At 32.9% G+C, this 134,505-nt stretch overlaps 4 protein-coding genes and 1 long non-coding RNA gene across 7 annotated transcripts; 3 read left to right on the forward strand and 2 right to left on the reverse strand.

Annotated features, from left to right (window-relative positions):
• The first annotated feature begins 1,041 nt into the window (after window positions 1-1,041).
• On the forward strand, window positions 1,042-33,296 carry LOC139520903 (stabilizer of axonemal microtubules 2-like). 2 transcript variants are annotated; one of them, XM_071313935.1, is made up of 9 exons: window positions 1,042-1,208; window positions 2,764-2,833; window positions 4,417-4,545; window positions 17,707-17,841; window positions 18,444-18,653; window positions 27,880-27,958; window positions 28,230-28,525; window positions 29,352-29,592; window positions 31,120-33,296. In XM_071313935.1, the coding sequence occupies exons 1-9, from the start codon at window positions 1,159-1,161 to the stop codon at window positions 31,371-31,373; spliced, it is 1,464 nt and encodes a 487-aa protein (XP_071170036.1). In that variant the 5' UTR covers window positions 1,042-1,158; the 3' UTR covers window positions 31,374-33,296. The 2 variants fall into 2 exon arrangements, with proteins under 2 accessions (XP_071170036.1, XP_071170037.1); XM_071313936.1 differs by having other exon boundaries at window positions 1,047-1,208; window positions 4,417-4,539.
• On the forward strand, window positions 12,124-12,888 carry LOC139520904 (uncharacterized). Its single transcript, XR_011663977.1, has 2 exons — window positions 12,124-12,198; window positions 12,735-12,888. It is a non-coding gene; the product is annotated as an uncharacterized lncRNA (long non-coding RNA).
• A 3,332-nt stretch (window positions 33,297-36,628) lies between the features above and the next one.
• On the reverse strand, window positions 36,629-60,623 carry LOC139520907 (ras-related protein Rab-24-like). Its single transcript, XM_071313940.1, has 7 exons — window positions 60,322-60,623; window positions 58,966-59,034; window positions 57,037-57,183; window positions 55,241-55,340; window positions 53,507-53,557; window positions 37,387-37,455; window positions 36,629-36,984 (listed from the first exon to the last, which is right to left on the reverse strand). The coding sequence occupies exons 1-7, from the start codon at window positions 60,445-60,447 to the stop codon at window positions 36,917-36,919; spliced, it is 630 nt and encodes a 209-aa protein (XP_071170041.1). The 5' UTR covers window positions 60,448-60,623; the 3' UTR covers window positions 36,629-36,916.
• Window positions 60,622-105,590, forward strand: LOC139520906 (probable tRNA(His) guanylyltransferase). 2 transcript variants are annotated; one of them, XR_011663978.1, is made up of 8 exons: window positions 60,622-60,699; window positions 90,687-91,022; window positions 93,230-93,406; window positions 101,550-101,719; window positions 102,091-102,179; window positions 102,666-102,773; window positions 103,859-105,175; window positions 105,310-105,590. XR_011663978.1 is itself a non-coding variant. In XM_071313939.1 (7 exons), exons 2-7 carry the CDS (start codon window positions 90,919-90,921, stop codon window positions 104,048-104,050), a joined length of 840 nt encoding a protein of 279 aa, XP_071170040.1. In that variant the 5' UTR covers window positions 60,622-60,699; window positions 90,687-90,918; the 3' UTR covers window positions 104,051-105,590. The 2 variants fall into 2 exon arrangements, 1 of the variants encoding a protein (XP_071170040.1); XM_071313939.1 differs by having other exon boundaries at window positions 103,859-105,590.
• Window positions 105,591-109,896: 4,306 nt separating this feature from the next.
• On the reverse strand, window positions 109,897-123,638 carry LOC139520905 (solute carrier family 49 member A3-like). Its single transcript, XM_071313937.1, has 11 exons — window positions 123,467-123,638; window positions 119,782-119,940; window positions 118,634-118,850; window positions 118,144-118,226; window positions 117,233-117,367; window positions 116,138-116,254; window positions 115,565-115,717; window positions 113,251-113,408; window positions 112,206-112,300; window positions 111,657-111,704; window positions 109,897-110,915 (listed from the first exon to the last, which is right to left on the reverse strand). The coding sequence occupies exons 1-11, from the start codon at window positions 123,614-123,616 to the stop codon at window positions 110,770-110,772; spliced, it is 1,461 nt and encodes a 486-aa protein (XP_071170038.1). The 5' UTR covers window positions 123,617-123,638; the 3' UTR covers window positions 109,897-110,769.
• Between the last annotated feature and the right edge of the window lie 10,867 nt (window positions 123,639-134,505).

The following is a 134,505-nucleotide window of genomic DNA, read 5'->3' on the forward strand; positions in this document are numbered from 1 at the left end:
ATGGGGTTTTTTCAACAAACATTAATTCGTAAAATTCATTGTATAAACCTCATGATTTCTTTTAGAAATTCAGTTTAAAGTTCAGTGGCAAAATATCCATGCATATTAAAGACAAAAACAAATCAACACTGAAACGATACAAAGTATAGTTCGACATGGGAGAAAGTGCGGGGAAAGTTATACGGGTACTGTAATGGGCAAGATTTAAACTTTTGCCGAAACGAAATAGCACTACATCGATGTTTTTTACCGTGCACACCAGTAAAGTCAGTAAATACTAAGACAAATTTCTCCGCTACAAACAATACACTATATCCAAAACTCAAACATGTTTGTTTCAAATCAAATAAACCATACATTCATTAGTAGTGATCGACCGATATCTTTTATAGACTTCCTTGATATTATAACTGCTTAGGACAACCTTTATGCAAAATTATTGATAAACGAAACCAATTTGAAACTACAAATTCCAATTTAGAGTGCATGTTAAGAATGCATAAAACAACTGATTTTATCTATAAACTGCATTTTTCATTTGAATAAAAGGGATGTTGGGTACGCGTCTATGTGAAAGTAACAACGAAACGAAAAAATCTAACAAAAAGACAAGCTTCGGAAATCCATATATAAACGGTTCAGTAATTACTTTCTAGTGTTCTTTTGACAGTTCGCCCTTCGATGGTCAACAGAGTTTTCAGGTTCTAAAAGACTGCATGTGTCTTTCCCAGAAAGCACATGTAGTATATATAACATTATAGTGCTGGATGCAGTTATACGCGTGTATTGATAACTCATATATAAGTAAAACGTATATATTTTTTTTTAAAACAGTTGCCGTTTCAGTTATAATTTTTACAACAATCGTTCCCATTTTTTTTTGGGAGAAATATAAAATATTTTTAAACAAAACCAAAGAAAACTTGATAATCAGTACGTTTAATGCAACTAATACAGATTTAGAAATAAATAAAGAATAACCAAACTATTCTACGCTATGGGTGACGTCACCATTGATCTCCTTGACCGTTGCTATACACTTGGTCATCACAAAGACGTTAACGTCACATTGTTGAGCCGGTAACGAAGGGAGTTGAAGTGGATGCGGGTGAGGGAGGAGAAAAAAATCAACGTCCGTTTTTCGCGTACCGCTAAGGAATGTCCAGCTCTAAAATTATCGTCGTGGTTGATCCAGTGAAGAATCCAAGGTAAAAAAAATATAAAAAACTTAGTCGATTAATTTCCAGAGAGATTATGAGAGTGAGGGGGAAAGAGAGACAACAGTATGTGCTTCAGTGCAGATATCATTTGTAAATTGGTACATACAGTATTTGTTGAAATACTAATCTATTAAATGAATTTTAACTGGTCGTTAATTCAAATCTATCCAAGCATCCCAAGTTGAGGATATCGCCTATAGCCCCTTTTGTCTGGAATACAATCTGGAACGCTTTTGCTGCAGTGAAAAGCTACTTATGGCAAATTGTGAAATAAATTGTATCAATATCATTAAAAGCATAAATGAGTTTGCTTAGTATTTTGTAATTATGTCATTTACGTTGACAAATACAGTAATCAACAAAAAGGGGTCATATATCATTTTACATGTACTAATAAAAAAGAGGTAAATGTGACAAATATTGTGGCCTTCTTTTATTTTAGGGGTCCCAACTCTTATAGAGCTATACTTAACTATCCTAAACCCCAATCTTACCCTTACCCATACCTAACCATAACACTAGCCCTAACACTAAATACTAACCCTAACCTAAAACAGCCCCTAACCTAACCATTACCATGAATGAACCCTACCTCTAAAGTATAGGGACCCTTAAAGTAAAAGAAAGCCAATATTGTTAATGGAGCAGTAATGAGATGATAAAAGCTATCAATTATATTATTGACAAAAACTATGTAAGTTTCGGCAGTATGCTTATCTAAAGGGTAGAAGGTTTTCATATGGGCACTAATTGCGCCCTCTTAAATGGCGACTTGTTCCTGTATTGTAATGATCCACAGTTTATGGCCACACTTACACAGTGTAGAAAATATTCGTCTGAAACCAATTAATTGGAAATTAAATATAATTACCGTTACCTTGATGATGTTTTTGCTTAAAATAATGAAGAACTGTTTAGTCATACGGCAAAAGAAGTTTACCCTTTAGAACTGATTTTACTCTAATCTACTATATATATATAAAGCAATAACTGACATTCATATTCTAAATTTCAGTTTCACATAAGAAAGTCTAAACAGTCAAAGAATTAAGACAAAAAAATAAGATCCCCCTCAAGTTGTTTCCTTCAGCACTGCCGTGTTTATTTGGGCCTCCTTACGATGTTATCTGATTCTCTTGACAATCATACGTCTCTTCCCTTTTTACACCAATGGAGTATATACGGACACGAAGTTCCCGTTTCAACTGATTTCGTCAGTTCATTTTTTGTTGTACTGTAACACCAGGTAAGGGCAAGGATATTGTGCCAGCGAACCCTAAAAAATGGTGCACTGTTTAAACTTTATACTAGGATGCAACTGGAGATCAAACAATCAATCAATCAATAGTTCTAATGAGTGGTACGCTATGACTGGGATTTGCACCAATAAATATAACTTTACAAATTAAAACCTAGGTAAGAGACAGATTCAGATTCGGTGTTTTAAAAAAACAACATGCATTGTGCCATGATACGATAACAAAAGCATGCACGTTCATTATTTCATGAATTAAACTGACTTTAAATAAATGTCTTTTTTTAGGGGCATTCCTCATTTTGAAGCAAAGAACTATAAGTCGAAGAAAATTGACAGTGTATCCGAATACCAGGCGGTAGGTTTGATTTACTTTATGGTCATATACTAATATACACAGGTTTGTATAGCAATCAGGTGACAATGCACCTCAACGCAACACGGAGTACATTTCTGAAAGCAAATGAAGAAATATAACGAAAACAAAAGCCAACATTGATAAATAAACGTCTTTACATGTAATAAAAGTCAAGTTAATGATACAGACGATATCTTCCACTGTTTTTTTCCTTGAAATTTTAAAACAAAGTCAATATTGATAAAATTATATACTCGCAAAATATGCTAAGTAAATTGTATCTTCATGACTGAATTGAGAGAGATGTCAGTTTATCTTTCAATACATTTCCGAAAAAAATAACTTTTAAACAGAAACAGACGTATACCATTTGAATTTGTGTATTTCATATTTTTTATATAGACCTTTAACGGCTTACTAGTAATACAAAAAATGTTTGTACTATGGAGTTTTTTTGTGCTTTAAAGACGAATTTCAGCATTTCTGGTTATTATCTCAAAAAACGTATAATAGATAGACATTCACGGTTCTACAATCCGTTGATACCCGTATTTTGGCAATGCACAAGGTCATGTTTGTCTCTGCTGTTGATGACGTATTAAAACTAAATCCATTGATATTTTTTGTGTGTACTGATTGATGCTTTAGTTTAAGATAATGCTCTTTTTCTTTGTTGTTATTGGATCGGAACTATTTGTAAGTAACTGTATGTGCCTGTTTATGGTCAGTATCCTGTAAATCCGTGGTACTAGTATTTGTTTGTTGCTGCATATCGTATTTTATTTCGTTCATTTGGCCGTATCTCGTTTGGATAGGTTCAGAGTTGTCATTTCGGGACCTTTTAAAACTGTTTTGCGGCAAGGGTTTTGTTTATTGTTGAAGGCTGTACGGTGACATACAGTTGTTAATTTCTAAACCATTCGGTCTCTGCTGGATAGTTGTCTCGTACTCAGTAATAACAAATCTTCTTATTTTTATATAAACTGGTCAGAAATGATCAACCGAAGTTATTTGTAAAATTTCATAAACATCTTGTTCATCAAGGTTGACAATGCTTTTTCGAGGGATACCTTTATCATACTGGATGTCCAGTCATTATTGTCTTTTACAGATGAATTAATTTAAAAGTATGTTCTATGACGTCATGTACATAACAACGTTACAGGTATTAGAAAAATCAACAGAAGTGAAGCAAGATGTTTTATTTTTTTTATTTTCAGTCAAATTATAGAATCTGAGCCAAAACGTAGAACTTAAGCATTGTCTTTAATACCTTGATGAATCGAATTTACATCAAACAATGCCTTTAAATTGTCGATTTTGATTGGTCTAGACGAGAGGGTCACATAAAAAAAAATGCTCACCCGCTCAGCCATGCGATAGAGTAAATTAACAACCTAGTATTAACCAATCAAAATATTGCATTTTAACGTGAAGTATAATAAAATATAATACATTGTATTGTTATTAATTAAATCAATGCCAACTGAGGTCGTGGTTACAGAACATGACGGTCACTTACTTGTATATATACATACAACATAATAAAATGTTGAATCATTGAAGGCTTTCTCATTAAACAGGTCTACAGAAAATGGCCATTCCAGAAACCAAGAACATCTATACGTCCAAAAAGCAATAAATATGAGGTCGCAGCCACAATGAAGTCGGATACAACTTACAAAATGGACTATGCTCCGCCAAAGGTTACGGTAATAATACACAACAGAAGAAATTCTGTTTCCTTTACAGGAGTAGAAAGACCAGACTTAAATGAATGAAAAAAAGCACTTTGTTTCTGAAAAGTTATAAAATTTACTCTACATAATGTTTTCCAACATATGTAGCATTGGGAAAAAGGTGACACTAGCTCAACTGAATGAGCAAGGTGACAAACAACTTCAAAATCTAAAATGCTCGTTAAACTTATTTAGCAAAAAGAACACCATTAAAAAAGTTAGAAGTTGCCATGCAGGCACTTTCCACCAAACGACCAAGTGAAAAGGGTTGAGAATTGGGTGGCAAGACTTTTTGTTAACAAATTTTTTTTAACTGATAGGTCTTGTATAAATGATAATAACCAGCCCTTCGAGAGACATGCACATTTGATTAATTCTATTTCATTTTAATTTCACGGTGTAAAATAATATTACTTTCAAACAGAAAACATATATTTCTAAGTGTTGGTTTTTCAATGAAGTGGATTTCCAAAAACAAATGTTGGAAGCGATGGGTTTTTTTTATCATGGAAATTATTAACGGCATACGATAGTTTTAATCCCATATTGAAATTTTGATGAACATTTGCAAATTGGCTATTTTTTTACCTGATTAAATAAAAAATGTGCCACTTTTTGCTAAAATGAGGTCAAAATTCAAATTTGTGGACGTATTTTTCCTTCCGACAGAAATGCAGAACTTTTTTTGTTTTTAAAGGTAAAATCAAGCTGTTTGTTAAATCATTTGTAATTAGTTTTATATAATATACCACAAATTTATGATTTTTGTTTTGTTTAGAAATAACTGAAATCAATCAAATGTCCATGAACGCAGAAAACACGTCATCTTTTGCTGCATATTTATCAGATTAAAAAAAAATGCATCATTGACTTTTTCGTGAAAATTGGTACAAATAATCTTCATACGTAATCAAACCAAATGTCTTTTTTAAAAATAGGGGGTCCATGGACTCGTCCTGAAGTTAAATAAGTTTGAACGATAAGAATCAGTCGAAAAATGCATCGACGTTACGCGCGATGTTCGTACATGTAAGCGTAACACAACGTCGCGAATATTTCGTAACGTTCAAACAAAAACTTTGACTGAAACTTTGTTTTTAAGCAAGTGCGACATTCTTGTAAGACTGCAAAATCGACGATGCTTTTTAACTACTTATTTAAAATTGACGTATTTTAGATTTTTGAAAAATTAAGAAAAATAACATTTTTAAAAATCATCAAATTCTATCATTACAAGAGCACTGATAAGCAAACAATTGACGTAAATTTGAGTTGAGTTCGTTTTGACGTCGAAAAAAGGCGGTGCGACAACCTTGTAAGCCTTTGATAAATCGTCCATAAATTACCATATATCTTTTTCCAGGATATTTGTCTTTAAATTCATAAAATTAAGCAAATTAACATTGATGTAGTAAATACAAATACTAACCTTTTTCCATTATGGATAAATGTTTTTTGATTCTCAAATATGTAATCCCATTTTTTTCCCCGTGGGACAGATTGGCTATTGGTACTTTACGGAACGGAACGGAACGGAACGGAACGGAAAAGAATTTCATTTAAGGTATCCAAAGGGGGCATTTATCAAAATTTCGAAAAATCTTTAAAACAAAACAAACTTTAAAATTTCTGTGTTTTACGGTTTTCCATATACAAATAACACAAATGTATACTTAATCTCATCTTCACAGGTGAAATGTGTAATAATGTATAACATCGGAAAATATTCTGTAGATGAATATGTCGGATTGTCCTGATAAATTATCATGAAATTAACGCATTTGCAAGTCATGCATTATGATATCTAGACTGACCTCACGTCGTCCTTGATTAGAGACAGTGATCAAAATGAATCTGATTTAAACTTTTTAATTTATTTTTCCGTTCCGTTCCGTTCCGTAAAGTACCAATTGCTCTGAGGAATTGGTATTTAACGGAAAAAACGGAAACAGACATCTTTAATGTAATTAAAGCAGTATGATAAAAAAAAATTGTCTGGCACCTCTTTTTGCATGAATGGTATGTGTTTTAGATAGCATTTTCGACTTGATCAATAATAAAAAATTTAACACAAAGGCAGGTTACACAAAAAGTCTTTCTCCTTCCATCGGTAATTATATTTCAAAAAAGAGGCCTTCAACAGCCCGTTCCGACGATGATTAGAGACAGTGATCAAGTTAAATCTGATTTAAACTTTTTAATTTATTTTTCCGTTCCGTTCCGTTCCGTAAAGTACCAATTGCTCTGAGGAATTGGTATTTAACGGAAAAAACGGAAACAGACATCTTTAATGTAATTAAAGCAGTATGATAAAAAAAAAATTGTCTGGCACCTCTTTTTGCATGAATGGTATGTGTTTTAGATAGCATTTTCGACTTGATCAATAATAAAAAAATTAACACAAAGGCAGGTTACACAAAAAGTCTTTCTCCTTCCATCGGTAATTATATTTCAAAAAAGAGGCCTTCAACAGCCCGTTCCGACGATGATTAGAGACAGTGATCAAGTTGAATCTGATTTAAACTTTTTAATTTATTTTTCCGTTCCGTTCCATTCCGCAAAGTACCAATTGCTCTGAGGAATTGGTATTTAACGGAAAAAACGGAAACAGACATCTTTAATGTAATTAAAGCAGTATGATAACAAAAATTGTCTGACACCTCTTTTTGCATGAGTGGTATGTGTTTTAGATAGCATTTTCGACTTGATCAATAATACAAAATTTAACACAAAGGCAGGTTACACAAAAAGTCTTTCTCCTTCCATCGGTAATTATATTTTAAATAAGAGGCCTTCAACAGCCCGTTCCGACGATGATTAGAGACAGTGATCAAGTTGAATCTGATTTAAACTTTTTAATTTATTTTTCCGTTCCGTTCCGTTTCGCAAAGTACCAATTGCTCTGAGGAATTGGTATTTAACGGAAAAAACGGAAACAGACATCTTTAATGTAATTAAAGCAGTATGATAAAAAAAAATGTCTGACACCTCTTTTTGCATGAGTGGTATGTGTTTTAGATAGCATTTTCGACTTGATCAATAATAAAAAAATTAACACAAAGGCAGGTTACACAAAAAGTCTTTCTCCTTCCATCGGTAATTATATTTTAAAAAGGAGGCCTTCAACAGCCCGTTCCGACGATGATTAGAGACAGTGATCAAGTTGAATCTGATTTAAACTTTTAAATTTATTTTTCCGTTCCGTTCCGTTCCGCAAAGTACCAATTGCTCTGAGGAATTGGTATTTAACGGAATCAACGGAAACAGACATCTTTAATGTAATTAAAGCAGTATGATAACAAAAATTGTCTGACACCTCTTTTTGCATGAGTGGTATGTGTTTTAGATAGCATTTTCGACTTGATCAATAATACAAAATTTAACACAAAGGCAGGTTACACAAAAAGTCTTTCTCCTTCCATCGGTAATTATATTTTAAAAAAGAGGCCTTCAACAGCCCGTTCCGACGATGATTAGAGACAGTGATCAAGTTGAATCTGATTTAAACTTTTTAATTTATTTTTCCGTTCCGTTCCGTTCCGCAAAGTACCAATTGCTCTGAGGAATTGGTATTTAACGGAAAAAACGGAAACAGACATCTTTAATGTAATTAAAGCAGTATGATAAAAAAAAATGTCTGACACCTCTTTTTGCATGAGTGGTATGTGTTTTAGATAGCATTTTCGACTTGATCAATAATAAAAAAATTAACACAAAGGCAGGTTACACAAAAAGTCTTTCTCCTTCCATCGGTAATTATATTTTAAAAAAGAGGCCTTCAACAGCCCGTTCCGACGATGATTAGAGACAGTGATCAAGTTGAATCTGATTTAAACTTTTAAATTTATTTTTCCGTTCCGTTCCGTTCCGCAAAGTACCAATTGCTCTGAGGAATTGGTATTTAACGGAATCAACGGAAACAGACATCTTTAATGTAATTAAAGCAGTATGATAACAAACATTGTCTGACACCTCTTTTTGCATGAGTGGTATGTGTTTTAGATAGCATTTTCGACTTGATCAATAATACAAAATTTAACACAAAGGCAGGTTACACAAAAAGTCTTTCTCCTTCCATCGGTAATTATATTTTAAAAAAGAGGCCTTCAACAGCCCGTTCCGACGATGATTAGAGACAGTGATCAAGTTGAATCTGATTTAAACTTTTTAATTTATTTTTCCGTTCCGTTCCGTTCCGCAAAGTACCAATTGCTCTGAGGAATTGGTATTTAACGGAAAAAACGGAAACAGACATCTTTAATGTAATTAAAGCAGTATGATAAAAAAAAATGTCTGACACCTCTTTTTGCATGAGTGGTATGTGTTTTAGATAGCATTTTCGACTTGATCAATAATAAAAAAATTAACACAAAGGCAGGTTACACAAAAAGTCTTTCTCCTTCCATCGGTAATTATATTTTAAAAAAGAGGCCTTCAACAGCCCGTTCCGACGATGATTAGAGACAGTGATCAAGTTGAATCTGATTTAAACTTTTAAATTTATTTTTCCGTTCCGTTCCGTTCCGCAAAGTACCAATTGCTCTGAGGAATTGGTATTTAACGGAATCAACGGAAACAGACATCTTTAATGTAATTAAAGCAGTATGATAACAAAAATTGTCTGACACCTCTTTTTGCATGAGTGGTATGTGTTTTAGATAGCATTTTCGACTTGATCAATAATACAAAATTTAACACAAAGGCAGGTTACACAAAAAGTCTTTCTCCTTCCATCGGTAATTATATTTTAAAAAAGAGGCCTTCAACAGCCCGTTCCGACGATGATTAGAGACAGTGATCAAGTTGAATCTGATTTAAACTTTTTAATTTATTTTTCCGTTCCGTTCCGTTCCGCAAAGTACCAATTGCTCTGAGGAATTGGTATTTAACGGAAAAAACGGAAACAGATAAACGGAAACAGATGTCTTTAATGTAATTAAAGCAGTATGATAAAAAAAAAATGTCTGACACCTCTTTTTGCATGAGTGGTATGTGTTTTAGATAGCATTTTCGACTTGATCAATAATAAAAAATTTAACACAAAGGCAGGTTACACAAAAAGTCTTTCTCCTTCCATCGGTAATTATATTTTAAAAAAGAGGCCTTCAACAGCCCGTTCCGACGATGATTAAAGACAGTGATCAAGTTGAATCTGATTTAAACTTTTTAATTTATTTTTCCGTTCCGTTCCGTTCCGCAAAGTACCAATTGCTCTGAGGAATTGGTATTTAACGGAATCAACGGAAACAGACATCTATAATGTAATAAAAGCAGTATGATAAAAAAATGTCAGACCCTTCTTTTTTGAATGAGTGGTAAGTGTTTTAGATAGCATTTCGACTGGATCAATATTTAAATAAACAGCTGCGCCATGAGCGCATGATACGCCCGTCGTCTTGTGAAAAAACATTTTAATGTAAGTGCGGTTCTACCCACACATCAACCTATCTTAGAATGAAAATGACCTTTATTTTACACATGAGGAATGTCAGGGAATGAAACTGTACGTGTATTGCTTGGCCGCTCAAGTCCTCTTGATTTATAACGGATTAAGAAACAAATTGAAAACATGTAAGATTATTTGCAAAAGTAATTGCATACATTTAATTCACTGTCCGTGTCACTGCTAGTCATGATAGCCCTACGATACAAACATTTCACTAGATTTTTTCGGGACAAACTAACATGTAAATCAAAGAATTTCAAAGAAAACGTTGTCGGATAAGTCCGAAAATTAATAAGTGCGCTTAGACTAAGAATGTTTTAAGGGTTTTATCAAACGAAGTTATGGGAAAGAAAAGAACGAAAATAGAATGCTTTTTGATACACTCTTAAAAGGACCCTTAATGCATTCTTTGTGTAATCGTAAACTATGACTTACGAAGACTTTAAGAGAAGTTTCTTGTTACCGCGGGCCCCTGTATCATGAAAACCTATCTTAAGTTTCATTTAAGAGAAAACGCTTTACAAGAAGATTACGATGGTGATAAGAGAGTATCTGCAATCCCCTCGTGGGTTATCAAAACAATTTAACGGCTATCTTAGTATACACTTACGATAACTAGTTAAGATAGCCCTATTATCGACTTCGAAGTAACCGTCTTTGATTTCTAAGAGAATATTAGTATTTGCGGCAAAATCGGTATTAAAACTAAAGTCGTCTACTGTATGTGTTTAAAAGAATGCTAAAAATATACTATGATTCGTTTTTTGTTGCAGACTCTACATCCACTGTCAAGTAAAGCCCTGTTTAATGCTCCTTTCTGGCATAGATAATAAACGAATATTCAAGTTAATAAATTCTATTCTTCAAAAACACATCTACATGGAATGGTAACAATAAATCAAGAGAACAAATCAACTAACATATCATACAAATACGGAATGCAATCCGCAATACGAAAAACCCCATAACTGGTTAAGGCGAGATAACTCTCTTAAAAGGATGTTATCTTTACCAAACGTCTTGACCATACCAAACTGACATATAACACCTGTTCATTGATAATTTGTATTATTCTATGTATTTTTTGTGATTGTGCCCATGTACATTTTACTTCATAACTCTTTATTAACATACTGTTTGTAGATTTTTTTTACTGATATGTAATAATACGTATCAGTATTACCACCGTAGGTATAGTGTCCGGTTGAGATCGGGTTTTTTCGAGAGCGTCCAGTTTTTTTCGAGAGATTATGACTAAAAATGTAAACAAACAGACATGTTTTCCTGTAACACGTAAAATAAATGCTTAAACTAAATTTACAAGATCAAACAAGTTAAGTAAGTATTTGTGATGAAAGGATGTTGCCAACCATACATACTTTGCAGTTAAAAAAGTTTGATTTGGCCTAATAATGCTTTTATGCCAAAATATAGAAAAAAGCAATTTCTATACACATACCAATGCAAATTTCAAAGAGCATGCACACATGATGTCTTTATATCCTTACATTTACATATGCTATAACAAAAGTTTTAGTTATTGTAATTAAAATGCAATTTTAAGGGTATATTCATTTCCATCTGTTCAAGTTTTTTTCGAGAGCAGTTCGGGTTTTTTCGAGAACAGTTCAGGTTTTTTCGAGAGATAAACCAATTTCTTACGGTTTAAAATGTGCTATTTAAGTACATTTGAGTTTAAAAACGAATGAAAAGTCATCGGTTCTTTCAAAGTTTATAACTAATGCATTACAGCAGTTTGATAATGTTGCATAAGCACATACATTTCATAAAAAAAACATAATTTATTTCTATATATTGTTGTATTGCATTATGAATTGCATGGACACCGGTATGCTTTATACCTATATTATTTGGATTAATCAAATCTACCTATGTCTATAGAAAAAAATGTTCACATCATGCATGATCACTGTATTCAAAGGACACTGGTTAACGTATGGTTAGATCAATCAAACATATTGCCATCCATGTTATTGAAATGACGGAACTAAGCTAGTGTACTGACTCGTCCGTAATTATTTCATGATGTTTCCGAAAGTTGACTTACATTTACTATCTTCTTTGTTACTTTCCCCTCCTTTGTAATTTCCCCTTATTTACATGCTCACGTTGATGATTCAGCATCATTTATTGATATATCTGCCAGATTCCGGCACAGTGTACGTTTATAGCATATTGACAATTTGAAGAACTGTTTATTGTAAACATATATAACATGTATTGTGTTTTGATGACGTATAAAACGTTGGATAAATGACAATGATGACAAATATGCCACTTCACCAGATTATTTGTTTTATTGTTTCACAACCGTTTGTTATTACTTGTAAACACACAGATACAACATTTACACTATAAAAATGTTCTATAAACATTCAAATACCCTTTTTGGTAATTTTTGTATGATTCATAGCACCCCCATCATTTCGTTATTTTTAAAGTATGGAAAGCAATTCGTGTCATAATTTGCATACATAATGTTTGATACTTGTCGAGTTTTCAACACATTAAAAGCTGAACACACCAGTTTTGACTCACAGTTATGTTACAAACTTGATATATTGTTAATACTTGTATTTTTTATGTGAATGTATGGAACACAATTAGTGTCATAAGCCAACTTTGTATTTTTGTATGTTTTGGCAAATCTTTTTGATTGATAGGTTTTATATTGAGTTTTTATTTGTTCTTTCAGCTTTTTACCGTTTGATGTTCACGTTCAGTTTGGAGTTATACTTACCTGTCATCATTTGTAATCATTCATTGAACACCAGCATACCTTTGTTATTCATGCTACATTGTGTTAATAGAGTGGATTATATGACAATAAATAAAACGGTTATCTTTAATGAAGTCCATTATTTAATGCCCGCAAAGAATAGATGGGAGTCATTACAGCTAGCATGCTGATGTCCAGATAAACATATTGCATAGATCCAAATATACGTATATCGATATGGAATTTATGTGATTTAAAAAATCTACATTTTAGAGTGCCATGGATTTTAAGCTGAAACTATTCGTAATTTGAACAATCGTTTTGTGGGCACGGTCAAATTTGATTGTTATTTAAGTACGCATTGCTTTTGCGCCAATTCTTAAAAGTTGTAGTTTTTCATTTGCGCCAAAAAATAAATATTGCTTCTGCGCCATTGTGCAGGTAAACTAATTAAAAAGTGAAAATATAGAAAATTTAAACAATATCTACGGACACACCAGCTGTCATCAGGAGATAGGAGAAAAAAAAACAGATTCAGTGGCGGATCCAGGGGGGGGGGGGGGGGGGTTCCGGGGGTGTGCTTAAAACTTTACACACTTCTTTGTTATATTAATCTAAAGATCTGTATACTTTTTGGTGATGATTCATTTTTATATTTTCGAGTTATTGAGATTTTGTAAAAAAAGAGGTTTTTTTTTCACATGTTGCGCTGTATCTCTATTGCTTAAAACTTAACAGGCTAATGTTGCGTCGGGTTTCCAAATACATCTTGTACAATCTTCCTATTGAGCGGGAATAAGGAATGAGTCAGGATATACTAAGCATGACATCCTGTACAACCCTGTGTTATTCAAAAAAGATTTATGTTTTTTCACAAGACGACGGGCGTATCATGCGCTCATGGCGCAGCTGTTTATTTAAATATTGATCCAGTCGAAATGCTATCTAAAACACTTACCACTCATTCAAAAAAGAAGGGTCTGACTTGTTTTTATCATACTGCTTTTATTACATTATAGATGTCTGTTTCCGTTGATTCCGTTAAATACCAATTCCTCAGAGCAATTGGTACTTTGCGGAACGGAACGGAACGGAACGGAACGGAAAAATAAATTTAAAAGTTTAAATCAGATTCAACTTGATCACTGTCTCTAATCATCGTCGGAACGGGCTGTTGAATGCCTCTTTTTTAAAATATAATTACCGATGGAAGGAGAAAGACTTTTTGTGTAACCTGCCTTTGTGTTAAATTTTGTATTATTGATCAAGTCGAAAATGCTATCTAAAACACATACCACTCATGCAAAAAGAGGTGTCAGACAATTTTTGTTATCATACTGCTTTAATTACATTAAAGATGTCTGTTTCCGTTTTTTCCGTTAAATACCAATTCCTCAGAGCAATTGGTACTTTGCGGAACGGAACGGAACGGAAAAATAAATTTAAAAGTTTAAATCAGATTCAACTTGATCACTGTCTCTAATCATCGTCGGAACGGGCTGTTGAAGGCCTCTTTTTTAAAATATAATTACCGATGGAAGGAGAAAGACTTTTTGTGTAACCTGCCTTTGTGTTAAATTTTTTATTATTGATCAAGTCGAAAATGCTATCTAAAACACATACCACTCATGCAAAAAGAGTGTCAGACAATTTTTGTTATCATACTGCTTTAATTACATTAAAGATGTCTGTTTCCATTTTTTCCGTTAAATACCAATTCCTCAGAGCAATTGGTACTTTGCGGAACGGAACGGAACGGAAAAATAAATTTAAAAGTTTAAATCAGATTCAACTTGATCACTGTCTCTAATCATCGTCGGAACGGGCTGTTGAAGGCCTCTTTTTTAAAATATAATTACCGATGGAAGGAGAAAGACTTTTTGTGTAACCTGCCTTTGTGTTAAATTTTGTATTATTGATCAAGTCGAAAATGCTATCTAAAACACATACCACTCATGCAAAAAGAGGTGTCAGACAATTTTTGTTATCATACTGCTTTTAATTACATTAAAGATGTCTGTTTCCGTTTTTTCCGTTAAATACCAATTCCTCAGAGCAATTGGTACTTTGCGGAACGGAACGGAACGGAAAAATAAATTAAAAAGTTTAAATCAGATTCAACTTGATCACTGTCTCTAATCATCGTCGGAACGGGCTGTTGAAGGCCTCTTTTTTAAAATATAATTACCGATGGAAGGAGAAAGACTTTTTGTGTAACCTGCCTTTGTGTTAAATTTTGTATTATTGATCAAGTCGAAAATGCTATCTAAAACACATACCACTCATGCAAAAAGAGGTGTCAGACAATTTTTGTTATCATACTGCTTTTAATTACATTAAAGATGTCTGTTTCCGTTTTTTCCGTTAAATACCAATTCCTCAGAGCAATTGGTACTTTGCGGAACGGAACGGAACGGAAAAATAAATTAAAAAGTTTAAATCAGATTCAACTTGATCACTGTCTCTAATCATCGTCGGAACGGGCTGTTGAAGGCCTCTTTTTTAAAATATAATTACCGATGGAAGGAGAAAGACTTTTTGTGTAACCTGCCTTTGTGTTAAATTTTGTATTATTGATCAAGTCGAAAATGCTATCTTAAACACATACCACTCATGCAAAAAGAGGTGTCAGACAATTTTTGTTATCATACTGCTTTAATTACATTAAAGATGTCTGTTTCCGTTTTTTCCGTTAAATACCAATTCCTCAGAGCAATTGGTACTTTGCGGAACGGAACGGAACGGAAAAATAAATTAAAAATTTTAAATCAGATTCAACTTGATCACTGTCTCTAATCATCGTCGGAACGGGCTGTTGAAGGCCTCTTTTTTAAAATATAATTACCGATGGAAGGAGAAAGACTTTTTGTGTAACCTGCCTCTGTGTTAAATTTTTTATTATAGATCAAGTCGAAAATGCTATCTAAAACACATACCACTCATGCAAAAAGAGTGTCAGACAATTTTTGTTATCATACTGCTTTTATTACATTAAAGATGTCTGTTTCCGTTTTTTCCGTTAAATACCAATTCCTCAGAGCAATTGGTACTTTGCGGAACGGAACGGAACGGAAAAATAAATTAAAAGATTTAATAAAGATTCAACTTGATCACTGTCTCTAATCATCGTCGGAACGGGCTGTTGAAGGCCTCTTTTTTAAAATATAATTACCGATGGAAGGAGAAAGACTTTTTGTGTAACCTGCCTTTGTGTTAAATTTTTTATTATTGATCAAGTCGAAAATGCTATCTAAAACACATACCACTCATGCAAAAAGAGGTGTCAGACAATTTTTGTTATCATACAGCTTTAATTACATTAAAGATGTCTGTTTCCGTTTTTTCCGTTAAATACCAATTCCTCAGAGCAATTGGTACTTTGCGGAACGGAACGGAACGGAAAAATAAATTAAAAAGTTTAAATCAGATTCATTTTGATCACTGTCTCTAATCAAGGACGACGTGAGGTCAGTCTAGATATCATAATGCATGACTTGCAAATGCGTTAATTTCATGATAATTTATCAGGACAATCCGACATATTCATCTACAGAATATTTTCCGATGTTATACATTATTACACATTTCACCTGTGAAGATGAGATTAAGTATACATTTGTGTTATTTGTATATGGAAAACCGTAAAACACAGAAATTTTAAAGTTTGTTTTGTTTTAAAGATTTTTCGAAATTTTGATAAATGCCCCCTTTGGATACCTTAAATGAAATTCTTTTCCGTTCCGTTCCGTTCCGTTCCGTTCCGTAAAGTACCAATAGCCGGACAGATTTGCCCTTGAAGTATGTAACCCTTTTTTTCTATGATGTCATTATAACGTCGTAAAAAATGCATAAAAGACTGAATGAACCATTCTGTTGAATAATGGAAAAAAACGTTTTTCAAAATATTAAACAGTTTAGACGAAAATCATAGTTTTGTGGTTACAATAAATGAAATATGTTACGCGGGACAGCCTAAAAATAGCCGGTTTTTTTTAATGAAGCTTGTCGCATGCAGCATAAAACATAGTTTCAACAATTATTTTTTTCGTTTCTATTTTAAAAAACATTATTTTTTAAAATACGTACAATAGCAATGAATATGATATCACATAATAATATATTTTGATTTTGGACTTGCATCTTGCCAACTACGCCGATTTTCCAATGAGGTACGAACATCGCGCGTAACGTCATCCGAGTTTCCCGATATGTCACAGTTTGACGTCGCAGTCATAGCAGTAAAGATAGTTCCCAGTCAAAAAATGTCCTATCATTTCAACTAAAATCAATATTTTTCAAAAATATATTACCAACTAACTACAATACTGATTTATATCAAATGAATACCATAATATGTAGAAATGTTGAAAATTTTATTGTTTATTTGGCCATTATATTATATTATGCATGCTCATTTTAATTTTCTGACGAGGTGAAAACAAAGAAAAATATTTCTTAAAAATTTTGCTATGTATTCTAACCAAATTACAATCGTAAAAATGTGCTTTTGTGTTTAACCCATTAGAAAATGAAAACAAACCTCACGAAAATTATGGCCAAATAAACAATAAAACTTCAGACATTTCTAAAGTTTATGATATCTATTTTATGAAAATCGTTTATGCAGTTACTTGTTAATATATTTTTTTTAATAATATCAATTTTAAGAATGCCAACATGTAGCGAAACTTGAAGCAATATCAGATTAAAAGAAACGATAACTCTAATATCAGCCGCTGTACTATAATTACAGTAACAGTAATGTTTGTGTTATTTGATACTTTCTTAAGTTATTTTAAATAAATTAATTCTGTAAAGACGATACAAAAGTATGTGTGCGTTTTAATTGATGGTTTTGTTTTGTTACATAGCAAAATTGTGTATTGAGACAAAAGATTAAAATTACCAATCAAAATTAAATTAATCAAACAACCGTTTGTGCTTGCAGTTGACAGGTCGAGAGAAAAAAGAGAAAAAGAAGCTAAAGGAAAATGAGCAATATAAATATCTACAAAATGAGATTACTACTAGGGAAAAGACATATAGGAAAACTACATATGCTTCAGATTTTTGTCCTAAAGAGGTAACTGAATTTTCAATACAAAAACAAGCAATATCTTAATATTGCAAGGTTCAACTTATCACTTAATACTGTTGTGAAAGTCTCCCCCACCCTCATCAAAGACTACCTTTGAAGTTTGCTATTCCCTTGGGCCAATTTTGGTTGTATAACTCCTTAAGCATTGCACTATATGTATTAATTTCTTAACGTCTGGATTTTATAGTTTATTGTTATATCATATACCTGTAATTTGCATTGATTAAAAAAAACTTGAACCGAGTCAATGAAACGTGATATGTAGATCAAACGGACCTTATTTTGGTTAGATGTTGTAAAGTCCCCGGACACATCCTTCCGCAATCGCTAATGTATATAATTTGACAGCCGTAAAAAACCACCACAGTAAAACAGGATTGTTCTTGTAGGATAAAACTAATTAATGATACCATTGGATGTATAACAACAAAACAGGACAGTATAAATAAATATATCTGTCCCATGTCTGTGATATGTATGGTACTATCAAAATACTTGCCCTTTTCTACGGGTATATTATTATATTAAGGCTTTCAAGTTTATGAACAATAATGCATGTATATTAACAGCAACATTTTCGTTCTTAGGTCAAACGAAGAAAACCATTCACATGCGTTGGGGAACAGAGTTTCAAACCACCAGACTATAAGTTCTCCTGTCAGTCGATGTATCAGTTATCATACCTGACTTACAGCCCGGATGTCATAAAAAAATGTCGTCCGAATATGATAATCCCCCCATCGATGCTACATTCAAATGTTGATCGCTTGCTGTCAAAGACTTGCCAGAATCAAGAGGTAAGTTGCGATGTCATAACAACCAAATATGGTGATCTTTTACCAGTGGATTTTTGTTGATAAACATATAGTTACTTGAATCTTACTTCTTACTCGAACCCATCTATACTTTACTATAAGGGCAAAAATGCACAAGGTCTGTCCACTTGACTCTACGGGATGTATTTGCTAGATGATATGTATTTATATTAAATGCGATCGGAATCGTAACCATTGGCTATAGCGAAGGTGATGTCCAATGTTGAAAGTATGCCACGCTTTCTGCATGTTAAATAACCCTTGTAACAACTCTTTGATGATTCTGTAGTAGGTCTCTAGCAAGGCAGATTATTTGTATACTTATATTGACTGGGTATGAGTGGAATAGTAAGGTTATTGTCCCGAGGTGTAACTATTGCTCTGAGGCGTAGCCGAGGGCAATAGTTGTATCCGAGGGGACATCAGAATTACTATTCCAAGAATATCCAGTAAGTAAGTGTTTTATTATGCCGAAAGAGACAACAGACAACAAATGTCGGGCTAAATCGACTATCGTAATTAAAAAAGTAGAAACACAACCATACTGTTTTATATTCACTTCATATATATTCTGAATGGTTTAAAGGCTACCGTTACACATGCACTGCTGACAACGGTTACGTAAATCCTAGATACAAGTCATACAATAGGTAAATCGCGACATCGTAACTCCCACAGTTTTCTCAACATTAGCCAATCCAGTAGCTGCATTTGTAATTCCGCGAAATATAATGATGCTTGCAGTCAAATAGTTTTACCGAGGTCCAATAGTTGGAAACTATTGACCGGTCCAATAGTTCAACGCTTGCAATTTGAAAACAAGAGTAAACATATTGTGCCTTTATTTTATAAATGAGGTATAATAACTGACGATACTCTTCATACCTTCATTTTTCTGTGTCAGTCATAAATTTCGCCATTCCTCCCGGTTGACTGACTTTATCTTTTGTATTAGTTTTAATTTATTTTCTTGTCCTAAATATAATATGTAATATTTTTATATATAGAAATGAAATATTTTCAGGAAACGGATTAATATAAGCTAACAGCTTGTTTCTGGATCCTATTAATTATTTCACTTGTATTATTATGTAATGCCTATGTATGTACCTGAATATAATTAATAAAATATGTTTACACTAAATATAGAATAACCATACATTGTCTCGAAATATAAATGTCATTCGTACATGGCTTAAAAACATGTAGATTCGTGTATGTGCATATATATGTGTATAAATATAGACAACAGCAGTATGTACCGCTGTTCACGTATAGCAATGCAAATTAACACTCGGCAAAACAGTCATATTCGGAAAAGGTCACTTTCGGTACTTAGCAGACAGACGCCAAAGATGTTAAACCGGCACAATCTAAGAAGTGTAAATTTAAAGGATTAAGACGGATCTTAAATGACTTTTCCCGTAAACGTATGTGTGATTCAAAAAAGTACAGGATCGATTCCGCTATTAAAGGGACACAATTGGTGCACATAAGGATACCTACAACCTGTCCATAAAATTAATTACCGAAACTAACCTAAATGTTGTCAATGAGAAAAGTTACAGCTTTAATCGTCTCATCATAACTCTGGGACAGTAAACTTGCTGGAAACACTTTCTTTCACACTGTAACCCTAACTAATGATAATTTCCACACATTGTGACGTTGCTGCAAAACCTTGACAAATTGCAATCTTGATGATATCTTCTCCTCACACTTAATGACGTTGCTAATAACCGCTCTTCACACATTAGGACGTTGCTGATAACCTCTTCCCATATATTATGACGTTACTGATAACCTCTTCTTACACATTATGCCGTTGCTGATATCCTCTCCTCACACATGATGGTGTTGCTGATAACCTCTTCTTACACATTATGACGTTGCTGATACCCTCTTCTCACATTTTATGACGTTGCTGATAACCTCTCCTCACACATTATAAAGTTGCTGATAACCTCTTCTCAAATATTATGCCGTTGCTTACACATTATGACGTTGCTGATACCATCTTCTTACACATTATGACGTTGCTAATACCATCTTCTTACGAGACAGTAAACGGGTATTTGCGACCATCAAATCCCAAATTGATGCCGTCGGAGCTTAAAATACAATATTGTTATCTCCATTCTAATGAAACTGACAGAAAACAACGTTAAAACATGTATTTAAAATCTGTCATATGCCGTCTGCGCTTGCGCGTACGTCCCATAGCATCAAATTGTCAATTGATGCCATGTAAGAAAGTGACGTTATCCAATCAAAATGAACGTTACAAACGTTGTTGCATTAGAATACCATCTTCTTACACATGATGGTGTTGCTGATACCCTCTTCTCACATATTATGACGTTGCTGATAACCTCTCCTCACACATGATGGTGTTGCTGATAACCTCTCCTCTCACATTATGACGTTGCTGATAACCTCTTCTTACACATTATGACGTTGCTGATACCCTCTTCTTACACATGATGACGTTGCTGATACCCTCTTCTTACACATTATGGCGTTGCTGATAACCTCTTCTCACACATGATGGTGTTGCTGATAACCTCTTCTTACACATTATGACGTTGCTGATAACCTCTCCTCACACATGATGGTGTTGCTGATAACCTCTCCTCTCACATTATGACGTTGCTGATAACCTCTTCTTACACATTATGACGTTGCTGATAACCTCTCCTCACACATGATGGTGTTGCTGATAACCTCTCCTCTCACATTATGACGTTGCTGATAACCTCTTCTTACACATTATGACGTTGCTGATAACCTCTTCTCACACATGATGGTGTTGCTGATAACCCCTTCTTACACATTATGACGTTGCTGATAACCTCTCCTCACACATGATGGTGTTGCTGGTAACCTCTCCTCTCACATTATGACGTTGCTGATAACCTCTTCTTACACATTATGACGTTGCTGATAACCTCTCCTCACACATGATGGTGTTGCTGATAACCTCTTCTTACACATTATGACGTTGCTGATAACCTCTCCTCACACATGATGGTGTTGCTGATAACCTCTTCTCACACATTATGACGTTGCTGATACCCTCTTCTCACACATTATGACGTTGCTGATAACCTCTTCTTACACATTATGACGTTGCTGATAACCTCTTCTTACACATTATGACGTTACTGATAACCTCTTCTTACACATGATGGCGTTGCTGGTACCCTCTTCTCACATTTTATGACGTTGCTGATAACCTCTTTATCATAAAGTGGGTGATAGAAATAAAAGACGTCTTGACTATTTGATAGATGTATTAGAAAAGCATAGTAACACGTCAAGGTGACGTGACGTTACATTAAGCGCGGCACATAGTAAACGTCCAGTGTGCGGTATTTACGATATACTGGGGGCCGTGAAATTAGCAAAAAAATTACTAAATTACATTGAATTTAGCCATTAAGAAAATAAAATAACTGTAAACTTTAAGCATTTCTCAAATGAATTAATGTCCATGAAAAACTAAATTGAATCTCGCTATTAACACATTTAAAGTCTTTGTATAATTCACTTAGTCCATTTCTTTATCTTCTCCATGGCAACCATTTTAGCTTTGCGACATGTTTTAGTTGCACAGTCTGAATTGTCATTATCGCTATTCAAACTAACTTCAAGTGGGTATAGTTTTGTGATCGGACGCGATGTTAGTCCATTTTTGGTCCGTATGACGGCAGATCTTGCTAGTCCGTCTCCTCCTACATTGAGTTTTTCGACAACGGCTAGTGTCCATTTGATCCTCGGCGAATCTTCATAGATTTGTACCACGTCTCCTATGCTGACCAGCTGTTTATTGTTCCCTGTATTGCGATGATATTCTCGAAGAGCTGTTAAATACTCATGTTTCCATTTATACCAAAAACTTTGAATAATCTGTGTTTTCATCTTAAACAGTTTATTCGTAGATTTATGTGTCATATCATTTTGTGAATGTTCCAATTCCTGATTCGTAGGGTAAGGTAGTGATGTTATTCTACGTCCATAAAGTAAGTGGGACGGGGTGAGCGGTTCATCTAACGGGTCGGATGATACGTATGTTAAAGGTCTGTCGTTGAGTATAGCTTCAACTTCCGTAACAATGGTTCTTAATAGTTCAATCTGAATCAATGAACGTCCTAATACCTTTTTGATACAGTTCTTCGCTAGTCCTATAAGCCTCTCCCAAAACCCACCATACCACGGTGCTCTTTTTGGTATAAACTTCCATGTAGTGCCGAAGTTATTTAGTTTTTCTATAACGGATGATGATCTTGTTAATTGCTTTGCAGCTGCAATGAATGTTGTACCGTTGTCTGAAATCATAATTTTTGGTAATGATTTTCTACTGGCGAATCTTCGAAACGCTAAATTAAATATGAATGTCTCTTCAGATAAATTCATCACTACTTCCAAATGTACAGCACGAGTGTTTGCGCAAGTAAATAGACAAATGTATACTTTACTGGTAAGTCCATCTGTGGTTTTAACATTCAAGGCGCCAGTAAAATCTACCCCGGTTACTGTAAACGGGGGTGCTTCTGTTAGTCGGTCTTTAGGTAAAGGAGGTGGATCTGGAGCCGAATACGGTCGACCAGCAACTTTCTTGCAGATCACGCATTTATGTATAATGCTCTTGATAACTTGTTGTATCGATGGTATCCAATAGGTTTGGCGTAGTAATGTTACGGTACTCGATAATTCTGAATGAAAATGAGTTACATGTGCGTCCATTATGATAAGTTGTGTCAATTTGTCCTTTGCGGCCAATTATCTTCTTCTGTGAGCCAATCTGGGCCATGCATCCAAAGTCTGTTGTCTTTGAACTTGTCTATGGTTATCCCTCTTGACAGTAAATCAGCCGGATTTGACTCACTTGGACAGTATCGCCAAGTCAACTCTTCTGTTAGCTCTGTAATTTCTTTAACGCGGTTTGAAATAAATGGTTTTAAAGTTTTCTTTGAACTTAACCAGGTCAAAACAATCTGGCTATCACTCCATAAAACTGCACGGGTTATCTGCAAAGTGTTCCTAATGTGTGCTAAAAGTCTGCTTCCAATTACGGCAGCCATCAATTCTAATCTGGGTATTGTCAGTTGTTTCAGAGGTGCTACTCTGTTCTTTGCCATTATTAAAGAACTTTTTCCATTTGCGACAATGTACGCGCATGCGCCGTAGGCTTTCATACTAGAGTCCGTGAATACATGTATAACGTTGTCGTTGTTTGTACCTGAACTTTTATCAAAATAATGCCGGGGAACAACTGTCTTTGTGGCTTCCTGTATATCCTTTCTGATATTCACCCATTCTGTGATCGTTGAGTCAGGTAGTAATTCATCCCAGTTGAAGTTTTTCTCCCATATGTTTTGCATTAACATTTTACTGCGGACGGTTATTGGGCTTAATATTCCTAGCGGGTCATAAATCCTTGATGATTGTCTTAGTACTTCGCGTTTTGTTATTAGTGCTGATGTATCCAGATTAGGCGTAACAAATCCTAATGTGTCACTGGTTGTATCCCATCGTAATCCTAAGATTTTGATTAGTTGATCTTTGTCAATAACGTTTTCGGTTCTTGCTAATACTTGTAATAGTTGACTGTTCGAGGCCCATGAGCGCAAATTAAATCCTCCATCTGCAAATAAACTACGAACGAGTTTAAAGTGTTTCAACAGTTCTTCTTCTGATTCAAAGCTTGATACAATGTTATCTACATATACATCTTTGGTAAGTTTTTCCGTGAAATCAAATGGATGGTTATTCAAGTGCTTTGATAATACGGCGTTCAATATAAATGGCGAGTATGTAGCACCAAATAGTACGGACTTGAATCTGTAGGTTGTTAAATCGCTGTTTGGGTCTGTTGGTTTACTCAACCAGAAAAACCTAGTTACGTCCCGGTCCTCAATGTCCAGTCCAACATTTAGAAACGCCTTTTCGATGTCTGTAGATACTGCATACCTATTCAAGCGGAATCTGAGTAATATGGCGGTGACTTCATTTAATTTAGGCGGTACATTCAGTAAGCAGTCATTCAAGCTAGCACTATCTGGTGTCTGTTTGCAACTACAATCATATACGATCCTGATTGGCGTCGTGACTGAATCCTTCTTTACTGGGTGATGTGGTATGTAATGCAGCTTGATATTTTGTTTGATTTCTTCGTTATCAACTCTCTCAATGAACCCTCGCTTTTCCTGCTCATCAATTATTTCTCCGTATTTTAAAAGTAATTTTGGTTCCTTCCGTAAACGTTTAAATACACTCTCAGTCCTTCTGAAAGCAACCGCTTTGTTTGTTGGTAGCGGTGGATGTTCTGCTTTCCACGGAAGTTTAGCTGTATACCTGTTGTTATTGTAAGATATTGCTGTTTCTTCGTACATTTTCTGAAATTCGTCGTTTTCAGTATTTGCGGTCTTATCTTCAACTCCAAGCGATTCAATCTCCCAGAATTTCTCTAGGTTTAATTCCTCTGTCCTGTGTGATACGATAACATTAAGAATAGAGCTCCTACTTGTGGTACATGTACTTGTCATTGTGGGTCCTGATAGGAGGTATCCAAGCCTGGATTCAACGGCGGTTGGTCCTTCACCTCTAATAATGTCATCTCCAACTATACTCCAATAATAATCTGCTCCGATTAGTATTTCAATTTCGAACATGTCATCGTCCGATACAGGATGTGCTAATTTTAGTCCTCGTAAGTGTCTCATGTTAGTAACTGATTTCACGTGAATTTGTAATGGCATTGCAATTTCAGGAATAATTAGTACATTTAGTGGTATATTTTCGCCTTCGTCTGTTTGAATATAAACTGTTGCCGATTTCATGTGTCTTACTTGTCTATTTTGTTCTCCGAAACCGGAAAGGTGCACTACTTCGTTTCCGCTTGAAACTAAATCCAACTTCTCTGCAAGTGTCTCTGTTATGAAGGACCTCTGCGCACCTTCATCTAACAAAATATTGGCTTCTGTACTTTGTATTCTCGAACTAACAGTAGCGACGGCTGTCTTTAACAGTACATTTGTAGTTCTTTGTGTTAGGGACGAATGTAATACCGTATTTTCGGTTTCATTGGCTGGCGGGTTGCTCGATTCCTCAGATTTCTCATCTTTACTACATATGCTAGTGTGATGACGTTTGTTACAATTTCGGCAGTTACTTTTTGATTTACAATCAGCTAGTTTGTGGTGACCTAGGCAGTTGAAACACAATCGTTCACTCTTGACTATATTCATCCGCGCGTTAGCGGTTGTGACTTTAGTGCAGTTGACGGGTGTGTGTCCGATTTCGTGACAAAATGCGCATTGCTTTGTGTTTATCTTTTTATCCGAATACGACCTTTGGTTCTTGTTGAATGATGATTTTGTACGTGATTTTGCGTTGGTCAAGAATGTAGCGGTAGCGAGTGGGCTTACACATTATGACGTTGCTGATAACCTCTTCTTACAAATTATGACGTTACTGATAACCTCTTCTTACACATTATGACGTTGCTGATAACCTCTTCTTACACATTATGACGTTGCTGATACCCTCTTCTTACACATGATGACGTTGCTGCTAACCTCTTCTTACACATTATGACGTTGCTGATAACCTCTTCTCACACATTATGACGTTGCTGATAACCTCTTCTCACACATGATGGTGTTGCTGATAACCTCTTCTTACACATTATGACGTTGCTGATAACCTCTTCTCACACATGATGGTGTTGCTGATAACCTCTTCTTACACATTATGACGTTGCTGATAACCTCTCCTCACACATGATGGTGTTGCTGATAACCTCTCCTCTCACATTATGACGTTGCTGATAACCTCTTCTTACACATTATGACGTTGCTGATAACCTCTCCTCACACATGATGGTGTTGCTGATAACCTCTCCTCTCACATTATGACGTTGCTGATAACCTCTTCTTACACATTATGACGTTACTGATAACCTCTTCTTATATTATGACGTTGCTGATCTTCTCACACATTGTGACGCTGCTTTTACCCTTTCTTAAATTTCACACGTCTTTTGACGTTGCTGGTATTTCTTTTCTTGACAAATTGCAATCTGGATGATGACTTCTCCTTCTTTTACACATTGTGACGTTACTGATAACCTCTTCTCACAAATTGTAACCTTGATGATCACTTCGCCTCACACATTGTGACGTTGCTGATACACTCCTCTTACAAATTGTGACGATGCTGATAACCTCTTCTTACACGTTGCACCCTTGATGATAATCTCTTCTTAAACATTGCAACCTTGAATGAAATTTGAAAAAAGGAAGGACAGGAGTTTTGAGTAAAAATAAAGGCAGGATGAGACACTTTTCAAAAACAGGCATAGTAACAAATTATGTAAAAAATAATTAAAAAAACAGGCAGGACCGAATAGAGAGTAAAATAAAAAGGCAGAACAGAGGTTACAATTAAAAATAACGCATGACAAAAATTTTCACCCCTTTTATATGTCTTAAAACATTTTTTTATATTGGATTTTTTCGAAACTCTAAGGATTTTCTTATCCCAGGAATAGATTGCCTTAGCCGATTTTGGCACAACGTTTTGAAATTTTGGGTCCACAGTGCGCTTCAAATTTGTTCTTGTTTGGCTTCATAACTCTTTTGATCTGAGCGTCACTAATGAGTCTTTTGTAGACGAAACGCGCGTCTGGCGTGTTAAATTATATTCCTCGTGCCTGTGATAACTATTTACACCACTGGGGCGATGCCACTGCTGGTGGACGTTTCGTCCCTGAGGGTATTACCAGCCCAGTAGTCAGCACATCGGTGTTGACATGAATATCAATTACATGGCCATTTTTATAAATTTCCTGTTGACAAAACTTTGAATTTTTCGAAAAAATAAGCATTTTCTTATATCAAGAATAGATTGCATTAGCCGTATTTGGCACAACTTTTTAGAAATTTGGGGTCCTCCATGCTCTTCAATTTTGTACTTGTTTGGCCTCATAGTATTTTGATCTGAGCGTCACTGATGAGTCTCATGTAGACGAAACGCGCGTCTGGCGTATTAAATTATTATCCTGGTACCTTTGATAACTGTTCTTAACAGTTAACGATAAAACATGTGTTTTGTGAGTAAATTAAAGTAGAAAAATCAAACCTGCTTAATTTATTTCTAAAATAAAATGCCTTATTATGTATAATTACTTATTACTGCATTGTAGGAAAAGATTAAAGATAAGCCAGAGCAAAAACCCAGTAATTCCAAGATAAAATCCAGTATTCCACCACCTGAAGAAGATGGTATACTTAAGTTAACAATAGAAAACATTATTTATTGAAGTCATGGTGTAAACTCTGTGTCACCTTTAATGATCATGAACATTTGTAATATAAACAAAGCAAGGTTATGGTTAATGTTTCGACCCTAGTTGTGAACAAGTCTATATTATATACTTTTACTTTTTAATATTTGAAATAAAACCATAGATTTCAAAGTTCTGATAATTTGATAAAACAGAGGGAAGAGAAGAAATTTGACTTCTCATTTGTTTATATGAATAATTATTTTCAGTCACAACAAACAAGAAAACTCCTGAGAATCCCAGCCCCGTTACTGATCCCAAAAAGGGAGAAATGATCTCAACCTTTATGGCTGATTACAAAGCAAACTGGAACGTCAAGAAACGAACGTTATGTAAACCAGAGGAGACAAACTACAGGGATGATTCCATAAAGTTTGATGGAACAACCACACAGAATCAGGAATTCAAGGCATGGACCGTCAGTAAACCAGAGGTTCCCTTGTGGGGCAGGAAACCTGTATACAAACAGCCAATGGAAGGCATGGCATTAAACAGTACATACTCTGTAAGTTATTAAATACATTACTCATACAATAATTTAAAAAATATATACCTACAACTATTACTCAAATCTTTCATTTTTGAAGGATGTGCATGGAGGAGTGCATTAATTCCTCTGTTTCTATTTTAATCTTTGGAAGAAGAATTTTCCGTTAATGATGATATTTGTTTTAACTTTCGTTGGTAGTTAGTATTAGGGAAAATCAGGACAATACCGGCAAATTGAATATAGTTGAAGCTTCATCTATATTCAATTTAAAGATTCAGGTTAAAGCTTTTGGCCACGGTATATAGTTCTTGGTGGAGTTGATGTCCAATCAAATTAAAACTTAGTACACATGTTCCCTATGATACGATCTTTCTAATTTTACTACACAATTAGTTGTAATCCCCAATTTCACGGTCCACTGAACATAGAAAATTAAAGTGTGAGTAGGGCATTCGTTAGACTGTTATTTAAATTTTTCATATATTTGTATAGTCCGAAAGTATACTGGATATTTTACCGATGGAAGCCACCTAGGCATCCGTCATCTTCGCTAGCCAAGGGTTACGATCCACTTCCCTCTTCTCCTGAGTAGATCGTAACCCTTGGCTAGGGAAGATGGACATCCGTGTACTATGGACACATCTTGTTATACCATTGCTTGAAAAACAGTTTAATCTAAATTTTGCGCACAATATGCCATATGAGGTTGCTTTTATCAAATGATTTTTGTCAGAAGTGGGATGATAAACTATGCAAGTTGTTAAGTTCAAATACTGACCTGGTGTAACCAATCTGCTGATACTAGTTTTATACAAAAATGTGCTTTCTCTACTTTTTAAAGATGGACTATGATGATCCTAAAGTGGTAGTAGCTGCAGCTTCCATGAAACCACCACCCAGGGAAGATGACATCATAAAAGCAAGTGGAGATGGTAAAGCGTTTAAACCATCATCAACATACAATAACACCTTTAAAGAATGGAGGGGAGCACAACCGGCAAAAACATTCCTTGTCAAAAGTCAATACAATCCTCCAAGAGACAAAATGGAGTTTGAATCAACACATAGGAAATGTTACACAGGTACTCATATTACTTTAATAGAATATACTACTAGTATATAATAGGGTTTCATCTGTATACTGTATCTGTTGTGATTTGTTCTTCCAACAATATTTTGTCACACCTATCTGAGGTACTTCTTTAATAGAAAGACTTCATGTTAGGTTCGGTAGTTTGACAGTGATGAGTTGTAAGGTGTGAACATTTTTTCCCAGGTACCTATGTCCTTTATGCAGATACTTTAAATTTTCCGAAATGCAGAAGGTTTCTTCTAACATTTCATTGGTACTACTGAACAGAAAACAGCTTGACATCTGGTCTGCAGCTTGACACTAACTATATTTATGGCGCAAGTACATGTACTTTTGAGACCTGTCAGACACCTGCTTCCTGTTTTCTGGAACTTTAAAAGTAAAAGAGGGAGTATGCTTAGCATGTCAATAATAAAGTATATTTTGTTAGACATCCGATAAAGGTACGGAGGGGGTTGGTTAAGTTCTTTGATCAAAGTAAGGATGAAGATTGGTTAAGTTTTCTTATTCAGTAAAGGACAAGGATTAGTTTAGTCTTCTGATCCAGGTAAGGAGGGGAATTGATTTAGTCCTCTTATTCAGATAAGGAAGAATTGATTTAGTCCTGTTTCAGGTAAGGAGGGGGATTGATTTAGTCCTCTGATTCAGATAAGGAGTGGGATTGGTTTAGATCTCTGATCCAGGTAATGAGGGGATTGATTTAGTTCTCTGATCCAGGTAAGGAGGGGGATTGATTTATTTTTCGGATCCAGGTTTGGAGGGAGATTGATTTATTTCTCTGATCCAGGTTTGGAGGTGGATTGATTTAGATCTCTTATTCAGATAAGAGGGGGATTGGTTTCGTCCTCGAATTCAGATAAGAAGGGGGATTGATTTATTTCTCTGATCCAGGTAAGGAGGGGGATTGATTTAGATCTCTGATCCAGGAAAGAAAGGGTTTAATTAAGTTCTCCGATTCAGGAAAGGAGGGGATTGGTTGAGTCCCTTATTTAGGTAAGGAGAGGATCAATTTAGTCTTCTGATTCAGGTAAGGATGGGGATCAATTTAGTCCTTAGATTCAGGATTTTTTTGGGATTGGTTTAGTCCCCTGATCCATTTAAGCCAAGGGATTCTCTTAGTCCTCTGATACAGTAAAGGAGAGGATTTGGTTAATCTAATCCAGGTTAGGATGGGGAATAGTTTAGTCCTATGATTCAGTATTGCAGAGGATTGTTTTGGTCCTCTGATTCAGGTAAGGGTGGGGCTTTGTTAAGTCCTTTGATCTAGGTTAAGAGGGTGATTGCTTTACTTTCATGATCCAGGAAAGGAGGGGGATTGGTTTAATCCTCTGATCTAGGTAAGGAGGGTGATTCGTTAGAAATTTCCTACAGACACAAGTCTTTTGACGAAGACCGCATGTTGTCTGTTAGATATCTATTGGTATTTAATGTTGTTGGAGAAAATTAAAAAATTGCATAAAGTAGGGTCATGAAGAAAGTTAATATGTTTTAATTAAAAATTTCTGTCAATTTGCAGGACAACTAGCACAAAAAGCAGAAATAATAAGACATTCCTCAGAACACAGACAGCTGAATAAAGATGGCCAATTTTACTTCCAAACCACATACAATGCAACATACAAAGACCATCGTCCACAGAGCTGCCCAGGAACAGGCAGAGGAAAAATGCCAGTTACGGTCAAGACTGCATGGCAGGAAGACTTGTCCTCAAAGAAGGAGTTGAATGAATCACATGATTCCGGGATTGATATGATTGAATGTGAAAATTAAGGAAAACATATATAGATAATTTTATTTTTAAACAAGACACATTAAAAGATTGCAATAAATCAAATATTCTCTGAAGGAAACTAACAAATTACATTATGTATAAACTGAGGATAGATTTCAATTATTGTAATCGAAACTGACAATTTATAAACAATTTAAAGATTAAACAGGTTTCTTCAAACATAACAAAACACATACCATGAAATAAGAATATAAAAATATGAGAAAAAAGAATGGTTCAGTGTTATGTAGTCTTAGAAAAAGGTAAATGTAAAAAAAAAACAACTATGAAATTTGAAATGAATGTTCTGTTTCTCTGGTGCCTTACAAAATCACTGAAAAGTTTCAGCATCAACCACTTTTTTCTTTTAAATGTTCGTTTAAAATAATCTTCTGAAATCTAAAGAATGCATGGTTTTAAATCCAAAGAATGGTTAATGCACATCATTTATTAAAGCTGTATCTGAATAAACAATAGCGGGGAGTTTCTTAAAAATCCTTTTAAGAAATTTCTTATTTAGAGGAAACAAGTTAATTTTGTACATTACTTAAATTCAAGAACATCTCTATGCCTCTAGTCTTAACTTTTAAAAAGTTCACATCCATATCATCTCAAGACACACATACAGTCCTTATAACTCTACTCTGAGGGATTGTTTTAGTTGAAGGTTAAAATGGTATGTGATATTGTAAAAGCCATATCCTAACAACTTTATTTTATACTTAAGGACATACAATACAGTTATAGAGGAGGTATTGTTGTTGCTAACAAAAAATGTTTTTTTGTGATGTCAAAAAATAACACATTTGGAAAAGATCAATGAATTTTATTCATTAGCTTGAAAATGAGTAGATGGACTCCTCTTTTTTTTTAATATTACAATAGGCTTTATCATTTTGGAAAATAAATTGTATCATATTTCATGAACAAATCACATGATTTGTTTTAGTAACATAAATATTATATTCCAAATGTTGTTTTCTAAATATCCCTTTGTTTATCTTTAATAACAAAAACGTAATGCCTTATCTTTTGCCTTAAATTTCAGGTTTTTGACAAATTTAATCCTGCATGTCTGTTCAAAGGATACAAATGTAAAAAAAAAGAAGAAATTTTGAGTTAAAGTTTTAAAATTCTACCGTATTTTTCTCCAAGAATAGCATGACATGAACATGTTAAATAATTGTATGCAAATTTCTAAAAAAAACACTGGGATCAAAACTGTATTGTATGCCTAGTTTTTTTTGTTAGGATTTGATCAATCCTGAGCAACAGTGACTGATTTGACTGGTGGCCATTGTCAATATCATCACATATGGCTAAAACAAATTTGATTTCCATGTTACATGTGAAATTTCAGGGCGGATCCAGCCATTTTAAAAAGGGGGTTCCTAACCCTGGACAAAGGGGGTGGGTTCCAACTACATGTCCCCATTCAAATGCATTGATCGTCAAAAAAACAAGGGGGTTCCAACCCCTGGAACCCCCCTCATGGTTCCACCAATGCAGTTACTTGTCTAAATACAAAGTATTCAAAGTATACATTAAATTCCATTATTCTACTTTGTCAAACTGTAAATAATAAAAATAAAAGAGGAAATGTGTTGGTTTTTTTTTAACAAAAACAGAGAAACAGAACATAAATGTAAATGACTAGATGAAATAATAAAAAAAGAATTCTAAGAAAATCAATAATAATTTGACATCTTTATGTTGTGTTTACAATTTTAGAATGAGATCTTTACATGAAAAACATAATTCAGAACACAAGATTTACTAGCTATTTTACCCTTTTTGGAAGTTTATACAATATTGAAAGCTGTTATTTATTTATTTATTTATGTATTTTATACTTTTGCATTTACAACCATTATTTGTATTGACTATTTGAAAATATATATTAATAAAAAGATGTACATTAATAGTAGTCTTGTATTAAGTCCCTTCCTAGTTTCTATCTATTATCTTTCTCTTACTATTCTGAGGAAATACCTACAAACACCAGGGGAGATAGTAACAATTTTTTTGATGTTTTCTAAAGATAAAGCATTTAAACCGCTTTGTTGGTATGAATAATTAAATGTTTGAGCTAGAAATATTACAAATTAAGTCTATCTTTAATCATACTGGCCACATAATAAGGTTCTCCTTCATGAAAATATAGTAACATACTGCATAAGGAGCCAAGTCCTTAAGGCACAATTAGGTATGCTTACTTTTACTATTGCTAATTAATCTCCCTTGAAAGCTGTTGAAAGCTTTTCTACATGGTTTCAATTGGGGGGGAAATATGTTCTCAAAGATTTTTAAAATACTTGTGACTACTCTTAAACTAGTAAATTTGGTACTAGAAAAATTAGCCCTAAAACTTAATGTTGCCCCGTATCAATAACATTTATTTCTTTTTATCACACACCTCTCAAAAATTAGCCTATCATCAATATTATATAAACCTCTTAGATAAACGTGGATATGAATATAAAGTGATGTAGGATATATCTCCATGAGAAGTAACCAAAAGTGACATATATCCAGAAAGACATTAAGAGGTTAATACATAAAGAATGACTAGATAGAATGATACTTAATTTGATTACAATTATTTTTATATAATTTTTCTGATTATGATATAATTTCTTTATTCAAGAAGACCACTTAAAATACCTTACTTAATAGATTCCAGTCACGATAAGTGTTTTCTTTATACTGTATAAATGTGGGTTCATAAAAGAAATTTCTACAACAGGCTAAATTTTGGCAGTCACTATCGTAGTCAACCGTTATTTGTAAATCATTCTCCATGAACCTGGTTCTTCAAACCTGATACATATACATTACATTACAAATAAACATCCTAATTTATGCATGTTTATTAACACATGTATATGTATCTAATATTTTACCATTAAATATGAATAAACAAATTATGCATTAATATTGGCAGACAACAAAAACTGAACAGCATTAAACTGAAAAGTTTGGCACCAATCTTTATAAAAATATAAATATGAAAACAAAATATAAATTTTATATCTAAACTACAAACAAACAAAAATAATCCAACAACTTCAATTTCAGTCAGTGGGTTGAACATTTGTCCATATTAACTTCAGGCATCAATGGTTAATAATGTATTTGACTTTCAGTCATATGAAATTCAAAGGAGTAAGAAGATCTGACATTAAAAAATTGTATGTCCTTCTAAGAAACTGATATGGTAAATATGATTTGTTGACAGAAAAATATAAATGTATTAAGGATCCAGATTTTTTTAAATGCAAGAGCATGTACCACAAAAAAACACTTAACAAACTTAAGGACATACAATACAGTAACAGGGGAGGTAATGACATTGCTAACGTAAAATGTTATTTTCGCAACGTCTAACTATGACATATCTGGAAAAAGTGCATTTTTCAAATGATTTTTATCATTCAAATTGATTTAATTTGAAAACGAGTGCATGGACCCCTATTTTTTAAAATGACATTTTGTTTTATTTTGCAGGGTGATTATGTGGACCAAATTTTATAAAACTGTAAATAGTGCAATTTTTTTAATTTTGATAAATATACAGCAAAAAAAGACTTTTTTTTTCAATTCATGAACATTTGATGAATATGAGTTATTTCTGAATAAAACATGCATAATTTTTTAGGATACTTATAAAATACAGAAATCCCAAATTATTTAACAAAAAACAATTTGTGTTTATCTTTTAAAACAAAAAAGTTATGTCTTTCTTTCGAAATGAAAAAGACGGCCACAAATATGAATTTTGAGCAAATATACAAAATTTCGACTTCATTTAACTCATAAAGTAGCACATGAAGGTATATTTTTCATTACATATTTGATTTAATCAGGCAAAAAATAGCCTATATGGAAATTTTCATCAAACTGTATACAGGATCAAAACTGTATCATATGCCCTTAAGAGGCCACTTACAGATTGTGGAAAGTCCATTCTTTTGATCACATTGAAATAAATGGGCATTTTAATAGAAATAAAGAAGAAAATGTTACAGACTATATCTTTGTCTATGCATTTACAATTTGCTCTGATGCAACATCCTCAACAACATCTTGACAACACGTAGTGTTTAATGACCGGATGAACAGACAGCCATGTACCATAATACTTTCAATTCTCAGAAAAGTGTATAGAAGTAGACCAATTGAGAAGTAGTGTGGCTATATAGAAACATCAATGTTTTTTCCCCAATAAATATCAATTAGATTTAGAAAAGATAAAGAATATGTCTTCTATAGTAAGGCCAATTAAAATTAATTGATAGATTTTCATCCCCGCCTGCCCCGATTTTTTTTATTTTGAAAAATTTACGATTTCCGGATTTTGTTCATTTCCTTTACCGGTTACCGTCAATATTTTCGTTTTGTTCAAACTTCCTGTTTCAAATTTCGGTTTTCATAATTTTGTTTTGAGTACTTTAAAACGATTATGTTGACAAATTCTGCTGCTCAATGATGACATCTACGGAGAATAGAGATAGATTACCAGAAGGGCATGAAATATTTGGGTTACGAGTATTAGCTGTGTCCATGCAAGAACGCAAATCGTGGTATGTCACAAATTGGAAATTTCTGTCATTAGAAAACAGAAGATTTTTTTTAATAAAACATTGACTTTGTGTCAGCAAATTTGGGCTCTGAAAGATTTCAAAAGCGCAAGAATAGTGGAACACATTGGTAGAATAAAACATAAATGGATTAAATAAAACTGACAAAAGCACGAACTTGTTAAATCTATGACCATATATTGAGTTCAAAAAGTCAGCAAACATACACATTGTGTTATAGATAGCCCTTATATTTACCCATGGCTATTGTTTTTGTTTAAAAACACCAAATACCCTTAAAAGGGTCATTAAACAACTTCATGTTTTACATTGTAATTATATTTGCTTCAGTCTTGCATAACTTGAGAATCTTAAAAGCACAACCCTACTATTACCAACACTGTTTGAGATCTCATTTCATTCATAATACTTGTGTTGCATACCATTGCATTTGCATAATTTTATGAGGACTACAAACCATTGCTTAAAAAGAAGTCCAATAGTCTGAATAGAAAATTTCTCCATGATTTTACTGTTTTCTGGAAATGAGTTTCTAAAGTAGCAATTGCATGTAGAACAGTCGTTGCCAATCAGAGATATTTATTTAAGAATTAGAAAAATTATGTACGATTCTTTATACATGTTTACACATGTACATGGTATAAGCTAATTATAACACTTGCATATATATGAAGTTCATGTCACAAGAAGGTTTCATATTAAATAAAATTTAAAAAATAAAATCCTCCCACCCGCCCCATTTTTTTCAAAACTTTGGATGAAAATCTACTAATTAATTTTAGTTGGCCTAAACAGAAACAAAACAAATAGTTCAGAGAGCAACCAAACTGCACATCTTTACCGAAAGATATCTATTCATTAAAAACAAAACAAAAATATACATCTGGAATTGAAACAGCACAACCAAAGCCATGGCAGTCACTGCACAACATACACTGGTTTCAACAGGAACTACACCAGCCTCTTCTCTGGCCATCTGTAGGGTGGGATACTCGGAATGAATCTGTTCCTTTAACAAAATAGAAAACAAAGATTTGAGATGTTTTACAATTTTTTTATTTTGAATTATACAGAGTCTAGTTGACGAACTAACAAAAATGAGCTAAAATAATCTTTCAAGAACAAACTATTATAAAATATACAGCCACTAATCTTTTTCTTCAGTGTAGCCATAACATTAGTGGTTTATGAAAAATTTATTTCAGCTAATATAAAGTAATGGGCAAAAAAATAGTAGGTTTCAGTCCCATTGACATTTTTGTGCAAATTATATTACTGAAAATTTGGGTGTATAAAGTTTTTTCTGATTATTTTACTGCTTACTATTTTTCTAATTTATCATAGTTCTTTAGATAATATGCAAAACAGTTTCATTTCCAAGGATAGAATTATCAGTAGGTATTTGACTTACTTGGCTTTTCTATTGGCAAGTTCTTTAGATTATCTACAAAATCTGTAGCAATCTTCATAAACACTTCATCTGCAATGTAAAGATATTGTTTATAACATAGAAATAAACATTTTGAAAAGGAAATGTAGGATAAACAGGTCTCAAACAGAATTGACACAGGAAAAGTGGAATTCTGTTTACCTATTTCACCTTTAAGGGAAAATGTCATGATGGATTTATGACAAAATTGTGTTTTGGTGATGGTGATGTGTTTGTAGATCTTACTTTACTGAACTTTCTTGCTTCTTACAATTATCTCAATTTATAATGAACTTGGCCCATTAGTTACAGAGGAAAATATATTGTTAAAATTTACAAAATTGACTATAAAGGGCAATAACTCCTTAAAAGGTCAACTGACCTTTTTGATCATGTTGACTTATTTGTGGATCTTACTATGCTGAACATTATTGCTGTTTACAGTTTATCTCTATCTATAATAAACAGCTGCGCCATGAGCGCATGATACGCCCGACGTCTTGTGTGGAAGTTTTATGCAATAATCATAAATAGTTTCTGAGGAAGTTTTAAGGAATAACCATTTATTGTTTTTGAGATACGGCGGGACATGTGAAACCCCCCCACCCTGTTTTTTTTTTACAAATATCACTAAAATAAAATTTTGAATCAAACCAAAAAGTATACAGATCTTTAAATTAGTATAACAAAGAAGTGTGTACAGTTTCAAGCAATAATCATAAATTGTTTTTGAGATATGGCGTGACATGTAAAAAAAACCCTCCCCTTTTTTACAAAATACTCAATAACTCAAAAATAAAATTTTGAGTCATCACCAAAAAGTATACAGATCTTTAGATTAATATAACAAAGAAGTGTGTAAAGTTTTAAGCAATAATCATAAATCGTTTTTGAGATACGGCACGACATGTAAAAAAACCCTCCCCCTTTTTTTACAAAATACTCAATAACTCAAAAATGAAATTTTGAATCATCACCAAAAAGTATACAGATCTTTAGATTAATATAACAAAGAAGTGTGTAAAGTTTTAAGCAATAATCATAAATCGTTTTTGAGATACGGCGCGACATGTAAAAAAAAACCTCCCCCTTTTTTACAAAATACTCAAAAACTCAAAAATGAAATTTTGAATCATCACCAACAAGTATACAGATATTAAGATTAATAGAACTAAGAAGTGTGTAAAGTTTTAAGCAATAATCAAGAAACGTTTTTGAGATACGGTGCGACATGTGAAATCAAAGTGCTGGATAGCACCTCTGGAAAGTGCAACTGTATATGTGTATTATTTCAAATAGGTTATTGACGTGTATAATATTATTTTAAATATGTATTTAAATCACTGTTTTGATTTTTTAAACTAAACCATTGTCTCGCCAGCAATTTCCAAAAATCATTTTTTATGCCCCATTTATGGGCATTATGTTTTCTGGTCTGTGCGTCCCTTCGTCCGTCCGTCCGTCCTTCTGTCTGTTCGTCTGTCCCAATCAGGTTAAAGTTTTTGGTCAAGGTAGCTTTTGATGAAGTTGAAGTCCAATCAATTTGAAACTTAGTACACACTAGAACACACCCGTGATATCGCGGGTCTGTGACTGAATTAAATTATATAACTATGCCTACGCCTTATTTTAGTATTGGGATTGCCAACTGATAAAGTCATGCCGATTACAAGATGCACAGTGTTCTCTGCTTTCAAAATCTGTCTGTCTGAACCCGTCGACCTGGAACTTATCAATTATTGGTAATATTAATTGAAAACAAAAGGTCCTGGAATGGAGTATTTTTTAATCAACAGCAGTCCTATATTTATTAATTTAGTTATAAATAAAGTTGAATTCTTTGATTCGCTGTTTTATGTCATGCCCGCTAACAAATTGAAAACTGTACCTATACGCCTTATTTTAAGTCCAGATTTTTAGTACTCGTATTGTCATCTTAGAAAGTCTTACGGGGGGGGGGGCAAGGGGGGTCCCCATAACAGCATAACAGTGAACTGATTTGGTGAAAAACAGATAACAAGGAATTGAAAAGGGATAATAACAGATAACAGTAAATGAAATATGAAAATAAATCTGTCCAGGATCAATCCAGTAGATGACTCTTAGATCTTAGTATATAACTTGTAGTATGGACCTAAAAATTTGTAATTTGTGTAAACAAGACGTTTCGTTGAGGCAGTTCTGCCTTGGTTGACTTGTTTCCGTAACTTGTACATAAGTTATAGTATGGATGTTGAATTTTTCTGAACGAAATTACTAGTTTCTGTTTTTGATATAGGGATATTTTTAATCTAGGGCATTTGAGAGATCAATTTTTAATGATTTAGGTTTTTTTATTTAATTTTTGAAAATAGTGCAGCCAGTGACACTTTATTATCAATTTGATTTTTAGATTTTTTTTCTGAAAAGCAATATATATACTTTACAAGTAATAAAAAATACATTGATGCACAATATATTTTTTTTATTTAATGACCTCATGATAAAACTTACTTATAAAATACAAAAATACCAAGATCAGTGGAGACAGGACATGTAACTGAAACACGCATGCCAGTTATGGTTATTCTGATAATAGACATTGACTCAAGTGACAATTCTGATAGTATAAGGCAGCAACCATTTGATTTTCTGGGGGGGGGGGGGGGGGGGGCTATGGTTTTTTTTGGAAAAAAAGTTTGTTTCCAGTTTTTGGAGAAAAAATAATTTGTTTTTGATTCTGAGAAAAAAAAATTGTTTGTTTCACCCTCAGCTGCCACTATATGTAATGCTAAAATTGAAAGAAAAAAATTGTTTTCGACTTGTCGCGAAAAAAATAGATTGTTTTTCGCCACAGGCGGAAAAAAAAGTGTGTACAGAACAAAAAACCATAGCCCTCCCAGAAAATCAAATGGTTGCTGCCTAATAGAAATTGGACCTAGTGAAAATTTGGATGACACCAAGTGAAACACCAATCATGTATCTTATGTGAAATTATAGAATATGGAAAATTTGCGTACAGCATTGGAGAAGCTGTAGGATTTTAAAAAGGGTATTTGTCGAAAAATTAAACTGAAGACACATCTGTATTTGAATCAATGGTTTCTGAGCTTCAATTTTCGCCATGTGAAGCACTTTAAACACACGTAATAACACAGTAACAAACTACAACCGCTGAATCCAGGCTCCTGACTTGGAAATAGGCACATACAGAATGTGACTGCGTCAACTTTAGCATGCTAGTTGGTGTCCAATCCTCCCCTAATCAGGGACAGTGGTGTAATAGTATGTACAACATAAAGATTATTATGTGGTCATTGAATACAAAAATCTAAAGGGTGTACCAATACTTTTTTTTATAACAAAATCCATACTATAAGTTATTGTACAAGTAATAAGTAAATTATAATTTGTACAAAATGCTACATGTTCACAGACAATGAAATTTATTACAAAGGATAATAATAATATATACTGGAATGGTCCTGGGTCCAATTGATTTTATATGTTTATGTGATGTATGTTACTGAAATTCTTCTGCATAGGGCCACCCGATATTACCAGTAGAAAGACCCCAATAGCTATGCATTGTAAGAAGATGTGGTAAGCGTGCCAATGAGACTTTTATCCATTCAAATCACAATTTTCAGTTATTCTCAATTTCTACGGAAGATTGGCTGTCAAAATGCTAACATTCCAATTTTCAATAACAGTTAACAGCAAATAGATTCTCACAATAACAGATAACAAAATAGATAATAGTCCTATAACAGCTAACAAAGAATAAGACAATAACAGCTAACAGTAAATATATTTTCAGAATAACAAATAACAAAGAATTAAAATGCCCCATAACAGCATAACAGTTAAACCCCTTGCCCCCCCTCTCTTACTGCTTAAAATACTACAATAGGGAACAATTTGACAATGATTGAATTAGTAGTGTCAACCCTGTGACTATGACCCGTGTACAGGGCAAAATCCGAAATACACTGTTTGGTGGTGCGCCTGTCAGATGAGAAACGTACCAATAAGGTAATATATAGGTAACAGGTGAATATTAATTATGTGGAAGAGTGCTGTAATTTTTAATCAACACCATTGTCCTATATTAGATATATATAAAATTGAATTCTTTGATTTGTCGTTTTTACCCCATGACGGCTGATAAATTGGACCTCGTCATTTTAGTATTATAGTTGTTCCCTATGATATAATCTTTCTAATTTTAATGCCAAATTAGAGTTTATACTCCATTTTCACGGTCCACTGAACATAGAAAATGATAGTGCAGATGGGGCATGCGTGTACTGGGGACACATTCTTATATATATCTATACTTCTAAATCTAAAGACCGTTTTTATGTTTATGTTTTATATATAAAGATATATATACTTGATAGGGTATACTGAAAATTTCACCCCTTTACATCATCTAGAATGGTAAAAGTGACGCCAACAAAATTCAAACTTGACTTGTGTTTTGTGGTTGTGTATAAGTTTCATAAAATTTGGTTCAGGCAAACTAAAGTAAGAGAACAGAAATCAATTTTGGGATGTGTGGACGTACGTACAAGTAAGGGACGTACATACTTACAGAAAAAAACAAGGATAAAACTCAATATGGTGGGGGCATAACAATAGTAGTATGACCTCAGGAATAAAAAAGTTTATATACACTAGATTCATACAATGTTTATCTGAGGTGCTTATAACCCTGTAACACATTTTAGTTGCTGCTGCGTAATTGCCATTGAGGCAATGACATTTGAGATTTTTGATTTAAGCCATTTATTTAATCATTGCCTCTGTGGGGACACATTATTAACTATAGGTCAATCTTAAAAAATCATACTGCCCAAGGAATAAAAAAGTTCTGGATCCGCCACTGCATTGTTAAGCACTAAGAAAGTCATTTTGCTAGTACATGGACAAATGTTATTAAATCCTTTTAATAATTTCTACAGCACTTGTCTTTAGCTTGATCTCGGTCTTGATACACTGAACTATAATATTCTTAGAAGTAGTTGATGACTCAGTTGCTTTTAAATTATACGGATGCTATGATACTAATTGTCATTAAGACAATGTATTTTCTGTTGTCAGTTTGATCCACTTGAACATGCTGAACGAGTGAAGGTCCTTATATCCACATTGGAATGTGAAACAGCTAGTACTTAACGAATTAAAAGTTTCCAAATGATTTTTGGCATCAAAACTTTCAGATCGATGTCAGTTTGACAAAAACAATGCACTTTTCCATTTATTTCTATACGCCGGTATTTACCTTTAATCGTCCTTGGCGTGAGACATAAGCCATATAATTATCGATTATTTTATATTCTATCATCTGTGTATTGTTAAAATAAATCAAATCATTATCACTTGTCAATTATCCGACAATTTTGTCAAATATCAACTTGTTCTCGCATACCGGACTCTTTCGATGCACTCGGGCTTTTACTTATTCAATAATAAACAGTTGTAAATATCGTACATAGTAAAAAATAGTGCGGGAAAATGTTCATTCATGAAATATTCATGAATGAAACGCTGTCTCGCGTAGATTTCTTTGATTTTCTCTTCAGCCAATGGCCGATCCGCAAAGTAGTGTTTGTGATACTTATTTTCAATATGAAGCTAAATTCATCTGAATTGTCGTTGAACATTCATTCCTTTTTTAGCTCACCTGGCCCGAAGGGCCAAGTGAGCTTTTCTCATCACTTGGCGTCCGGCGTCCGTCGTCGTCCGGCGTCCGTCGTCGTCCGGCGTCGTCCGTCGTCCGTCGTCGTTAACTTTTACAAAAATCGTCTCCTCTGAAACTACTGGGCCAAATTTAACCAAACTTGGCCACAATCATCATTGGGGTATCTAGTTTAAAAAATGTGTTCGGTTACCCGGCCAACCAACCAAGATGGCCGCCATGGCTAAAAATAGAACATAGGGGTAAAATGCAGTTTTTGGCTTATAACTCTGAAACCGAACCATTTAGAACAAATCTGACATAGGGTTAAATTGTTTATTAAGTCAAGATCTATCTGCCCTGAAATTTTCAGACGAATCGGACAACCGGTTGTTGGGTTGCTGCCCCTGAATTGGCAATTTTAAGGAAATTTTGCCGTTATATGGTTATTATCTTGAATATTATTATAGATAGAGATAAACTGTAAACAGCAATAATGTTCAGCAAAGTAAGATCTACAAATAAGTCAACATGACCGAAATGGTCAGTTGACCCATATAGGAGTTATTGCCCTTTATAGTCAATTTTTAACCATTTTTCGTAAATCTTAGTAATCTTTTACAAAAATCTTCTCCTCTGAAACTACTAGGCCAAATTTATCCAAACTTGGCCACAATTATCTTTGGGGTATCTAGTTTAAAAAATGTGTCCGGTGACCCGGCAAACCAACCAAGATGGCCGCCACGGCTAAAAATAGAACATAGGGGTAAAATGCAGTTTTTGGCTTATAACTTAAAAACCAAAGCATTTAGAGCAAATCTGACAATTGGTAAAATTGTTTATCAGGTCAAGATTTATTTACCCTGAAATTTTCAGATGAATCTGACAACCTGTTGTTGGGTTGCTGCCCCTGAATTGGTAATTTTAAGGAAATTTTACTGTTTTTGGTTATTATCTTGAAAATTATTATAGATAGAAATAAAAAAAACAGCAATAATGTTCAGCAAAGTAAGATTTACAAATAAGTCAACATGACCGAAATGGTCAGTTGACCCCTTAAGGAGTTATTGCCCTTTATAGTCAATTTTTAACCATTTTTCGTAAATCTTAGTAATCTTTTACAAAAATCTTCTCCTCTGAAACTACTGGGCCAAATTAATCCAAACTTATCCACAATCATCTTTTGGTTATCTAGTTTAAAAAATGTGTCTGATGACCCGGCTATCCAACCAAGATGGCCGCCATGGCTAAAAATAGAACATAGGGGTAAAATGCAGTTTTTGGCTTATAACTAAAAAACCAAAGCCTTTAGAGCAAATCTGACACGGGGGTCAAATTGTTTATCAGGTCAAGATCTATCTGCCCTGAAATTTTCAGATAAATCGGACAACCCGTTGTTAGGGTTCCTGCCCCTGAATTGGTAATTTTAAGGAAATTTTACTGTTTTTGGTTATTATCTTGAAAATTATTATAGATAGAAATAAACTGTAAACAGCAATAATGTTCAGCAAAGTAAGATTTACAAATAAGTCAACATGACCGAAATGGTCAGTTGACCCATATAGGAGTTATTGCCCTTTATAGTCAATTTTTAACCATTTTTCGTAAATCTTAGTAATCTTTTACAAAAATCTTCTCCTCTGAAACTGATGGGCCAAATTAATCCAAACTTATCCACAATCATCTTTGGGGTATCTAGTTTAAAAAATGTGTCCGATGACCTGGCCATCCAACCAAGATGGCCGCCATGGCTAAAAATAGAACATAGGGGTAAAATGCAGTTTTTGGCTTATAACTCAAAAACCAAAGCGTTTGGAGCAAATCTGACGGGGTTAAATTGTTTATCAGGTCAAGATCTATCTGCCCCGAAATTTTCAAATGAATCGGACAACCCGTTGTTGGGTTGCTGCCCCTGAATTGGTAATTTTAAGGAAATTTTGCTGTTTTTGGTTATTGTCTTGAATATTATTATAGATAGAGATAAACTGTAAACAGCAATAATGTTCAGCAAAGTAAGATTTACAAATAAGTCAACATGACCGAAATGGTCAATTGACCCCCTAAGGAGTTATTGTCCTTTATAGTCAATTTTCAACAATTTTTATAAAATTGTAAATTTTTACTAAAATTTTCCACTGAAACTACTGGGCCAAGTTCATTATAGATAGAGATAATTGTAAGCTGCAAGGATGTTCAGTAAAGTAAGATGTACAACCACATCACCATCACCAAAATACAATTTTGTCATGAATCCATCTGCTTCCTTTGTTTAATAGTCACATAGACCAAGGTGAGCGACACAGGCTCTTTAGAGCCTCTAGTTATTCAAGCTGTAATCTTTTCAAAAGAGTAGCAACTCGAAGTATCCAAGAATCAGAAGTCGAACACTAGTACTACATTATCTTGGAGCAGAACATTGGGATAGTCTGTCTCACCGGAAGTTGAGGCCGACGCCTAAGGAAAGTAGCAATAGCAAGCTATAGCAAACTTTCCAAAAAAACACACACCCCTGTTTTAGTTACAAAGTGCCGTAACTCAAAAAGTTTAAATCTTATTTTCACCAAAAAGTATACAGATCATTTGACCATCATAAGAAACAACTATATTAAGTTTCATGAAATTTAGATAAGTCGTTCTCAAGTTACGGTGCGACATGTTTACGCCGGACAGACGGACAGACGGACGGACAGACAGACAGACAGACAGACGGACGGACACCTGACATTTGTATACAATAATACGTCCCGTCAAAATTTTGACGGGCGTATAATAATATTTAAGATAATAACCAAAAACAGCAAAATTTTCTTAAAAATTACCAATTCAGGGGCAGCAACCCAACAACCAGTTGTTGGATTCATCTGAAAATTTCAGGGCAGATAGATCTTGACTTGCAAAACAATTTAATCCCACGTCTGAATTGCTCTTAATGCTTTGGTTTCAGAGTTATAAGCCAACATCTATATTTTACCCCTATGTTCTATGTTTAGCCATGGCAGCCATCTTGGTTGGTTGGCAGTGTCACCTCACACATTTTTAGCTCACCTGGCCCAAAGGGCCAAGTATGCTTTTCTCATCACTTTGCGTCCGTCGTCATCGTCCGGCGTCATCTGTTAACTTTTACAAGAATCTTCTCCTCTGAAACTACTGGGCCAAATTAATCCAAACTTGGCCACAATCATTATTGGGGTATCTAGTTTAAAAAATGTGTGGCTTGACCCGGCCAACCAACCAAGATGGACGCCATGGCTAAAAATAGAACATAGGGGAAAAATGCAGTTTTTGGCTTATAACTCAAAAACAAAAGCATTTAGAGCAAATCTGACATGGGGTACAATTGTTTATCAGGTCAAGATCTATCTGCCCTGAAATTTTCAGATGAATCGAACAACCCATTGTTGGGTTGCTGCCCCTGAATTGGTAATTTTAAGGAAATTTTGCTGTTTTTGGTTATTATCTTGAATATTATTAAAGATAGAGATAAACTGTAAACTGCAATAATGTTCAGCAAAGTAAGTTTAAGACCGTTATGGAATAACCGTTTCGCAAATGATATCGGATATGTTCCTTACGTCGTAACTACAATCCCCTTCCCTTTCATGAATGTGACCTACCGAATTAGACTATTTACCGGATTTGTAATCACATAGACGTTACGCACGGTAATGCGTTCGGATTAAAATTACGTTATTATATGATTTAAGAACGCAACCATTTGCCTATACAAAATAAAATCACCAACATCCATATATCTACAGAAAGACCCAGACATGTTTTTCTTATTTTAAGTTAATTCTATAAATTTTTGCACCATACGTTTATTTTATTGAACACACACATCTTACTTTTACGTTAAGAAATGCATGTCCGGCGTAACATTTCATACTTAATAAATAAAATGCATTTTTCTATGTTCCGTTGTAATTTTGCACATAAAATCTGCGAAATTTAGTATATCAGCTTCCTACTAGATTTATATTATAACATCATACCCGTTTTTTGGTATTGGCTGAAATTTGAAGCAAGCCTTCAACGAAATATTCAGCAGAGGAACCTGTCTTAATGTGCTATGAGGAAAGTTTATCAACATTTCAGTTTTATTATTATCCCTATAAAGTAATAAAATCAGATTAAAACTATACTCAATAGAAAGTTCTGAAAAAGATAAACATTTCCAAAGTTTCAAATGTAAAAAAAAACTTTTTCTTGAAGCAGAATTTAAAAAAATCAAATGTCTAGCCACTATGTCCAAACGTAATTTTTGTCCATTCCTTAGGTGAAACATGTTGTATAAATACTTAATGTGCATTTATAATACAAAACTAACATATTTTTAAGATACAAACTATACGTTCATACAAATGGCTAAATAAGTCGGGTGTTTTCGCAAACATGCATGACCTTACAATTTTTTTTGGAAAGCATTCCCTATGTCTAGCCGTTATGTCCAATGGCGTCATTTTGACGTTTCTGCACAGTGGCGTCTTTTATACAAATACACACTATTTACGAACTGTTTAGGCAGTTAAAATGATGCCGGGAAATATTCATTCCAAAATGGTTTGCTGAATCAAAATAACACTCAGATTAGAAAAACACACAAACATAAGATATAAACCCTTTATAGAAAATGGGGAAAAAGGGGGGATGGGCCGAGGGATAATTTCTTATGGACAAAAGTTTTCACGCAAATCTAAAATACCTTGATAGATTAGAAACCGATTAGAATCCGAGGTACAATGGTCTCATAATTTTTAAAGAATTAAATAAATACGTATTTGTAAAATAAAACCATCAGTGCTAAAAAGATAGAGAAATAGTCTGAAAACTCGCACAGCCACATAACAATATTGGACAAAAGTGAGTTCAATCTAAAAAAAAAAAAAAAAGCATTTCAACTAAAATCCGTATAAAAAGAAATATTGCTGAATTATTATATGACCGATTTTTATGAAATAAATACCATAAGTGTTTATGTTCAATTTGTCAAAAAAAATGTTCAGCTATATTTTTGTTTTCATGTGTCCCTCCGGGAGCAAGATTTTTTTAAAGGTTGCTATGTATCCTATACAAATTAAAATTGTCAAAGTTAGTATATGGCGTCACATTTGTCAATTATACATGTTACGTCTTGCGACGTAATACCGTGCGTAACGTCACAAGCAACACGCAGGTGCCACATGTGGTGCAGGATCTGCTTACCCTTCCGGAGCACCTGAGGTCACCCCTAGTTTTTGGTGGGGTTCGTGTTGTTTATTCTTGAGTTTTCTATGTTGTGTCATGTTTACTATTGATTTTCTGTTTGTCTTTTTCATTTTTAGCTTTTCCCATCACTTGGAGTCAGGCGTCGCGTCCGTCGTTGTCATCGTTAACTTTTACAAAAATCTTCTCCTCTGAAACTACTGGGCCAAATTTAACCACACTTGACCAAAATCATCATTGGGGTATCTAGTTTAAACTAGAGGCTCTAAAGAGCCTGTGTCGCTCACCTTGGTCTATGGGAATATTTAACAAAGGAAGCAGATGGATTCATGACAAAATTGTGTTTTGGTGATGGTGATGTGTTTGTACATCTTACTTTACTGAACATTCTTGCTGCTTACAATTTATCTCTATCTATAAATTAATGAACTTGGCCCAGTAGTTTCAGTGTAAAATGTTAGTTAAAATTTACAAATTTTATGAAAATTGTTAAAAATTGACTGTAAAGGACAATAACTCCTTAGGGGTTAATTGATCATGTCCGTCATGTTAACTTATTGCAAATCTGACATGGGGTAAAATTGTTTATCAGGTCAAGATCTATCTGCCCTGAAATTTTCAGATGAATCAGACAATCTGTTGATGGGTTGCTGCCCCAGAATTGGTCATTTTAAGGACATTTCACCGTTTTTGGTTATTTTCACGAATATAATTATAGATAGAGATAAACTGTTAATAGCAATAATGTTCAGCAAAGTAAGATCTACAAAAAAGTCAACACAACCAAAATGGTCAGTTGACCTCTTAAAGACAAATCCCTCTATTGTTTATGCGCATATACAAGCGCAACAGTACTATGCCGTCAGCGGTTTATGACGTCGTGGTTTCCGCGAACTGGAAACGTTTATTAGAGTTATTCCTCTTTGAGCCGATGGAGAGAGTGACAATCGTTTTGATAGGTTAATTTTCCAAGAAAAAAAATGAAAATTGTTTTTATATAATAAACATGTTCCAGAATTGGATAAAATATGAGAATGAAAAGAGAGTCAACTATACAGCAATCTAACAACAACAAATACACAAAAATGACTGCAAAGAAACGATACAGAATCTGGATACTCCACAGAAAGATGAGCCAATCAAATTATAATATAATACTTTTTTCTTTAATTTTCTATATGTATAGACTTTCGTAGGTTCTTAATTATATCGATATTTTACAAATCATTAAGAAAGTACGAAAATCATCAATCATTCTGGACATGTCCTCAAAATTCAATGTATCTTTAGCAATAGGTACATAACGTGCCTATATATATGGATATGGCAAATTGCACTGACGTATTTTGAATGTGTACGGCACTTACATTTTTACATGAATATAATAATTAGATTTCTGATAAACACCAACAAAACAGTAATCTAACGACGTATACATGTAAAACAAAGTACATCTATAGAAGTTAACATAAAAGCTTCTAACATTCTAGGTTTTTTATATGACCATTCCGAGTTTGTCCCAATTTACCAAATTTGATATTTATGTGCAAGGTGCGCAATTTTTGTATGAAAAAAAACATAATCGTGTCTGTGTTAAAAAGTTGTCGGAATGAAGAATTACAGAGGAATGCATATGGAAAAAAATCAATTAAAAGGAGATTTGAGAAAAGAGGTCGGACTAGGTTTTATCCATACTCACGGTATGACATCTGTATGAGTATACTTAGACTGAGTTTCTAGCAACATTACGGAATATTTCGACATTCATTGATGCCTAAGGATGAATGATCAAAACAGATATGATGTTAATTAGACCCCGTTAACACTTGCACGGAATTAAATTAAAATCTATCTCTGAAGAGCATCTCTCGTTTTCGATCTTTTAAGAACTTGTGCGTTTACATTTAGTATACATTGCATATCTAAAATAATCGGTCTAACCATTTCGATAACAAAAAAATTGTAGAAAATTGAATAAGGAAATATTTGGTTCATGAGATAATTATATGCTTCTGCATTTATTAATTTTATTTTTGATTAACATGTCATAAGTAATCATAAACAAAGAATTGTCAGAAAAAAATTACGTATAACGGAAGATGAGTAATTTACAGAAAATAAAAAATAATAATGAATAAATACAATTGAAAAGATATTTTTTAAAAGGTGCACCGAATACCACACGTATAATAAGCGAATATGGAACGAATAAGTAACAGGGCATCAGTTGAGCACTGAAACGAGTATTTACGCCTTAGTATAGGGTTATTTTACCTCTTAGAACCAATATATAGCATCAGAGGCAAGAAAAAAAAATGGAAAAGATTTGTTTAAAAAGGTGTTACCTTTAACAAACATATTGTAAGCGAATAAGTAGCAGGTCATCGGTCTAGCGCTAAAACTGGTACATACACGGTAATAGGTATATTTCACTTTTAAGAACCCATACCTAACACCAGAGACAAGAAAACAATTGAAAAGATTTGTTTCGTAATAGGTGCAACGTATTTCAACGTATAAGCAAATAAGGAACAAATAAGTAATGGTATCAGTCGAGCGCTGAAACGGTTCCTGTCTCAACTCAGGAGTCGGTAATTAAGGGGTTGTTGTTTGTAAAAGAACTACATCTATTAGTTTTTCATTAATTTTGTTTTGTTATTTTCTAGTTTGAATTGTGTTACATTTGTCCTTTCGGGACCTTTTGTAGTTGTTTATGCGGTATGGGATTTGCTCAATGTTGTAGGCCATACTTTGACCCATAGTTAATAATTTCCTGTGTCAATTGGTCATTTGTGGAGAATTGTGTTATTTGCAATCATACCACATCTTCTTTTTTTATTTATAAATTTTCGGAAGAATGACGCAAAAAACGTCGAATATATTTATTTGGTTTTTATTATCTCTATGGCACGTTCTGTCAAATCATTTGAGAATAAACACTGAAATCAGCTTTTTTTAAGAACATTTTTAAACTGACCATGTGCAGATTTATTTTCATATCTACATAAAACACTTGGAATTTTATATCGATTGATTGATTGAAATATCGATCGCGATGTATATAAAACGTTTTCACTTGAAGAAAAATCAGTCTTTTAAAACTACATCTGGAGATGGAATGTTTACGTCCGATTGAAGATCAATCTTTTTCATTTTTGCAATACTAAAGATCGGCGATCTCAGAAATGATCGATCTTTATTGTTAGTGGAAACGGAGTCTTATATTTCTAATGATTTTAAGTAATTATCATCTAAATAAAAAGGAACAACATTCTTAAACGAAATTAAAATTCATGATATATACCTGAAGCTAAATTCTGTCTTGTCTTTCAAATATACTTTGATTGAACAATGATATTATATAAAAATGTCTTCACTATTTTAAAAAGAATTTCTGTTAAACACATAAGCACTATGAATAACCTGAAATGAAATGTTCATAGAAGCATTCGTGTGTACATTTGTACAACGTATTGTTTTCCAACCACCGCATTTATATTACGTGTCTGTGATTATATACTGACTTAAAACTAAGTACTATCATGTGTAGATTAATGTGAATTTATCGTAGTTTAAAACAAACAAACAACAAATCAGCAAATAACGAGAACTGGGTTGTCCCTAATTTGTAAGAATATAGCCTAAACCGGTTGAACGTCTTTCGACGTTGTTTTTAGAATTGGCGCAATATGTTCCCGCCAATTCAAATTGTTACCCCCTTTTTAGAAATATCTCTTTTTCCATTACGGTGACCCCATCTTTTTATTTACTTATTTTGTTTAGATATAAACAACGCATATTCTATTGAAGACTCATGGAGAAATTATTGGTCAATTTTTTTTAAACTTAATTTTTTTATAGGTATTTCAAAAAATAAAAAAGGCGGGAAAACTATTATAGCAACTTATCATTATTATTTTCCACTCAGAAAATGGTGATATTATTAAAATAGTTTGTATTAACAACTAGGTTAACAAAACAGACAAGTTTTTATTGGATACGGACTTTTAAAAAAATATTACACTGCTACTGAGTAGAAGTCCCAATTTCCAAATTCCGTGAAAAAGATGGCGTTTTAAATCGAAAACGAGGTCGGTGACCCCATTTTTTTATTTGCTTATTTTAAAGCTTTTACCTAGCCTAAAGTAAAAATAAAATATAAAGAAGATATTATTGGTAGATCTGAATAGAAGGATTTGTCTTTAAGGAGTTATTGGCCTTTATAGTCAATTTTTAACCATTTTTCGTATATAGTAAGATGTACAAACACATCACCATCACCAAAACACAATTTTGTCATGAATACATCCTTGTCCTTTGTTTAATATTCACATAGACCAAGGTGAGCGACACAGGCTCTTTAGAGCCTCTAGTTTAAACTAGATACCTAATTGATGATTATGGCTAAGTATGGTTAAATTTGGACCAGTAGTTTTAGAGGAGAAGATTTTTGTAAAAGAATACAAAAAATTACGAAAAATTGGTAAAAAATGACTATAAAGGGCAATAACTCCTTAAGGGGTCAACTGACCATTTTAGTCAATTTAACTTATTTGTAGATCTCACTTTGCTGAACATTATTGCTGTTTACAGTTTATCTCTATCTATAATAATATTCAAGATAATGGCCAAAAAACGGTATAATTTCCTTAAAATTGCCAAATCAGGGGCAGCAACCCAACAACTGGTTGTCCGATTCATCTGAGATCTTGGCCTGATAAACAATTTTACCCCATGTCAGATTTGCTCCAAATGCTTTGGTTTCAGAGTTATAAGCCAAAATCTACATTTTACCCCTATGTTCTGTTTTTAGCCATTGCGGCCATCTTGGTTGGTTGGCCGGGTCACGCCACACATTTTTTAAACCAGATACCCCAATGATGATTGTGGCCAAGTTTGGTTTAATTTGGCCCAGTAGTTTCAGAGGAGAAGATTTTTGTAAAAGTTAAGGACAACGGGCCAGGTGAGCTAAAAATAGTAACAGCAAAATATACTTGAATTGCTCACACCACATAGCTCAACTTAAGTTCTGGACCAAATATCAAATCATTTCACTTCGATCGAGAGTTGTCTTATTGGCACTCATACCACATCTTCTTGTTCATTGCAATACAAAATTTAAGTAATATACATGAATGATAAAAATACAATTCTGTTCTCAAAACAAACAAGTTCTCACTATAAAAAAGAAGTTGATATAATAAAAACCTTGATACATGTACTAGCAAAATGACTTACTGACTTTTTCTCCAGTTGTACTGGAAGTTTCATATAATTCAGAACGTAGATCTGAAAGCATAATAATATTTGGTAAACATAAATGTACTTTTAATATGAAAATAGCTACTAAATAAGTACAAAATATAAATAAATAAAATTCACATAACACTGTCAGTTCATGCTGACCCTAAGTAAGTTGTTTTGTTTTTTTCCCCCAAATGTATTCAACTATTGTGTTGTTTGTTTGCTGTCCAATTTACATATACCTGAGCACTGAAACAAATTATTCAAAAGCTGAAACAGAAATTATCATGATGCATTAAGGGCATACGATACAGTTACAGGGGAGGTAATGACTTTGCTAACATAAATTGTTATTTTCACGACGTCAAACTGTGACTTATCGGGAAAAGATTCAGTTTTCAGCTGATTTTTATCATTCAAACTGATTTTACTTCAAAATGAGTTCATGGACCTCTCTTTTTTAAAATGACATTTGGTTTGATTATGTAAGAAGATCATGTGTACCAATTTTCATGAAAATGTAAATAGTGCATTTTTTTAAAATTTGATTAATATACAGCAAAAAATTACGGGATTTTGCTACATTCATATTCCTTTGATTAATTTGAGTTATTTGCAAAAATAAAATGTACAAATTTATGCAATATTAATATAACACATAAATTACAAATAATTTAACAAAAAACAGACTGTGTTTATCTTTTTAAACAAAAAAGTATATGTATTTCTCTCAAAGGAAAAATACGTCCACAAATCCGAATGTTTAGGGAAATATCTAAAAGTTGAACCTCAATTTACCCAAAAAGTAGCACATGAAGGTATATTTTTTATTACATATTTGATTTAATCACATAAAAAAAAAGCCTTAATGCAAATGATCATCAAAATTTAAATACAGGACCAAAACTGTATCGTATGCCCTTAAAGGAACAACTGGAGAAGACATTGCTAAGTTGTAAAACTTGAGTCTCATCTATTAGTTTAGTTTTTGAACAATAAAATATGTTTATACTAAGGAATAACTGTAAATGATAATACAATGGTTGCAAGACAATACTGTGACTTCCCTGCTAAATGAAAACCAATAAATTCACATAGGAATCATGTAATTTCATTCCTCTTAGCATATAACAATGAGATAACTTGTGTAGAAATACATAAAGGTCCTTGCATTATTGAACTAACATTTAAAGTCAATGTAATTAAATTTTCAACTAAAATTAAGAAGGAATCAAAGTGCTTGTAAGCACTGAACAGTAAAGATTACTTCAATTTATCAGTGTGATGTAGAATTGGTTGTAGTTGATTTAACAGCAATCTTAAACAAAGGAAGATAACTCCAATTTTTTTTTAAGATAATTTTAACAATGATATCATTCTATTTTTAGAACAGATATTAGATTCCTGCACATTGCAAAAGTTATGTTATTTTCTTGACAAGTAAAACATCCTTTTGTGTCTTGAATATCTGAGCATAAAAATTACCTCGATAACATTCGAGAAATGGATAGGAAATATAGAAAGATGATCAATTCACTATATTTTGTGTAGTGATGAGTTGGAAGATTTAGATATCAAGTCAGTCCCATAAGGTTTTGATTGCATTTCATGCAATCTTTACTGAATTTTTTTTAGCTACCATTGATGCAAAAACCCACTGTTCTTCCCTTCTGTAACTGACTTTGAACTTATTATATACTTAACTATCTGGTGACTGAAAATACTGACCTCGTGCTAATGATTGTACTTGACTAAGTGGTGTAGCTCTGGAACCTGGTTCTATGTCAACCATATCCTTCTTAGTACCACATAAATATATTAAACAGTCCTACAAATACATATTCATACTTTTAAATAGAATATATGTAACAGTTCTATTGAAAAGAAACAATATTATTCATGATAAAATATCTCCTACTGTAATTTATGTTCAAAGGAAACTAAGTCTCACTCAAACTATATATTTTTTTGTCCAGTTTACCCTGAAATTGGGGTCAGACCTTATTTGGCAAATAATTAAAAAGTTCACATCAAAGTGTATCAAGTTTCAAAATTCAAAGAAATGTATCAACCACACAAAGACCAACACATGCTTTTCAAAAATGCTATTTCAATCCAAGTCAGGAGCCTCTGGCCTTTGTTAGTCTTGTATGATTTTAAATTTTAGTTTCTTGTGTATAATTCGGAGTTTAGTATGACGTCCATTATCACTGTACTATTATGCATATTTTAGGGGCCAGCTGAAGGACACCTACGGGTGCGGGAATTCTCGCTACATTGAAGACCCATTGGTTGCCTTCGGCTATTGTTTGCTCTATGGTCGGGTGGTTGTCGCTTTGACATATTCACCATTTCCTTTCTCAATTTTATTTTACATATATCTACATGCCTTAGTTTAGGTATAGACAAATTGTAAAGAATATGTCTATTGTTGAAGACTGTATTTTTACCATTCAGTTGGGTTTTTTTCCATTGATTTGCTGTCTCGTAGATGCATATGGTACCCAGATATCCCTTAATTCAAAAGTACATTGTATCCAATCCATTTAATGGAGGACTGAAAATATCTGCCATCAACACCAAATTTCCTACATGAGAAAAATTATTCAGACATAACTAAAGAATAAATACTAATATTTTAAAAGAGGGACGAAAGATACCAAAGGGACAGTCAAACTCATAAATCTAAAACAAACTGACAACTCCATGGCTAAAAATGAAAAAGACAAACAGACAAACAATAGTACACATGACACAACATAGAAAACTAAAGAATAAACAACACGAACCCCACCAAAAAACTAGGGGTGATCTCAGGTGCTCCGGAAGGGTTAGCAGATCCTGCTCCACATGTGGCACCCGTCGTGTTGCTTATGTGATTACAAATCCTGTAAATAGTTTAATTCGGTAGGTCACATTCATGAAAGGGAAGGGGATTGTAGTTACGACGTAAGGAACATATCCGATATCATTTGTGAAACGGTTATTCCATAACGGTCAACCAACTCGTGATGGCGTCCGTAAAATTTACGAAGAGATGACTTCAACTTCACCATTTGGAACTCTTGGTTTAATAGCTTCCTTGTGAGCAGCAACCCTCTATCAATCTAACTTGTCTCTGAACACAGTATTCTCCTCCCTTCAATTTAGACCAATGAGATAAACAAAGAAAATAAGAGGAACAAACAACAATGAAAGCACTATTTGTATTCTGTTAGGAAAGGGTTTCATTGAGGAGTGAATCCGGCCAAGAAATCTTTTTTGTAAAACATGGAAGTTTCTTAGACAGAAGTTTGGAGGGTTTTTTAACAAACATTTCACAAATGTCATTTTTACAGAAAATAGTTAGCAATTAAGGGTAAACATATGGTCTCATTAGACGGTTATACCATTTATTGTATACATAGCTCTGCATGATCTTCTACATTATTTGCATTCAATTTTTGTCTCATAGCATTTCTGATAGCTATATATAGAGGGTCTTCCAGAAATGACTCAGCAGTTTTATTCTTTGATTTACTCACAGGTTCGTTACGCTCTAATTCACCAGACCAGTATCTGGCTTTATCAAAACTTTCAGCATCAGTTAAATCAAAACACAATATGGCAGCCTTAGCACCTCGATAATATATCCTGCTCATGGACTGGTATCTCTCAGAACCAGCAGTATCCTGAAACAATAAAAATATATGTCATATCTCATATGCACATTCTGCTTATGAACTGACTGACACATTCCCAATTTCCATTCTCAATTTTATGACACTACTTGTACCTCTCATTACCTGCAATATCATAAAACCATAAAAAGTGATATTTTTTTTTTAATTTAATCACATTTAAACGCTAATACTCAGTAATGTTGTAAACTGTATGTTGACCTTAAGATATATTTTGATAGGATTTATTGATGTTTGCTAAATGTCCAGTGGTAAATATTTCATGCATGTTCAGGTCCCAAAAAATGATGATAATTACAATAGATAGTTCATGTAACAGGGGTGGACTGGGATGAAGGGCAGGACATTTTGACTGCCACTGCAACATAAAAAGCCCATGGAAAATTTGTGTTTCACTTATGAAGTAGGACCCTGCAATAAGTAAATAATAAGTAGATAATAATCAAAGTGATGGAAATCACTCATGGAAAGATTAAAAGAGTAGTTTGAATTATTTCATATTAAGGTTTGGTGGGGGAAATTGAAAATTTATAAAGCACTATTGCTGAAAATTGTATTAACAGCAGGTGTTTAAGAGGAAAAGTGTTTTTCCAGTATGAGGATAAAATGAGCTCAAATTAAATAACATGGGTCTCCTTATTTGCACAATTTTATTTAAACTGCAGTTTATATCTTATCCAAATAATGTTTCCTGTTTTGAACATGTTGCAAAAAAAACAAAAAATGCTGCTACTAAGTAAATGTTACCAACTATCCTTGTAAGACATCAAATCTAGACCAACAGCTAAGAACGATCAAGTGTCAACAAAAATAATCTAAAAATGTTGTTTTGGGGCATTTTGTAAGGAATAAAATAAAAAAACAATGGTTTGTTATAATTAATGTTTTAAAATTTCAAAACTGTTTCAAGTCAAATCCTGATAAAAAAAAAATAAGTGAACTAATCTAAATTGTTGATTAATTACAGATGATTATTGGAAATTTATTAAGTAAATTATAGGCCTTACTTGAATCCCTTTTTATATTCATATTTATATTCATATTTCGTTTTTATTAAAAGATCTTGTTAATCCATTAATTATTTATCTTTCAGACATAATTTACAGAATCACTTTATGCAATGTAGACCAAGAGAAATAGGCAATAAATAAATTTATCATCCTTATATATATATCAAAAAGTTTTCAATTTAGACTCTTATCAAACATCTAAAATATACATTTGTGTATTCAATTATGAGGTCAAATATTTGTATATTGAAGAATCTGTATAATTATGTAACACAGAGGTTGAAAGGTAATGTGGTCAATTTGATTGACAGTTTAAGAGGTGAGACATTGTAATTAAAGGTCTACCTTTTATCTGTTTGTTTGTTGATAATGACAGTTGTCAATCATACTAGTATTGTATCAATACTCAATAAAATAATCAAAATGTTTTTAAAAAAGCCTGCACATCAATACACCTTAATGATATACATTCTTAAATGAACTGCTCTAAAAATATACCCATATTTTCAGTTTATATGTGTATTATGTGCACATACATGAGAACTATAGGTAACTAAATTTCAGTGTGAATCCATTTAGTAATTGTAGCTAACCTGTCATGTTGTTAGGGAGGCCAGTGCCTAAGTAAAGATTTAGAACAAGTTCTAATCTTTCCAAAAATGATAGAAATCTACAGTACCATGTTTTGAGGTCTGCAAAGTATTATAAAATCTTAATGAAATTCTCTTTATCTACTGCTAAACAATAATTTTGTCTTAGTTACCCAAATATTCAGTATTACAGTCTTCCCATTTACTTTAACTCTAGCAGATGCGTATGCTGCTCCAATAGTCTGAAAAAGACACAAAATGTCACTACACTAAAATGATAGTAAATCTGAATTGATACTTACATTGTATGTCTGGGAGAAATGATGATTATATGTGTGTAATTGGTTTTAATCTAGCTTTCAATAACTGAGAATACACATAAATTGGTAATTTGTGTCTTTTGTTTTCATGAGAGTTATTTTTGTGCTTCTTACCAAATTGTTGAGTTATTGGCCGCTTTCCAATTGATTTTTACAGTTTGTTATAAAGATATGCTGTTTATCACTAACCCATGGTAAGAGAGGGTTGATAACTACAGGTTAAACAATGCTTATTACAAGTATTGTTAAACCTGGTCACATTCTGTATGTGCCTCTCCACAATCAGGCACCTATAATTAAGTGGATGTCAGGGTTGCTGTCTATTATAAATAATATGGGTATTTTTGTTAATTGTGTTGTCATAAATGAAGACATTGTCATTGATTCTCCTCTTGGAATTGATTCAAAATTGTGAAATGTCTGGGCCTGGATGTTTTAAATTCAGCATCATCAAAGCACCGGGTTTGTTTAGTGGATCAGACAAGATTTTACTGTCAATGAGGACCCTTTCCTATATAAATTATCAAAAGGTAATACACAAGCTATTTTGTATAGGATAGTGACCACTATCAACAGTAAAACCTTATATGACTTAACAAGGCCTTAATGCAATAAAAGACTTTGTAGATCCACATTGTTTGCTTTCAAAGTTTTCATCAGATCATTTTAAAAGACCTGTGATCAAATGTAGGATTATAGTCTGTAGGAAGGTGTCACAGAAAAATCAGAAAATTATAACCTCATAGTTATTTGGACTATTATCAATCTAATTAAAATTACTCGCTCATTTTTTATGCTGGGTCGGCTCGCAGAGTGTGGAGGATTCAGTGTGGAGATTTGATTTTAATTAGATTGGACTATTATATCATGATCTGTCTTAAAACAACAGTTGCAGACTTGCAGTATCCAGAGGCAGATTACGTACAAGGGGAAAGGGACCAGACCTCTTTTTCTAGGAAAATTTTGGTTGGTAAATATGAAAAAAAATAAAAAAAATACTGTTATATGTATAACAGTATATTTTTTCCCCCCATATATTATACATATATAACAGTATTTTTTTTTCTTCATATCACTAAAATTCAAGCAACAATACAGGGACTCACTGAAGCGTGATGCGAGTGGGCCCTTTTTTAGGCAGTCAGAAGGCCCAGCCACTGGTATCAACATATAAACTGTTTTGTTAGAATTAACCATGAGTTAACTTACATTCTGATAAGGTGTATCAGTAAACATTTGGTTGACATATCTTTGTACAAGACAAGTTTTTCCTGCATAAGCTTTTCCAAGTAAAACAATTTTGATGTCCAGTTCGCCCTCTTTTCTTTTGTTCATTGTAGGAAACTTGTTAAAATTGGTCAATTAAATACATATCAAAATCGATAACAACTAAACTGAACAACTTATTCTGTCATATTTTAAAACTAATAGCTCCTATGATATCATATTATGGCTATTATTTTAGCAAAATATTTGTTCTTCCCACTTCTACTTTCAGTTTTAAAATCTGTATCAATTCTGTGTTTGAAATCTAAAATTAGAATCATTCACGGTCGATTTCCACGTGTGTGTCTCACAACAATAACAGTAAGTTTTAAATATATCATTTTATAATCAATTTTGGTGGGTAATTATGATAATCTAAATTTAAATGATCACGACCGTTATAAATACGTAAGATATTTTCACAAAAATACGCAAGACAAAAAAAGGAAACAAGTTCAAGATCACTGACCACAGGGACTCGGTTAGCAGATTAAAATAGGTTTTTTCAGTATACGGATATGGATAGTAAAGTGCACATTGCTAGAAAACAAAGAAATATTGATGACATCGTCAAATACGTTAATAAAGTAATACAAATAGACAGGAAATACTAAAAAAAATATAAAAAACATTAACAAAATTTTAATCTGCTAACCGAGTCCCTGTGTCACTGACTACTGTACTGATACAGTGATAGCACTATCATGACGTCATCAATGTTTTTTTCATGATTTACGTCGGTTTATCTGGAATTTAAGAAATAACTAATATTTTGTCAGTCTATTCGAATAACATATGTGGTGCACACTGTTACATAACGCGCTACACGGGTTATTCAGTTTACACCACATTTTTTAGCTCACCTGGCACAAAGGGCAAGTGTGCTTTTCTCATCACTTGGCGTCCGTCGTTAACTTTTACAAGAATCTTCTCCTCTGAAACTACGAAGTCAAATTTAACCAAACTCATACCACATCTTATTTTTATACGACCAAAAAAAATCGAAAAATTTTTGGTCGTATATTGGTATCACGTTGGCGTCGTCATCCGTAGTCGTCGTCGACGATCGTAGTCGGTGGCAGCAGCGGCTTCCGAAACTTTTGGTTTTCGCACTATAACTTTAGTATAAGTGAATAGAAATCAATGAAATTTAAACACAAAGTCAATGACCACAAAAGGAAGGTTGGGATTGATTTTGGGAGTTTTGGTTCCAACAGTTTAGGATTTAGGGGCCAAAAAGGGCCCAAATAAGCATTTTCTTGGTTTTTCGCACTATAACTTTAGTTTAAGTATAAAGAAATCTATGAAATTTTGACACAAGGTTTATGACCACAAAAGGAAGGTTGAGATTGATTTTGGGAGTTTTGGTTTCAACAGTTTAGGAATTAGGGGTAAAAAAAGGGCCCAAATAAGCATTATTCTTGGTTTTCACACAATAACTTTAGTATATAAGTAAATAGAAATCAATGAAATTTAAACACAAGGTTTATGACCACAAAAGGAAGGTTGGGATTGATTTTGGGAGTTGAGGTCCCAACAGTTTAGGAATAAGGGGCCAAAAAGGAGCCCAAATAAGCATTTTTATTGGTTTTTGCACCATAACTTTAGTAACCCGTACGAAAATTTCAACAGGAGTTCAACTGGACTTCAGCTGGACTTGAGACGTATTCCAGTCTGACTTTGAAAAGCCCAGTCTGACATGAGCCGTACACGTACTTTTTCTTATACTTCGGTTATTTGCCAGCCGGTATTTTCTTAAAAGTCCAACCGCACTTTTTGTAATTCTGACAAGAAAATAACTACGGCTGGACTTTTGAGGAAAATTATCCCTTCTGTAGAATGATCAGCAGGATTTTTGTCTTAGAAAATTTTACAGTCATTTATGAGCAGGAATTTAGACTTAGAAAATTTTTATCAGCCAAATCTGCCCTTTATTATAATACAGAAATAAAAAGTTTGCCACGAGGATTCTGCTATTTGAAAGTAACAATTTCTTTCAAAATGGAAAACAGTTATAAATGGAAATTTGCAAGTTATAATAATGATATCATATTTTTTTTTTAGATATACTTTTTTGATCAAACTATAAGATGTGATCTTTCCCTAGATTTACAATTCCATTATAATATATTTAACTTAGACTGTAAATGGAAAGTTGAAATTTAACATAGGTGACTTAATTTTGATTCAATTATATCCCAGTTATATAATATGTTTTCAACAATTATTTAACATTTTACTTTTTCATGAAATAAAACCCTTAGCAAAATTACATCTGTTATGATAGGTTAAATTTATACATTTTCTAGTATATTTATATTTAATAAGATGAATGCATAAAATAAATAATTATCATCATTCTTTAACATCAATTAGAAACTTGAGCCATAACAGTGATCTAATAGCAGTAGTCTTGTAGAGAGTGCCATCTGTTTTCAATTAACCTTAGTCTGGACAGGTCACAGGAAGTAGCATCTCCACAGAGGTTGATCATGAGGCCATTTGAAGGATAACACATTTCTAAATACATATATCTGCAATTTCTTTCACTTTTATTAAACATTTAATAATTGAACAAATTAATAATTGATTTTCTTCTTTTAATATATCACATAATCAAAATTAAGACATATGCAAGAAATCATAAGAAGAAAATTTTTCTCAGCTCCTAAAACAACCTCATGTATTGCATTAATACAACAAAATTTGAATTTGGAATAAACAGGAAGATGTGTCTTCTTTCTTGAACAAAATGAGAAATTTACATTGGATGTAAAGCAAATGTTTAGAAGTAGTTCTTTTCACATTATATTAGAGAAGATGGATCCTTCTGACTAGCATCAATTTCAACTTAGGAAGATTAATGCTGTGTGCATGTATTTTGGATTGCATATTCTGGTAAGTACAATGTAATTGAATTTCACCATTTTGGTAATATTATCTGATTTGCTCTTTTTTTCAACATATTGATGAAATAATTACAACATTATAAAAAGCTTAATTTTTATTTTTGAAGAGTAAAAAGAATTTGAATAAAAAAACCTACATTAAATAGTTATTCATGCAAAAACATTCAGTTTGAGTGATTTTCAAAGCTTTACTTTATGCACTTTAAAGTTATTTAGGCTCAATATATTATCATGATAATTATAACCACAAATTTATAGGAGTAAGCATTTAGCTTCACAATTCCCCATTTCTTGGTTTTGCCAGTATTAAAGACCGTAGAAAAAAGAAATAAGCAGTATATATGCATAATGCCATCTGTTTTTTTTTTATTTTAAGATTATAACAAAGGATGCATGATGCATATCAAACCAGAAGAATCCACCATCTGAATAACTAAGCAGTAGTGGATCAAGAGGGAGGGTTCTGAGGGGGTGGAACCCCCCCCTTTTTTTTGTGGATCAGCCTTTAAAGGTCAAACAGAACTTTTTGAAGTCCAGCTGGACTTTTAAGAGTTCAGCTGGACTTCTCAAAGTTCAGCCGGACTGTGTAAAGTCCGGTTGAACTTTTTAGAGGCTATATTTTTGCCAGAAATGCCGGCTGGATTTTTCAGACGTACTTTTATGAAAGTCCAGCTGGACTTTCTGAACCGGACTCCTGCTAATTTAAATATTTCGAGCCGGTTTACGGCTAATTTCGCTGAAAGTCCAGCCGTGTTATCCATTATAGGCAATTCAAAGAAAAGTCCAAATGAATATTATAAGTACGGTTTTCAGTACGGCTACTGTCCGGCTGGAGTACGTGTCATGTTTTTCGTACGGGTATAAGTAAATAGAAATCTATGAAATTTTAACACAAGGTTTATGACAATAAAAGGAAGGTTGGGATTGATTTTGGGAGTTCTGGTCCCAACAGTTTAGGAATAAGGGGCCCAAAGGGTCCAAAATTAAACTTTGTTTGATTTCATCAAAAATTGAATAATTGGGGTTCTTTGATATGCTGAATCTAACTGTGTATGTAGATTCCTAATTTTTGGTCCCGTTTTCAAATTGGTCTAGATCTACATTAAGGTCAAAAGGGTCCAAAATTAAACTTAGTTTGATTTTAACAAAAATTGAATCCTTGGGGTTCTTTGATATGCTGAATCGTAATATGTACTTAGATTTTTGATAATGGGCCCAGTTTTCAAGTTGGTACAAATCGGGGTCCAAAATTAAACTTTGTTTGATTTCATCAAAATTGAATAATTGGGGTTCTTTGATATGCCAAATCAAACTGTGTATGTAGATTCTTAATTTTTGGTCCCGTTTTCAAATTGGTCTACATTAAAGTCCAAAGGGTCCAAAATTAAACTAAGGCTTCTTTGATATGCTGAATCTAAACATGTACTTAGATTTTTGATTATGGGCCCAGTTTTCAAGTTGGTCAAAATCAGGATCCAAAATTATTAAGTCTTTCCACTTTTCTGTGGAAAGACTTATTGTTTTTCTTCTGATTATTATTATTATTATTATTTTTTTCTTCCGCCAAATTTTGTTCTTGCGCAAAATGTTTGTTTCGCAATATGTCGCTTAGATATTTCTCATATGGCATCGTATAGTTTATGCGCTTTTAAATTTCACCCTGCTAAGCTGAACCATTTTCTATGTAAGAGTTATCTCCCTTTTCACTGTTTACACTCTGTGTGCATCTCCTTTGTAACAAAACAAGATAGCGACAAAATTCTTTTTACAAATTGTTCGTTACATCCTCAGTAATTTTTGGCGTATTTGGATCGAAGCGATTCGATGAAATTTTATAGGAGTTATCTACCTTTACAAAATAAATTTGTCGGTATGTGTATTTAACTCATAAACAGTTAACCGTATAACCCTGGAATGTTTTTATTTGAGTCCCCTAGGTCCTAACTTAGAAAATTAGGTCAAGGTCAAAGGTCAAGGTAAAGTTCTCAATTGTGACTTTTGCTTGTTTTTGCATTTTTTCTGACACTTTGAAAGATACATATTAAAGAACAAGTGCAAAATGTCAGCTTCATTGTAATGAAGATATGCTACATTTAGTCTTATACAATTAAATGGCATCTTATAGGAGTTGTTGCCCCTACATATGTCTTGATATGAGGTTATTTGATTATAACTTCAATAAGGTTCATTATAAAGACATTTGACCTCATACAAAAGGTTAAGTGACAAATGACCTTGAACAATGGCCACCGGAAGTGACCTTTAGAAAACCGGAAATAGCTTTTTTTGCAATTTTTTCACCTAAAAGTACCCAGAATCCATATATTTTGTTCTATAGATACATAAAACAGATAACTGAAGACTAAAAATGACTTCCAACAAACCGGAAGTGGCCAATTATCTCCCATTCTACATACAAAAGTATATAGAAACTATATATTTTTGGAATCAGTGTGAAAGAAGCTATCATATGAGACCGGATGTGACATTCATTTTACCGGAAGTAGCATATTATCTCCCTTATATCACTCAAAAAGATAATCAAACCATCATTTATCGCATCAGTATGAAAAACTATCTTCTTATGAAAATTTCTTTGGTGTGGAAAGACTTTCAATTGTTCTCTGAACAATTGGTTTTTAATTATTATTATTATTATTATTATTATTATTAAGTCTTTCCACTTTTCTGTGGAAAGACTTATTGTTTTTGTTCTGATTATTAAGTCTTTCCACTTTTCTGTGGAAAGACTTATTGTTTTTCTTCTGATTATTATTATTTTTTTTTTTCCGCCACATTCTGAAATTTTTGTTTCGCAATATGTCGCTTAGATATTTTGTATATTATATCGTATAGTTTATACGGTTTTAAATCTCACCCTGCTAAGACGAACAATTTTCTTTGTAAGAGTTATCTCCCTATTCACTGTTTATCATCTGTGTGCATCTCCTTTGTAACAGAAAAAGATAGCGACAAAATTCCTTTTACAAATTGTTCGTTACATCCTCAGGAGTTTTTGGCTAATTTGGATCGAAGCGATTCGATGACATTTTATAGGAGTTATCTACCTTTACAAAATAAATTTGTCGGTATGTTTTTTTAACTCATAAACAATTAACCGTATAACCCTGGAATGTTTTTATTTGCGACTCCTAGGTCCGAACTAAGAAAATGAGGTCAAGGTCAAAGGTCAAGGTCAGGTTCTCTATTGTGACTTTTGCTTGTTTTTGCATTTTCTCCGACACTTTGAGAGATACATATACAAGAACAAGTGCAAAATGTCTGCTTTATTGTAATGAAGATATGCTACATTTAGTCTTACACAATTAAATGGCATCTTATAGGAGTTGGTGCCCCTGAAATGTCTTGATATGAGGTTATTTGATTATAACTTCAATTAAGCTCATAATAAAGACATTTGACCTTATACAAAAGGTTAATTGACAAATGACCTTGAACAATGGCTACCGGAAGTGACCTTGAGAAAACCGGAATTAGTTTTTTTTGCAGTTTTTTCATATAAAATTACTCAGAATCCATATATTTTGTCATATAGATACACACATTGATTACTGAAGACTAAAAATGACTTCCAACAAACCGGAAGTGACCAATTATCTCCCATTCTACATAGAAAAGTATATAGAAACTATATATTTTGGAATCAGTGTGAAGGAAGCTATCATATGAGAACGGAAGTGACATTAATTTCACCGGAAGTAGCATATTATCTCCCTTATATCACTCAAAAATATAATTAAACAATTATTTATCGCATCAGTATGAAGAAACTATCTTATCAAAATTTCTTTGATGTGGAAAGACTTTCAATTGTTCTTTGAACAATTGGTTTTTAATTATTATTATTATTATTATTTTTTTTTTTTTCCGCCAAATTTTGTTCTTGCGATAAATGTTTGTTTCGCAATATGTCGCTTAGATATTTCTCATATTGTATCGTATAGTTTATGCGCTTTTAAATTTCACCCTGCTAAGCGGAACCTTTATCTTTGTAAGAGTTATCTCCCTATTTACTGTTTATCATCTGTGTGCATCTCCTTCGTAACAAAAAAAGATATCGACAAATTTCTTTTTCTAACTTGTTCGTTACATCCTCAGGAATATTTGGCTAATTTGGATCGAAGCGATTCGATGAAATTTTATAGGAGTTATCTACCTTTACAAAATAAATTTGTCGTTATGTTTATATAACTCATAAACAGTTAACCGTATAACCCTGGAATGTTTTTCTTTGAGTCCCCTAGGTCCCAACTTAGAAAATGAGGTCAAGGTCAAAGGTCAAGGTCAAGTTCTCAATTGTGACTTTTGCTTGTTTTTGCATTTTCTCCCTCACTTTGAGAGATACATATGAAAGAACAAGTGCTAAATGTCTGCTTAATTGTAATGAAGATATGCTACATTTAGTCTTATACAATTAAATGGCATCTTATAGGAGTTGGTGCCCCTGAAATGTCTTGATATGAGGTTATTTGATTATAACTTCAAGTAAGTTCATTATAAAGACATTTGACCTCATACAAAAGGATAAGTGACAACTGACCTTGAAAAATGGCTACCGGAAGTGACCTTGAGAAAACCGGAAGTAGCTTTTTTTGCAGTTTTTTCACATCCAAGTACTCAGATTCAATATATTTTGTCATATAGATACATGAACAGATTACTGAAGACTAAAAATGACTTCCAACAAACCGGAAGTGGCCAATTATCTCCCATTCCACATACAAAAGTATATAGAAACTATATATTTTTGGAATCAGTGTGAAAGAAGCTATCATATGAGACCGGATGTGACATTCTTTTCACCGGAAGTAGCATATTATCTCCCTTATATAACTCAAAAAGATAATTAAACCATCATTTATCGCATCAGTATGAAGAAACTACCTTCTTATCCACATTTCTTTGGTGTGGAAAGACTTTCAATTGTTCTCTGAACAATTGGTTTTTAATTATTATTATTATTATTATTATTATTTTTTTTTTCCGCCAAATTTTGTTCTTGCGATAAATGTTTGTTTCGCAATATGTCGCTTAGATATTTCTCATATTGTATCGTATAGTTTATGCGCTTTTAAATTTCACCCTGCTAAGCGGAACCTTTATCTTTGTAAGAGTTATCTCCCTATTTACTGTTTATCATCTGTGTGCATCTCCTTCGTAACAAAAAAAGATATCGACAAATTTCTTTTTCTAACTTGTTCGTTACATCCTCAGGAATATTTGGCTAATTTGGATCGAAGCGATTCGATGAAATTTTATAGGAGTTATCTACCTTTACAAAATAAATTTGTCGTTATGTTTATATAACTCATAAACAGTTAACCGTATAACCCTGGAATGTTTTTCTTTGAGTCCCCTAGGTCCCAACTTAGAAAATGAGGTCAAGGTCAAAGGTCAAGGTCAAGTTCTCAATTGTGACTTTTGCTTGTTTTTGCATTTTCTCCCTCACTTTGAGAGATACATATGAAAGAACAAGTGCTAAATGTCTGCTTAATTGTAATGAAGATATGCTACATTTAGTCTTATACAATTAAATGGCATCTTATAGGAGTTGGTGCCCCTGAAATGTCTTGATATGAGGTTATTTGATTATAACTTCAAGTTAGTTCATTATAAAGACATTTGACCTCATACAAAAGGATAAGTGACAACTGACCTTGAAAAATGGCTACCGGAAGTGACCTTGAGAAAACCGGAAGTAGCTTTTTTTGCAGTTTTTTCACATCCAAGTACTCAGATTCAATATATTTTGTCATATAGATACATGAACAGATTACTGAAGACTAAAAATGACTTCCAACAAACCGGAAGTGGCCAATTATCTCCCATTCCACATACAAAAGTATATAGAAATTATATATTTTTGGAATCAGTGTGAAAGAAGCTATCATATGAAACCGGATGTGACATTCTTTTCACCGGAAGTAGCATATTATCTCCCTTATATCACTCAAAAAGATAATTAAACCATCATTTATCGCATCAGTATGAAGAAACTACCTTCTTATCCAAATTTCTTTGGTGTGGAAAGACTTTCAATTGTTCTCTGAACAATTGGTTTTTAATTATTATTATTTTTTTTTTTTTCCGCCAACTTTTGTTCTTGCGATAAATGTTTGTTTCGCAATATGTCGCTTAGATATTTCTCATATAGTATCGTATAGTTTATGCGCTTTTAAAATTTACCCTGCTAAGCCGCACCTTTTTCTTTGTAAGAGTTATCTCCCTATTCACTGTTTATCATCTGTGTGCATCTCCTTCAAAACAAAAAGAGATATCGACAAAATTCTTTTTACAAATTGTTCGTTACATCCTCAGGAATTTTTGGCTCATTTGGATCGAAGCGATTTGATGAAATTTTATAGGAGTTATCTACCTTTACAAAATAAATTTGTCGGTATGTTTTTTTAACTCATAAACCGTTAACCGTATAACCCTGGAATGTTTTTATTTGAGTCCCCTATGTCCTAAATTAGAAAATGAGGTCAAGGTCAAAGGTCAAGGTCAAGTTCTCAATTGTGACCTTTGCTTGTTTTTGCATTTTCTCCGACACTTTGAGAGATACATATAAAAGAACAAGTGCAATATGTCAGCTTTATTGTAATGAAGATATGCTACATTTAGTCTTATACAATTAAATGGCATCTTATAGGAGTTGGTGCCCCTGAAATGTCTTGAAATGAGGTTATTTGATTATAACTTCAATTAAGTTCATTATGAACACATTTGACCTCATACAAAAGGTTAAGTGACAAATAACCTTGAAAAATGGCTACCGGAAGTGACCTTTGGAAAACCGGAAGTAGCTTTCTTTGCAATTTTTTCACATAAAAGAACTCAGAATCCATATATTTTGTCATATGGATACAGAAACTGATTACTGAAGACTAAAAATGACTTCCAACAAACCGGAAGTGGTCAATTATCTCCCATTCTACATACAAAAGTAAATAGAAACTATATATTTTCTGAATCAGTGTGAAAGAAGCTGTCATATGAGACCGGAAGTGACATTCATTTCACCGGAAGTAGCATGTTATCTCCCTTATATCACTCATTAATATAATTAAACCATTGTACATCGCATCAGTATGAAGAAACTACCTTCTTATCCAAATTTCTTTGCTGTGGAAAGACTTTCAATTGTTCTCTGAACAATTGGTTTTTAATTATATTAAGTATTGTACAATAGCAAGAAATTTTCAATTGCACAGTATTCAGCAATAGCAAGAAATCTTTAATTGCACAGTATTGTGCAATATCAAGAAATTTTCAATTGCACAATATTGCGCAATAACAAGAAATTTTCAATTGCACAGTATTTTGCAATAGCAAGTATTTTCAATTGCACAGTATTGCGCAATAGCAAGAAATATCTAATTGCACAATATTGTGCAATAGCAAGAAATTTTCAATTGGAGTTATCTTTCTTTGTCCAGAATAGTAGTTGAATCAACTTAAATCATTGTTTTATACGATATACAATGTATATTCACTTTTACTACCAACTGATAAATTAAAACAATCTTTACCATTCAGTGATAACAAGCATTTTAATATTTTATGATGTATTTAAATAGTAGTTATTGTTGCAAACTCCTTTAGAAATTTGAATTGAGATCAGTTTTGGAAAAAGGGAAAGGGGGATGGGAAAAAAAGGGGGGGGTAAATTTTTCTCATTTCAGATTTCATAAATAAAAAGAAAATTTCTTCAAACATTTTTTTGAGAGGATTAATATTCAACAGCAAAGTGAATTGCTCAAAGGCAAAAAAAATATTTTAAGTTCATTAGACCACATTCATTCTGTGTCAGAAACCTATGCTGTGTCAACTATTTAATCACAATCCAAATTTAGAGCTGAATCCAGATTGAATGTTGTGTCCATACTTGCCCCAAACGTTCAGGGTTCAACCTCTGCGGTCGTATAAAGCTGCGCCCTGCGGAGCATCTGGTTTTTACATGTAATTTACGGGTGAATAGATATAAGATGTGGTATGAGTGCCAATGAGACAGCTCTCCATCCAAGTCATCTTCTTCCAGGTAAGGAACCGGATTCATTGCTGAATGTTAATGGTTCCGCGCGAAAACTTTACGCAGTGTCGGGCAACACAGAAAGATTTCTCTTGGCTATTTACAAATTACATTTAAAACGTTCGCAAAAAAATATACAATTAAAATTATTTACAACTGGTTTTCCTACTTCCTTTCAGAGCATGCCTTCAGGGCAGCTCTGAATCCCTCAACGGTGTTGGTCGCTGTAACTGTTGTTGGTAGGTTGTTCCAGTCCCTGATTGTCCTCGGGAAGAAAGATTGGCCATAGGTGTCTGTACTTGTTCTTTCTTGGAAGAAGCGGTTTTTACCTCTGGTCCGGTTATCATTCGGGGTCAAATATTGGTGACGGTCTATATCTATAAGTTCATGCTGGATCTTGAATAGCATGCACAATCTATTTGTTTTCCTCCGTTCTTCGAGGCTTTCCCACTTTAGATTTTTAACCATATTTGTGACACAGCCAGGTGTTCGGTCTGTGTAGTTGTTATTCACAAATCGTGCTGCTCTTTTCTGCACCTGTTCAATTGCCTTGATTTTATTTTGGGCGGTTGGGTCCCATACTGTGCTTGCATATTCCACTGCAGGTCTTACCATGGACACATATGCAGCTGCTTTTACAGGTTTTGTACAGCCTTTGAGGTTTCTACGTATGAACCCCAACGTTCTGTTTCCTTTGCCTACTGTATTGTCTATGTGTTTATCCCATGTTAGGTTGTTGCTGATGGTTACTCCAAGATATTTACTTGCTTCCTCTGTGTCTAGAGTATGACCGTGAAGATGGTACGATGTTTGTATCACTGGTCTATTTTTGGGGGATATTCTAATGACAAGGCATTTTTTGGCATTAAAACTCATCTGCCATTTGTTTTCCCAGTCTTCCAATGCTGTTAAGTCCTTTTGTAGAAGTTCACTGTCAGCTTGGTTGGTGATGGTACGAAAGAGAAGGCTGTCATCCGCGAACAATTTGATCTCTGATGTAGATGCTGTTTCTGGCATGTCATTAATGTAGGCCAGGAACAGTAATGGACCAAGGACTGTGCCTTGGGGTACACCAGAGAGTACTGGTACTTGTGAAGAGACGGCACCCTCTAATATCACGCTCTGTTTTCTGTTATGTAGGAAGGAGCGAATCCATTTATTAGTTTTGGGGTTGACGCCGTAGTATTCCAACTTGTGTAGGAGGCGGTGATGTGGTACCTTGTCAAATGCTTTTGCAAAGTCAAGCAGGATGATGTCTACTTGGCCGCTACTTTTTAATTTCGATGCAATGTCGTTGATGGTTACGATTAGTTGGGATTCGCATGATCGTCTTTTGCGGAATCCGTGTTGTGCATCAGTTAGTATTTTATTTTTGTCAAAGTGGTCCATGATGTTGCTATGTACAATATGTTCTAAGACCTTACATGTGATGGAAGTTAGAGATACTGGTCTGTAGTTAGATGCTAGGTGCCTTTCGTCTTTTTTAAAAAGTGGAACTACATTGGCATCTCTCCAATCTTGCGGGACTTCACCAGTGTTCAATGATGTTTGATATAGGTCTGTGAGTATAGGAGCAAGTTGTTCTGCTGCTGCTTTCAGTATAAAGGCTGGTATTGAATCGGGACCAGTAGCTTTATGCGGTTTCAGGTTTTTTAATAATTTGTGGACTCCGTTGGTACTAATTTTTATGTCCTTCATGGTGGAGTATGGACTTTTACCTTTATCTGGAAAGTTATTTAGGTTTTCTTTGGTAAATACTGACTGGAATTGGTCGTTTAAAATGTCAGCTTTACTCTTGTTATCACTTTGCAGAAATCCCATTTTGTTTTTTAGCGGTGCCACTCCTGTCCATTCCTGACCTTTGCTCTTGATATAAGACCAGAATTTCTTTGCATTATCTCTATAGTCTGAGCTGACCTCTTCCATATACTTCTTGTTGGCTTGACGGACCTCCCACTGCACTTCTTGTTGTAGTCTTTTATACCTATCCTTGTCTCTTTTCTTTTTAGTTTTTCTCGCCTTCTTGTGTGCTTTCTGCTTTTGGTTTATTTTGCGTCTAATGGTTGTATTGATCCATGGATGAGTGTTTCTTCCAAGGGTCATTTTCGTCATGTTATTTTTCATTTATCATTAGACCTCTTCTGTTAGCTAGTTGTACAAAATTTCATGTTATGAATTGTCAATCATAACATGTAATTTTTGGAAAATGACGCAGTCATTGTTCCATAACTGCCGACCTGATTTCTCTGCCTACCGCGCTTGGTTTCGTATTTACTAATTTCAATACAAACTGGAGGAATGTGCTTGTGTTATCATTATGCATGAGCATTGTGTAGTAATCAGCCAGGAACCAGTTTACAAACTAACTGGTTTCTGTTTGTATTCCACTACAGTCGAAGAAAGTGTTGTAGTTTGACAGGAACCAGTCCAGAATTTTGTAAACTACAAAACGTAATCGGTTATTATTCCGTTTTGGTGTTTCATACCGACTTATATGGTTTGAATAAGCTTAAGACCCTTCAAACATTAATGTGATAGGTATATTAAAGACTGTTTTACAAAAGGATGAAACTGTTTTGCTTTAAAAGTCGTACTATAGTGATATATGTTATGTACGGATTTCCACTCTCACCGGTTAATTTCTTCTTTTACACGTGCGTTTGAAACTTCCTGTTTAAACATCGCAAGTTTTAAAATTGTTTTTTGAGTGAATTAAACTTATTTTAACAATCACGAAGCGTTCGGGAATCATTTCAAGCAGTTTCTTCTTCTCTTTGATGATGGAAAATAGGCTTTCTCAAGAAAATACCGCAAACGATCGCAGAGGAATTGAAACATACAAGTCAGACAGAGTGCGCATGCGTCGGGCGCCATAGACGAACTCCAAATTGCTCCTGTTATTTTCTAAGTTTAAAGGCCTTAAGTTACAAAGTTACCATCTTTTTGACACCAAAAACATTTGATAACAATATAGTAGTATATTAATTCCAAATGTAGAGAAAAAACTCCTCAAATACCTTTCTTGCTAATCAGCTGTGAGTACTTGTGAAAACTTGTCACGTACACCACTTCCGGGAAATAAAAAGGTAAACATTAACAAATCGCATACTAACTTGCTTTAGTTCTGCTTTACTTTTCATGTACTAATACTGCTCATTTGTCAAGTTCATTGTCCTCGTGGGTAGCAACACGAGTCCAGTATAACAAATCATTATTTACTAACGCTTATATTCAAATTTATGTCTCACCTTCTATGTTCGAGCACATCATATTAATAAACAGTTATAAACATTTTACCAATAAAAATGTCGTTATTTAGTACAGTACTCACACTGATAACAATTTATTGTGTGTGTCATGAAGTAGATCATAAGTTTGTGTCATTAGAAAATGGCAAAACTACAGGTAGTTCACCATTTATCAAATCTTACCCAAAAGACATTGAAGATCATAATGCTTTGTTATTTGTTCCAAAAATCAACATTACAGAGAACAAATTTGTATCCATGTATTTCTGGCTATACCACTCAAGCAAAATACACTGCTGCAATAAAGCATTACATGCAACTTTGAAAAACCACCACTTGTTGCTAAAAATTCTGTTAAGTGGCCAAATTGAACTCAACCCAGGCCCTAGAATGCCACGCTGGCCATGCGGTTCATGTGGAAAAAATGTCACTTGGAGTTGGAAATGTAAAGCTCTAGAGTGCGACTCTTGTAAGACTTGGTACCATGTAGACTGCCAAGGAGGTATGCAAACAACAATGTATAACATAATGGACAACAGTAACCTGTCCTGGAACTGTATTAAATGTGGACTCCCAAACTTTAGTAGTTCATTTTTCAACCAAACTGATATATCATCATCAGTCACAAACAATTCTTTTTCATTGTTAAGCGATATCGGTAGTCCTGGACAGCCACATGCTTGTTCATCACCAATATCACAAAAGGACATCAGAAAACAAAACAAAAAAGGTATAAATACCCAAAATAAGTTACTCAGACCTTTAAAAATAGTAAATATTAACTTCCAGTCTATTAAGAACAAAAAACCAGAAGTAGATATTTTGATTGATACCACACAGCCTGATATTATAATTGGTACTGAAACCTGGTTAGACTCAAAAACATCATCTTATGAATATTTTTCAAAAGATCATTACACAGTATTTAGAAAAGATAGACCACCAAATAAAAAAGGACAATGTCATGGAGGTGTACTCATAGCTATATCAAATAATTATTTATGTACAGAAATCAAAGAACTAGACACAGGATGTGAAATGATATGGGTAGAATTATCGATATCAAATGCACGTAAATGTTATATATGTGCTTATTATCGACCCCAGCCAGATGATGATACATCTTTAGATTTACTAAATGAATCCATAAGTAGAATAAATGTAAACTCAAAGTCAGCCATAATTATTGGTGGGGACTTTAATTTAGGAAACATCAATTGGGAAACAACAAGTGTCATCCCTGGAAAACCAAACCAAAAACAACATCAACAATTTTTAGATATGATAAATGACCATTCATTAGCACAAGTTGTAAACATACCAACTCGAAATGATAAAATTTTAGATCTTGTGTTAACAAATTATCCAGCCATCATTGAAAAAACTGAAACCATACCACCACTAGGTGAGGCAGACCATGATATTGTATATTTAGAATGTTTACTATCACTAAAAAGATGCCAAACCAAGCCACGAAAAGTATATAAATATAAAAATGCTAACTGGCAAAAAATAAAAGAGGATATAGACGGCATATATCAAAAGATCATACATAAAAAAGATAGTGAAGATACAAACACACTTTGGTTAATATTCAAAAACTCATTACAAAACACTATCACTGAGAACATACCACAGAAAATGATGAGAAATAGTAAAAATTTACCTTGGATAACAGACAGTATTAGACGGCAAATGAAAAAGTACAAGAAAAAGTATCAAAAGTACAAATTAAAAGGCAAAGGGAAACTAGACCAACTTAAAAAATTAAAACATGATATACAAAAACAACAAAGAACATCTTATTGGAATTATATTGAAAATATGATATGTGGGATACCAGTTGATGAAAACCCTACTACTATATCAAAGAGTTTCCCAAAAAATCTGTTCAGTTACATAAAAACACAAAAGTCTGAAAGCTCTAACATACCACCACTCCGAAAAGAGGGCTCACTAACATCTGACTCAAAAGCAAAAGCTAATATTTTAAATGAACAGTTCAAAAAAGCATTTACACCTGTAACAGATGACCCAATACCAGACAAGGGCGTCAGTAAACATCCGCAGATGCCTGATATTAAGATACAAAAACAAGGCATTGAAAAACTCCTAAATAATATCAACATCAACAAAGCTGCTGGGCCTGATCTCATCCATGGTAAAATTTTAAAAGAGTGTAAATCATCTATCTCTCCCATCTTATCAATCATATTTCAAACATCACTGAACTCTGGAAAGATCCCAGATGACTGGCGTCACGCAAGTGTATGTCCAGCATTCAAAAAAGGTGACAAACACGATCCTATAAACTATCGTCCAATATCATTGACTTGCATCTGCTGCAAACTATTAGAACATGTTGTAGCTAGTAGCATTATGAAACATCTGGAAAAAAATAAAATACTATATGACTTACAACATGGTTTTCGATCCTCCCGCTCCTGTGAAACTCAGCTAATATCATTTATTCAAGATCTTGCAAATTCAAATAATAAAAACATCCAAATAGACATCATAATAATGGATTTTGCAAAAGCATTTGATAAAGTTTCACACCACCACCTCATGTATAAAATTGGTTTCTATGGTATAAATTGTAATGCATATTATTGGATTCAAGATTTCTTAACAAACAGAACACAAACAGTAGTCCTTGAAGGTGAAACATCAAATAAAATTCCTGTAACATCTGGGGTACCCCAAGGCACAGTGCTTGGTCCAATTTTATTTTTAATCTTCATCAATGATTTGGCAGAATATATTGAACACAGTACATTAAGATTGTTTGCAGATGACAGCATTATTTATAGGGAAATTAAAAAACCAGATGACACACTTAAATTACAGTCTGACTTAGAAGTGGCCGGCAGGTGGGAGCAGGACTGGCTCATGCATTTCCACCCTGACAAGTGCAACATTCTCAGTGTAACTCAGAAACGCAAACCTTTAGACTTTACCTATAAATTACACAATCACTCTTTAGAAAAAGTTGACTCTACAAAATATTTAGGCCTAACTCTTCAATCAAACTTAAAATGGGACAAACATATAGATAACATGACATCAAAAGCAAACCAGTCCCTTGGATTTATTCGTAGAAACCTAAAAATAGCATCACCGAAAGTTAAAGCTCATGCATATAAAGCTCTTGTCCGACCAAAATTAGAGTACTGCTCAACAATTTGGGACCCACATCAAAAACAACAAAATTTACAAATTGAAAAAGTTCAGAGAAGAGCAGCACGCTTCTCATGCAACCGCTTCCATAACACCAGCTCAGTTACTGAAATGATGACAGACCTAAATTGGTACCCACTCGAAATTAGGCGTTTACGATACAGACTTGTTTTCTTTTACAAAATTATTCATGAAATTGTTGCAGTTCCTACACATAATCTTTTGATCCCACTTGACAATAGAACCAGACATAGCAATCCACACTCATTTAGGCAAATACAAACATCTAAAGACAGTTATAAATATTCATTTTATCCACGAACAGTTATAAATTGGAATCATCTGCCACAACAAATAGTATCATGCAGTACGGTAGAGGGATTCAAGAGTATGATCTCAGAATCTGCTCTAATCCCCATATTCTATCCCTAACTATTCTGTTATCAAATGTATATAGTTTTATCACAACTTATTTTTTCAAATGTACATACGTTATGTTGATTTTTTTGATTTTGTTATTTTTGATTTTTTTGTTGCTAAATTAGTGTAAATTATAAATTTTATAGTCGACGCCCGGCGAATAATCTTCAATAATTGAAGGATCGCTAGAAACCAAAAGAAGAAGAAGAAGAAGTCAAGTCGGCACCTGGTTAAATTGGCATCTAGTCAAATCGGCACCTATTTGACGTCAATTCGGCTTCCAATAATATTTATTATAATATTTTCTATTCAATTAATTAATAACTGTTACCAAGTACATAGTGAATATTAGGTAAACAACGAGACCAAAGTGAATATGTTGTTGTGTATAAAAGTAAACAACGAAGCTATTGTTTTAACCATTAGACAATTATTAAAATTAAATGAAAAACTATGAGTCCCTTTCAATAAATCAAACTTTCATGCCAAATAATTAGCAAATTTAAGGTGGTTTTTTTTTCAGTAATGTTTAAACAGCATTAAACAAACAATCCTGTAAAAGACTTAACTGGTTAAATAGTGCATAAAAATATCCAATAAGGCTATTTTATTTTTTTCTGGGACGCCTTCCTAAGACGTTCGAAGGAAGGCTTCCTAAGAAGGCGTCCCAGAAAAAAATTAACATAAGCCTTGTGGTCATCGGAAGGTGTCCCAGAATAAAATTTAAAAAGCCTTGCCAGACGTAATAATTATTTGGACTAATATATATCATTAATAATACACCAAAAAATTCATGTAGTTGAGAAAAATAAATACATTCAAAATGTACATGAACATCCAAAAAAGTGAAAGTTAGTATTAACTCTTTTTGCTTTAAAAATTTACAACTGCATTTAAGTATTGAATGCTTTCTTTTGTAAATTCATTGAGGTGTAAAAGCGTTGACCGAAGTACTTTTTGTATGAAGCGCGTAAGCGCTTCATTCTAAAAATGTGCACACGGTCAACGCTTTTGCAACCCTATGAGGTTACAAAAAGAAACATTCAATACTTATAATTACTTTTTTTAGCTAGGATCATGAAAACACGAATTTTATAACTTTTTTATTCAATTCATCTGTGCACTTTATTGTGGGACCACGTGTTATCATGAATGAAAAGTTTTATTGAGTGATGCAATTGCTTGAGGAATAACATGTGATGTGCAGTTAGCCAATCAGAATAAAGTATTATAATGAAACATATATCAAATGTAATTATAACAAAATACATTACGTTGTAAGAGTTATCTCCCCAAACACTGTTTTTCTTGTGGCCACCTCTCCTTCGTAACCGTAAAAGATTTTATTTTACCAAATTGCTCGTTACATATTTAGGATAAGAATATTCGTTTGAACCATAGCTCTATGGGCACTCCATATGAGAGTTATTCACCCTTTTTCATTTGATTCAAGCGATATGCATTTTCAACTGGTAAACCATAACTGATAGAGACCTAGGGTCTTCATGAGGTCATTGGTACTAAAAATGAAAATGAGGTCAATGTCAAAGGTCAAGGTCATATTATAAATTTTGATTTTGGCTTATTTTCACTTCTTTTCAAATACTGTATGACATTTTGACAAATAATTTTTCATAAATTATTAGTTGCGACATGTCCTTACTTGTATATTTTGGTTGAAAGGCTGCGCATACAATAAAAGGGAGTTTTTGTCCATCTTACATTTAAAATTACGCGTCAAGTTGTAGTACTCATTAACCAAACATATTAAAGACCTAGGATATTTTGATTCAAGGTCCATGGTTTGTGACCTTGAAATTGAGGTCAAGGTCATAGGTTAATAGGACGTCATAAAGCCATAGGAACTAACATTTTAAACTGATTTTTCATATTTCAATATAAAAATAGATCTTTTCTAGTGGAAAGACTTCAATTGTTCTCTGAACAATTTGTTTTTAATTTACATCATATTTTGTGGGAGAAGGGGGTTCAGACTATGTGGTATCAGGTCTGTTTGCGCCCAATACACTTTCGCACCTCGCACGTTCACACCCAAGGTCCGTTCGCACTCTACTCATTCGCGCCCAATTTTAATTCAAATTCAAGTTGAATAATTGGAAAATCATGATTGTTGTTTTAAATTGCTTTGGTGTAAATACTGAATGTATTTTTAGCTTGGTATGAGTAAAACATTGAAGATTTTAAAGGAAAAACACAAAAGATAATTGTTTTTAAGCCCTTTGATCTGAAACAACAAAACAATAAAATATAGGAACCAAAATATAGCAATCCACTATTATAACCAAAACATGATAAAATTTATTCAACACACAGAAAAAAAATAGTCAGAATCTCACTTCATTATGAAAGAGGTCAATGAAACAAAGTATAGCAATACACTAACCAAAACATGATTAAGAGTTATTCAACGCTAAATAAAACGTTGACAAAATACCACTTTATTTAGAAACGATTATTATTATCTTTAACAATACGCTATCCAAAACATGATTAAGATTTATTCAACACAAAAAAAAAATGCTGTCTCACTTTATTTTGAGACAATGACCACAATTATACTTATAAGAAAACACTTGCTTACAGAGTTATTAAACACAAAACCAATTAAGATTAGTTGCGAACATGTAGGGTGTGAAAGTGAAAGGGGGCGAACATGAGTTGGTGCAAACGTGAATGGCGCGAACGGACCCGGATTCAGCCTATGTACCAGTGAGAAATATAGAAGCCTTTCTACGGTATTTATTTGTACAATTCAGGTAGTCTTGACCTATTCATTTGTCTTAAAAAAAAACCAGCCAGTTGGCACCTTCACTTCACACACTCACATATACGAATATCAATTATATGCTTACGAGACATGTTGCATTGTTAAACTAATTACGGTATGTGAAAATCAAGACTTGCATAAAACTATCCCAATATTAGAGACAGTGGCGTCATTTTTCTTCAGAGCTTTCAGCTCTTTGATTATAACTGTTGTCTTCTTCTTATCACGGAAGGTGGAAGTAGGATTTTGAGTAGAATAATTCAGTTTAAAAGCACTATTTGCACAAGACATTTTAAAGATATAGAAAATTTTGGTATGAGTGCCAGTGAGACAACTCTTCATCCAAGTATCAATTTATAAAAGTATACCATTATAGGTCAAGTTACAGCCTTTAACACAGAGCCTTGTAACCTAGTAAGATAAGGTATAGTATATGTACAAGTATTAACTTACCTGAAAATTCAATAAGGAGCAATTATAAAATCGGCGCAAATGAAAGAATGATAACTTTTATACGACCGCAAAAATTTTAATTTTTTGGGCGTATATTGCTATCACGTTGGCGTCGTCGTCGTCGTCCGAATACTTTTAGTTTTCGTACTCTAACTTTAGTAAAAGTGAATAGAAATCAATGAAATTTTAACACAAGGTTTATGACCACAAAAGTAACGTTGGGATTGATTTTGGGAGTTTTGGTCCCAAAATTTTAGGAATTAGGGGCCAAAAAGGGCCCAAATAAGCATTTTCTTGGTTTTCGCACTATAAATTTAGTTTAAGTGAATAGAAATCTATGAAATTTTGAAACAAGGTTTATGACCACAAAAGGAAGGTTGGGATTGATTTTTGGGAGTTTTGGTTCCAACAGTTTAGGAATTAAGGGCCAAAAAAGGGCCCAAATAAGCATTATTCTTGGTTTTCGCACAATAACTTTAGTATAAGTAAATAGAATTCAATGAAATTTTAACACAAGGTTTATGACCACAAAAGGAAGGTTGGGATTGATTTTTGGAGTTGAGGTCACAACAGTTTATGAATTAGGGGCCAAAAAGGGGCCCAAATAAGCATTATTTTTGGTTTTTGCACCATAACTTTAGTATAAGTAAATAGAAATCTATGAAATTTAAACACAAGGTTTATGACCATAAAAGGAATGAACTTTGTGTGATTTCATCAAAAATTGAATGATTGGGGTTCTTTGATATGCCGAATCTAACTATGTATGTAGATTCTTAATTTTTGGTCCCATTTTCAATTAAGGTCCAAAGGGTCCAAAATTAAACTTAGTTTGATTTTAACAAAAATTGAATCCTTGGGGTTCTTTGATATGCTGAATTTAAAAATGTACTTAGATTTTTAATTATTGGCCTTGTTTTCAAGTTGGTCCAAATGGGGGTCCAAAATTAAACTTCGTTTGATTTAATCAAAAATTGAAGAAATGGGTTCTTTGATAAGCCAAATCTAACTGTGTATGTAGATTCTTAATTTTTGGTCCAGTTTTCAAATTGGTCTACATTAAGGTCCAAAGGGTCCAAAATTAAAATAAGTTTGATTTTAACAAAAATTAAGTTCTTGGGCTTATTTGATATGCTTTATCTAAATATGTACTTTGATTTTTGATTATGGGCCCAGTTTTCAAGTTGGTCCAAATCAGGATTCCATATCAAGTATTGTGCAATAGCAAGAAATTTTCAATTGCACAGTATTGCACAATAGCAAGAAATATCTAATTGCACAATATTGTGCAATAGCAATTAATTTTCAATTGGAGTTATCTTTCTTTGTATAGAATAGTAGTTGATAATATATGTTGGAAATTTGCCAGACATGACTATGATGTCATTTTCTATTTTTATTTGCCAATAACTTTATGTAAATAACTTCATTGGAAATTTGCCAATATAAAATGTTGCTGATGAAGCTTTTTTTCCTTATCTTATCTAAAATGTTTTTAGATAATGTATGTTGGACATTTGCCAGACATGACTATGATGTCATTTTCTATTTTTATTTGCCAATAACTTTATGTAAATAACTTCATTGGAAATTTGCCAATATAAAATGTTGCTGATGAAGATTTTTTTATTGTTTTATACAATAAACAATGTATATTCACTTTTACTACCAACCAATCTTTACCATTCAGTGATAACAAGCACTTTATTTTACATTTTAATATTTTATGATGTATTTAAAAGAGTACTGTAAATTCAGAAATTATTGCGAGGTTTTTATTATTGCGAATAATGCGACAGAGTTGTAAACGCAATAATTAAAACTCGCATTTTGTAATATCTTAACTGAATTAAGCATGACTTTTCTCAAAATCGTAATAATTAAAATCGCATTTAATTTAAAATGACAAAATCACAATAATAAATGGACGCAATAATTTCTGAATTTACAGTAGTTATTGTTGCAGACTCCATTAGAAATTTGAATTGATATCAGTTTTTGAAAAAGGGAAACGGGGATGTGAAAAAAAGGGGGGGGGGGTAAATTTTTCTCATTTCAGATTTCATAAATAAAAAGAAAATTTCTTCAAACATTTTTTTGAGAGGATTAATATTCAACAGCATAGTGAATTGCTCAAAGGCAAAAAAAAACAACTTTTAAGTTCATTAGACCACATTCATTCTGTGTCAGAAACCTATGCTGTGTCAACTATTTAATTTTAGATTTAAAAAGTTTGAAGAAGAAATCTTTAATTGATTTGTAAAATCTTGACATTTGTTTTGTGTAAAAAAAAAACATTTAACGTAAAAAATTTGATCACAATCCAAATTCAGAGCTGTATCACGCTTGAATGTTTTGTCCATACTTGCCCCAACTGTTCAGGGTTCGACCTCTGCGGTCGTATAAAGCTGCGCCCTGCGGAGCACCTGGTTAAAATCTGTGCAAATGTCATACGCCTGTACCCCTATTTTTGACATTTTTACCTATTATGTTCACACATCGTTGTCAATAGAATGGAATTTAATGTGACTGTTATTCAAGTGAGCGGTTTTGCTAGCTATGAAACCAGATTCAATCCACCATTTTCTACATAAGAAAATGTCTGTACCAAGTCCGGAATATGACAGTTGTTTTCCATTTGTTTGATGTGTTTGAGCTTTTATTTTTGCCATTTCATTAGGGAGCTACCATTTGATTTTTATGGGGGGGCTAGGATGAAAAATTTTGTCCTGCGTTTTTTTTTAGCTGTAATCTCTGTCCTGCCTTTTTATTTTTCACTCTGTTCGGTCCTGCCTTTTTAGCTCACCTGGCCCGAAGGGCCAAGTGAGCTTTTCCCATCACTTTGCGTCCGTCGTCCTGCGTCCGTCGTCGTCCGTCGTCGTTAACTTTTACAAAAATCTTCTCCTCTGAAACTACTGGGCCAAATTTAACCAAACTTGGCCACAATCATCATTGGGGTATCTAGTTTAAAAAATGTGTCCGGTGACCCGGCCAACCAACCAAGATGGCCGCCATGGCTAAAAATAGAACATAGGGGTAAAATGCAGTTTTTGGCTTATAACTCAAAAACCAAAGCATTTAGAGCAAATCTGACAGGGATAATATTGTTCATCAGGTTAAGATCTATCTGCCCTGAAATTTTCAGATGAATCGTACATTCCGTTGTTGGGTTGCTGCCCCTGAAATGGTAATTTTAAGGAAATTTTGCTGTTTTTGGTTATTATCTTGAATATTATTATAGATAGAGATAAACTGTAAACAGCAATAATGTTCAGCAAAGTAAGATCTACAAATAAGTCAACATGACCAAAATGGTCAGTTGACCACTTTAGGAGTTATTGCCCTTTATAGTCAAGTTTTAACCATTTTTCGTAAATCTTAGTAATCTTTTAGAAAAATCTTCTCCTCTGAAACTACTGGGCCAAATTTAACCAAACTTGGCCATAATCATCATTGGGGTATCTAGTTTAAAAAATGTGTCCGGTGCCCCGCCAAACCAACCATGATGGCCGCCATGGCTAAAAATAGAACATAGGGATAAAATGCAGTTTTTGGCTTATAACTCAAAAACAAAAGCATTTAGAGCAAATCTGACACGAGTAAAATTGTTCATCAGGTCAAGATCTATTTGCCCTGAAATTTTCAGATTAATCGGACATTCTGTTGTTGGGTTGCTGCCCCTGAAATGGTAATTTTAAGGAAATTTTGCTGTTTTTGGTTATTATCTTGAATATTATAATAGATAGAGATAAACTGTAAACAGCAATAATGTTCAGCAAAGTAAGATCTACAAATAAGTCCACATGACCAAAATGGTCAGTTGACCACTTTAGGAGTTATTGCCCTTTATAGTCAAGTTTTAACCATTTTTCGTAAATCTTAGTAATCTTTTAGAAAAATCTTCTCCTCTGAAACTACTGGGCCAAATTTAACCAAACTTGGCCATAATCATCATTGGGTTATCTAGTTAAAAAAATTTGTCCGGTAACTCGGCCAACAAACCAAGATGGCCGCCATGGCTAAAAATAGAACATGGGGGTAAAATGCAGTTTTTGGCTTATAACTCAAAAACCAAAGCATTAAGAGCAAATCTGACAGGATGTAAAATTGTTGATCAGGTCACGATCTATCTGCCCTGGAATTTTCAGATGAATTGGATAATCGGTTGTTAGATTGCTGCGCCTGAATTGGTAATTTTGAGGAAATTTTGCTGTTTTTTTGTTATTATCTTGAATATTATTATAGATAGAGATAAACTGTAAACAGCAATAATGTACAGCGAAGTAAGAACTAAAAATAAGTCAGTATGACCAAAATAGTCAATTGACCCCCTCAGGAGTTATTGCCCTTCATAGTCAATTTTTAACAATTTTCTTAAAATTTGAAGATTTTCAATAACAATTACCACAGAAAGTACTGTTATAGATAGAGATAATTGTAAGCAGCAAGAATGTTTAGTAAAGTAAGATCTACAAACACATCACCATCACCAAAACACAATTTTGTCATGAATCCATCTGTGTCCATTGTTTAATATTCACATAGACCAAGGTGAGCAACACAGGCTCTTTAGAGCCTCTAGTTTTTTTAGTTTATCCTGACTTTTTTTTTACCTAAATTGTCGTCCTGACTTTTTTTTTTTGCAAGTGTCTCATCCTGCCTTTTTTTTTTTACTCAAAACTCCTGTCCTGCCTATTTTTTTCAAATTTCATCCTAGCCCCCCCATAAAAATCAAATGGTAGCTCCCTTAGGAACTTTCCATTTCAAATTTTCCTCAGAGTTAAGTATTTTTATGATTTTACTTTTTTCTAGGAAATATTGTGTGAATTTTTCTGTTAGTCATGTTTGAGTTTAAATTATATTTAGTATAAATATATTAGCAAATTATAATTTATGAATTTTTTTTATGGTAAATTGTCACTTGCATGTTATAATTATATGCCATACATAAAACCCTTATTGGAAATTAAGGAATAACAGTACTGTAGTTGAAGAGTTGCCACCGTCAATTGTAGATTTGACGGTCGCAAATGCAGTTTTACTGGCGACGCGGAGCGGAGACAGTAAAACGGAGATTTGCGACCGTCAAATCAAAATTGACTGTGGCAACTCTTCAACTACAGTACTGTTATTCTGATTCTAATGCAAAATGAAATAATACGATAAAACTTGGAAAAATGTCTTAATTTGACAAATAAAAAAAATCCGCGAAACTTCATGAATGATTTTTGCGTAAAGACGTCATGGATAAACGTGACGTCATACAAATGAAAACTTACAAACTGGAGGTTATTGCGTTTCCTGTACGCTTCAAATTCGGATAAAATAACATTAAAACGGCAAATTAGAGGTAGGTGTTGTTTAATTTTCGATTATATAGTAGTAATCGAACATTTGTTGATTCAATCATTTCAAAATGGTTGTCCCTCCTTAGTTACGCCTGGTCAACTGTGGATTTGACGGCAACTTTTAGCCAATGAAAAAAATTGTTACATATATATTGCATTAAAATATAATAATTTTACACTGTAAAATATATATTACAATAGTGCTGAGTGACTAAGAAACTGATAATCCTTATTTGAAAAAATTTAAGTTGACCAATGAACACTGGAATTGCGTTCAATATCGAAGGTCATTGTAAGAAACATATGATCACCATCTTTATCCCCGGCTTAGTATATATCTAGGATTTTGATTGGTTAACGCACTTCTTTACAAAACCCATAGCCCCTGGGTGTTGCTAGCCCATATCCCCGGACGTTGCTAACCATTTTCCCGGGGAACTTCACGCAAGTTTTCCTTAGTTCCATGATTGCTCCTTGTGAAATATTGAATTCTGTAGATTATCCATGATGTTTGTAATTAATATTTAATTCATTAACGATTTTGTCCTATTATACCAATCATTTACACTCATTCCATTAAATGCATCACTTGACTGCCACATTTTCAAGGAATGGGACTACTGACCTAGCTATGCAAATGACCCACGTTGACGTCACACCATCTATGACGTAGCTCTCACAACATTGAGCGCCAAATTTAACTCAATCAAGTTTCTCTGTCTCCATATTAAAAACGTCTTATATATGACTACCTGTAGGGTTCTACCAAAGGTAGTACCATACACCCTGTAGAAACTATGTAAAATTTCCAAATTTCAATAAAACTTTTTTAGATAATGAAAAAAACGTTGTTTTCACGTTACACTTTGTACCCGAATTTCCATAAAACTTGCCCTATTCGGACTAAGACCGGGGATAAATTTGTTATCTACGTTCATATCCGTAGATATGGATATTTTAACACCCTTCAGTACCCTGTACACCCTACGGCTACGCCTCATGGTGTACTTGGGTACTTCAGGGTGTTAAAATATCCATATCTATGGATATGAACGTAGATAACTTATAATACACCATTGATTTATTACTCATGTTAATTCACCCTTTCATAATTGTATGACTTGGTTAAAATTACTTTTGTTTGCACTCTACATTAAATTGCAGTACATGGTTAAAGTGTTATTGTTTTTGACATCAAATGACTCTGTCACACCTTCATTGGATTTTATGAAATTTGACAGAGGCATTACATGTATGTTTGAATAAATATTTGTATTTTTTATCCAGTATTTTACTTATAAGTGAAATAAGTTTGTTTTGAAGTTTACAATAACATGTTTACATTTATAACATTTTTAGACATTATTACACTTATTTTGTTTTTAAGAAACTTGGAAAGAAGCTTTTTTTTTTTAAATCAAATAAGAAACGATGAATAGCATCTGAGGTAAAAAGTTTTGATTTAAAAGAAAAAAAATCTTATGTTTATTGATAAAACTTAGTTTTTGTCAATAAATATTACATGTTTACACTTACAGTATCAATTCCATACTAGACAGAGGGAGAGCAAGGGGTTTAACTGTTATGCTGTTATGGGGCAATTTAATTCTTTGTTATCTGTTATTCTGAAAATATATTTGCTGTTAGCTGTTATTGTCTTATTCATTGTTAGCTGTTATTGGACTATTAGGTTTTTTGTTATCTGTTATTGTGATAATATTGGGGTCTACCACTAGTAATATGGTGGTCCCGTATTTGGCGAAGGATTTCATTAAAATATACCCATCACAGATCAACACATAAACATATTAATATCAGTGAGATGCAGGACAATTACAGTATATATCTTATGATTATAATTTGTAATAAAATCCATTTTTTTATGAACATGTAGCTTGCTGTTCGGTGTGAGCCAAGGAAAGCTCCATGTTGAACGTTGAAGGCTGTTTTTTTTTACCTACAATGGTTTACTTTTATAAATTGTTACTTGGATGGAGATTTGTATCATTGGCACTCATACCACATCTTGCTTTATCTATGTATTTAGATTTTTTTTTGTATGGGTATAATGTTCCTTGTTTCCCTTACGTACATATTAAATTCGAGCATTTCTTAATATGACAAAAAGGAAAGTATATGGCCAGGGATATCTGATGAGGATCTCAATTAAGAACTACATGGAGGTCTTTACTACCAGTTAACATTTTATATATAAAGTACACAGACTCAGATCTGTGATTCTTTTCAAAGCAGAACCAAATACATTGTACAATGAAAGTTCAAACCATGTACTGGGTTCCGAAGCTACACTTATAACTCATTACAAACAAAGATGTATTTCGTCTTTAAGCCATTGTTCCACTACTAAACTATGTATTCTACTTACTAGTACACTTCGTACACTCAAAAACCTGATAATAAGATGTTCAAATAAGGCCTTTGAAAAAAGTGGAATAATTGGAGTGTCAAAATTATTTTGAAGTACTTGATAAATTGCATGCTTATAATTTGTGCTTTTGATTTTCTACCCTATATACCACTGTGCCTCGTAGTCCCACACCTCATGCATTAAACGTGCATTTAAAAAAAATCCAGAATGCAAATATATATATTCAAACTCTTTCAGGTCATTTTTTAGTAATAACAAACAAAAAAACTATGTCAATTGGACCTGCTTTAATTGATACCATAAAGTTCTGCCTTAAATTTTTACTAGACGTCATTTTTGCCCAGTTCTATGGAGTTTACGTATATTGTCAAGCTATCAGAATTCCAATGGGGAATAACTGTGCACCACTTATTGCTGGCCTGTTTCTGTTTTATTATGAGTTACAATTAATGAAAAAATTCAGCAACGGAAGGGATTGTGCTTGATTTTCATATGATGGAGACATAATCTTTCAATCAGTCATGCAGGACCTGACTTATTTTAATATTTCAATTACTGTTATCTGTTTTTGTCCATTTTAATTCCTTGTTATCTGTTATAAGCCAAATCAATTTGCTGTTATGCTGTTATTGGGACCCCCCTTGCCCCCCTCTAGACATGCAGGTTCTGTGGAACCCTACTCAGGGATAGCTCTGAAATATATCTAATGGTGCCTGAGTTGTTCATCATTGTCTTAAAAACCATACTAAAACAGACTTGATTTCAAAATAAATATTTAATCATTGATGAGAATAAGTTTTACCATTTATTGAAAATAAAACCGCCACATAGGAGACTCAGTAAACCACGAGAACAGTTATAAGATAGAGCCTTAAAATAGATCTTTGAGGTAATCTGGCTCAGAGACATTTTGGTACAGGTCTCACAACAGCCCTTTAGTGAAGGAAATTTGTATACCAACGTTTTTATAAGTTTGAAATCTTCATTATTTAAATTGCTACAGTATAATTTAGTGAAATATTGTACATGTATCAGAGGTCATTTATTATAATTTCTCATTGAACCAGGATTATGTACAATCTTTTACTACTTTACAAACATCTAAAACACATTTAGAGTTCGAGTTTAAGTTATACAAACTTATTTACCTTCAATGAATGAATAAAACTTACAAATTAATTTGACAAGGTAAATATCGAAATTGCCTTAATTGGAATTTTTCAGATATTTTTAAAAACCTGATCGAGATTATAAGGGTAAATGCCATTTGTATGTATCAATATTCAAACACTCATTCAGGTATGAAATACAATTGATATACAATTCAGAATAGTTGTATCTTTTAAAGGTGAGGTAATATATATCATGTTTTCAACATCTTTGATTTAAAACCGATCTTATTAAAGTTTGAAATTATTCCAGTATTGTAATGTATCGTTGCATAAATTAAGTGTGCCAAACATCGTCTTGTCATTTAACATGAGGGATAATTCTATTATCTTATTTGCTTTATTTTTCAGTCCATTTAACTGGAAGTACTAAACAGTCAACAAGATTCCGTTTAAATTTATGGGATTTTCAGTCATAATAATGTAACCACCAGGACGTCTGTCAAGGATTTTTATTCTTCGTTACTGGGGTCTGTTTAAAATTTAAACGAATAGTGATCTTTTTGCTGCTTAGTAAACAAATCTTTCAGTTTTTATGGTGTGAACAGAAAAGGATTTTTATGGAAGGATAAGTTGAGCGAACATGGCTAAGAGTAAATTTGAATATGTAAAGCAGTTTGAGTCGGAAGACAAATGTTTGCCTAATTGCTGGATAGTTGTTAGAATAGATGGGAAGTCATTCCACAGGTGAGTCTAAACGTATGTTAGAATAAGTTTACGGCAATTAACAAATCAATTTTGTCAAGTACAGAAATAATATAGACATATATTTCACCTTGTTTAAGCACCTTTCAAGATAAGACCTGTTTTATTGAGGTATACATTTTTATAACTGAAAGTTTAGTTAGTGATATATTGCATGGATGTTTTAATTAAATATTTAAACTATTAAAAGTGTATCGCTTTACTTTGCACAAATAAAGAATGAAAGTTTTCGTGACAATTTTATTAAATTATGTTAAAAGTTCATTAAATGTTACAAGGTGAACGCAGACATTTACTGGATAGATTATTTTCAGTTTTGGCAAATTTGATTCTTTCAATTTGGAAAAAAAATTGGAAGTGAAAAATTTAGTTTATCTATGGTTTTTAATTTGCTAGATTGCTTGAAAAATATGAAGATAAGTAGATAGCCTATCATCCAGAGTACTGTAATTTGTGATGAGGGTCTTAAACAAAGGAAAAGGGGTAGGGATTTTGTGTAAAATGGTCATTTCATGGATAGGTTTTAAAAATTCACACTATACACAGTAAATAGATGGCTCAGTTTAAAGTACCAAAACATTCTAAATAAAAATGATAAACACATTTCACCATAATTAACTCTTTACCACCTTATGTAATCTATCATGTTTCATGTATGTATGAAATCACATCTTTGCTCACCGCCAAGGGTTACAATCCCATCCCACCTATGAAGAGTAGGGGGCTAGATTGGTACCCTAAGTTAACCAAGATGGTACAAAGAAGAGATTGGACAGTTAACTGCATGATGACCTGCTGCAGCATATCATTTATAAAGTTTAAAAAGATGTGGTATGAATGTTAATGAGACAACTTTCTACAAGAGATCAAATGACACAGAATTTAACAATTATAGATCACCATACAGCTTTCAACACATCGGAAACTGTTTAAGGTCTACTCTGCTTATGGAGACAGCAGTAAAGAGTATTTTCATGCAATGTTGGTTTTTTCAATTTTCATTTCACATGTTCTCTCTCTTGATGCTCATTTCTCATCCGTTCGTGCAAATTGGTAAGAAATCAATTGTAGGTTATTATTTTTTTTTTATCATGAAATCAGCCTTTAAATTCCAATTCATCTGCACACACCACATTTACAACCCTTGGTGGAAGTTGCATAATTTCTTTTAGTACTCTTTAGTACTGAAAAATTATATTTGAATATTGCAAATTGTCTACTCTAAAAAGAAGTTAAAAGCATTAGTTTATCATTAATCTTTCTAAAGTAGGATCCTATTCTATGTGACATATAAACCGGTTTGTTTGGCATTGACATCAAATATTTTCCAATATTCATCTATAAATGATTAATTAGATCAATAGTTGTATTACAAAATCTACAAATGCTGAAAATGAACACTAAATATTTGTCTCAGAACTTCATTGACCATTTAGTATCGAGGTGTGAAATGAGTTAGAGTAAAACCTGCCTTTTATCAAAAGAACACCATGACTTATATATTATAAATACTATATTGGCAAAATCCCAAAATAATATAAAAATAAATTTAAAGCATTTTAATATGTTCATTGATGAATTTATACAACTAAATTGAGGTCATATATTTAATTATATATATCGGGATAGATATACAATATTTGGTAAAGCAACATTTAATTCTTATATATTTGGCTTTACAAAATAAGTGAAAGGAATTTGAGTGTGAAAAGATTCTTTAGATGTTAAATCTATTTAAAGTTCTAAAAAAACCATAAATCTGTATGTGCATAAATGAAAACTTCTAAATTTATATTCCTAATGATGTTCAAATAGAAGAATGATATTGATAACTATTTATATTTGAATTTTTTATTCACGATATGAATAGATTATAAGTATGATAAAAATATAAAAAGAGAAGATATCAAAATAAATCAAATTTGAATGATTTATCACTAAAAAAAAATACTTTTCAGTTTGGAAAATTTATGAATCAATTTAATTGACAAAGTTAAATATATGCCATTCCATACTGTGGATTCATTATTATTTGTTGGATATTAATTTTCATGGATTTTGTGGATTTATGTAAACCATGAATTAAAAAAAAAACATTTATTCTTAAACAATAAATGCATACACACAATCTGAGACTGATTATTCCTACATGTCCTATATAATGTATATTTGCTCTTGTTTCATTACAGATTTTCTGATGTCCACCATTTTGTAAAGCCTAATGATGATAGAGCTTTGAATCTGATGACTAAAGCTGCACAGTGTGTAATGGAAGAATACAAAGATATTGTCCTCAGTTATGGACAGAGTGATGAATACAGCTTTGTTTTCAAGAAAAATACTTCTGTATTTAATAGAAGGGGAAGGTAAGGTCATAGGTCAAAAAAGAACAAATATCCCTACAGTTTTCCATGTTGCACATATGTATAAAAAAAGAAGATGTGGTATGATTGCCAATGAGAAAACTCTCCACAAGAGACCAAAATGACACAGACATTAACAACTATAGGTCACCGTACGGCCTTCAACAATGAGCTAAGCCTATTAGCATGCTTGAGATTAGTTTCTGCTCTATGTTGAAGGATAACTATAATAATAATAATAATAAATTCTTTATTTAAAGAGGGTAAACTCAGTTAGTTACAATCAACTAATCTTCCCTGAGGCCCTCACATACAAATTACAATACAATCAAAACAGATATTTACACAATAGTTAATTTACAGTCATGTAGTTCAATGTATTGTTATTAACATAAGATATAATGCTGTTTAAGTATACATGTAGTCAAAAAAATCAAATGAAAATAAAAAAAAATATACATTACAAATGCATTGTCATGATTGTAGCAAATATTTCTTATCAGGATTGTGTTAGGTACTTCTTGATACTTTGCTTAAAAGTAAAAGTGTTTTGAGCCTTACGCATTTTGTGTGGTAGTCCATTCCATAATACTGATCCAGAATAAGCAAAGGATTTCTTAAATAGTTCAGCTTTTGGCTTAGGAACTATCAGATTACCTTGAGTGACACCTCTTAAGGAGTAAGGATTATTATCTGATTTCAGTTTAAACTTTTGAACTAGGTACATTGGTGCTTCCATACGCATACATTTATATAGAAGTAAATATTTGTGGTAATTTATTCTATTGTCAACTGTCATCCACCCAAGTTTTTTAAATAAGGGGGCTGAGGGGGATAAAGGATCTGCATCTAGAATTAATCTTGCTGCTCTTTTTTGGAGTTTTAAAATTCTTGTTTTCCCTTCATTTTTACATTCACCCCAAATAATACAGCAGTAGTCAATTAAGGGAAGAATATACCCATTGTAATATGTTTTCCTTGCATTTATATCTAAAAACTTCTTTATTTTAGAAAGAAGGTATATTCTGGATGATATATTAGCACGAACTTGGTCAATTTGATTTTTCCAGTTAAGTGTGCTGTCAATTTTAACACCTAATAATTTTTCACATGAAGAATTTTGTAAGACTTTTGAATTTATTATCAAGTTTGGTTGATAAGTCTGAATTGATAGTTTCTGTTTTGTTCCAGTAACCAAACATTTTGTTTTATTTGCATTAATGAACATGTTGTTCATTTTACACCACTCTTCAACCCTGTATAAATCTTCTTGAACATCATCATGTATGTTTTCTATGTTTTTCCCAGATTTATGAAGAGTGGTGTCATCAGCATATAGGTCTGTTTCACAATTTTCAATACATAAGGGAAGGTCGTTTATAAATAGTACAAACAATAGGGGACCAAGTATAGAACCTTGGGGGACACCAAATTTTATATGTTGTTGTTCAGAATAAACATTACAAATGTTTACCTGCTGTTTTCTGTTATTGAGGTATGACTTAAAAAAACTAACAGTAGCCTCACTAAATCCATAAATTTCAAGCTTTAAACAAAGAATATCATGATCTACCAAATCAAAAGCTTTTTTAAAATCTAATAAAATTGCTAGATTTAAATTACCATCATTCATTTCTTGCAACCATTTGTCAATGATATTGATAAGTGCAGTTTGACAAGAATGCTGCGGCCTGAAACCAGATTGTGTAGGGTGTAAAAGTTTAAGTTTAGATAAATATTTGTACATTTTATTAGAAACATGTTTTTCTATTAATTTTGATAAAGTTGGAAGAACAGATATAGGTCTGTAATTTGTTGCTAAAAGCTTGTCACCATCCTTGAAAACTGGTGTTACCTTAGCATTCTTCAGTAATGAAGGATATATACCAGTATCTATCATTCTGTTAAATATATATGTGAGAGGTGATGCAATAAAAGGGGCACTTAATCTTAGGATTTTTGGACCAATATTATCCATACCAGATGCTTTATTTATATCAAGTTTTGCTAATTCATTAAATAGCTCATTCATATTCACTGGTGGTATAGAAAATTTTTCATGTTTATGTAATTTATTTTTAACAAATTTACTAAGATTACTAAAATCTGCTTTGTTAACAGGTGTATAACTTCCTTGTTCTCTTAGTTTTTCCGCACAGGAAGTGAAAAAGTTATTAAAAGTATCAGCTATACATTTTTTACTTTTAGTTGTATTGTTATCTTCTGTGGCCAACTCATATGGTGTATTTTTAACTTTTGGGTTCAGACTGTGAAGACATTTCCATAATGTTTTAGGGTCATTTGAGTCTTTTACCATATTTTTATAATAATTCTTTTTTGAGTTATCAATAATTTGTTTAGTTTTATTTCTCCAAAATCTATACTCACTCCATAAACCAAGTGCATTATATTTATCTCTCATATTCCTAGCGTAAATGATTTCACTATTATACCATTCAGGCTGTCTGTCTCTTTTAACTCTCTTTTTAACAACAGGAGCATGTTTATCTAAAGCCTTGTTCAACATATCATAAAACAATTGTAGACAGTCAGAGGGGTTTTCTTCAAATTCAATTTCATGAAAAGGCGTAGATTGCAGATCTAATAAAAAATTGTTTTGGTTGAAATTTTTGAAATTTCTATATGTAATTGTACTGTGTGTATTCTTTTTGCCTTTGTTGACTTCTTTCCTTGTTAAACAGATAGGATAATGGTCACTAATTGCATATCTACACACATGTGATTCCTCTATCATATTTGGATTATTGACATAAATATGATCAATCAGTGTACTAGTATCTTTTGTTACCCTTGTGGCTTCTTCAATCAGTTGTTGAAAATTATATGATTCTAAAATATTCAGCCATTTTTGAGGAGGTTTGTTTGGTGCTTTAAAATTGAAATTAAAATCACCCATAATTGTTATATCTGAATTGATGGTCATTGCCACTCTTATTTCTTTTTCAAAATCATCAACCCAATCTATCAGTGACTTTGGTGGCCTATACACAAAACATAATAAAAAAGATTTTTTGTAATCTGGTTTAATTTCAAACCACATTGTTTCCGTACCCCCTATTTCTATGTTGTTTTTTCTTAAAAATTTAATAGTTTCAGAAAAGTAAACAATTAGACCACCCCCACCTTGGGATGTTCTGTCCTTTCTTTCAAATACATAACCAGGTACTTGTAATTCATTATCAGGAGTGTGTTTTGTTAAAAATGTTTCACACAATCCTAATACATCAGGTTGGTTATCAGAAAACATAAGGTTATGTTTAATTTCTTCATATTTACTTTCAATCCTATTAACATTATGAGAACAAATCCTAATACCTTTAACTGTGATTTAAAGAGATGAACAACAGCAATAATAGAGCTGTTCCTTTGTTTTCAGTTTTTCTAGTACATTTAGTGGTTTAGTTTTATTAGCTTTCACTTTCTACTTTCAACCTTTGTTTGTAAATAACTACAAGTCACTAAACTTGACTTAAAAATGAGCAAAACCCGAACTTTATGATATGCTATATAAGGCCCTGGATAACAAAATGTTAAACAACACAATAGACATAATAACAGGATTGGTTTTAGGTAATAAAATGAAATCAAAAACAATATGGCTAATGGTTTCTAACAACACCCACTGGACTAAAGGAAGTATTTTTAGGACAATTTTTTTTTATTAAGAACATAATCCTGATTTTTTTTAACATGTTAATTTTTTAAACATGAAAAGCTAATAGACAAATCCTTACATGTAAATAACAATATAAAGATCTAAAGTGATCTGTTTACATTACCGATATACCACATACTAACAATATTTGGATTTTTGTATTGTTGCCTATTAAAGTATTAGATTATATATGAACAAACTAAATACCCAGAGATTTTGGATGTGATAAAAGTTGTTATCGACATTAATCAACATTTGTAATGTTTTGTTTGAGTGTGTAATGCATTTCAACAGGAATGTTTAATTATTAGAGTAGAACATTTGATAATGAATCTTAATCATGTTGTACATAAATATGTATGTAAACAAAATTATATTGTGTGAGATCACGTTCATTGAGACATATGAAACTTTATCAAGTAAATGAAGATTGGGCCTACATTAAATGTATTAGCAAGAGATAATTGCTACTAGGACATATGATTCTAATTTTTAAAAGTCCAATAAATCATTCTATAGGTTTTGGTTTTCTAGTTTCGTGATAGTGTTTAGGTCGCTATAGTGCCTGTGACCCTTTTGTGTTAGTTTTTAATTTTTACCATAATTTAGACTCATGGCCATTTGTTGTAAGGATCTAAGAATGGCATATTAACATTATTTAATTACAAAAGGTATAAGTGGCAAAAAATTACTATAAAATTACTATAAAGAATTATTAAAAGATTTTTTTGTGCTTTTGATACTAAATTTGGAATCTTAACACCTATTAACTCTTTATTGATGAACTCAATAAAAGTTCCAACCTTTTTGTTCATTTTAATTGTGGGAATCTTAAAGGTTAATTAAATGTATGTATTCAGTATAGTATCGGTAATTATGTTTGGTGAATTGATTTAAATGAGATATCTGAGTCCTGAATAGTCCATTAGCACAAACCAGTAATAGAATAGTTAATAAGAAAATTCAATAAAAGTAGTTGTATTAAATGTTGTAAGTGAATATTATTGAGCCAGAAATATTTGAATTTGATACTCATTTACATAAGTTCTTGTATGTATTTATCATTTTACATCATGTGATATTTTCTATAACTTTATTCATGTATTTTTCAAAAACATAACTTATAAATGAGACAAAAAATAAGAATAATGGTTATGATTCCATAGTTTTAACTATAACTTTTAGTTTGTAAAAAGTTAATCTGGATTTTTAGATATTTTTGTTAAAAAGATATTTGAAGCAATCATTTAAGCACCAGGAGTCTGTTTCACAAAAAAACTACGACTAAGATTTATCTAAAGTCATGAACAATTCAGTATACTTACAACCAATTTTAGTCCTAAGATTTTTTGTGAAACTTACTCCAGGCAGGTCTTAGGGTTACATCTTGAATAAAAGTACTTGAATTCTGAATTTTCGTCAGTTAATTTTCAAAAAAGAGAAACTAGAATCTAGAAAGTGTTTCCCCTGTTCTGCATTTGATAGCAATACATAGCTTTATGAAGGAAGGGTTTCGTATAAATAATAATCATACATATTATAAATTTGAAATTTGAGAAACTTTGTTTAAAACTTCACCTTAAAAAACTAAGATTGTAACAGTCCTTAATGAGTCCTTCATAGAGTATTTTATAATTTTATGGCTTTGCCTTTTCAAGATAAATAAATAAATCACGAATGTTAGTAAGTTTTAAGATTTATTTTGTTTTATTACTGTATTTAATGTCATGATAATATGTAATTATTGACCTTGCATGCTATGATGATTATTAGTCTCAACCACTTCATAAATTCAATTGTTGTAAATCTTTACTTTCAAAGTTGTAATTTCATTCTTTGTTTTGATGTCAAAATTTTGCCTCAAGAACTCAAAGAAAAATAATTTGATCATTAAATGTTCTCAATGTGACATAATTTCTTTTATTCAGGCCAAAATTTAAAAGAATTATTTTGATGTCTAGTCAAACAGTTTAATTGGTTTGTCAGATCAAATCTAAATCATACTTGTAAAAAACATTGCGTCCTCTGGCTGATCTTTTGAATCAATATTGATTGTACCCCTGAATGACGTTATATTGTAATTTATTGAGACAAAATACCAAGTATTTGATAAGACTGATCCTTCACTTTCCGTCACAATTCTCCGATAAAAAAAACTGATAACCTATACCGTCAGTAGAGGAATGTGTTTTATTTTGTACATTATGATATGAGGTGTGTGAGATAGAAATAGACCTTATGCAAAGGAATACAATACCTATGTTAACTGATTTTGGTTAGGAAAATTAAACTCTATGCAAAATTTAATTGTTTGAAAAGAACCTACAAAAAAGTAAAATCTCAAAAATACTGAACTCTGAGGAAAATTCAAAACAGGAAGTCCCTAATCAAATGGCAAAATCAAAGGATAAAACACATCAAACGAATGGACACTACTGTCATATTCCTGACTCAATGGTACAGGCATTTTCAAATGTAGATAATGGTGGATTGAACCTGGTTTTATAGCGCTAAACCTCTCACTTGTATGACAGTCGCATCAAATTCTACAAAATAGACTATAACTCATCTTTTATTTCGTATTTGAATGTTCTGAAATCAATCCTAGTCTTAAATCTGTACATGTATAACTGCACTTGCATAATGTTGATTTCTCTCTGACATAGCTCATACAATATTAAAAGGAGATGTTGGGTATCAATGACCCCCCCCCCCCCCCCCCCCCTTAAATAAAAGGATAATGATAATCAACTTGTCTAACAAAAGATTAGTAGAACCTGCACCAGTTGTCAAGCTGTATATTTGATTGATTGGTGATTGCTTTACACTACATCAGCACAAACAAGCTATAAAGTGGCGAGGAAATCTATATGTATTGACTTGTGTGGGAGTAGGTTACTATTTCTGCTCTCAACTCAAAATTCAAAGATTCCTGGTTTGATTCCCGTATTGGAATAAAAAATTTGGGGACTGAACTTTCGGCTCTCTCTTAACACCATTTGGGAGTATGGTCTTGAGGAAACAATGATAGTCCCTTGGAAGGGGATAATAAATGGCTGACCAGTGTTAAGAGAGAGCCATATCTCTTGCAAGTAAAAGAGACCCATGTAGATTTTGAAAAAGAGCAGGCTAATGCCGCTACAAGGCAGCACTCACACCCGCAAAGTGGAAAGGGATTAATATAAGTTGCAAAACTTGTTTCCTAATCCACTATATATAAATATGTTTAAACTAACTAAAAATTCTAACAAAGAAACTTGATATATATATATGTTTATACATGTATATCAATCTTCATGTTTTGTAAATTTGTAATTAAAAACAGGAATATTAAATGATTTGATTATGATGTGAGACAGCTACCTAGTTACAAAAAAATACCATAAATGAAATTTACTCTGAGTATACAAGAAATCAGTAAACCTTAAAAGAACTAAATATGTTTAATATCCACCATTTTCTTTAAGATGTATATTTACGTAAGGAAATCTCTTAAACAAATACTTCAATAGTTCAAGTGAATTCTTTTTCTATCTGCAAACATCCTTGAATAAAACTGTAAACAGAAATTTAATGCCATAATGATTTAAATTATTTCCAAATTGTATATAAGTAGATACATTATTTATTAAGTATCAGTAAAGAAAAACTATTCCAGTTTAAGTTTGTTCATGAAATATGAATTAAGTTGTTAAAAATAATTAAGAGCAACACATTATTAAGTTTCCATATTCTTAATTCCTTTGGTTGTTATGTTTGGTCTAAACATTATTACTGATTTTAGTCAAGTTTTAAGGAGTGACATCTTAATGATCAATGATTATAAAAATGGGTCACTTGAGTCAGTGGAACCAAAAATTTGGATGTAAAATAAATTATAAATGAATACTTAATCACCCTTATAATGATCTTAAGATGTTTTATTGTATATTCAGTAAATACTAAATGCATTACCTTTTATTTATAATGTTTTAGCACATAGAGAATAAAATGCTGGAGTCAGTTTCATCTTTATTAAGATTGATCATTAATGTACTGAATTATTCATGACTTATGATCAATATTAGTCACAAGTTTTTTTTGTAAATCCATTTCTCCTGCTCTACAGAAACTTGGACTTAATGGGCTTGTAGGCAAACTTTTGCAATCAAATATAAATACATGTAAAAATAAAAATTTGTCTATGTCCACTTAAGTAGATGGATTGACAGAATTTTTTTAGCAGAATTTCTAATATTTTGTATTTGTTAGAAAAGTTGTCAATCATCCAGTATTTATCATTGTAATTACGGTAGTAAATGTAATTTACAGGTGCCTTGAATTTTTTTTTTTAAGAGTGTCTGTAATTTTGTTTTTTACAGTAAGATAATTAGAAAAGTTGTCAATCATTTTATCATTGTAATTAGTAAATGTAATTTAACGGTACCTTATATTTTTTATTAAGAATGTTTGTAACTTTGTATTTTTCAGTAAGATAATGAGTAACATTGTCAGTTACTTTTCATCCTGTTATGTGTTTTACTGGTCAAGATTCTTCAATGTCCAGCCATTACAGTATCCTCCAGCATTTGACAGTCGTGTTGTCCTCTACCCATCAGATAAAAACCTCAGAGACTACCTCAGCTGGAGACAGGCAGATTGTAAGTGATATTTAGCTTGCCTTGGACAGAAGATCAAGGATCTATTGTTCTCATGTGGCATCTGCTGTTGGTTCTCAAAAGTTTTAGAAGCAAGGGAAATAATCAAACATAGTTTTATAACGAAATGGAACAAACAGTCCCTTGGAGTTATTTACTTATAAAACATGTAAACAAAAAAATTGTCACAAGTTTGTCATAGCTTCTTGATATACAGCACCAAGCATCATCTGGTTGTGCCATGCTATCTGACACCTTTACAGTGCCTTTATATTTTACTTCTGTTTGCAGAAAATTTATATCATTAAAATATCATGCACGTACATGTACATGAAACTTTCAGCAATCACTCACAGTGCATCTATTTTTTTCAGGCCACATAAACAATCTGTATAATACCTGTTTCTGGAAACTAGTGCAAGATAAAGGTTTTACACCGGCTCAGTCTCAGGAAAGGTTAAAGGTAACAACTATTTTAAAGCACTTTATTGATAATTATTTAAAAATAAGGAGATGTGATATGATTGCCAATGAGACAATTATTCAACATAAACCACAGTACATGTATGTAAAAAATGGAAGTTTTAGCATCTACTGAAAGTGATCAGTGCTAGGAAATGAAAAATTAACCCAAAAAATTACTGCATCAATCTTGGCAAGTCTCTTATGAAAAAAATGTCTTCTTGACGCTCTTTAGAAATATTGCCAACTTTTTCAAAACAATAATAATCTGTTTTATCAACACTTAACACAGTTGAAATTATGACTGTTTTATGACAGAAATGCTCATTTCATTATTTTAAAACCTACTACTTCCAAAAAAGTAGGAAATCCCTATTTGAGTGAACTGCTTATTTTTATGCATTATTAAATTCTTCTACAAAACATGAATATCCAGAGATTATAAAGTGACTTTTTTCTGTTGATTATAATTTTTTTTTTTTTGCAGGGAACAATGTCTAGTGATAAAAATGAACTGTTATATCAAGAATTTAATACGAACTACAACAATTTACCAGATGTATATCGGAAAGGTTCTATACTTCTACCCAGTAAGGTAGGTGTTATTATTTACTGCTGGTAACAGATCTTTTGTAGTTTCTGGTTATTTTAATTTATTTTATACTTGAGCAGTGAAATGTTAAGATTTTTTGAATTGATTTGATATACAGTTACTGACTGTTTAAAGCCTTAGCCCTAGCCTACCACTGAGAATATTTTTTATGCTCAACTAGGGGCATTATGTTTTTCAGTCTGTGCGTCTGTTAAAGTTTTTGGTCAAGGTGTTTTTTAACCGGATTTTTGTGACAAAAATGTCGGTTATTGATTTGGGGATGGGCGGCCGGGCGGCAACCAAATGTTGTCTGTGCATTTACTCATGAACCGTTCAACCAAAGCTTTTAAAATTTTAATATGTTGTTACTGACAAAAATGAAGGTCAAGTTCAATAATGACGATTTTGACTTTTACCGTTCATGAGTTATAGTTCTTGAAAGATTGAAAAATGGTGTTTCTAGTCGTGTCCGTGCATTTACGCATGAACTGTTCAACCAAAGCTTCCAAATTTTAATATGTTGTTACTGATGACAAAATGGAGGTCAAGTTCAATAATGACAATTTTGACTTACCATTCAGGAGTTTTGGTTCTTGAAAGATTGAAAAATGGTGTTTCCAGTTGTGTCCTTGCATTTACAAATGAACTGTTCAACCAAAGCTTTTGAAATTTTAATATGTTGTTACTGATGACAAAATGGAGGTCAAGTTCAATAATGACGATTTTGACTTTTACCGTTCAGGAGTAATGGTTCTTGAAAGATCGAAAAATGGCGTTTCCATTCATGTTGTTGCATTTACTCATGAACCTTTCAACCTAAGCTTTTCAAATTTTAATATGTTGATACTGATGACAAAATGGAGGTCAAATTTGATATTGACAATTTTCACTTTCACCATTCATCAGTTATTGTTCTTGTGATATTGCCAGGACACAAATAAATGTTAATAAATTCGGTTTGCTGTCGTGACAGCCTCTTGTTTATGAAGTTGAAGTCCTATCAAGGACACTTATAAACAAAGTAAAAACACAATTTTTGGATTGACAGCCACTTGTTAATAAATTTATATTTATATTTTTTATTACAGGAAAAAGCAGTGGAATCAAAACCTATGAACTCTACATATCCCAATACCAAGGAGCCTCATCGTGGATCTGTGTCCTTTAGTAATTCATTAGATCATGGTACAAAAATGAATCCAAAAATAGACGTTCTACATGTGGACTTAATAGGAGAAAAATTCTGGGAGGAACATTCTACCATATTGACTAGTAGATGATACTGATAGATATTATTGTTTTAGTAAATTACAGAATTTTCATGTGCAAATATATTGTTAAGTTGTCAATGTACTGTATACCATCGTATTGTCATCAACACACTATTTATGGCCATTTAAGGTTAATGAAATGTAACTGAGAAAGTCCATCAGATTTTCAAACCCTTGATAAAATATTAATAGACATAGATCATCTATGGCATTGAAAATGAGGCATTTTCTGTGCTACAATCTGTTTATTTCTAATTTCCTTGGCAACATCAAGATGTTTGGTTTAGGACATTACTACATTTTCATTCTACTTGACTGAGAAAAATAAGTCTCTGTCAATCAACTTCAGATGGAAAATTATAACAAAGAAAGATCAATTGGAACTTTGTAAAAATAGGGGTAATTTATGTATATTACATATGGAATAGAATCTGTGATGACTATAATAACATTCAATTCTGGAAATCATATGATTATGATTTGAATTACGTGTCAGCTTAAGTCTTTGTAAATTTAGAAAACCAAGAAATTATCTGGCCTCATGAAAGGTGTCTATGATTATTAGCTACTGTGTGCCCCATGATCTTTAAAAATTAACCTTATTAAAATATTTTAATGAAAAGTGCAGAAAATTGGCGATTTCCATAGCTCTCATTGGATTGATGGTACAAGTTCTTAGTTAACTTCATTTTTTCATCCTAACATTGGGTTGGTGGTATCAGCTTTAAAATATGTTTTTTTTCTACTTCTAAACATTAGGTAAAAAGGTGATTTTTTTCAACTTCTTAGTTCTAAACATTGGGTAAAAGGTATCAGTTTTTAGTTATATTTAATTTTTTTGTATAAACATTAGGGAGGTGGTATTAGTAGTATTGGACATTCATGCATCTGTTTGTAGTTTCCCTCCTTTATATTTATTATAAACTCTCAGCTTGTCTCTTCGGTCTTTTTCTTATATATATTCATTTTTCAGGTGCATGGTTAGCTTTAAAATCATTAAATTGTATAAATATTGATATAAATGGAACTTTCAAAGTTTATAATATAGGATCGTTTGTATAGGCAGAGATAAGTCAACTTTTAACACAAACAATAAAGTGCACAGGTAAATTAAATAAAAAATTGATAAAAATCGTGTTTTCATGATCCATGATAGGGTTGTAAAAGCATTGACCGTGCGCACATTTTTAGAATGAAGCGCTTCCATGCTTCATACAAAATGTACTTTGGTCAACGCTCTTAAACCCCAATGAAGTAACAAAAAGAAGCATTCAATATTTAAATATTTTTCAAAAGCATTCCCAGCATATGAATTTTGTTACTTTTTGCTTTAAACTATGTGGGGCACACAGAAGCTTTTTAAAACACATGAATTTTCATTCATAAAAGTTAGCATTTCACCAGATTTTTTTTATAGCATTATTAGGTTAACTACTTCATTAACTGGTATGTTTTTTATATTGTTCAGTATAAATGGTTTAAATATTAGGCATGTATGTTCTGTTGTTACAATATTATCTTTATCCTTATTAAATATGCAATATCCTTATTTCTCTTCAATTGTATGGTGAAATTTGATTAAATGTCTTGCTAATTATACCTTATGATTATCGATTGGAGGTTCTTTGGCTTAATGTGTGATGCGTTTCCATACACATACAATTTTCTTGGATAACTCTTGAATATTTTAATTTTTATTTAGTCCAAGCTGTGAAAGGTCACCTCTATTTAGTTTTTCTCTATCTTGGTAGATCGCTGACTTCTTATCATGGATTGGACTATATATGAATTCAAGTTGATATTTAAATGAGACAGCAAGATAACACAATAAAACCAAAAAGACATCCAAAGATCTACTGATGGTCTTCAACAGTAGAAAAGTCCTTTGCTGTGTGTTTGTCTTTAAAAATTCACGTCTAGAGTCTAGACAATTTGTGACTGAAGAAATTGGAGATCAACAATTTGCAACTTATTGAAACTTTCAGCAAAATTCTTTGACCTTTCAAATGTTGACAATTATTATTTGGAAGAGAGAAAGTATGATTCAGTCAATATCGATATACAAATAAGAAGATGTGTTATGATTGTCAATGTTAGAACTCACCACAAGGGACAAAACAGTGAACAACAATAGGTCTCTGTACAACCTTCAACAATGAGCAAAACCCATATCACATATCCAGCTTTAAAAAACCAAGAAATGACAAATGTAAACTATACAAAAGAAAATTGGCAATATAGACAAGGTGTACTGACATAGGAGGTCTCTAAACATATTAACTCCAAATGGAGCTTTCGTTAGTAGAAGCCATATAAACTATGTGTATCAGTGAGAAAAATGTAAAAGCATAAAAATATAGTATATATGCCAATACACATAATTAACAGCGCCTGGGGATGTTTCATAGCCTGACCAGTTTCGGTCCAAATAGGACCTTCTTCAGAGGCAGAATGGTGGATTAATGATTGTGCCCTTTTTATATAGAATATGATAACTGGCAGTTATCTGGCGGACCAAAGTTATCCAATATGATGATATAAACCGATTTGGGCTTTAGCATCGGGTAAAGGGTGTTTTTAACCTTTTTTAAAATTATTTACCAAAAAAAAATCTTTGGCTCAAGTTAAAACTAAAAAATCTTTTACTTCTTTTGTATCTTTATTTCTAAAAAAATACTAATAAAATCAACTTGTTCAACATATATATATATAAAATAAAGATATATGTAAAAGATGAACAATTAATAAAAGCTTAAATAAAATGCACATTTCAATTTTATTATTGATTAAACAAAGATGTTTTATCCTTTTTACAAATCAGAAACTAACAAAATTGGAATGGAACTTTAAACAGAAATGGAGCTTTATAACATACATATCCAATGAAGACAGCAATTTAAGAAATTGGTATGAATGAGCCACAAAATTTTCTAAACAAATGTATACTCTAAATTCAGAAATTGTTGCAAGATCTTTATCAATGCAAATAATGCCATAATGAATAAGGCAGCAATAAGAACTCGCATTCTGGTATCTGATAAACTTTGTATGCAAATTTTTCCAGAAACTACCATAATTAATTTCACATTTTAGCCCATTCTGTAGAATTCGCAATGAAAAATGCACAGAATAATTTCTGAATTTACTGTATTATAAAATTCATCACTTTTCCCAACTTTTATAAATACGTTTAATGTTAAATAACAAATCATTAATTGTATGCATGGTATTCATATTAGTGCTTCCACTAAACATATTTATCTTTAAATGTCAAAAATATATGTTTAACAAAGTAAACAAAACAGAATGTGTTTATGGACACAATACCTCACTTGCACAAAAACATTTATGAACAGTGACATTTTTGCAAACTATAATTTTGCATACATTTTGGAAACGCACATCATAATGAAAATGTGTAGTAATATTAAAGTTGATGTGACCACAATTTGATGGTGTCACTACCTTACAGCACAACTTTAACCTGACGAGATCTGACGAGGAAAGTACGTAAGGATGTAATGTCAGACTAACACAACCTGAATTTATAATGCCCTCAGACAAATAAAGTGTGGCAATATGATTGGGTACGATTCACAAACTCCTCACCAAGGGTTAGTTTAATTAGTTTAAACAATATTTTATTCAAATAAATTGAATTGGATTGGGCAACAGGCATAGCCTATGTAAGCCCTCACCAAGGCTTAAACCACCATAAACAACTTTGTACTTTATTTGACTGTTTAGCACCACATGTATCAATTATAATTATAAATATCATATACATTAGTGTCCATGCACTTAAACTAAAATAACAAGTACATTGAAATAATTCCTATGCAAACAGTAAAACCTAAATTGGAATCTGATTGAGAAATGTTATGAAAATGGAATAAATAACAAATGTAATTGCCTATCTTTTAACAGATCCCTCAATGATTACATATGTTGTAAGAATCCCGTATATTGTGAGGAAACATTACCTTTTTGATCAGAATAAATATTGAAATAATTATTGTAAACCAACTTGTTTTCACAGATACTCTTGCAATTTTTATGTCAAAATTTTTATTGATATTTCACTTGTGTTTCATGTATAAGCTGGTTTTAGGTGAATCTCTGGTAAAAATTTTCATGTGAATTTCACGCGAGTAAAATTGCCTATGTATGCCTTGCCAGTAAAACTGCATTTGTATGCCTCGCCAGTAAAACTGCCTATGTATGCCTCGCCAGTAAAATTGCCTATGTATGCCTTGCCAGTAAAATTGCCTATGTATGCCTAGCCAGTAAAATTGCCTATGTATGCCTCGCCAGTAAAATTGCCTATGTATGCCTTGCCAGTAAAATTGCCTATGTATGCCTCGCCAGTAAAATTGCCTATGTATGCCTCGCCAGTAAAATTGCCTATGTATGCCTTGCCAGTAAAATTGCCTATGTATGCCTCGCCAGTAAAACTGCATTTGCGACCGTCAAATTACGGTGACAACTCTTCAACTACAGTATTGTTATTCCTTAATTTCAGTTGTAGCTCTGTTCGCCTGATTTGGCAGCGATTTAATTTTCATGGTTTTAGAATTTTCTTGTGATTTATATAAGGGAAAACCCTAGTGTTACAATCAATATTTATGATTTTTTTTCTACCTACAAAAATAATGACTACTTCTGCCTATACTTATTGTCAAGAATGTGTCTGCAATGATTAATGACTGGGTGAGAAGATTTCTATAAAATAATAAAATCAATACAATTGTATAAAACGTTGAGCAAATTTTGATTATATTTTACAAATTAATCCCTGATTGCAAGCTAAAATCATTCAAGTCAATGACTGTCTAAGTAAGTTACAACAAGCATAAATTAAACATTCATAAGACAAAAATAATTATGCAAATGTAGGTCACATGACCTCTATCATGTTTATGTTATGACAATAATAGATGAGAAAGAAACCTGACATTAAATGTTCCTTGATGCAAAGAATGTAAAAGTCTGATATACAAGTGGAAGGGCCTCAACAAACCAACATCCTGTTCATTAACAATGTTCCTCGATACAAAGAATGTAAAAGTCTGATATACAAGTGGAAGAGCCTCAACAAACCAACACCCTGTTCATTAACAATGTTCCTCGAAACAAAGAATGTAAAAGTCTGATATACAAGTGGAAGGGCCTCAACAAACCAACACCCTGTTCATTAACAATGTTCCTTGATGCAAAGAATGTAAAAGTCTGATATACAAGTGGAAGGGCCTCAACAAACCAACACCCTATTCATTAACAATCAATAAGTGTGAACAAAATATATGTGCTCAACTCAGGTATACTGTGGATTCATTATTATTCATTGGATACCAACTTTTCATGTACTTTGTGGATACAGGGAAACCATAATTTAACTGTTCAACGAATTACAAATCATCCATAGAAATATATGCTGACTAAAGCAAAACCATGAAATCAAATATATACTAAAATGGAAGTTTTCCTCAATCCCTGAAAATTCATACCTATAGAAAATAAATAAATCCGCAGAAACCATCATTCAAATGATGATAGGAGATCTTTAATAAACAATGTTCAATGTTCACAACTTGTAGCTGGGCCATACTTAGAGATTTTGTAAAAGACAGGTTATTATTGTTGAAGACTATGTTGACCTCTACTTGTTTTTTTTAAGATTTTTTCATGACCTTGAGTACTTAGCTGTCTCACTGACATGAACCAAACATCTATTCTTAATAAAATACAGAAAAATAGAAAATATTTTTGAGAAGAGCTATCCAAAAACAATTTCTGACTTATATATGGGAACTGCCTTCAAGAGATCGGTTAGTTAAATAAATCAGTTTCAGCAATTTCTTTAAAAAATCTTTTATTCTCTAAAAATTCATACATGTAAAAGTATTAAACAAAGGATGATTTGTATGTTGTTTGATTGGAAGAAAATAAAGAAAGCAATGAATTACATATACTGAAGCAAATAATTATTTAAACATTTCAACATTTGTTTATAGATTGCTCATAAAATGCCATACTACATGCATGTCAACCTTTTATAAATTCTGAATAACAATTAACAAGCTTTCAATATGAAAACAATTTCACAAATGTATGTAACACAAACTTGTATAATTTGTTCATAAATAAATATAAATAATGATATATACATCAATAATACAAAAAAATGTGTTAACAAAACAACACTTCCCATGTAGGACTAGAAATTAATTTTCTAACAAATATTTTGTTCGTATTGCTCTACTTCAGTTTCAATTATACATTGCCTTGTCAAACATATGGCAATCTAACATCAACATTATACTTAGAAAAATATATATAAAAAAATATATAAAACAAATCCAATAACTTGTTAAAAAATTATTTTCATCACAGATTTAATAAACCATTTAAGATCTAGAATATATATTTTGACGCATTCTAGCTAGAAGCAATAATGATACAATAATCAAATATTTTTTCTAGCTCTACTAGATGCCCCCAAAAACTTCCAATGGATCCTTTCATAGTAATTTGTAAGAATGCTCAGATTTTGTCATTAGTGTCCTGGTGTAGTACTTTTTCAAAAACAAATTGACATTCATTTATTGTTGTTGTTCACTAAAGAGGACTTCTGAGCAGGTTTGAATGATAAAACAAAAGGAATTACCGGTATTCTAAGCAGTTCATGGTTTTGTGACATGGATTTCATTAAACTAATACCTATATTACTATGATCGAAGATCGTGAGAAATGTTTAATATTCTTTCTGCTAAAATTTTCTTTTCTGCTTTAAGTCTTTTATAATCTGGTCTCAGTAACAATAATACTATGCACACAGCAATTACAGCATAACCGTTGGCAACCAGATTTGGCACTGAAAAATAAATTGTAAAATATTTATTCATAAATACAAGTTCACTTAAGCCTTGACTTTAATATTTATTTGACTGTCTATATTAAGACTAGAGTCAGTGATGCATTTACAAAGGAACCAGTTTAAAAATACAGTACAAGGCATTAGTATGGTCTTGCATACTTATTTAATGAACCTAGTCTGGGAACTTAATATAAGAAACCAGAATTAAAGCATCAATGTCTTTCCTTCAGAAATATGCAGCACTAGAAATAGACTTATTTTTACATTAAATGTAAAATTGACAATATCTACCGGTACATTTAATGTAGGCCTTTTGCATATTGTGAGAAAAAATATGTTATTGAACACTATAACATGGTATCAAATACCCAAAGGAACAAACCACTTATCTAACATTTAGAAATTGACTTTATTTCCCAATTTTAATAATTTCCACAAAATTTTAAATCAATTCTGACTTTACAGTCCATTATATTGTAACTTAAATTGATTTCAAAATACTTATAAATATTGCTTTGATACTGAGATATAAAAATTTGGTATATTGCCAATGAGACAACTCTCCACTAGACTAAATGACTTAAAAGTTAGCAACTATATATCACCATATGTCCTTCAACTATGAGCAAAAAATAACAAAAGCATAGCAAGCTATAAAAGGTCTGATATGACATGTAAACAATCTAAATGAGGGTACCCTTTTAATGTGTCATTTGATGGTGTCAGTACAATACATACCTGTCCATTCCTGAGGCGTGAACTGTGAAGTACTGTTACCTGAACAACCTGTAAATACATATCTTAAAGTTAAGAGGGAGATATAAAGAATCCAGATCATACAAAGCTAGAAATTCATCAATTAGTCAATTATTGGAGTCTTAAGTTTGATCATAATAATGATAGTGCAAGGTTGGTGTTAATAACAAAATATAGTTTGCCATCATTCTTATACATGTTATCAATATATGACTGCAAGTAATGAACATCACAGATTTTTTCATAAAAATTTTTACTTTACAAGAGAAAGTATCTGACACTAAGAAAGAAAATAAGATGCAAAATTTTGGGTAAAATATAAAAAATTAACAAATAGCGATTAATGTATACAATGTTAAGAGCAAACTGACAGGAAAATAAACCCTAAACTTAAGACTTATATTTATATGCATGTTTAAAGTGTATGCTGATCTGTTCATATTTCCTTACAAGAACCATTCAGAATTCAGAATACATTAAAACAATCCTGACTACTCAAAAATGCACAATGTTTTAAAACTGAATTCCTACCTCCTGAACAACCAGTTCCTATAGCTAAATCTTCTGGTGATAAAGGCTGGGCTAAAAACTGTAACACTAATATTATAATGATACCTTGTATTTGACTGAAAAAAAAAATAATATTATGTTATTGAATACAAGTTAATAAGTGAGGAACATGACAGTTGTTATACATTTGTTCTTTTGGTTGATAAAGCCTTATGTTTGATTTGTCAGTTTTATATTTACATTGAAGTTGGGTAATACAATGTATTGTTAATACTTTTTGGAAAACAAGTTATATGGTATTCTACAGGTCTCAACTTGGATTTAAACATGAAGAACAAAAATTTTACAAAAAAATACAACATAAAATGTCAATTTAAGAAATATTTCAAATGCAATATCAATTGATAAACAAAAAGCATGAAAGCTTAGTTTGGACAATTTAATAGCAATTCAAAATAAACAGTTCCCCTTCAGCATGGAAATGAATATAATATAACTATACAAACTGAAAAACTAATTTTTGTCACAACATCATTAAAGTGGAGTTAAAGACTTATAGTATTGTAAGTATGTTTTATTTTATCACCTTGCACTTTCACATTTTGACTGAACAATTTGTTCAATTTTCTGACCAGTTGAACAATTTGGTTTAATAAAACAAATTGCAATTTGGTCAAAATTTTGAATGAGTTGCAATTGGTGGAGAGCAACAATAACAGTCAACTCACTGTAATTGTAGGTTCAAATACTGTAAACCAACTAGTTTTAGCAAGCAATATATTTTCATGACTTCACGAGTGGAAAAATTATGTGAATACAAATTGTAGCAAAAATTCAAAACTTTCCTTACCTTACTACATCATGAAAATTTGAAAATGACAAAATTAAATTGCTGCAAAGAGGGCAAGAAAGAGCTCCACACGAAATAAAGTATCCACGAAAATAAGCTAGTTTACAGTATTTAATTAATGATGTGAGCAAATAATTTTGTCTTTAGTTCTTTACTATAACTTTTTAAAAGTGATGGTGATTTATCTTTTATGTTCAGTATCAAATAAGGTCTTACCCTGACACTATAAGTAATCCTGAACTTGTTGCCTCAGCAACAGGGTAGGTAACTTCTACAGACATTTCCATAGATATAGGATACATAGCAAAACCAAATACACCAAACAATGTTATACAAGTAGCTGCCAATACACTTTGATCCCTTAGTCTGGCTACCTGAAATTATAACATCAATACAATACAACTGCTATTTAAAACTTCAACTTCTTGACAAAAAAACGGAAGATATTTATCTTCTACTTGACATTAAACAAACCAGGGGCGTAGCTAGGTATTCATTCAACTGTAGGCACCAATCGGCAGGGGGTCTGGTGGCCGCTTAAGGCCCCAGCAGGTCCAGGGCAGAGCCCTGGTAGGGAGTTCAGGAGGCCGACGCCCCCCACGGAAAACGGTTTTAAGCGTTTTAGCTACAAAATTTTATGTACAAAAGTATTAAATTTTCTGGTTATTTAATCATGATAATTATAATATACATGATGAAAAGTTCGAAGAATTACAAATAATCAGGAACATATATATATATATCAGTTAGATATACTGTTCCCAGAAATAATGTACCATATAACATCTGAATGGTGAATTAAATAACGCAGTACAATCCGTAATATAAAAAAAATATTTACAATATGCATTGCCCAGCGTAGATCAGCGTATCCCTTTAATTAAGCAGTACACCCTGTTTGGTATTATCATATCTATTCCATTCTGATTGATATATACGTTTAACTTAATTAAAAGTACATATTGACGATCATTAAAAAAAAGATAGGCACGTAAAAACTGATACTACTATATAATAGAACTATCCTTTTGGCTAGACATCAACCATCATTTTTTTTTAATCTTAAACCATCACCCTAGCCTCACAAAGACATACAGACATAGTCGATGCCTAACAAAATTCAAGAAATTCGTATTTCTTTAAATCCTCTACTGTAAAATCCCTCCTGCTTAGGAATTTTGAATAATTGTGGCCATTACACGCAGAAAAATTACTGGAAGCCAGTTGGTTGATTGATTTTTTTTACATCCAGTGTCAAATATTTATGCAAGTTCAGGACCGTTAAAAAATAACAATAAATACAACTTAGAGCTAGGTCCTGTAATAGGTGTCGTCCAGGACGAAGGTCTGGATATTTAAAAATGCCATGCATTGGAAAATGAGGGATTATTGGATAGGAGCAGAAATTTTGCCTTTCAGAAGACCAACTACGAACTCATCAAAGATTTGCATTCTCTCTACAACTAGGCATTGGATTCAATGTCCCCATTCTGACCAGACGTCACTGCGTATTTATACATCCTGCACAGCCAAACGGAAGACCAACAGTTGCAAGTTGGGTGAAGACATGTACAAAGTGGAAAGCTAGTTGAAAACTAACAACACCTAATTAAAAAAACGCATGTGTCTAAGTTGAGGTTCATTCAAGCTTTTGTTGATAGAAGTATGATCTGAACCAAAGTTCTAGTTTATAGTTTCTATATAAGGTAAAATCGTAAAAACATTCAATTCTATCCAATATTCCATTTACTAAGGACGAGAGACTAGTGCACACATGACATTCGATAATTAAAGAGTTTTGACAACTTCAATGGCTTTCATCTATGATAGAACGTTGTTTATTATTAAAAAAAAAACTATCTGTGAACAAATTATGTGTAGGCACGTGCCTAAAGTGCCTAACGGCAGCTACGCCCCTGCAAACCTAGTATTTTTCAAATAAATTTTATGTGCCTGTCCAAAGTCAGGAGCTGGTAGTTCAGTTGTTGTGGTTGGTTCATGTCCGTTATATTTTTTTCGTAAATTGTTTTGTTATAAATTAGGCTGTTAGTTTTCTCAATCAATTCGTATTTTTCATGTTGGAGCATTTTATAGCTGACTATACAGTATTTTTTTCCCTCATTTTTGAAGGATATATGGTTGCCTACTTTGATGGAAAGTTGTCTCATAGGCAATCATACCATATCTCCTAACTTTTATGTTATATGTTCTATAGTTTAGAAGAATGAATCATACTATGGCAAAGAAAACGACAGTAACAGTAACTGGAATAAAACTAAACCATTATTCATATCAACACATAACTGAGAGGAAAAGTACATTTTGACTAAAATGAATTTAAGTGGTTTAAACTAATCGCACTGTCAGAGTTGTAACTGACCTCATTAAAGTTTCTCCTGTAAAGACACAAGCCTTATATAGTAATGATAACTTTTATCTTGTGGTATAAAACTATATGGGAATTCGTACATGGGAAATGTATGAACTATCTAGAAAACAAATTCTAAATATTATCTAGATCAGTTTTTACCTGAGTAAATGCTAATCCTGCCATTACTGCACCTGCATATGAAAATTTGATGACTTCAGCAAATTTCTTAGATCTATCTACATATATCCCTGATACTACAGCTCCTAACACACCTCCTGCTATCATTAAGGCACCACATAAACCTGCAAAGGACTAAAACACAAAGTATGGTAATTAATAAATAATCTCAAATAACAATCTCTTAAAATTTCTCTTTACACAACACACACATATTTTTCTCTTTTTATAGAAATGTTTCCTTACATGACGCATAAGTTCCAAACTATGTTTTTCTTTGCTTATATAATATAAACTTTTTCTTGGCTAAAAACAAACTTTTCCATACACATTATTTATAAAAACCTACTTTGCTTATATAAATCTTTACTTTACACACAACACACACATATTTTTCTCTGCTAAAATAAACTTTTCTTACATAACATAAAAATAACAAATTAAACTGTTTTTCTTTGGTCATATAAATGTTTCTTTACACAACACGCACATATTTAAAATAATAATTTTTCTTTGCTTATATACTTTTCAATCACTTTCTGGACTATTACTTACATTTGAATAGCCTTTTGGACATAATATCTGGTCTAAAAATGTTGTAAAGGAAGTGAAAATAGCTAATCCTGCACCAAATGTTATATTTAACACCCAGTAATTCTTGTTCTTTAATAACTGCAAATAAAAGATTTTTTTATTTGAATCAATTAGCGCATTTAAAAGATGGAAACATTGAATGCTTGAGTGCTGTAATATTTATGTGCTTAATGTGCAACATACAAATCATGTTCCTGCTCTGATGAACTTTCTGTTTTGAAGACGTTTTTGATATTTTCAAGTTCGAAGATAAACACTTTAACGAATTAGAGGCATATATTGCATATTGGTTAGCTTTAAAATGTAGAACTGGACATTTTCAGATCCTTGTTAACCCAGGGATGATGGACACAGGATCTATATTCAAAACAGATAGATGTTGTGTGTTCTTCAAAGAAACAAGTTGACCTTGTGGTGCTTAAATGTCAATTCCTTGCTCAAATTTATGAACATATTGCATCTGTTATTAACAAAGAATGAGGCCTCAAGCACATGTGTGTCCATAAGGACACCACTTCCCTGCTCACACTATCACATTTACATGTTCAGTAAAGCGTGATATTTTGGTTAAAACAGTAATAATCTTTTAAAGTTCACTACATAATGAACAATTGTACTATGTCCAAATTAATGCGTCTACATCATCATTTTAAACCGATGCATCAAAAATTTCCTGGGAATGTACTGATTTCACAAGATCAAATTTAGATTTAGATCAGAACATAAAATCACGGTCAAAACATTAATTTCTCATCTATGATCTAATCTTGAAATTCCATATCCTAATAGACCGGTATACTTAAATCAAATGCACAAGAAACATCATCTTTTTGTAGTACTAAATCCATGTTAATGCTCACTGAAATCATTCAACTTCAAAAGGAAATAAATCATCTGTAGTTGAAATCAGATTTTGTTTTCTGTTCTTTTCAACCCAATCTTTATTGCTTATGATGCACATTAAGTGTCAATTCTTATCATGAATTATGGTATGTAAATTAACATTGGTAATACTTATCATGTAAAGTTGTAATAAATATGTCAACTGCTACTTACTTTTTTCAGACCATCAATAAATTTTTCTGAGTCTTCTTCAGCACTTGCTGTAGGTGGTGTAGGAGGAGTAGAACTACAAACACCAAATGTGGCCATCATGGTACCAGTTAAACTGATCCCTGTCATAACCCATAACTAAAGAAAAAACAAATGTGGCCATCATGGTACCAGTTAAACTGATCCCTGTCATAACCCATAACTAAAGAAAAAACAAATGTGGTCATCATGGTACCAGTTAAACTGATCCCTGTCATAACCCATAACTAAAGTAAAACAAATGTGGCCATCATGGTACCAGTTAAACTGATCCCTGTCATAACCCATAACTAAAGAAAAAACAAATGTGGCCAACATGGTACCAGTTAAACTGATCCCTGTCATAACCCATAACTAAAGAAAAAACAAATGTGGCCATCATGGTACCAGTTAAACTGATCCCTGTCATAACCCATAACTAAAGCAAAATCAAATGTGGCCATCATTAGTTACAAACCAGAAGAAAGGTTAGGTAAGTCAGTCAATATAAAAAAAAATCAATTAAAATTTAAGAAACTAGTTTAAAGTTAATATTTCAAATTACTCTTGGTAGCATTTTCATCCTGCACGGTTTTTTGAAAAGAAATGTGTCGTCCACTCTTACCAGTGATTCAGTTATTTTATGCCAATGGTTGGAAAAGAATAGACACAGTATCAGGTTGATAGGTTGGAAACAGACTGCATTTTTACCTTAACCAGTATTTATGATTGACACCAAGAGTTTTTCTGGAGGATGAAAAATGTGAGTTTTACAGAATAAGTAAGTAAAGGGGTGTAACCTGATGTTCAAAGAATAAAACAGGTGATCTCTGAATATTTCCACTGTAGTAAAAAATGAAAGTTTCAAAAGACATAAAACAATACACAATACATACAGCTGAAGGAATGTCGTGTCCATCACAACTTGTAACCATGGCTGGAACTATAACATTTGCTGTTAAGATTCCAAGTGGGTTAGCTGGAAGATAATTAAGGTTACTAGTTACAATTGAATGTTATGCTTACTACTTTAATAAATGACAATATCAAATATTGGAAAAATTTTCATCTTCAGTGAAATTATTAAGACGTAGGATAAAACTTTTTTCAGTTTTTACTTTAAATTTATAGTATATGCATTATGTAATTTCTGGAATGCAATATGCTTGTGCATGTAAACATGTCTATTTTCTACAGGGAATCAGGTCTTGTAATTGGTGTTGTTTGTTGTACTGTCCAATCTTTTGATTATTTTTATGAAATGTCTTATAATTTAATAAAAAAAACAAAAAAAAACAACACTGAAACTATATCAACTCCTTTATATTTCTCTGAACCTCAGAAAGCCTATCAAACTTTATATCCCTTCTTCTTCTCCATACATACCCATAGAAGCTAGCATATTAGCTGTAGCTCTCTGATTACCAGCGAACCATAAAGCTGCAAGTTTGGTAGGAGCAAACATTACAAAAGGTTGTGCACATGCTGCTAACGTCTGTCCAAGTAACAATATTGGATATCTAGCTGAGTCATCAATACCATCAAACACACTAACATTACGTAGCAATGCACCAACACCATTCAGCCAAGCTGATAATAAGATCTATAAGAACAAAGAAAATATATTTCTCAATAGCTATCCATAAAAAGAGTTACATGTTGTATGTTATTTATATATTGTTTTTTTTTATATTGGCTTTGTACAAAGTCAGGAATATGACATTTGTTATCCATTCGTTTGATGTGTTTGAGCTTTTGATTTTTCCATTTAATTAAGGACTTACTGATTTGAATTTTCATCGCAGTTCAGTATTTTTGTGATTTTACTTTTTATTTTTTGTTGCACTCTTGAAACATAAAGAGTCCTTCCAGCTATTCATACTTCTATGTGTGGATATTGTCTCTGCAATACATGGTCATGATGGTTGTCCTACCAGTTATTGTCAAAACCTGATTCCCACTAAGGTACTACATTTTGCATTACATTATAATAACTTTCATTCAAAAGTACTTGCACCAAGTAAGGACAATGAAAGTCAACCTCAAAATGTTCCCACAACAATTATTTGAAGAGATTTTTCCCGGAACTAGCTAGTAAACATAAACATGCATTCCTGTAGATTATTCTCTAAGTTCAGCCCATGATTATTCTCTGTTCTTGCATGTAGTTGTGATGGTGATTGAGTTGAGATATTATTGTGCAAATATGTTTGACAAATAGGTAAGCATGAAAATTTGTCTCCAATCAACTGGGTGAACTCCCTTTTTGTCTGTCTCTGTGTTGCAATTATATGTTTAAGTTCAAAAAGCAGAATTAACAATTCACTGCTATTTATCAAATCAAATCCTTGCTTTTTAAACTTCAATATATGTATGTGTCTTGTAAGTCTTTAAAGGGTATTGATCCTTTTTTTATGATGACACTTTAATCAACTATTATTTATCTGTATGGATATATCTGTTATCTGCTCTTTGGTTGGGTTGTTGTCTCTTTGAATTATTCACCATTTCCCTTCTCAATTTTACATACTTACACTTGCTCTTAAGCCAAAGGTGTCTAAAACCCATGAGGCACAAAATCCAAATGGAACTGAACAAATTAGAAAGACCAATGACAACACATTCACTTTAAAGGCATCGACTTTAAACTTTTCTGCTGTTACATCAGCTATTGGTGAGAAGGTAATCCATACCTACAATAGGAATAAATAATTGAGGGATACAGTAGTAAAGCCATGTTCAAGTTTATATATTATGTATGGCCATGACAGACTTTTTATGTGAAAAGATGGTGTCTGGCTGTGTAAAACAAATCTTAAATTATTACAGATATATGTATAAATTTTATAAATATGTCATCTTACTTATAACAATAGTTTTGGTATGTTTTTTCTTAATTTTCAGTTCCAAACATAATTGGCTAACTGATTTAAGCATACAATGTATACTGTAACACATAAGGACAAACAGAAAATAAATGGTCATTTCACAAACGAAATAAAAGCAGCTACTTGTTGCTTTTATTAACTTTTGGGAAACATAAGGCCAATTAAAATTAATTGCTAGATTTTCATCCCCGCCCGCCCCTCTGAAATCGTCCCGCCCCGATTTTTTTTATTTAACAAAAATACGATTTCCGGATTTTGTTCATGTCCGTTACCGGGAACCATCGATAATTTCGTTTCATTCAAAACTTCCTATTTCAAATTTCGTTTTTGTATTTCTTCTAGTAATCTAACGAAAATGATTAAGTCGACATATTCTGCTGCTCTATGATGACAACATCATCTACCGAGAATAGAGATTGATAACGAGAAGGGCATGAAATATCGAGTTACGAGTAAAACGCCTTGTCCTTGAACGCAAATTGCGGTAGTCACAAGTGAATCAAAAACCGTGTTTTTTTCTTTATTTATACAATGACTTTGTGTCAGGAAATTTGGACTGTGAATGATATCCAAAGCGCAAGAATTGTAGAACAAATTGGTACAAAGACATAAATGGATTAAAGAAATTGACACAAGCACGAACTTGTTTGATTTTTGACCGTATAGTGAGAAAAAAAAGTCGACAAGCAGGCATTTTAATTAGGGAGCTACCATTTGATTATTATGGGGGGGGGGGGGGGGGGCTAGGATGAAATTTGAAAAAAATTGGCAGGACAGGAGTTTTGAGTAAAAAAAAAGGCAGGATGAGACACTTGCAAAAAAAAAAGTCAGGGCGACCCCCCCCCCCATAAAAATCAAATGGTAGCTCCCTTATAACAAGCCCTTAAATTTACCCATGGCTGTTGTTTTCGTTGACAAACAGCAAACACCCTCTGTAACTGTCCCAATACCCTCAAATTAGTCATTAAACAACAACTACTTTTTGGTTAAGTTCATGTTTTACATCATATTTACTTTCAACACTGAGTTTAAATTTTATTCTGTACTCATAATACTTGTGTTGCATACAATTGTACCAATACATTTTATTGATTTGATGGGCATGGGGACTACAAACCATTGCTTAGAAAGCAAAATAAATTTGGTGTAGGTATAGTCCAACTGAAGAGAGCATTTCTCTTCTTTTTGATGTATACTATATTAGGTTTCTAAAGCGGCAATTACATGTATAACAGTGGTTGCCAATCAGAGATTTTTATTTTTAAGAGTTTAAAAAATAGTGTAGGATTCCTTATACAGCATGTATATACATTATACAAGCTTGTTTTCCACTAGCATATACCCCGCGGTATGAAGAACTCGTGACGAGGGTTTTATATGAAATAAAATTTAAAAAATAAAATCCTCCCACACGCCCCATTTTTTTCAAAAATTTGGATGAAAATCTACTAATTAATTTTAGTTGGCCTAATGTCAGAATAAGCTGCAAGTACAAAAACATGTGAAATAAATGTTGCAAACATGTCGCACAAATATATCACTTAACCATCTGATTCATAAAGGAAGTGGACCTGTCCAATGGAAAAACTACGATATAGGTTTCATCCTTTGAAAGGTAATCTCGCTTTGAGAACAAAATCAATGAACATTTTCTTTTCAATCTGTGAAAAAGAAAATTCCAAATTGTCTGTAGATGTCTGCTACTTTAAAATTAATGTCTTCCATGTTTGGACAGATCCATCTGATCTTACCCATGCTTTGCACATGTTGGAATCCCCAACTTTTTGTTTGACTAGTGCTTTAATAGGTGCATGAGGACAGAATCCTGTTATGAGCCCCCCATAGTCCTTCCCCCTTACAATCATAAATCTTAGATTTTTCAATATATATCACTTATTTGTACCATATATTACTGCCATATATATATATATATATACTAATATACCATATTTTTAATCTAATTAATATGCATGTTTACAATCAACTTGAATCTCGACTATATATTCTTTGTTAATCACCATTTTTGTTTATTCTCTGTGCAACTTTTAAATTACAAGTTGTCTTCCTTATACCTATTTGACTTTGCCATGAAGTCAGTCAGGTGGCTATATATAGTGATTTTTTAAATTCTTTGGCGACTTAAATTGTCATTTCACCAGTAAGATTATGGCCTGTGCTACTGAAAAGTGAAACATCAACTTGAAGATCATCATAACCCATAGGCGGATCCAGGGGGCCCTGAGGGGCCCGGGCCCCCCCTTTCGTGGGAAAAATTTGGTTGATTATATAGGGAATCATTGAAGCATGACTGGAGCGGCCCCCCCCCCCCTTTAGGTCAGTCAGCGGGACCCCCCCCCCCCTTTTAGGAAAAGTTCTGGATCCGCCACTGTAACCTTTTGGCTTATATGGCAGTATTTACACCACAAATATTTCTCAGAGTACAGACAAATCTGTGCACCTGGAGAAGTTTCAAGGCATGGCAAGAACTAGATAATTAAATTTTAAATGCATTTTATGGTTAAGAAAATTATAAACTTTTCCTGATTTTGCTATTCTTCTTTTTTTTTGCAAGACCAGCATCAGGAAACAGTCATTCTATCCACATACAATAAGATGTTGGAACATCTTTGACTTACCTGACATTGGTGACTGCTGCAGAAAGTTGACTCCTTCAAAATCTGCATGCACATTTAATTTCAAGTCCCATGTTTTCATTTGCACCATGTATAAATGTTACAAATGTATGTACAGCATAAAAGTTTTCATTTTGTTAAAATTATTTTTGGACTTGTTAAGTTTGAAAGTGCACATCCAACAGTGACAGGATAGTCAAGGCCACATATAGTTTGGTTTGCCCAAACCCTACCCAAGGTAGAGACTGTGGGAAGGTAGGTAGGCATTTTCTTTTTGTTTATTCAGCAAAGATAAAATGTAGTGTCAGATGTTCTTTAGTCTTTATGTCTATCTTATTAAAAAAACTTTTTCACATCAGGACAATAAAAGATTTTAAGTAGGCACCTTTTTTTCTTGGTAGGAAGGGTTAGGGCAAACAAACACATTTTTTTTTATGGCCCAACCTAATGACGGTGGTCACTTTAAGCTGCTTAGAGGTAGAAATAGAAGTAGAAATAGGTGATTTTATAATTTGTGTAACTGATTGGGTTGATTAAATGCATCAGTGACAGTGTATGTATTCATAGCAGATTTTGTGATGAAAACACAAACATTTTTTTCAGTTTCATTAGATGAACCTAATCAGTGACAGCCTAAAAAGTAAAACTAAAACTAAAAGTAAAAGTAATCATTCAAATTTTGTTTTCTTCTCACTCACCATTGCATTTGAAATATTGAGCAAACAAATTACAAATAATATAAACCATCTTCTTTTGTAAACTTGGTAAGTTTGGTCAACAAGATTAGATGTGCTGGTGGAATTTGCTGCCAGTGAAACGCTGTCACCAGAAACACTTCGGTCTGCCATTTTGTTCTCACGTGATCAAAATTTGTCACATGACAACTGATTAAGTAGCGCCAACTCTGAAATATTTTTTTTGTGTTCAATCATGAAAGTGAAATAATGATTCGCTTATGGTTCAATTTGTCAAATTAAGCTAACAATCATTGTAGTCCAGCCCTGGCCTCAGTGGCCTATTTTAACATTTTCTTTTTTTTTGTTACCAGGGATGGAGGGGTTCGGATGGAGGGGGGGCAAGGACTTGTATTATATAGTTAGGCAGCAACCATTTGATTTTCGGGGGGGGAGGGGGGGGGGGGCTTTGGGGTTTTTTTTCTGGACAAACCTTTTTTTTTGTTCGCCTCTGGCGAAAAACAATCTATTTTTTGGCGACAAGACGACAACAATTTTTTTCTTTCAATTTTAGCATTACACATAGATTCGATCCTTTAAAAATCATTCAGTCTTAAACGATCGAGGGTGGTGGTGGTGGTGGGGGGGGGGGGGGGGGGGGGTCAATACCTTTTATGTTAACCTGTTTTGGTTTTTTCAAGGTGTTGTTATATAACTGTTATCTGAGATAAATTTAAACCGCTAACTCGTTATAATAACTGCCAAAATCGAGATGTTGATAACATGTGGATCCCCTATTGCCCCCTCTTAATCAGGTAAAAACGATGATAAATATATATATATTTTTTATATATTAAAAAAATATGACTGAATTAAACAGACCTAGAAAATTCTATTTATATCTATAAATATTTATGTTTTTGTAGCTCATATGATCATCGAAGGTCTTCGGAGGTCAACTCAATAATAATTAACATTTATAAGTTATGGCATCAAAGACTAATATATAGTGAGTCTTTAAATCATTATACTAGTCATATAAGGTGTTATAAGTCTTTAATTACAAAGACTAGGTTGAGTATGATACGTATACGAAATTTGTTAGGGTTCCGGGGAACCCAGTGTCTCGTCTATTTTATGAATCTTGTAAACGATTTAAAAACTGCAGACTGTATGTTCTGTTAACTGGAATAAAAACTAAGTCAATTTGCAAGTAATATATGGAAAAACAGGACATCATAATACAATTTTTCACAAAATTTCATTCTAGATACAAGTTTTTAACCATAATAAAGGTTCTATATCCACGTTTGGTACAAATCCAGAATAATTTTAAAGTATTAAAACTTTAACCACAGAGTGAATATAATGTTAACTGGCAGACAAATATTCCTAAGCAAAATTTACTTCGGTGGATACCATCTTAGTATCATAAACAAGCTGCTGTCAAAGTTTGGTAGAAATTCGGGACAGTTTAGGAAAGTTATTCAAATTTCAAAAACTTAAACTTTTTTGTCTCTAATATTTAATTAACTGTGCATTTGTATTCAGATATCGCAGATCAAATTTATTCGTTCATTGTTTAATCATACGTTTTTTGATTGAGTTAAGTCTGCCAATTGATATTTTATCGTATGTTTTTCTGTGTTGTGATGTTAGGGAGCTACCATTTGATTTGTATGGGGGGGCTAGGATGAAAAATTTTGTCCTGCATTTTTTTTTAGTTGTAATCTCTGTCCTGCCTTTTTATTTTTCACTCTATTCGGTCCTGCCTTTTTTTTTATTAGTTTATCCTGACTTTTTTTTACCTAAATTGTCATCCTGCCTTTTTTTTTTGCAAAGTGTCTCATCCTGCCTTTTTTTTTACTCAAAACTCCTGTCCTGCCTATTTTTTTCAAATTTCATCCTAGCCCCCCCATAAAAATCAAATGGTAGCTCCCTTATGCTATTGTTTCAGAAAAAGGGAGAAGGTTTGGATCCATTAAAACGTTTAATCCCGCTGCAAATGTTTGCACCTGTCCTAAGTCAGGAATCTGATGTACAGTAGTTGTCGTTTGTTTATGTAATATATACGTGTTTCTCGTTTCTCGTTTTGTTTATATAGATTAGACCGTTGGTTTTCCCGTTTGAATGGTTTTACACTAGTAATTTTGGGGCCCTTTATAGCTTGTTGTTCGGTGTGAGCCAAGGCTCCGTGTTGAAGGCCGTACTTTAACCTATAATGGTTTACTTTTTAAATTGTTATTTGTATGGAGAGTTGTCTCATTGGCACTCACACCACATCTTCCTATATCTATTTGACCACAGTGAATATTTGTGGACACAACCGACGACGACGCCGACGACGGAACGTAAAATCTTCATGTCTCGCTCTAGTGACAAAAGACGCATGCAGGCTAAAAAAAGGGTCTCTAACACTTGACATTATATATTTGATTACAAGTCTGTTATAAACCATGATAAATTTTTCATTACAGTAATAAATAAAAATCAATGTTAAAGGGGCTCTATAGCTGTTAAAATCATGTTCACGTGTTTGACTAAAGTTCTCATATCTGATTTATAACATATACGTATCCAATAACACGTATCATAATTATAATCAACACGTACTACTATGGAAGAGACCGATTTCATTGAGCCGCAGCCCCTCTGAAACCGGACAAAGTCGGAAATATTTGTAATATATCGTACAAATGTAGTGTTTGTACTTCCTACAAGTTGTCTTTGAAACAATATTAATTTTTGAGAAAATATCCAAATTCGGAGACCGTTTTTCTTCCGGTTAACATTACACACAGTTTGTCAGGGCCGTAACTACATTGAGGCAAATGAGGCAAATGCCTCATGTTTTAAATTTAAAAAAAAAAGAAAAAAAACTAAAACAAAAGATTGTCTTCATATGATTGTCTTCATATCAAATTGTTTTCACTGAAAGTGTCTTGCAAGAAGCAAGTTCTCTTCACTCTCTGATGTCACCCCTGTATATTTTTCGTAATCAATGTTTCTATTTTACTTCTGGTTTTCAGAGTTGATGGTCTATTGTTTGTACTTCTGTGTCCCGGGTTTGTCTTTTGTTCATTTATTGTCCTACTAAAGGTGGTATGGGTGTCTTCCTCCATCTTGGATTGTAAAAAACAGAGAATCAAAGGTCCAGATTTTCCATCAAGTTAGCAAAATTTGATGCAGGAATGCAGATGTTTAATGTACATTTTCATTTAAAAGTACCAATTTATAAGAATATAACTTCTAAATATTGATATTTTTGCAAATGTTAATTATTTTTTAAATTGGCATTTTAAGGGGAGGTAACTCATTTTCTGAAGGATTCTGTATGGAATTTTCCTATTTTGTATTTTAGCCGGAAAAAACGTACGGTGACCCTATCTTTTCTTTTGATATTCCCAAAGCAGTGTCTGAAAGCTATCTTTTCCTGAAGTATTTTTAAAACAATTCTATCATTTTGTTTAGTTTCTAATCACAGAATGGTGTTTTTTCCTGTATAATCCATACAAAATGTGTCATTTTGTCCCGTCATGTAGCTTGAGAAAATGCGCGGTGACCTATAATTTTTATTATATTTTTCAACATGTATCAATAGATACAACGTTTTGGCAAAGTATGAACAAATTCTATCATTTTTATTTTAGACTCCCATACCACCTTAATGACTAGTCTGAGTGTTGATTTTCATTTGTAAACGTGTCACACTGTGTAATGTTGTATTTCCACCGATGTCCAGGCATTATGCGAGAAAATATTTTAAGAATATACGATGCTACTGGACACAAAAAAAAGTGGTCATTTCTGCATGAAAAATTGAACTTGATATCAAATACGAAACTGTCTTTCTTGTATATAAAACCATACCCAATTTTTCTTAGTATGGATTGCAAAATTAGGTATTTTCTGTAGGTGAGATATGCACAGAAGTGATAGATTTGTATTATAAATATAGAAAATTGAATATCTTATCAACAAAAAAATATAAAAAAAACTGTATCATATAGGCTACCCAAGCACCTGTGGATAAAACTAGATAGCTGACATGGTTTAAATTAAAGTAAGACCACCAATTTCCAGGTATCAAATCATTTGTTGAGAAAAACATCAATGTATTGCCATATGACCTTTTACATTCAAGGGTTAAATTTGCATTAGGTCGTGTTCAAACCCTTAAACAGAAAAATAAAGGAATATGAAGTACACGTGCACGGGAGCTAATCGCACATAATGTCAATGTATAGAAAAAAATACAAATGATGAATGGTCAAAGTTTTTATTCCTGTTCTTCATCTTGATAGTTGCTGGAGGGTCTTCAATAATGAAAGAATCATAAATACCGTAAAACAAGGTCAATATGGTCCCTAGTGTTATATACCTCTATTTGGTATTTCTGGTTACCGGAAATGTAGGACATAATTTATACTGTTTACTGTATTTTACGGGACTGTATACCTTTTTTATGTTTGACGGCGGCGAACAGTTAGTGTCGTCTGTCACCCATGTGTTGTGTTAGATGGCAGTAAAATAAAATTTGGAAAACGAAAAGCGTGACTTCAATCCCATAGTCCCCCCAGACAACAAAAAGGATTGAGGCCCACGACATGGTGGAGGACTTAAAAGGCTCTTATTAGCGTAAATATTGCTTTTATTTGTGATATAATTTTTGGTGAACATTATTTTTGCGAACACGTGGAAGTGGACAATTTTGTCAGCGACAAGTCAGCTACATATTTTGATTAGTATCTCATAATTATTTGGTGATAAAGTATCGCCAGTGCATGTCTCAACAACTCAGCAATCCGATATTATCCGTTTTCGTTTATTTAGGAAGGAAAAATGATGCATGCATAGACAGGGTGATAATAGTATCGCCAGTATTATAATATTGCATTCCAAATTAAATAAATGTGCAGTAAACAGTTTTGAATACGTGTGTAGACATATAATATTTTCGATGTTCCAATTAATACTTGTTTGGTGATATTTGTATCGCCAATGAGTTTCAAGTAGTGCCTATTGTATCCATTCTATTAACATGAACACAAAGTTTTGTACCGGTAAATGGTGATTATGTCAGATGAAAATTCCGAGCCTTCTATAGAACACAACGAATATCAAAGCGATTCAGAAACGGACAGTAACATACAAAGTTTATCTTCTAGATCATTATTAAGTGACGGATTCCTTGAGGATAACGAAATTGTAGGACTAACAGAGTTTGATTTACAAAATGTAGGTGATGTTAATTCTCCAGACAACACTGCAAATTTTGAACCAGAAATAGATGTGTTATTAGCCGAGGCAAGTCCAATTACATCTACCCCACAACCGTTAAATGTAACAGAAATCCCCACAGAATCGGTTGATCTACCTATTAAAATTCAGACTACTTCAATAATGAGCAAATTAGTCAGGTGTCGTGAATTTTCAGGATACCCCCAAGATAATGCGAAAGGATTTTTCAGTGAATTTGAATCTTACGCACTTCTCCATGAATTGCCAGAAACAGACAAAAGACGCATTGCAGCATTTCATTTACATCTAAAGGGGCCTGCGTTAACTTGGTACAATTCTTTGAGTGACGAGTCTAAAAGTTCGTGGATAACAATTTGTGTTTTGTTCAAGGAAAAATATATAAATTTTAGTTGGCAAAGCGCAACAGTTATAATGGAAAGTGAAATTTTCCAAAACATGGTATTATCTCCGGGTCAGTCGTTAGAAGATTATTTCAGTCAGCTGTCGGAAAAAGCTCAAATATTAAGAAAGCATGACCACGAGTTAGTAGCAAAATTTATAAGTGGGTTGCCCGAAAAAATGTCGTTTTTTGTACGTGCTGGTCAACCAGTCGATGCACACCATGCCTTAACTTCTGCAAAAATGGCGGAAGCCTGTGGGTATAGACAACACGGAGACTCTATAAATGCTCTTAAACATGAAAATAAACATGCACCTCGGCAGTTGCCAGGAAAATCAAACAGTACTGATTCCAACCAGAGCGAGGTTATCCGTGATTTACAAAATCAGGTTGCTATTCTTACCGACTTAGTTCAGGGTAAACGCAAGGAGCATGTTCAGAGTGAACCATCACGTTCTGATGTTCATGACATTAGGGATCAAATCGGACAGTTAAGCGGTCTGATAACTAGTATGGCAGTCAGGGAAGTACCCCACAAAGAACCACAAAGACCTGAAAATACAAGCACGAATAATGCAAATACGTCTCGTTTTGACTCAGCTGAATGTAGGAGATGCAAAGGTCTCGGTCATTTTCAAAGAGTTTGTAACTGGAACGGGTATGGTCAATTTCAACCGTCTGATCAATGCCAACTTTGTAATCAGAATGGCCACATTGCTCAATCTTGTACCAAACTGGAGTTTTATGCACAGGGAAACAGAACCAACCCGGGTGTGGGGCACAATCGTCCGGGTTAACTTCGTCTATTGGTGCCGATTTTGATAAAAATTCAACTAAAGATAAATTTTTGTACATAACTGTTTTATTTGGTGATCTAAGAATAGCTGCATTAGTTGATACAGGGAGCTCTATCAATGTCATTTCTAAATCTTTGTATGATTCGATATCCGATCGTCATAAACTTTATTTTGAACAACTAAGTGAATCGGAAATTCGATTAGCCAACAACGATAAAATCAGAATTAACGGAATATCCAAACTTCAAGCCACAATTCATCAGAAAAATGAAATTATTGAAACATATATCATTCCCAAAACATCTCATCCTTTGATTCTCGGTACTGAATATTTACGAGAAAATAAAATTGTTTTAGATTTTAGTGATTTTAGTTGTAATCAGAAGACTGTGCCAGTTAAAACAGTTAAGAGGATAGAACTTGAACCGAATACAGAATACTTGACTTTTGGGAAGTTACCAAATTACGTTACAGTCGGATTGCAAGGGATATGCGTAAACAGCAAATTTTCAGTTAACCACAAGTTTTTAGTTGCCAAATCTTTAGTTGTCGTTCCTGTCAATCGCAAAGTTCCGATTAAATTATTGAATGCTAGTAATGTGAAAATAACGATTCCAAAAGGCAAAAATATTGCTGAATTTTCAACATTATCGAATGAGTACACCTATGTTGCAATGTCTGAAAAACCCGAGATACCCGAAGTGCAGAATATTCAGTTGGTTGCTAATGAAAATGGACTGCGGACCGATAATTCCGAACAGCAATGTGACATTACAGACAGTCCCGACAGGCAAGAAATTTTGACCAAGATTAAGACAGATTTTGATTTATCCGATCATTTAACACACGATCAAAAATCAGAATTAGCTGAATGTTTGTTGGATAATCTTGATTTATTTGTGACGAAAGAAAATCCAAACCTTGGATATACTCATTTAGTGGAGCATAAAATACATCTGAAGCCGAATGCTGTTGGTAAACATCATAAGCCGTACAGGTTACCCCCTTACAAACGTGAGGTTTTGCGTGAGCAACTGGATAACTTGCTTGAACAAGGAATAGTTGTGCCAGTTAGTGAACAAGAGGAGCTACCCATTACAAGTCCGATAGTATTAGTCACAAAGCGAAATGAAGCGTCGAATAGTAAGACTTCAACTCAAAGTTATAGGTTTGTTTGTGATTTTAGACATTTAAACGCGCAAACAGAAGATTTTAAATATGTTATACCAAACTTACAGGAACTGACGGAATCCTTTGCTGAAATAGTACCAAATTATATAACTTCGATAGATTTATCTTCCGGATTTTTTCAGATGGGCATATCCGCCGAATCTTCAAGATATACCGCTTTCAACACATGTTTTGGAACGTACAAGTTTTTAAGGCTGCCAATGGGGTTAAAGACGGCACCTAACACATTTCAGCTTCTAATGGACAAGGTACTGCGTGGTCTAAAATTCAGAACTTGTTTGTGCTATTTAGATGACGTATTGATCTGCTCTGAAACCTTTGAAAAGCATTTAGACGATATAAAAGAAATCTTTAAACGATTTCGAGATGCAGGACTAAAACTTGGACAGAAAAAATGCCATTTTGCAAGTGAGACGTGTATTTTTCTTGGACACGAGATTTCTAAACATGGGATAAGACCCCCAAAAGATCGAGTGAAGGCTATTGTCGACTTTCCAGCACCACAGAATATAAAACAACTTCGTCGCACAATTGGATTATTTAACTGGTTTAAAAAGTTTATACCAAATTTCAGTGCTATAATTAGTCCACTCACTAAACTTCTGAAGAAAAATCAAAAATTTGAATGGAAAATTGAACAATCTACAGCATTTCAAAATCTTAAAACTCATCTTGTAAATACCGATAATCTCAGTTTCCCCCGTTTCGATTTACCGTTTATATTGGCTGTGGATACTTCATCAAAAGGAATAGGGTACATGCTTTATCAGAAGGACCCAACAAAGGAAAAACCAAATATCATTCGTTTCGGATCAAAGTCTTTATCACGATGGCAGCAGTCGTATGGTCCTACGAAATTAGAGTTGTTGGGAATGGTCACTAGTATTCTTGACTGTGCGGACTATTTAAGGGGTACACAATTTATCGTGGAGTGCGACCACCAAGCACTCCAACCATTGTTTATGAAGCAATTCAAAGGAGCTATTTATGAGCGTTGGCTTGCCATTCTCCAGCAATTTACATTTGAAATTCAATATAAGCCTGCAGAACAAATGAAAGTCGCTGATGCGCTCTCAAGATGTGAAAATCCCCAAAACATTCCGATCGAAAGCCCTGCAGAAGATGATCCGTTTTTCCCCTTGGTAACAGAAAATACAGGAGAAATACGTTTACCCGGTGGAGTGAAATTTGTTGATTTATTTGAATCGAATGATAATACCGACGTTGTTGTACAGGCTATAGACATAGTAGCTGACAAGCACATCGATTTATACAGTGTAGAAACTGACGAGCATGACTCGCTAAATGATCCATATGATGCCGATACGGACGAGTCAGACTCTTATGTACATAATCGCAAAAAGAAATTTGGCAGAAATAATCAGAACGTTGAACAACTTGGTAATACTTTGCGCGATTTTCAAGTTGGTGCAAATACCTCTAACATCAAAAAGTTACAACGGAAAGATAGCGATTTAAAGAAAATCATTGCATATTTAGAACATGATGTTTTGCCAGATTCACAAAAAGAATCTCGCCGTATTTTATTGGAGTCGTGTGATTTCATTTTAGTTGACGATGTGTTATATCACCGTAGAAAGGCAAAATCAGAAAGGACAAAGAACATGAGTGAATTTCAACTTGTTATTCCTAAGCAATTGATTTCGCAAATTTTAAAAATTACTCATGACTCTCCATTAGGTGGACATAGTGGAATTCAGAATACTTTAGACTCTGTTAGAGAGCGTTATTATTTTGCGCGAATGGGTAAAATAATCAGTGAATACGTGCAATCTTGTCATGAGTGCCAGTCACGTAAAGTTAGCAATTTAAAAACGAAAGCAAAAATAGTAGCATATCCTACTCCTAGTGAACCATTTCAAGTATGGCAAATGGACATTTTTGGACCACTTGTTTCATCAAATAATGCCAATACATACGTTTTTACAGCAGTTGATGCTTTCAGTAATTTCTTGTTTGCTGTGCCATTAAGAAATAACGATGCAATATCAGTTTCTCAGGCAATTTTCAATTTTTTCTGTAATTTTGGTGTGTGTAGCACGGTTATTTCAGACCAAGGATCAGAATTTATTGCCAAATGTACAATGGAAGTTTGCAAAATGTTGAATGTAGAGCAAGAATTTACACCTAGTATGATGCATCACTGTTTGGGTCGCTGTGAACGTACACATCGTACCTTAGCGGAGCGTTTAACGCCTTATGTTTTAGACAATAAACAATGGGAAGAAATGCTTCCTGGAATAGTATTCTCAATCAATAGTTGTGTAAATTCAGGATCAAAATACTCTGCTTTTGAAATAGTCTACGGGAAAAGGCCAAATTTTCCGTTATCGCCTTCTTACATAGTTGATTTTAAAGACATTCCGAAAGATGTAAAAACATATATTGAGAATTTGGATGCCCGTTTGAACATTATTCGAGAGCATATAAAATTGAATACCCTTGTTGCTCAACAGAAAATGGTAGAGACCGAAAATAAAAATGCACATGAACTAGATTTGACTGTAGGCGACAATGTTTATTTATCCAGAGAGCCCGTTGGACAAGGCAGGAAATTTCAGCATATTTATGATGGACCGTTTACTGTAACATGTCTTCCGAGTGCACATCTAGTTTTTTTAAGAGATCCAACAGGAAAGAGAAATTTTCGCCGTCCCGTGCACATCAATAGATTAAAGCTTGCACATATACGGGTGCCCTTACCAGCACCTTATTTTAACCTACAAACCGATGAAAGTGAAAATTCTAGCAGTAAGTCGGATAATAGTTCTAGCTCCGTTGACAGAGACACCTCGGAGAATTCTAAGTCTATTTCTACAAATGTTACGACAGAAAGTGACGCCCCGGATACAGATGTGGTTTCTCAACATGATACTACAAATTTAAATAGACCAAGAAGGAATATTCAGAAGCCTGTGCGGTACCGTGATGATAACTATATAGACCCCGATAAAATAGTGGATTCATGCGAAAACAATCAATTGAAAGTAAAACGTATTCTTGCCAAGCGAAAAGACGGTGCAAATTTCGTTTACTTGATTCAGAAAGTAGGAGAACCAGCACAGAATGCAATTTGGCTTCCTTTATCAAAATTACCACCCAAAGCACAAACCTTGCTACTTTTAAGACCACCGCCGTTGATTCAGTAGTTATATGTTTAGTAAAATTTGGCATGGTGATGATTGCATCGCCAAACCATTAGTTCAAAGTCAAATATGTCATATTGAAAAGTTATTCAAATGAAACAATCAGAGTGCCGTAGATGAAATTTGAGAAATCAGTTTAATTCCTTGTTTTGGTGATGATTGCATCGCTAAACAGAAAATGTATGCGTTATCAGTAAAAGTGATGATTGCATCGCTTAACTGAAATTACACTTCGTTTAAAAATAGAATTGATTGGATGTCTTACAA

The sequence above is a fragment of the Mytilus edulis genome, chromosome 4 (genome assembly GCF_963676685.1).
Source record: "Mytilus edulis chromosome 4, xbMytEdul2.2, whole genome shotgun sequence".
Classification (NCBI taxonomy): domain Eukaryota; kingdom Metazoa; phylum Mollusca; class Bivalvia; order Mytilida; family Mytilidae; genus Mytilus; species Mytilus edulis.

Excerpts from the sequence above, each read along its gene's own strand:
- LOC139520903 (XM_071313935.1), top strand. The coding sequence starts at position 1,159 with ATGTCCAGCTCTAAAATTATCGTCGTGGTTGATCCAGTGAAGAATCCA. Across the intron at positions 2,834-4,416 it reads GTGTATCCGAATACCAGGCG|GTCTACAGAAAATGGCCATT; the intron begins GTAGGTTTGATT and ends CTCATTAAACAG. Across the intron at positions 27,959-28,229 it reads TCCACCACCTGAAGAAGATG|TCACAACAAACAAGAAAACT; the intron begins GTATACTTAAGT and ends AATTATTTTCAG.
- LOC139520907 (XM_071313940.1), bottom strand. The coding sequence starts at position 60,447 with ATGAACAAAAGAAAAGAGGGCGAACTGGACATCAAAATTGTTTTACTT. Across the intron at positions 55,341-57,036 it reads AATTAGAGCGTAACGAACCT|GACTGTTTAATATATTTATG; the intron begins GTGAGTAAATCA and ends ATGTATTTGTAG. Across the intron at positions 36,985-37,386 it reads CTTGCCAATAGAAAAGCCAA|GAACAGATTCATTCCGAGTA; the intron begins GTAAGTCAAATA and ends ATTTTGTTAAAG.
- LOC139520906 (XM_071313939.1), top strand. The coding sequence starts at position 90,919 with ATGGCTAAGAGTAAATTTGAATATGTAAAGCAGTTTGAGTCGGAAGAC. Across the intron at positions 91,023-93,229 it reads GATGGGAAGTCATTCCACAG|ATTTTCTGATGTCCACCATT; the intron begins GTGAGTCTAAAC and ends GTTTCATTACAG. Across the intron at positions 102,180-102,665 it reads AGTCTCAGGAAAGGTTAAAG|GGAACAATGTCTAGTGATAA; the intron begins GTAACAACTATT and ends TTTTTTTTGCAG.
- LOC139520905 (XM_071313937.1), bottom strand. The coding sequence starts at position 123,616 with ATGGCAGACCGAAGTGTTTCTGGTGACAGCGTTTCACTGGCAGCAAAT. Across the intron at positions 118,851-119,781 it reads CCTTTGGCTTAAGAGCAAGT|ATCTTATTATCAGCTTGGCT; the intron begins GTAAGTATGTAA and ends TTGTTCTTATAG. Across the intron at positions 115,718-116,137 it reads GTCCAAAAGGCTATTCAAAT|TCCTTTGCAGGTTTATGTGG; the intron begins GTAAGTAATAGT and ends TTTGTGTTTTAG.